The 142,424-nt window shown below is 39.0% G+C and overlaps 9 protein-coding genes across 12 annotated transcripts; 6 read left to right on the top strand and 3 right to left on the bottom strand.

The window, feature by feature from the left end:
* The first annotated feature begins 33,955 nt into the window (after positions 1-33,955).
* On the top strand, positions 33,956-43,510 carry cops2 (COP9 signalosome subunit 2). The gene is made up of 13 exons (XM_004066892.5): positions 33,956-34,153; positions 34,594-34,707; positions 34,794-34,871; positions 34,967-35,092; positions 35,189-35,278; positions 35,399-35,476; positions 37,417-37,591; positions 37,684-37,862; positions 38,376-38,428; positions 41,101-41,198; positions 41,291-41,373; positions 42,700-42,758; positions 43,011-43,510. The coding sequence occupies exons 1-13, from the start codon at positions 33,989-33,991 to the stop codon at positions 43,153-43,155; spliced, it is 1,443 nt and encodes a 480-aa protein (XP_004066940.4). The 5' UTR covers positions 33,956-33,988; the 3' UTR covers positions 43,156-43,510.
* Positions 43,511-43,938: 428 nt separating this feature from the next.
* Positions 43,939-64,013, top strand: secisbp2l (SECIS binding protein 2-like). The gene is made up of 18 exons (XM_023953119.2): positions 43,939-44,205; positions 47,444-47,643; positions 48,486-48,813; positions 48,917-49,055; positions 49,563-49,786; positions 50,433-50,457; positions 50,579-50,691; positions 51,917-52,027; positions 52,118-52,228; positions 53,346-53,513; positions 53,917-54,058; positions 54,155-54,327; positions 54,416-54,548; positions 54,646-54,808; positions 58,446-58,666; positions 58,848-59,002; positions 59,217-59,436; positions 61,507-64,013. Exons 1-18 carry the CDS (start codon positions 44,185-44,187, stop codon positions 62,121-62,123), a joined length of 3,264 nt encoding a protein of 1,087 aa, XP_023808887.1. The 5' UTR covers positions 43,939-44,184; the 3' UTR covers positions 62,124-64,013.
* Positions 64,014-65,400: 1,387 nt separating this feature from the next.
* On the top strand, positions 65,401-77,302 carry LOC101170912 (SHC-transforming protein 1). Of its 2 annotated transcripts, none has more exons than XM_023953117.2 (14): positions 65,401-65,660; positions 65,819-65,882; positions 65,962-66,440; positions 67,473-67,543; positions 70,373-70,421; positions 70,496-70,615; positions 70,695-70,748; positions 73,363-73,414; positions 73,509-73,629; positions 73,714-73,879; positions 74,365-74,434; positions 75,733-75,832; positions 75,925-76,072; positions 76,261-77,302. In XM_023953117.2, exons 2-14 carry the CDS (start codon positions 65,837-65,839, stop codon positions 76,387-76,389), a joined length of 1,605 nt encoding a protein of 534 aa, XP_023808885.1. In that variant the 5' UTR covers positions 65,401-65,660; positions 65,819-65,836; the 3' UTR covers positions 76,390-77,302. The 2 variants fall into 2 exon arrangements, with proteins under 2 accessions (XP_023808885.1, XP_023808886.1); XM_023953118.2 differs by having other exon boundaries at positions 65,577-65,660; positions 65,819-65,853.
* Positions 77,303-81,254: 3,952 nt separating this feature from the next.
* Positions 81,255-86,236, top strand: LOC101170825 (uncharacterized). Its single transcript, XM_004066891.4, has 4 exons — positions 81,255-81,379; positions 81,883-82,066; positions 83,019-83,188; positions 84,901-86,236. Exons 1-4 carry the CDS (start codon positions 81,359-81,361, stop codon positions 85,183-85,185), a joined length of 660 nt encoding a protein of 219 aa, XP_004066939.1. The 5' UTR covers positions 81,255-81,358; the 3' UTR covers positions 85,186-86,236.
* A 942-nt stretch (positions 86,237-87,178) lies between these two features.
* Positions 87,179-97,978, bottom strand: LOC101170575 (lactadherin-like). 2 transcript variants are annotated; one of them, XM_011488248.3, is made up of 10 exons: positions 97,766-97,978; positions 94,177-94,302; positions 93,967-94,098; positions 90,151-90,264; positions 89,854-90,035; positions 89,615-89,770; positions 89,353-89,497; positions 88,745-88,947; positions 88,491-88,646; positions 87,179-87,902 (listed from the first exon to the last, which is right to left on the bottom strand). In XM_011488248.3, the coding sequence occupies exons 1-10, from the start codon at positions 97,839-97,841 to the stop codon at positions 87,759-87,761; spliced, it is 1,434 nt and encodes a 477-aa protein (XP_011486550.1). In that variant the 5' UTR covers positions 97,842-97,978; the 3' UTR covers positions 87,179-87,758. The 2 variants fall into 2 exon arrangements, with proteins under 2 accessions (XP_011486550.1, XP_004066938.1); XM_004066890.4 differs by having other exon boundaries at positions 88,745-88,929; positions 97,766-97,954.
* Positions 97,979-99,610: 1,632 nt separating this feature from the next.
* Positions 99,611-116,877, top strand: LOC101170332 (monoacylglycerol lipase ABHD2). 2 transcript variants are annotated; one of them, XM_078944262.1, is made up of 12 exons: positions 99,654-99,837; positions 99,957-100,145; positions 100,762-100,816; positions 101,400-101,615; positions 106,282-106,457; positions 108,162-108,329; positions 108,545-108,728; positions 109,150-109,242; positions 109,716-109,817; positions 109,954-110,023; positions 110,113-110,197; positions 113,461-116,877. In XM_078944262.1, the coding sequence occupies exons 4-12, from the start codon at positions 101,407-101,409 to the stop codon at positions 113,667-113,669; spliced, it is 1,296 nt and encodes a 431-aa protein (XP_078800388.1). In that variant the 5' UTR covers positions 99,654-99,837; positions 99,957-100,145; positions 100,762-100,816; positions 101,400-101,406; the 3' UTR covers positions 113,670-116,877. The 2 variants fall into 2 exon arrangements, with proteins under 2 accessions (XP_004066937.1, XP_078800388.1); XM_004066889.5 differs by lacking the exon at positions 99,957-100,145 and having other exon boundaries at positions 99,611-99,837.
* Positions 116,878-118,198: 1,321 nt separating this feature from the next.
* On the bottom strand, positions 118,199-121,636 carry rlbp1a (retinaldehyde binding protein 1a). Its single transcript, XM_004066888.4, has 8 exons — positions 121,548-121,636; positions 121,140-121,180; positions 120,677-120,805; positions 120,403-120,607; positions 119,401-119,579; positions 119,169-119,327; positions 118,976-119,086; positions 118,199-118,873 (listed from the first exon to the last, which is right to left on the bottom strand). The coding sequence occupies exons 2-8, from the start codon at positions 121,146-121,148 to the stop codon at positions 118,727-118,729; spliced, it is 939 nt and encodes a 312-aa protein (XP_004066936.1). The 5' UTR covers positions 121,149-121,180; positions 121,548-121,636; the 3' UTR covers positions 118,199-118,726.
* A 4,496-nt stretch (positions 121,637-126,132) lies between these two features.
* On the bottom strand, positions 126,133-133,326 carry slc39a1 (solute carrier family 39 member 1). Its single transcript, XM_023953098.2, has 4 exons — positions 132,021-133,326; positions 129,716-129,846; positions 129,059-129,367; positions 126,133-127,855 (listed from the first exon to the last, which is right to left on the bottom strand). Exons 1-4 carry the CDS (start codon positions 132,133-132,135, stop codon positions 127,502-127,504), a joined length of 909 nt encoding a protein of 302 aa, XP_023808866.1. The 5' UTR covers positions 132,136-133,326; the 3' UTR covers positions 126,133-127,501.
* On the top strand, positions 133,215-136,801 carry tmem208 (transmembrane protein 208). Its single transcript, XM_023953097.2, has 6 exons — positions 133,215-133,361; positions 134,369-134,464; positions 135,345-135,404; positions 135,491-135,627; positions 136,024-136,108; positions 136,196-136,801. Exons 1-6 carry the CDS (start codon positions 133,356-133,358, stop codon positions 136,331-136,333), a joined length of 522 nt encoding a protein of 173 aa, XP_023808865.1. The 5' UTR covers positions 133,215-133,355; the 3' UTR covers positions 136,334-136,801.
* The last annotated feature ends 5,623 nt before the right edge of the window (positions 136,802-142,424 follow it).

The following is a 142,424-nucleotide window of genomic DNA, read 5'->3' as shown; positions in this document are numbered from 1 at the left end:
CGTTTCAGACTTCTGTGTTAAAAATTCTTGCATTCACGCATGGCTGTGCAAGTTTTAATGACCGTTTTGGGCTCTATTTACAAAACACATGGCCATTGAACGCAAGTTGTAAGTTTAATATAGTCGAACGTTGACCATTAAGGGACTCTGGGTAGTGACGTATGGATGTCTTTCCTTATATTTCCCGGAAGAGCCAACCATTTGAAAATTGATCATGGGGGAGAAATTATTTGTTACGTCCACAAAGGTACAGATCTAGGGCTGCAGTGTACATAACATAAACACACACAATGAATGACATTTAAGAGTTTTTATTGAAGAGGAGACGGGGAGGTAGGGACCAAGGTTGGGCTAAAAGAATGAAATAAAGAAAACAAAACACGGCCTAACTGTCACTGCTCTAAAACAGAACCAGAAAACAAAAGTCTCACTGACTTATCTAAAAAGAGGTGATAAAACCAACTTACCTAGTGTGTTTAACAGAAAGCAAGCTACATGAGGTGCAGGGTACCCTGTCTTACCTGTCCACAAACCTCCCAAATTCTCCAACATAAAGAGCTGTTCACATTCATCTGGGTTGTGATCCAGAAAGAGTTCTGCCCTCAAGTGATCCACAGGAGTTTACATGCTGGTGCCTGGTGGCTGGCTCTGGGGCCTGACTGCACAGCTCAGGTCACCGCCAGGTGTCTTCACTCACAGGAAGCACATACAGAGGAAGGAGAGAATAAAGGAAAAAACAGTGAAAAAGCCCTGCATGTAACAATATAATTCCAGGCAGTTGTGACCATCTTCAGATCATTGAAGGGGGGCATCCAGAAGTCACAGCCAAACTCCAATGAGCGATTCACATTCCCCACGATTTGATTCAAACTTCAATTTTTGGGTCACGGTTTGTTTCGGTTCAATGTGTGATTGGTACAGTGTTCCCTCGTTTATCGTAGGAGTTACATTCTAAAAGAAATATGCTAAAGGGTAAATCCATGAAGTAGGATTACAGATGTTTTAAGGCTGTAAAACTCCCCACGACACACTTTATATGCGTTTCTCAGATAGACATGACGTTTTCACCCTCTTCTCTCTTGTTTAAACACCTTAAAGCTCAAACCTTCATAGAAAAATAATCCCAGCATTATAGAATGAAAACCATGATCAGACAGTGATTGAAGATTTATGTAACTCTGGCAACTGAATTCATTCTGTTCAAGTAACAAAACACATAGGAGATTGTCTACAGCCAATCAGGACGCAGAACACGGTGGGCTGTAAAAAAAAAGAAACAAAGCATGCAAAATTGCTCTGGAAAAAAATGCAAGCGAAAGTGAGACCACGAAAGGGGAACTGTGATATAACAAGGGAACACTTTACTACAATACAACAACAAAAACACAAATACAGAAAAATACATTTTAAAATCAGCAAAAAGCAATGTAGAAAAACCTTTCAGTTGGATTATAACAAGCTTATTAAGCTTATTGTGGGCCATACAGGATCAATATTGGGACATCATTAAGATATATAGCTTTTCCCATTGTAAAATTTAAAAAAAGATTACAATATTTTTCAGCAGTTCTTAGTCTAATATGTTTTATTTTACTTGTTGCTAGGCATAATTCAGTTTCAAGGAGTTTCAGTGTGTCAGGGCTCGTGTAATCAGCCTTGTTAGAGAATGTGAACTGGCATTGTGGCTTTACCGTCAAGGGAATACACTGATCCCATCTAATGCAGGAACAGCTGTTGGGGATCATAGTCTTAACTATACTCCATATCTGCTCGTGTATCAGGAAAAGCGGAGCCTTGCTTATGAAAACATTCTGTACCTAGCAGCTTTAAAAGAGACGGAGGTTCTATAATAAGCACTTTTAAAGTTTCGGAGTCAAAACAGTGAGGAGTTTACATAACCTCTAATTCAGTTCATGTTTATAACTTTGAAGCACAACGCATGGAGAAAGGGTACCAGATGGTTTCTGTTGTATAAATATGTCAATTATACACCCTGTAATTTTTCAGTAGCTTTTAACCAATTTCTTTGTAGAACAAGAACCTTGTAGTTTGCTTTATAATTTATTGTTTTCCCTTCCTAATTCACAATTGATAATTGTTGAGCTGCAGAAGAATGCACAATTTCAGACACCAGAAATGATTTGAGTTCTTGTGGAGATATGTGAATTTAATTTATTTTTAATTTGATTTTTTTTTTTTTACATTATATTAAATCACATGTTTTTAATCTCTGTCTGTGAATGCAGGCAGTGTCGACTTATCCCTCTCAGGAATGAACACATGGTTTAAAGTTGGGTGTACTTTGTTTTATTACTTATATTAACCAGGATGGACTAGACTAGGGGGATCGTTCACATTTATTTTAAGCACAAACTTCCTAAACTAAACTGAACCCATAAAGACCCAGACTAATTTTCTTGCAAAATGAAATGATGTAGAATACAGCACAAACCAAGGGGACCACTAAACACATTTCTATTTCACTGATCTCACCATGGATTCTTACGGATTAATCTGCAAACACTTGCAGAATTATTAGTGTAAATTCATGTTTTTACGGGTTAATCATGTTTTCCTTCATGCTACAAGCAAATTTGATCACAAATAAAAATTGGGGTCTAGCAGTTATTCTCATTTTACTACTTTAAATTAAGAAACAAAGATCTACAGCAAACAGCTGCGTTTATCATTTTGTTTTGAAAATATTGCCCTGCAGAGGACACAAAGATTAATTAGTTTGACCTGAAATTGCAAACAAGTTCGTGCTCCGAATCTTTAATGTTCAATGAGTTTTGCCACCAGATAGCTACAATTTGGATTACCAAAGTCCTAATTTAATTTAATTTAATCTAAGATTTATTGGGATTTGATAAAATATTAATTAAGGTGTAAAATATTACTTCTAAGAATTTTTTGTTAAGAAAAAAAAGTTTGCATAACTATTGATTTAAACCATAATAATAGTAAAATTACTTAAATTAAGAACTACAAAAGGCTTTTTTTGCAGGGAATTTTTTTTCAAATGAGATTGATTTCTTTAGTAAATTCTCTTTCTCAACCAAAGATAGATAAGATTTAATAAACAAACAAACAAAAGAAACAGCGTAACTGAGGCCTTTTTGTTCAGTCTTCTATAGGTCATTATTGTTCACTTTTGGTTTGTTGCAGGTTCCCCATAGCCAAAGCTCATCAGGTTCAAATTTCCAATTAATCAACTATTTTAACTGGTACAAAGTGTATTAAAGTCAACGTTTCTCTGTTGGTCACCACCAGATCCACACTTGTTCTCCATCTCTGTCATGTTCAGGTTAAAAGGTTGTCACGTTTTACGTGCATTTAGCTTTCTTTCCTAACACCATATTAAAATTATTTCCCTGACCTGTTTGATTTTAGGAAAGAACATAGTATGTCTCAACTTTGAACTGCGAGTCTGTTGTTGAACAACAAGTGCAAAATGAAAAATTCAGCAATGATCTTATCTGTCAGTTTGACTAATCAGAAGAGACATAAATCAGCAGTGATAGGATGTAGCTTGAAACTGTTACAGTTGGTAAAAAAAGGGGAAGGAAGAAGAATCAACCTGCAATACAGTGTATATGAGCTTGTTGAACTAATATAAAGTTATATAGTATAAAGTTAATGATAGCATAAAGACGTATAATACAGGAAAATCAATTAATTATGATATATTGGTCTAAGATTGCTCTTTATGCACATTTTGGTGACAAAAATATAAGAAACAGGTAATTAAGAACAAAATAAACCAGTGTTCAATAACTTTTGACAATCTGAGTTCAACGGGAAAATGCAAACACAAGTAATGAAAGGCAACATCGGTATTCAGGTGTGTAAATGAATAATTGTATTAATGAATATCAGCACCCAAGTTAAGTAAAAAGAGACCCAAACATGTTATAGTTAAACAAGTATGCTACAGTAAGTGTTGGTAGAATTCTGTCATTTTCCTTAAAACTGGGTCCCAGCTTTTTTAACGCAGCACTTTGTTTTTCAATTACCCTCAATTTTTGCAGCATTTGCTAAGAACATGTTGTGTATCTCTAGTCATGCAGGCAGTGAGCAGTTTTTTTTGTTTTTTTCGTACAAAAGGTGGTGTTAAATCCCTGCGTGACACCTTTTTATACAACAAGGCGTAGGATTCTAATAAACTGCCATGAATCGTCAAGGTGAGGCCCTTTAAACATCAGCGTCTTTATTAAAGATGTATTAAGGCTTCAAAACAGTGGGGTGCAATGATAATAACCTGTATGAGGTGTAAACACAGCAAGCGTGGTAACTCCATAAAAGCATTCATATGTGGGGGCTTTAGTGAGTTAAACAAAGCACGTAATGAACTTGGCAAGAAGCTGCTCTCAGCAATTAGTGTAGGTGTTGTCAAACCTTCAATAGGTCAATTTTTTGAAATGTTGGAATACAGTTACATAAATAGGAACTGGCATAATAACGCTAAGCGATATTAATTCATTTTTTGTTCAGTTTCTGTATTTCGAATTCTGTCGATAATGTATTTCCTCATTTAGTTATTTGTATTTTGATTGAAAAGATAATTATTAATTTCAGGGGGTGAGATTACATTTTAAGGCAGAATTTTTCATGTTTGTGATGTCAGGTTTAGATATAACGGCATAATATTATGCCTGCAAATCTGTTGGTGTGCTTCTTTCGCATGTCTTTTTTTGTTGTTTGGTTTGTAATCTCATTGCACTTTTACGAGTGGAACAAAGTTTGTAAAGAAGAAGCATGCATATGACGATGGCTGCACCTGTTGGACAGAAATCACAAGGGTGGAGAAAAACAACTGCCAACAGATAAGGAGGTCTTGCGTGCAGCACTTGTTGGGATAATTATTCTCCTTTTACAGTCATAATTTCTGGGAATCATTTTGAATTTCCAGAGCAGCTGTTTCAAAGTGTTTTAACATGTTCTGCTTGCTGCTTCGTCTGCAGGGTTCTTCATCTCTGCTGTGTCTGGGGAACAAACAGTTTCATTCTAATGATATAAATTAATCAAAGATGGGCTATGACTTTTTATTTCTTAGAGCTTCAACTTTTCAACTCATAATCGAACAAAATAATAATCATCATGGATTGGATTTTTCTGCATTTTTCCAGAAGCTCAAAGCACCTAAAATGTATGTCCATCATTCATTCACTCCTCATTCATACGTAGTGATTGTGAGCTACTGATGTAGCTACAGCTGCCCTTGGGAAAATTGACGGACAGCCATTCCCATCACCATGGCTGACCTGCTCAACTACCTGAGCTACTGCCGCCCCCAAAAAAGTATTCCTAAATGAATCCCTAGTCACATGCACACATACTGGGGTTGACCTGTATGGGTGCTGCGAGTTTTTGTATTCTCCAGACCTGTGGATGGTCTTAAACAGCTGTGTGGCTGCATTTTAAAGAGGAGCACAGGTGTGTCTTGCAGTCCTCTGACTTGTGTGTGTTAGTGTATCTCGAAGTATTTGTAAGAATATTGTAGGCGCACTTAGGATGTATGGGTAATGCTATTGTACGGTGCTCTTGCTCCATACTCCAGGCATTCGTAAGGTGCACGTATTGGCTCCTTACTTACTGTTTGCAAATGCTGCACGCACAGGGTGTGCAATTAGGACGCCCACACAAGCTGCACTCTAATTATCTAATTTCTTCATTTCTAACAGTCAGACTGCAAGCACAGGGTGCATAAGGAGTGTGCAATCCAATGCACTTTAACATTGGCAGTGGGGTTCATCTGGAGCCCACAAGACAGTGCGCTGAACCTTTTTTCTTCAATGATTTATGATCTTCCCTGGTGTCCATGGATTTCATGAAATCAGAAGAACCAGAAGTTCACATACACCACATAAACACACAAATATACTTTGTTTTCTCTTACATGTTGTTAAGTGTTTGATAAGACCTGGTGCCCACAACATGTCTGTAAAAACAATGTGCATGACTATTTTTGCTCAACAGAGTCACAGAGTGGTCTACAATCAAAAAATGTTGTGTGAGCCACCTGCATACCCTGTACAAGTCATTCTTTAGGTAAGATACAGGTAGATACCGCCTGTATCTACCTTTAAGGGAATTTAGACTAAGTCATAAACCTTACCAAGTTTGTCTGAAAGTAAAGTAAGATCATCTTTTTTGTTTGGTCTGGGTAAGTTTGGCTGACTGTATTTGCAGACTACATAGGAAATTAACACTGATCTGTTGTTTTCAAACCAAACAAGTCAGGTGTGAATACCTACTTAGAAACTTATAACATGCAGCAGCACTTTGTTTTTTGCAATAAAGCAAACCATTTAACTTACAGTGCCAGTGGTTCCAGATGATCTGTGCTGAAGCATGCAAGTTTTTTGGCTTTTGCCTACAAAACATAGTGGTGGTGTTGTGCTAATGCAGGGGGTCTGCAACCTTCAACACTTCTTCAAGTCAATTTCTCCCTGACAACAATCTTATAGTAGCCACAAAGTCTGACTTCCCCCTTTAGAAAAATAAGGCACTGATTTGCATTTATGATGAAAAACACAAATGAACATTTTTCTGACATAAATAAAATATATTCATAAAGAGAACAGTTTTTGAAATAGAAAATAGTTTATAACATGACTTCCTTTAAAAAACAAACCCTCTGTCACAGGAGATCATGTCAATGCAACAAATAAAAACAAATAAAAGTAGTAGGTTGTGTGATATCTTGAGTGATTTAAGAACAAAATAACTGTGTGCAGTTTAATTTATAGTTCTTGGCGCATTTCAGCCAGAAGTCTGTAAATCTAATGAACTAAAATTAAATCAGAGCTAATTAGGTGACCTTTACCATATTTTCTGACCATACAGCACATGAAAAATCCTTGAATTTTGATCAATAATAGACACATAGATGATGATAGTCAGATTTTTTTCTCATTATTATCAGTGTAAAATCAAAAAACACAATGCCACTTTGTAGGATTTTTACGAGCATGCATATATGTTCAAAAATATTATCTGAAGGAGAATCCATTTGAGAACAAGTATGATTTTCATTTGTTAAAGACGCAGACAGAGGAGAACAGAGGAGGAGGCAGTAAGCATAGTCTATATATGACAGAGTAATCAGCTTCCTTTCCTGGCAATGTCTACTAGAAAAGCAAACAAGCATCCCAAAAAAAGATTTGTGATCTTAATTTTTCTTCCTGTAATATAAAGCTACATAAAAATCCTTCAAAGAAGAAAACCTCTTGGATTCGCCAAGTCCTCGCATAATCTTTTCATATCTTCTGGCTTATGGGACTGTAGCCGTAAGACTGATAAACTCAGATGTTGGCTCATGAGAAGAATCTCTGTGGTGTGTGTTGTAGTGAAAAATAAGAACTTTTTTAAGCATTCCTATTTATACAACATACAGTATATTAACTAAAGGCTGACAAGATCATAATAGTCACACAGACTAGCAGTCTTTCTTGCTGTAAACCCTTTTTTGTTTGCTCGTGTCTCATACACCACACAACCAACCCCAATCAACATGACCAAATTGTTGTGGATGCCAGGACAGACACATATGCTGTCTAGACACATAGCAGAACTCAACTATACAGGCAACCTGGGTTTTAGCACCTACTGCCTAAACCACTTAAGCTGACTCATGTCCCATACACCGCACAACCCCAAGCAACCTGAACAAACTGTCATGGTTGCCTTGAAATAGCTGCGAAAGTAGGTGTTTGGGCTTAAAGTCCCACTCCAATCATCTTTTGATGTTTTTTGGAAGCATTCCCAGTGGTCTTGTAATTCTGAATACACTATTTTCAAAAACCTGTTATTTTCTTGGACATACTTTTTGCAGAGCAGCAGGAGTACATCAGAAATTCACTGCTGAGTTGCTCATGGGACTGTTGGGGTGGATGAAGACCTGCGCTCATTTCCATTGATCCCTTTGTTTACACGCTGTCCCACTAGCTTACAGCCTTTACAACCCAAAGCCAGCATTAACAGTGCAACAAAAATGGTGAGCAATGTTGGAGCTATCCAGTTGTAGAGTTTTTAGCCAGAAACCATCTCAGATGAGAAAAACGAAGACGTACATGGATCTTCTTGTCTATAAGTGGATGCATCAGAATGAAGCGGAGTAGGGAGCTTGCGGCCCGCCGATTGTAGCTTGTACGTTATAACTACAAGCTGTTTTAAACTGCATTTTTTGTCAACTCCTGATTCGCCATGATTTGAATAAAGAAATACTAGGAAATGCAGTTTTAATCTTAGTTTTCTTTGTATATTGGCCATCATAAAAAAATGCAACAAGAACATGTCAAAGCACCATTTTCCTTGGAGTGGGTCTTTAAACAAGCTGAGGTCTAGTCAATTTCCACATGATGTATCCATGTGGTTTCATTATTTGACAAGCACAGCACAGTTCTAAGTGGTTGTAAGATAATTTAATGCCCTCTTTGAGTCTACTCCCAGTTTCTCTGTAAAGATAGATGTCTTTTTTAATGTCTTTTTAATAGCGAAAGTGGGAAACACAGATTTGAGCTGATTAAAAGACGTTTACATTGGACAGAGAACAAATACATTACCCATGTTAAATAATAAAGTTGTTAACCCACAAGGAAGGCTCTCCATGTGTTCTGTGTGATTGGCCTTGACTTTTTGATGTAAAAAGCTTTTTATATACTTTGGCCTCACATCAGCTTTTCCTGGCAATCTTGTAAAAAAAAATTACCTCCCAAGTTTTACAAATCAATACTTTAAACTCTCTCTGACTTCTCACTGTTATGTGCTGCAATTTATTTTTGTGAGGTTAGAGTTCAGATATTTTTTGGAGAGTGTGTTTCATTTAAGTCCAAAATTGCACATGAAGCTGAGTCATGCCCCACAGGAAAGAGTCCAGACAGAGGTGGATGGACTGGAGCTGTTCCTGTGGTGGGCAGGTGTTGTCTTGAGCAAAGACGTGAGTGTGTGTTTCAATGTGTGGGAGCCAGCATGCAAGTGAGGGGTCAGGCGGCAGTCCAAAGGAAATAACCCGTGAAAAGTCGGGTTTTGAATTGGCCTGCTGTTGAACACGAGGTGTGCTGCTGTCATCTTCTTGAACAAAACAAACAAGTAAACGCGCTGGGGCAACATGTGTTTCTGTTTACCTGACACATCTGCCAAAACGAATTAGTCATAAAAGCACTTCGACTGTTTATCAAGCTGCCACTCTGGTTAGTGATACAGGATGAACAGAGGAGACAGTTTTGAAGGGACTTTTTAAAATAATAGCCACAAGAACATAGGGAAAGTCAAAGGATCACATTTTGTAATAAGAATGGAAAGGAAAACTGTTTGTTACATTTGCAATTTTTCAAAACTCAATGATTAAATCTGTTACTTCAGAAATGCTGCTTTGGCTGTTTAAATGAAAAACACTATGAAGCACACTTAAAAGGCTTAATTAAAAAAAAAACAAAAAAACGACAGTGCGCCTTATATGCCGTAGCACCTGGATACATTCTGGTTTTACTTACTGATGTCCAAGTGTTTTTTTAAGGTACTCAGCGTTCTATTAAAATGTCAGCCTGTTTTTTTTTAAGAGTTGCGAAGAAGGTTGGGTGTTACTGTAAATATACAAACATGGCTAATGTGTAACTATTTTTTAACATGTTACTGAATTAGTGTGGTCACAGTAAATTTTGTTTTAACAGTATCAGTCTGTTTTTTGTGTGTCGCACAAGGTTAGGTGTTGGAGATATTGTAAACACGCTTACATGGCTAATGCTTCTAGCGAGGCTAGCGCACAGCTTATTACAAACCACTTCTAGAATTACTGTGAACACAGTCATTAAAGTCGGACTAACTTACAGACTCTGACACTTGTCTCGCTTAACGCGCCTTACAGTTTGATGCGCCTTATATATGGCATGAATTCGAAATTAGACCCTTCATTAACGGTGCACCTTATAATCCGGTGAACTCAATAGTGCAAAAAATATAGTTGTCGGGAACCAACAGTGTAGGATCCAAAAAGCAAGATGCTGGGCCCTTAGACAAGACAAGACAGAGGGACTAACAGAAAGGTGACAAAGCAGATGACGTGATCATTAAGAAATGAAAACCAGATACTGAATGAAGACAGCTATGATCATTTACCTGGTGTGACTGAATGGATAAACTTGAAAACAGAGCATTACACGAACCAAAGAAATAAATCGGACAAAATAGAATCTAAAAACACAATCCTCACAGTAGTAATACAAAAACTGAAACAACTATGTAGGGAAAACAATTACAAAAAGCTGACATACAAACTCATATCAGTAAAGCATTTCAACCATTCTTATTTCAAAACCCAACAGTAATCACTGTAAAAGGTTTCTCAAAAATGATCCTTATTAGAACCTGAAGGTTTCATAACACAACATAAGGTGTGAAGGAGCATGAGCCAGTCATATGACGTGTATCTATTACCCAAACGCCTTTTATGAAATAGAGTTAGGCAGACAGATAAGTACCTGGGGACTCCTGAGGCAGACACGCATTGTGGATTCAAATACTTGTCTTTTATTTGGCTTGAAATGTGGGTCTTGCCACGCACCCTGTCTAGTGTACTAAAGAACTGCTTGGGAGTGGAAAGGTGACCAGGGATGATAGATTGCAGGAAGAGTGAGGGGGATTAGCTGCAGGTGTGCAACTGTAACTGGATACAGAATGAACCCTGTTACAGCTCCACCAGGTGGACAGGGCATATAAACAAAGACAGAAACAACTCACAATTTAATGCCCTGTTGTAAATACAGCTGATACTGGCCAGCGTCTCTTTGGCCATCATATCTGCTCCCCGCCGAAAAGAAAAAAAAAAACCAATAACCTGAGCTCCCTCCCTCGCTGACATGCTGTTTTTATTAACCAAAGAAGACATTGTTCCCTCTATTTGAGATGATGACTGAGTGAAAGGATAAAAAAGTGAATAAACAGCCCTGGCTAAATGAAAGGATAGCATGAGTTTACAGATTAGTCCTTCCCAAAGGGCAGAAAAGCCTGTTTCACAATGTGCTTTTACTCAGCCCATATCTTGAGTTGCGTGAGAAATTTCCATATCTCACACACTCTTGTAAATCACAATTGAACAGTAGTAACTCAGAGAATGAACTTCAAACACGTCTGTTTTCAATTTGGGTATAGGGGTCTTGCCAAGGCTGGGGCAGCCTATGAGACCACCCCCTCAGTGCAGATTTACTGGCCTCGTCACCTCTTAAGACTGCAAGGGCGTCTGTCCAGCTCCCTTCACACTGGGACACATGTCTCACACCTCTGGATGGGGGTGGTGTAGGAAGGTGTCAGAAGTCGGTGGGAAATATTAAAACTCGACAAAAACAAACTCTGATGACATGCCTCCAGAAGAAAGAAAACAGTTTTTGTGTAAGCATTACATTTTTTTGTTTTTTGTTACTTCTCACTTAAAACGGATTCTACTCTGCAAGTAAATTAAAAGATGATTGAAAGTAGAGAGAATCACCCGTGATACACAAATCCATGATAAATTCTTCCTGTGCAATTTCTCATTCTGCAATTGGACACACTTGCTCACATTCTGAAGATTGAATATTCCTAGGTGTGCTGATCCTGGGTAGTTCTCCACGCATGAATCCTTTTCTGAGTTTATCAGTGTAGTTTTTCTGTGACTTCTATGATGTTATGCCACTTACAACATCATAAAATACACATTATAGTGGTGGCATGACAACAGATCAGAGCCCATAGCAGAGAAGATTGCAGTTAAAGAAAGCTGGACACAGCAAATCCGCCAAACTGTGAAGAAATTGAAGAGTTAGTTCCAGTGCCAATGTGGTCTTCCAGCTAGGATTTACGTAAACTGTAGCACAGAGTTCTGACACAGGGTCATAACAAACGTCTGAGGACTGAGATTTAAATAGCTCATTCTTGTGAAATTTTATAGTATATGTATTTGATTTCTAAGAAGAGATCAGTACCAACAATATCCTCCATAAAGAAAGTTGTAAATCAGTTATTTCCCTGATTGTGTGTGGATTGGTGCCTTTTTGGTTGAGTTTTCATTTGTCATATTTTGCCATAATAATGTTTGCTTTGCACATGCACCTTAAAGCTCCTAATTTAACTTTGAACAGTGGGACCAAAGAACTTTATAAGAAAGGGGATTTGTTTTTTGGTTTTCTCAACTTAAGACAAGTGTATCTTTAAATGAAAAGTTTGTACTGTTCATGACATTTTTTGTTGATGAATATCTTCAGTTCATACTTCCTTGGTAGTCCTTTAAGATCCCTCTCACAGCAGCAAATGGCACAAGTGTCAAACACTGTAACAGAAACACAGAAAAAATTAAAAATTAGTACTTTTGTAAGAGGTCTATTGATTCATGAAAGGTAATTGCCGAAGTGTTGCGAGGTCTTAATTAAAGATTCAGGTGATAGGTGAGCAGCTACTTTTCCAGAATGCTATTTCGATGGCCCTGTTTATCAGTTCATCCCATTCAGTCGTTTCCCTCCCAACATAGTAAATGTGGGACCAATTGTGCACCTTAGAACAAGGGTTATTACTATAATGTGATAAAAAAAATCTCTCTTCTTGGGTATATGAACACATCTTAACCGAGAGGAAGATGGAGTACCCGGAGAAATTCTGCGTAAAAAAAAAAGGGAAATCATGCAAAGTTAAATAAAGGTCTGAGCTGGTGTTTCTTAACAAGGAACCTCTTTGGGAATCATACTGAAAAGTTGCAACTTACATATTGTTTAGACAAACCTATCTTACCTTTGAATTAAGTTGAAGCCTATAAAAACTGCTGTTCTCAGCCACATTTTAGCTGCTTGTAGATTTTTGCTTTATAACTGGATCCTCAGCAAGCCTACACTGGACGAGTGAGATACCTAATTGGCTCAAAGGTAGTGTAGATTTTGCACGTGGTGTTCTATCTTTGAAAACCTTGCATATTGTTTTCCCATGTTTGTCTCTTTCACATGAAGACTTCTTATCTGTTTAATCCGATATTTGTGTTTTGAAATGTTTTGACTCGAAGACTTTAACGTCAGAGCCGTAGTATGCTGTGCGATTCGCTGGGATGCCTCAAAAATACAACAAAAACAAGACTGTTTTCATAACCACACCCTGAAATGTTGTGTAAAGCAAGATCTCATTTAGGCAGTCAAAATGCTTCTTGGGAGATTATTGATAACACTGTATCTAAAAACAATGTGACCTTACTTGGTAACTCTACTAAAATAGCTCAAAAATTCGTTTTTTTTCCAAGAATGTATGTTACAATAATGTGTTTACTGGAACAAATCCAACCCTTTCAAATTAATCGCTGATCTCACCATCACTGATTGGGTTTACATAAAAGCAGGTAGTAAAAAAAGAACTAAAAGCCAAACACAATTTTCCAGGAACAATACTAATCCGCTTACATTGAAGCTAAGTAGGAACAGAATGGTAGACTCATGTTTGCTCTTCTGGTTCAGTTCTGGCACAGGTTCAGGCCACCTTAAAGAATCTGAAAACCATTATACAGGACAGTTGTTCAAAGCTGTTAACCATATAGGGTGTCACGGTGCTGTGCCTCACAGTGAGACAAAGTATTGAACGTAGAAATTGAAGAGGATGCTTGTGTGTGTGGGAGGACGGTGTCGTGGAAGAGATATCATGCAAAAAAGAGAAGAAACTAAAACCAGCGAAGCTTTAGCTTGCCTTCTTTCATTAGACATCTCAGTTACATCCAGCTCACCGTGTCACTCACGGTGTTGTGTTCGGTTTCACAGAAACAAAAACATCCTAGCCAAGTCAAGTAATTCAGATTGGCTGTCCCGTCATGGTTGTCTGTCACATCACCTTTTGCATGCAAGAGTACATCAGGAAACGAAAAGCCTTCAGACAGACCTGCCCCATTATTGTCTGCTCCACACGCACAAGCTGAACACGAATCAAGCAAGGTCACGCATATAAATACAACATTACTCACTCGCTCATGTGGCTCTAAGTGAGCTGCTGACTGATGCCTTTCAAAAGCAGCTAGCAATAAAAATAGGTATGTGTGAATGTAAGAGTATGAGTGTTATGTGATGCAAAGTTGTACTCTATCTGGCTCCACAAATGTCTTGTACTTGTGCGGCTGATTATATCTGGAGAGGAGTTTATATTGGATTGTGCTTGTTGGATGTTCATAATGTCTTTCTGTCATGATGGTAAGATATGGGAGTAATTGGACAGGGGTAGGAGTGTCAAACACCAACATTGTTGTTTGCTATTTTGGCACTGTGTTTGGAAACACACACTGTCTTTGTGAGTTAGCCAGTCACTCTGTTAACAGTCACATGTGGAATCAGAATAAATGATCCCTCAAGAAAAGTTCCATGTGTTACAGTGACTCAATGAGAGGTTAAAATAATGTGTTTGATTTGAACTAAACACAGTAAAAAGTAGAGGTTATAAAGTTCACAGAGCCTCACAGCTCCTGGAATGACTATTTTGTAACCTGCTGTAGCCACTTCCAGTCTGTTGGTTAAGGTTTCAAAGGCTTTTGTTACCTCCAGTGTCACTTTGGACTTGACTTTTTGTACCCAGTCTGGTTCTTCTTACACCCTCTGGAGATTCTTAGGTTGTTTTCATTAAACTGCAGAGAGACTTGAACACATGCAGACTTGTTTTAAAGTCAGAACTATGAGCAACAGTGCAAAGATCCGAGGAAAGGACTGATCTAGTTGTACTTCCTGCTTTTAGTCAGGACCCAAGCTGCAATGCAGTTGCCTTACAGCTGCTTTTTTTTAAATTCTGATGTTGTTATAGAATATTTGTAATTGTCAAAGTTCAAACATAGAGTTCATGATTACACTTAGATTTCTTACCTTACTTGTATTTTTTTTAAAGAAAAAGACTTAATGGTCTTGTTAACCTTTTTTTAATTCTCTAGGCCAAGATACCATAATTATTTCAGCCTTGTCTGGGTTTAGCTGCAGAAATTAGTTTTTTTTAATCTGCAGACCGAGTCCATTGGTCCATATTCACCTGAGTAAGTTGAGTGATGTAAAACTGAGTATTATTTTCCTAATTGTGGTAGATACAATATTGCTCTCTATTAGTCAGTCTAGAAGAAGCATAGATCCAACAAAAGAGGTCCTCAGAAGAGTTTGAGCACATGCAGACGTGCTCAGATCATCATGTTTAATTTATGACAGTGTTTGTAGTTGATTGTGTCTGAAGTCTTGCATACCATCCTGCCCCCCTCCATACGAAACTTCATAGACATTTCAATTTTTTGCTCCAAAGTTTAAGCTTTTAGTAGGTGAAAGATGTAGAAGAATGAAACATATGTTACAGTTTTGGGAGATTTTTTACTTTGTTTTTACTACCTCCAACATATGACTTTTCACTAATTCTTTAGTTTTTCCACGCTAAAGAACTTCTCTTCTTTGTGTGAAGACCCCACTCTCAACTTACCTTAGTCACCTAATAATCAAAAATATTTGCACTTTTACTTTCTCATTTTTACGCCCATCACTAACATTCAGTCCAAAAGTGTAAACTCTCTTGACCATCTTTAAAAATAATTTTCATTTTCAACTGTAGTTGGGCAATCAAATACTCCATTAAATAGACCCATCTTAACTTTTGTGGCCACTGAGCTATAGTTGGAGGGCTTAAAGCAGTTTAGGGAGATAATCTTTCTTCCAACCAAGATCATCACCCTTTGACACAAATTGACATGTCTACCATACAGGGGTGTGAAAAAGAAAGTACATCACACTAAACACTTTTATTGTGAATAATAAAATTCTTGTTTCCAGATGTTCGGAGATCTTAGTCAGGATGGAGATCTTCAAACAAATTTACACTTTAACAATATCAACTAAGTTGGATCTCACCACATGGCGTTTCTCTGGAGTAAAAGCTGTTATTGTAGCTTGTGCCCGTTGTGCCGGGGGAAATTTGTTCATTTTAAACCAAAATTTACAAGGAACTCCGAGATCCAGTCTGTCGTCCAGACTTTTATGATATACAAATGAATTAATGACTTTGAATAAAAATGCTGAGACATTAAGTCCTAAAGTGATTGGCTATCGTCTAAGAAATGTCCTCAAGGAAGTAGTCTTTTTTTTAAAAGTGTTTGCTATTTGTAGACAGCAGCAGTTGCTAATCTAAGGTCAGTTGCTTGTCTTTTGGTGTTCTTCTGTAGAGATAAACATTGTCATACAGATCCACAAAATCCTCAGCTTTTGCTCCATTTCATAGTAAATGTGCAACATATTTAAGTGCTTTTTGTTATTTTACTGCCATAAGTTTCTGTGTAATTGACCTTTTATTCAAAAAGTTTAAGTTGACATATAATAAGTAATAAGTTGATTAGCAAATATTGCTAAAATTATATTTTGAAATCCTTTAAATAGCCTTTACTATGGAATTAGAATATGTCACTTTAAAAACAGCTAGCATTGTCTTTCTTCCAGTTTCATTTGGTAATCTTTACTGGAAACCCTCTGAAATTGTCAGTGTTCTCAAAACAGAGAGAAAGCAGCAGAGGCTAATTACAAGATGAACATTTATCCTCTTTCTACTGGACTGCAGGTGATATTTTTAAGTATTACATCATTAAATTACATCATTTAAAAGTAATCATGCCTTGACAGCAATCAGGAAAGATCCTCAGCACTTTACCTTTGACTCACACGCTAACATACAGACATAATTTAAAGCCTCATTTTAAAAAGATAATTTATCCTGTTTAAATATACTCCTCTGCTCTGTTTTGAAAGATGGATGCCATTGGACAGCAAACAGACACAAAAGTAAAGTTAAAAAATAAATTCTGGCCTAGCCCCTTTGCTGGGGGGGGGGGGGGGGGGGGGCAGCTGTTTGACCACCGGGGGAGAGTCTACCAGCTGTCCCCAACTCACCCCCTTCCTCATATGACCTCATATTAGGGTGAGGGGGTGGGGGGTTTAGCATGCGATGCGCCTTGGGGGGGGGGGGGGCTACTTGGCAGTGGCCCCCCTCCTATGGTTGCCGTATGGAGTGGGCCCCCCCTCTTTCGGTTTTATTTGCACCTTAGACATGTAGGGTCCTTGGTAGGGGGGGGGTGCTTGGACATCACTGCCAGCAAGCAGCAGATGTCCTCTTAGCACCCTACCCGCCAATTTTAACCACACCTTAGACATTCAGGGCCCTTTGGTGGGGAGGGTGAGGGGACATCACTGTGAGTAATCAGGAGATGTCCCCTTAGTGCCCTACCCGCCAATTTTAACTGCACCCCCCTTAGTACACACACCCGTCCCCCCTCAATATATACATTCCAACATAAACACACACACATGCACACACACACCCTCTCAAACACACATGCACGCACACACATTTTGCAAGGAAGGTGGGACCTAGGACCATCTGTCCCCTGCCCCTTCCCTGGTGGGGGTTGTGGGCCCCTTGGCAACGGCGGCCGTGTCCCCTGGGTGCCGGCTTCCTGGGCCCGGCGGTTCTCTCTCCGCGCAGTGGGGGGGTTTATATTACACCTAAGCCGGGGGTGTTCGTGTCCCTGGGGGGTGGGTCCTGGTCCTTGCCCCTGAGCGCTGGGCCCCACCAAATTTCCAACTGTGGCCGAGCCTGGTCGGGCATATTTACAACACTCCTTGTGGGCCCCCTTTTTTCCCCGGGGTTCCCCCCTCCTGGGCGGGGGCGGCGGGCCCCTGCCTTGCTCCTCCCTGGACCAACCGTGGGCCGGGTGGGTGGCTGCCTGGAGTGCGGAGCGGGTCTCCCTTGTGGGGTCTCGGCTCGTACCTGGGGTTGGGGCGGGGGGATGCCCGCAACTCCTGGGTGGTGATGGGGTGCTCGTCTGGGGCTGTGGGCGTCCTTCTCCGGTGGGGCCCTGCGTTGGGCTCTCCCGGCGCGGCGGGGGGGCTGCTCTCCTGGTTGGGCTGGGGCGGCGCTCTCTTTCCCTCCATGCCTCCCTGCTCTCTGGCTCTGGGGGCCTCGCGGCGGTCCTGCTGGCCCTGGCCTGGGTGGCGGTCTTGGTCGGTCTTGGTCGCCCGGGGGGCGGTTGTTCCCTGCCTGTTCTCTGGGTTGCCTGTAGCCCTGGTCTTGGGGTGGGGATGGCTGGGCACTCTCCCTCCTTCTTTTCACGTTCCACCATCCATTTTAGAAGAACATAAACACTCACCTGAGCACAGGTGTTAGCTCACCTTTGCACTATCAGTTTGCATGGTTTAATGACTGAAATATTTTACACTAGTTGAAAATGACTTGCCGCTTGCTATCACTTATTCTATTGTTTTTTAGCGTCATAATCTCAGGGCTCACCGGCACCCCCTAACATGTGGCACGAGAATGTCTGGCCTCACCCAACGGCTTTTTTGCCGGCGTTTAGCGCTCAGCACAAGAAACACGTCCCTCGATTACAGTTATTTATAAAAACAAACACTGTACATCATATACATCTGCTAAATTATGTAAACTCAGCTCATATAGTACAAGTGATTGAACCGACATACAGAGAGACAGCAGTACCGTCTGACTGCATAGGTATTGCGCAATCCAAGGTGAGGCTCAGCGGGCTGGTGCCTCATCGCACGTCACTTAGTATCTGAACGACAAATGCGGAAATTCAGCGATTTTGAAAAGAAAAACCACCCAAAAATGGTACATTTAAATGGAAAATGAGTGCAAAGCACAAATTACTGATTAAATATAATAATTGAATTTATTTTTTCTCTTTTCTTCCCATAATGACAGGTGAGGCTGTGCCTCACCTGCCTCTCCTGACTGCACGTCACTGGCGTGTGAACACTATCTGTTTTGTGTATGTGTCGACATGTGGACATTTTTGCAGCTAACAGGTGTGTTGATAACATTTGAGTGTGTGTATGGACACGCCCCGCCCTTTTTGTACTACATTTGAACCTTACCGTAACGATAAACAACCAGTAAACTTGTTGCTTTATGCTGCTTCATGGTCTTATCCCCCCTCCCCTCCTATTATCACCCTCCTACCCCCCTCTCTCTCTAACATCCCTCCCTTTTCTTCCCTTCTTTCCTTTTCCGTCCAGTCCAACACCCAAGATTTTCAAACATGGTTGAAATTAATAAAGTTTGGCCTCAATTACAAAAGGGGTTTATTCAGACATACCTCTGGTTTGTATGAAGATTAATAATCCCTATTGTTAAAGTAAAATATGTCCAACACAAGAGGCCCTCAGCTCTCATCTGTTTGCCCAGCTGTTGGACAGGACAAGTTGAAAAAAAAAAAAAAAAAAAATTAAAAACGTGACGTCACCTTACAATATGGATCAATCCAATATCTAAAAAAATTAATTTTTAATATGACAAGTGATTGTCCGCTGGAGTCCCCAGAGAAAACCCGCGCATGCATGGGGAGCTATGCAAACTCCACACAGAGAGGTCCCCCATTGCTGTTCTGTTTCAGGTCCCCCAGCCGGGGCTTTCTTGATGCCGGGGGGGCCACCGTGCAGCCCTTTGCAGGGGTTCCTCCCTTTCTGCAAAAAAAACTAAGTGCAGACAAGTCTTCAAAAAGTTTTAATAATTTTTTTTTATTTTTTTGACCACCTGCAACTTGGACTCGTGTCATGTTTGTGCCAGTTAAAGCATAAAGTAAATGAAAACCAGGCTTGTACTTAGGGTTCTAGAGGGCGGTAAGGCGGACGTGTTATGGGAAAGCAGCTCACTCCCCCTGCACTGTACACAACAGTCATTAGGAACCCATCTGCTCAACGCTTGCATGCTAAGCTGTAATTTTCAGGTTTGTGTGTGCATGTGTGTGTCCCTGCATTTTTTGTGGGAGTGTGTGGGGGTGTGTGTGTGTGTGTGTGAGAGAGAGAGAAAGAGACCAGTACTGGTATACTTAAAACAGAAAAGATGCTTGTGCACGTCTTAAATGTGTGTGGTGATGCGTGTGTGTGTGTGTGTCTGCTATTATCTGGATGTCATCATAACCACAGAAATCAGGGCCTGATAGCATCTGCCCCCACTTTTACCCCCAACCAGTCACGACAACCAAGGGTCTCCTTTGACCACACACACAAGTGCACAGTCTGAGACACTGTATCATGCCCATCATGCCTCCACATTTTTTATAGGTAAACATCTTCCAATTGGTGAGTCGTTGTGGAACATACTCTGTTGTAATTCTTTTTCTTTGCCGTCGTCTAACAGCTTGCAGATTGTAGCTTTGGCTTTCTATATCAGGCTAAGGGGCTGAGATTCCCAACCCTGTTTTTCTGGGTCACAACACCTAAAAAAAGTCCAAACAGCTTTTGGCTCAAGGCTCTATTGCTTTTAAGTGAACATGTTGTAAACAGACTACAATAATAAATATTGAACTCATTCGTATCTATGCGGGTTATATGCATTTTTATTTTTATTTAATGTAGTATGTGTTTTTGCGTGTTTTGAGCTTTGGATAATTTAGTAATATGGGACATTTGGCCACTTTTCCACAATCCTGACTAAACCAGATCCTCACATCAAATTTAATTCAATAAATACAGGTTTTATCAGAGCTGATTTTTTGTTTTATTGTACTTACCATGAATGTGGGCCCATAAATATTTAAATATTTGGCAATTGCTTTTAAGTGCATAAAAATGTCTGCATGCAAAGTGCTGTCTGATGTGGTGCTGGTCTTTAGATTCTCAACACTAGACCAAACATCAGTCCCACCCCCTCGGCTTGGTCTGGTTTCAGTTCAGCATGTGCTATTCTTCAATTTTAATTGATCATTTTTCTTGATGAGCATGTTCTGGCTCATATAAAACAACAGAAGAAGAAATTTCTGGACTTCTTCTTCTTCTCATTTGGAAATACATGGAAAGCATCTTGTTTTCTTTTACCCTTTAATCACTTTTTTATTCACCTTGTATCTACTTCAACAGGAGATTCATTATCTATGGGTGACGTCACATGCACAATGGTGCCAACCTAAAAAACATTCAACCTCTCCTATTGACATACCATGGTTGCATTACAAAATTTGATGGTTAACTTTTGCAAGTACTTGTTTCATGCACCATTATACAAATATTTTAGCTAAAAATTATACAGTGGGACTTTATGGATTCTTTTGTTTTACATTCTGTCTCTCATAGGTGGGGCAACTTGCAGAGTCAGTGAGTGACAAATACTTTTTACCCTCGATATTTAATTTAAAGAGATTTTCCATTTTTTGTTTGTTCTTGAATTGTTTTTTTCACAATTCGTGGTAAAATTTACAACAGTGTTTGGGAAACAAAATATGTCATGGATTCATTTTTTATTTGGATCAAGCTTAAATTAAACAATGTTATACTTTAACTTGTGCATCACATACAGACTCAGTGATCTTTAATTGCACATCATCCAAACTGTGCCAAATCTTGAACACATTTGTTCATCTTCAAGCACATGCCTGTCGTTAAAATGTTTAGTGTAATACAACACATGTTGCTAAGACCACTCATAACGATATTCCAAACACAATGAACAAACAAACATTTAATTCAATTCAATTTCATTTGTACAGCCCAAATTCACAACAACAGGTGCCTCATTGGGCTTTGTACCGGTAATTGTAAGGTAAACATACAATCAAAAAGGGTCATAAATGCATGGAATTCAATAGGATAATACTAAACTTTAACTAAACAGACTAAACTAAACTGGCATCCCTGCCCTTAGACCCTCCTTCGCGGTAAAGAAAAACTCCTAAAAAAAGCAGATTCCGGAAAATTGAAGAAACCTCAGGGGTGTCCACATTAAGGAGGGACTCCCCAGGGCGGACAGGCGATTTACCAGAACTCATTGAGAAGAATTAACTTATCTAACTCTACAACTACATATTTAAAGTCTAGCAAATGCTCTTCATCAAGATGAAGTTGGGGGACGACTGGGGGCGCGAGAGGAGCCAGAGACAGGATCCACAGCCAGGTGTAGGTGTAGGAACAGTAGTAGAGGCCAGCCAGAGACGAGGTACACAGTCAGGTACAGGAGCACGGATGAGCCAACTGGAATCTGGAAGCACTCCCACTCCCTAGGAGGGGTGTGGGAAGAAGGGAGAGTACATGAATCGCACTGCACCAAACAGAGGCACGGAGAACTAAATGATGAATAATGATCAAGAATAGAGGAGATAAGGAGAGGAGAAGTAGGTGAGAAAAGAGGACAGAACCCCAGTGCACCATAGTTACCCCAGCTTCAAACTTCTAGCAGCCTACTAACAACTTTATTGTTATTGTTGAGTTTAATTTAAACACATTAACATTAAGTTAGGTAATCTCTGAATACTAGGTAGTCTGACAAAAAGCCTGTCCAAAAAGGAATGTTTTAAGTCTAACTTTGAATATAGAAACTGAATCGGCCTCTCTTACATGAGCTGGGAGCTCATTCCCATAAAACGGGTTTGATGACTAAAGGCTTTACCTCCAACTGTGCTTTTATAAATTCTGGGAACCACAAGCAGTCCTGCATTTTGGGAACAAAGTGTTCTGTTTGGTCGGTAAGGCACTATGAAGTCTTTAATATAGGACGGGGCCATACCATGTGAGGCCTTATATGTTTGCAGGAGGATTTTAAACTTGATTCAAGAATCAACTGGGAGCCAGTGAAGTGAAACTAACACAGGAGTGATGTGATCTTTTCTTCTAGTTCCTGCTAACAATCTAGCTGCTGGATTCTGAACAAGCTGGAGACTTCTTAAGGAACTCTTAGGATACGCTGCTAACTAAGAAATACAGTCATCCAGTCTAGACATTACCAAATGCATGGATGAATTTTCTGCATCACTTTTGGAAAGTATTTTTCTGATCTTAGCTATATTCCGCAGGTGAAAAAATTCAGTTTTGCACGCCTGATGATGATCAATCCTCCTGCGTATCGTCGACATAACAGTGAAAATTAATGCTGTGTTTCCTGATTATGTTTCCTAAGGGTAGCATATAAAGCATAAACAGGATGGGTCCTAAAACTGAGCCCTGTGGGACTCCGTAACTAACTCGAGTGCAATGAGAGGAATGTCCATTTACATTAACAAAATGGTACCTATCGGATAAATAGGATTCAAATCACTGGAGGGCAGATCCTCCTATCCTGATGTCATGCTCTAACCTTTGGAGTAAAATACGGTAGTCAATAGTGTCAAAGGCTGCACTGAGGTCTAACAGGACCAGAATAGAAAGTAGTCCCTTTTTTGAGGCCGTTAATAAGTCATTAGAGACTCTAACTAGTGTAGTTTCCGTACTGTGGTGAGGTCTAAACCCTGACTGAAAATCTTCATTGTCACCAGTGTCCTGTAGGTGGCGGTAAAACTGCTAAACTACAACTCTTTCTAGGATTTCTGAAATAAAGGGGAGGTTTGATATTGGTCTATAGTTGGCCAAGTTGCTAGGATCTAAACTGGGCGTTTTCAGAAGAGGTTTAACAACTGCATATTTAAAAGACTGTGGCACATGACCTGTTTCCAGAGAGGTATTGATTTCACACGGAAATAAACTGTATTGTACTGAAATTAAAACTATCTTGGGAATTTGTTCTAAATCAGTGTTGTCACTGGAGTGTAAACCATAATAAAGTTGGCAAGATAAACATTACAGTTATGGTTTTCCTTAGCTTACTGAAAATTCCCTACAACAAGGGTGTGTTGATGTACTCACACTCTTAATTTCAATGTTCCCACAACTTCAATGATCTTCTTACCCTTCACTCAAATTAGGATGAACAGGTAACTGATGAAAAAACTAGTAAAGGAATGAGTTACAGTATGAAAATATCCAATTATTATTTAAAATTTGTTTCTTTTATTTCAGTTTATTTATGAAGCTTCAGATGTGCAATAACAGTGCTACATTCCTATATTGGATTGCCAAATGTTCCAATTCTTAAATTATCACTTAAGAAATCTTAAGACTATTTTACATCATTAAAATAATAAAACAGATCAGCAGACATCATTCAATCTATTTCCAGATTTATTCCTCTATGATCATTTTAATAAGGACAAAAATGTCTCTAAATATTGACTGAATAAATAATATTTCACAAATCATAATAGATTATGGTACATTATATTACCAAATGTATTTGCTCACCCATCCAAATGATCAGAATCAGGTGTCCTGATAACTTGGCCTGACCACAGGTGTGTAAAATCAGGCACTCAGGCAAGACTGTTATTGTGAAAGAATGGTCCGCTCTCAGGAGCTCAGTGAATTTTGCTACATGTGCAACAAATCCAGTGGTGAAAGTACCTGGCCCCTGAAAAATCCACAGTAAACTGTCAGCTCAATCACAACAAAATGGAAGAGTTTAGGAAAAACAGAAATTCAGTTACCAAGTGGTAGGTCATGTAAACTAACAGAGAGGGGTCTGTAGATGCTGAAGCGCAAATAGGTCGCCAACTTTCTGCACAGTCAATTGATACAGAGCTCCAAACTTCATGTGACCTTCAGAGCTTCTTGGAATGGGTTTCCATGCCCGAGCAGCTGCATCCAAGCCACACATCACCAAGTGCAATACAAAGCGTCGGATGCAGTGGCATGAAGCATGCCCCCACTGGACTCTAGGGCAATGGAGACGCCTTCTCTGGAGAGATGAATCACGCTTTTCCATATGGCAGTCTGATGGACGAGTCTGGGTTTGGAGGTTGCCAGGAGAACGGTACATTTTGGACTGTTTTGCCGTGTGAAATTTGGTGGAGGAGGAATTATGGTGTGGGGTTGTTTTTCAGGACTTGGGTTTGGCCCCTTAGTCCTAGTGAAAGGAACTTTGAATACTTCATTTTCGACAATTCCATGCTCCCAACCTTGAGGGAACCGTTTGGAGCATGAACTTGTAACATTACTGTGCACCAGTGCACAAAGCAAGGTCCATAAAGACATGGCTGACAGAGTCTGGTGTGGATTAACTTGACTGGCCTTTACAGAGTCCTGATCTGAACCCGATAGAACCCCTTTGGGATGAATTAGAGTGAAGACTGAGAGGCAGGCCTTCTCCACCAACCTCAGTGTGTGACTTCTTTTGGAAGAATGGTCAAAAGTTCCTATAAACACACTCATCAACCTTGTGGACAGCCTTCCCAGAAGAGTTGAAACTGTAACAGAAGGTGGACCGATATCACATTGAAGTCTATGGGTTAAGGCGGGATGAACAAATACTTTTAGTAATAAAGTGTATGTTCTCTATCATGAGAAAAATGCGACAAGAACATGTTAAAAACACAAAAAATACCTTTTTCCTTGGAGTGAGTCCATAATCAGTGGATACTAGAAGTTAACACCTGTGTGATACGCGGCTCATGGGACAACAGCTTCAAGTAGAGATTCACTGAGGAAGTAGAAAGCTTGTCTCAGTTTTAACTGTAAAGAGAACACTTTGTTTTGGAAGGTTGACAGGACAAGATGCAGCAGGAAAGGCATCGCTAAGATGTCAGAATAGGACAAAGGGGCTTGCCTGAGCCAGAAAACACTGGACTTCTAAAGGCTGGAAGGTGTTATGGAACAATTAATCAAAATAGGAAATATTTGCTTGATCGTGTAGATTCTTTATACCTTGTCAAACAGATGAAAGGATGGCTCCACAGTTGTTGAAATCAGCTGTCAAATATGAAAGAGGAGGTGTGATAGTATGGGGCTGTTTTTTGTTTTCATCCTTTTGCTTAAGAGGCTCTCTGAACAAACACAGACACCACAGCAGTCTGCAGCTCCATTCAATTCTTGCTGGCATGCACCTAAAAGTGACTCCTCTGATGAATTGAAGGTTTAGACCACATTTTTGTTTTTTCTTAATTGATTGATTTCTTTTTGTAACCACAACTGTTAGGAATATTAACTTTTTTTAATTTCAGAGTGTAACTAGATAAAACACTCAAAACTTTTCATGCTAAACTAGAAAAACCACAGTGTTCCGCAAAGTTTGACAGGTAATATAAATATTTATGACAACTTACCCAGCATATTGACTGAAACATAGGATGTTTTTGTAGTCCATGTTTATAGTTGAATCCATTCTATTTTCTCTTCCTCACAAATATTGTAATGTCCCTATATGAAAATGACAATTTGAAGAGGTTTTACAAAAATGTGTTTAATTGTGTTGCATTTAAGTAAAAAATGTCAATTATTATTGACATATTATTATTGTGAACTGACACACTATCTTTATTATTTCAATGTTTAGCCTTCAAACTTACTGTTCATAGTCTCCCTCCCTGCAGTAAATTGAGCTCTACATGCAGTGTCTTAAACTCTTCGGGAATCCTGTTTCTTTACCTGTAATGAATAATGAAGCATGCAATACAGAGCATTGCAAGGTATAATTGTAAGACATTTTCTTTTATTTACCACAAATAAAAGTGAAATTGATTGGAAATGCATTTTTCTTAATGAACACTGTAATAAATTAATATTTTTTTTTGAAAATCTTATGCAACATGTTCCATGGTTTGAAAAAAAAAGGAGACAGGCACACTGCACAGATGCATTGCTATGGTCAAAGCACAAAGATAAACTCCCTGCTTTGAAGCATTCGTGCCCGACTTAATTTCCAATTATATAAAAAATATTTTGCAGTGTTTTTTTTTTGTTCAAGGTGATGCTAAATTTGGGAATTAGCCACATACCCCATGTAGGGTAAAGTTTAGATAAATGGCACAATAACTTTGAGTGTCCTCATTTTTGTTAACATAAAAACGAATTAACATCACATATTTTACTTACAACCATACACTAAGTGTGTTGAAGTCAATGGACTTCTGGTAAAATAACCAGGGACTGAGCTGACAGGAAAAAAATAATCATCAGGGCTGTGGGCAATTCAGAAATATTATTAGTGCTGGACCGTATGTTCAGATTGGGCCTTTTGTCCTTTACATCTGCCTCAGGGAGAGAATATAATTTGTTAGAACAGCATAAACCTTGACTGCTCTAACATTGATGTCATCTGGATTGAATTTATCCGTGAATCCAGTCAAGAATTGTTAGAGTAGAAGCGTATATCAGTTGCCAAAAAGCCTGAGTGACACTGAAGTTTCTGCTTCTGAAGTTAAATTTGAGTGGGGCTGCTTTCATTATTCTTTACCACCCCAGAAACACATCATTCAATGATTTAGGGACTTTAAATGGTTGACCATAAAATTTTTAGTGCTGGTGCAGAAAACCCTGCTGGTATTTTTGACCAACAAGACATTTGACTCAAATAAAACATTGTCTTTGTTTGCTTTCTATGTAACAAGGATCCATTGTAACTAAGAAAATTTAAGAGCTTGAACCATAAAGAGGTTATAACAGTTGTCCTAAAATTTCCATAATTAATTTATATATTATTTATAGAAAGTGGAAGAGAGAGTTATAGTTACAGGTTGAAAGAGAGATCATTTATAAGGGTTAAAGACCTGCCATTGCCACATGACAGTGTGGCAAAGAGTGTTCTCCATATTTGACTCATCCCCTTAAATGGAGTGATGACACCTAAGCAGGAGTCATTACTCCATCAGCAGCTGTATTTATTGGCGAGTTAAAGCAGCTGAGCACCTGTTGTTACTTACTTATTTACAGATGCAGTATTAACACTGACTGTATATGAGAACTGGACCGAGTGAGTGTGATGTCACCCATTGAAAATGGCTTACTTCTGGCTCCAACCAAATTAAGTACAATCTGTTGCCTTTTTTAGCTACATGGACACTGCCATTTTGAAGCCAGACGTTGTCAGTAAGCAGGGATTGGTCCAAGTCACTCTAAATCAACATGTCCATGGCAACCATTCTAACCAATCAGGAGCGAGCTTGTTGGAAGTCCACACCCCTGTCACTTGAAAGCGGGCTTGGGAGAATCTGTCAATTAAATTTTTTAAATATTTGAAACGAGAACACATACATTTATAAATAAAAAAATAAATGTTATGGAGATATCTGATTGGTCAGTTTACAACTTGAATAACTAGCTCTCTATAAAAAATATCATTAAAAAAAGAATTAGGATTACCAGGTGGTACAGGTGGTAGAGCAAGAATTTTTGTTCTGACCAATAGAAAGAGTGAGTAAGAACTGTTTATTTCTCAATAGAAGTTTATGGAAATTTGGCCTCTTGGAACCAGCAGGCACTTCCTATTTGGAACGTGGGAGGGGAGGAACACTGACTGGAACACTGATGTGGTGGATGGATAACACCAGAAAGTTAACTGGTACATAAAGACACCTTTAGAGTACTGATCTTTCTCCTTTCTTTCATGTGCAGGTTTTCTCTGGTTACTCAGTGCTTCTCAAATAGTGGGTTGCACCCCACTGCGATGCCAGGGGGGTGCGCAGTAGTGGCGGTTTTAGGCACAGGGAATACGGGCATTTGTCCAGGGCGCCAATTTAAAGGGGGGGGGGGGGTGTTGCCAGCTGCTCAGTGCTTGGAAAAAAATCTGCGCCACTCATGGTTTCTTATTATTTGTTATATCACAGAGTTTGTAACAACCTGAAACTGTGAACTGCCATCACCTGCAGCTGCTCCCGTCCCCTGTCACTCGCGGCTGCGTGTGTGTGAGAAGGAAAGGGGAGGGGTAGTTGGCTGCGAGGTGGAATGCGCACGAGGAGCGCTGCCTGGATTGCGCAACACCAGGATCATGGCGTGCCTTTAGATTACTCAGCTCATGGTAATAATGTCATTCTTTATGAACTATTGTAGGCATTTTGAAAACGTGTCTTTATTTTCCATCAATGTTTTCTTTGTCTGCCTGTTTAGCTGGTGTCAGTATTTGACATAAAGACAGCAGATAATACAGGAAAACAGCTACACTTTAAAATAATAATAATGGATTGGATTTATCTGCGCTTTACCAGACGCTCAAAGCACTTCCATTGTGTCCATTTTTCATTCACTCTTCATTCATACTTGGTGATGGTAGAGGCGGGGCTGCCAGTTGGCGTCTACGGTCTCTCTGACCATCACCGGGATGATTCAAGCACATTCATTTTGGTAGGCGTTAGCGTTAAGGGTCTTGCCCAAGGGCCCCCACTGAGTGATGTTAATTGCTCGCCATTGATATGGCAATTGCCCTCAGTACCCTGGATAGTAACCCTGGATCCTTGCGTGGTAGCCTTTTACCTTACCAACCGAGCTACCCAGCTCATTTATGAGATCATAAATAAACAATCGATCATTTAGAAAAAGAATCAAGGTTTCTGTGTGGCTAAATAAAGTTTATTTGTTGAAAGTGGATTTATATTGTTTTTTTTTTTTTGTTAATGTCTGAAGATACAATTTTAGGTATACTCACACAATTTTTATAGATACTAACCTAATATATTGTCACCGTGCGAGAGTGTGTGTGTGGGGGGGGGGTAGTGGGGGCGCGAAACATTTTCTTTTTCCTAAGGGGGGCCTGGCAAAACATAATTGAGAAGTACTGGGTTACTCTGACTTCCCTCTGCAGTTCAAACACATGCATTCTATCTTACTGTGCTGAGTGTACTGTGGGTGTGATGTAAGTGCAAATACTTTTTTTTTCATTCATTCATCTTCTAATCTGTTTTGTCCCTTTCGGGGTCACGGGGCTGCCGGAGCCTATCCTGGCCTTTTGCGGGAAAAGGCAGGGGACATCCTGCACAGGTCGAAAGTCTGTTTGTCACCAGTCAGTCCACAATCATTGACCCATGCACACTCAAATTCACACTTATGGACAATTTAGAGTAACCAATTAACCTATGAAACATGTTTTTGGACAGCGGGTGGAAGCCGGAGTCCCCGGAGAAAACCCGCGCATGCACGGGGAGAACATGCAAACTCCACACAGAAAGGTCCCCCATTGGTGTTCTGTTTCAGGTCCCCCTTGCTGTGAGGCAAAAGCGCTAACCACTGCGCCAATTCTAAGAGCAAATGTGCTTTACAGGCTGTCTGTATCTTCAGTTAGAAGAGATTTAAACAGTCCTGCACCACCAGGCCACATTGTCATAGCGCAGCAGATATTTGATGACCTTTATTCAGATAACCATAGCACAAGGCAGTGTTTCCTAACCCTGGTCCTCAGGGCACACTATCCTGCATTTTCTGCATTTTGCCCTGCCTATGTACACCTGATTCAACTCATCATCGTCTGCAGAATCCTGACAATGGCAGTCATCAAAGGAAGGTGAGATTGAGCAGGGTTCGATTGAAAAATCATAGGACAGTGTTCCCCGAGGACCAGGGTTGAGAAACACTGGCATAAAGAACATGCTTAAGTCACCTAAACTTTTTGTATCACTGTATTACTAAATACTGATAATACTGATACACACATCTGAAGTGCCTTCTAGTGGTTGCTAGTCGGAATATAACAAACACACAAGCTCATGCTGGAATAAACAGTAATTTCAGCTCAGGGCTGTCATTTGTGTTTACATGGCATTTTATTTTATTATGGACATTTACAATTTGGGTGAGCAGTTTGTTTTGCACAAAACTGAATTGACTGTACAGGTGTCCAATGGTCTTCCAGCCAACTAGAACAAAAGCGCGTCCCTTACCACACTCTAAACACGGTTGGAATACAAAATGAGTTGAGACAACACCTGCTGAAATAAAATGTCACACAAAAACGTAACTTTACTGAGCAACACAGTTCACAAATTCGCCTTAAAAAGTTCTAATAGAACCAGGCTACTTTATCAACAATTCAAAGTTGTCTTAATTAAAACTGTATTGCAATTTAAAATGACCTCAACCTTTTGAGCCTGAATTAAGCAGGCTCCAATAGCTTGAAGTGCTCAACATGTCAAATTTTTCCAAATTAGCAATTTAGATACTATATTTTTGAGTTGCCATGATGGAATGAAATAAGGTTGAAGCAAAAAAACGGAGTTGAGTTTCTGGAAAGTGATGTGATCCATTTATTTGGAGTTTTTATGAAATCCAGAGATACCTGCTTAGTCTTTCAGTCGGTCAAAAGTGTTGTATTGAAACACTATAAAAGGTCAGAGGAGTTATTCAAAAGCAAACATTTTATTACTCCTCTTCTGTCAAGTGCTTTCACAGTCATACCTCATCCGTGCTCTGTTGAGCACATGTGCATAAATCTCTGTGCTTACTCAAACAGGTACGTATCATGACAACAGAGGGTAACTTGTCCTGGACTCTGTTTACATCAATGAACATCTGGCAAATCTAAGGAAATAAACCCAGCTAATGAAAGTAACCAACAGAACTCATATGTAAAGACATCTAAACATACCCAGTCTGCTTTTTTAATTATTTTAAGTATGAGCAACAGGAGAGAGTAAATGCTCACAGCAGGGCGAAGGTTGGGACCATTATAGACATTTCACAGAATCTCATCCTGCTTTCTGCTTCATAAACCTGACCTAAAGGCCTAATTTTCATTTGAGACGCATCTGTTTTTATTTTTTATCCAAAAAGAAAACCCAATAAAAATAGGGAGCATCTGTGCTGGGATGAGGTAATATTACTGAGTGTGGGTGGGATACTTTGGTTCTCAGTGGTGCAGAGAAACCTTTTAACAGGTTTTTTTTGGCTTTTTTGCAGTAATTAAAAAATACAATAGCCTAAAGAAATTTGCTGTTACTTACAGGTAAAACAAATAGACGAACATACAACACGAACTCATTCAAAAATCTTAATGTTTAAATTACTGATAATCTCAATTTTGAGTAAAAAATATAGTAGAAATTTTAAAATATTTGTATTCCTATTCAATCTGATACACTGAAAGCAGTCCCAGATACACTGGACTTTACTACATATTTTAATGATTTTCTGTGTTATTGTTGTTTTATCCTGATTTTTTCAATGTGTCTCCTGTGACGCTTTTTATTTCTCTTTCTCGTATTTGTATCAACTTTGACACACTCATTTCTGAGACCCCTTACTCATTTATATGATCAAAACCTTCCTTGAAAACCAGTTATAACTTCGTCCATCTTTTCTTCTATGTACTGGATTATCATTAACCCAACATATCATAATTGATCCCATCTATATGTATATATTATAAAAAATGATATTGCAAAATGTTTTTTGTGGATTTCATCAAAGGGTTTTAATAACATCTTCTTTCCAAAAAGAATATAATTTTCTGTCATTTTCTTGATGGACTTTATAGGGTTAATCATCGTGTGCAGGAGCAGGGCCATAAGCTGAAGTAGAAAGCACACTCTGCTTTTTTTTAAAACAGCTTTACATTTTTCACACACACAAACTTGCCACATATATCAGTACCCTCAAACCCACTTACCCCACTCAAAGTGCACATACCACACATCATGCTTGCGTGTCACGCAGGAGGAGTGCGTGTGGACGGCTGCACTGGCAATTACAACCCCTGGAAGTCGGATTTTACGTGGAATAACAACCCCACATCACAGAGCTTGTTGCATAAAATTGAGACACGCTTCAACATCCCTTGTAAAAATGCCACACAAAAAAAAAGTTAATGGAGAGAAAACAAACTGGCTAGTCACGCATCTTGAATAGGTTGGGAAGTGAGCGCTGCTGTGATGGCCTGAGGAGAGGCTTTGCCGTGCTGCCAGCTTTGCAGGTTGTTGGCATAGAACTGTGTGCATGTGTTTTAATGTATGAGTAATAATCTACAGGCAGCTTGGCAGCAAGACATCAAGGGTTTGCACCTTCTTGTGAGTACCTATAAGCGAGGGCCTTTAATTTGGATTAAGCAGGCCGTGTTCCAGGACAAGCACTTAACCTTTACGGTCACATGCAACACTTGAACTCTCATTTTACACACTGATAAATGTTACTTTAGGGGGATTTCCTTATTGACTCCACCAGAGAGATAAATGTCTTCCAATTGTACTTGTTTCTGAAATATTGTTGTCTGAGCTACATCAGGCTTTTGTAATAAGCTCCCACTTGCCTTATAAACACTAAAGCCTCTCCCAACCCCAGCTGGGGTGTGCATGCCTTTGATGGTTCTCCCTCTGGTTAATTTTCTGTGTCTAATTGTATACTTCAGGTTTGTGAATAAGTCTAATGGCACATCATTTCAGGAGGCTCTATGGGCTTTGTGATGACAAATTAGAGTGTAGTGTGTATTTTGTGTCAGATCCACACAATTCTGGCATTGATTCTTCAGTGTTGATGCTAGCACCTTCCATCAATGGAATGCTGACAGACATAACACATGGCATTGCTGTTGGCTTTGTACACTGTCACGCATGCGGCTAATGGGTGTGTGCTCAAACTATAACGTTACTTAACTGAACGCTCACTTAAAGATGTGTCACCATTAATGATTACAACATTCTGACTTGTATGTGTAGACTGTAGAAAGCTGAATCGTCACACCACGTAATGTGTAAAAAATGCAATAACACTGTCAGTTACATCAAAAAGACAAAAAGGAGATTTTTTACACACACGATAGCTTCAAGAATATTACTCTCCAGACGTTTATTATTCTTAGAATTCAATTCCGGAATAATTCTTTCCCTATATTGCTGTTACTCATCTGTGTCTGTAAACTGTAAAAATCGTGTCCAAGCTGAGTTCATCAGACGATACACTTGAGTTATTCATTGCCATTCATCAGTTTTTTGTTTTTAAAATAAACAGATGACAAATATGCTATTTGCACTGATTGCAAAAAAAGCTTCAGGACTCAAAATCTTTCAATGATCCAGTGCAGAATGATTGACAGAGTGACACACAGAGATTGGAGATGCAGTGCTGCCTATGCACTCTGTGTGGCAGACGGTGCTGCTGGGAACTCAGGAAATCCATGTAACATAGAAGTTGCTCAGAGCTGACTAAATACTGATCCTTCTGCTTAGTTCATGACAATTGCAGTCTATTTATTTAAATCCTTTATAATTAATCCAAAAATAAACCACATTGTATGTATATATACACACACACACACACACACACACACGCAGATAGATTGGTTGACTGTAGGCCAAACAAAAATTTAATAAAAATATAGATCCTTTATTTATTTATTTTATCATTTTTTTTAATATAAATAGCACTTGTGTTATGGTCAATGGATAGACACTGTCATACAGCGCCATCTGTCGACGGACATGCGTCAGTGCGTATCGCGGCACCGTTCGACTCACCACTTGAACGCTGCAAAACACAGAGCAGGCCGCAATACTGATAGTCTGGGTAGTAGGAACAGGAACATCTTCAAGATGTCGGACATGGAGGATGATTTTATGTGCGATGACGAGGAGGATTACGACCTGGTACTTCCATGACAAATGCTATACTGCATGAAAAACAAATTAAATCATTTGTCCGCTGGGCAAAGCAGGAACGTGCCAATGGCGTGGGCTTGCTAACGCTAGCTGTTCGTTAGCTTGTTGCTAACGTTAAGTTGCCTGCAGAAAAAATGTTAGCTATTTTGCAAGCTTAATGTTGTCGCTATAAGATGTTAATTAACTAAATGAATCAGCTTTTCTATCGCTAAACTGAACGGATAGTTAGTATTTAGTATATGTCTTAGTTTTTGCTTCTACGATTCAACTGTTGACTTCATTATATATTTGTTTTTGCACAACCTTGTCGTTGGCTAACCAAACGTTAGCTCATGGCTGTTGTGCCTTTTCTCACAATAATGTATCGGGTTACGTTTTCTCTGAGTTTTCTGATTTCGGAAGTGACTCGCTTTTTGTTCTAAAACTAGGAATACTCCGAAGACAGTAATTCTGAGCCTAACGTGGACCTGGAAAACCAGTACTACAACTCCAAAGCTTTGAAGGAGGACGATCCCAAAGCAGCTCTCAGCAGTTTCCAGAAGGTGGAGTCGCACACCACCAAACTAACGTACACACTTTATGATATTTTAAAACACATGAGTTGTTGATGACTTTTTGCTACTTTCAGGTATTGGAACTTGAGGGAGAGAAGGGGGAATGGGGGTTCAAAGCACTTAAACAGATGATTAAAATCAACTTTAAACTGGTAAGCTGCATAAAATAGTTGTATTCTTGTTATTTTCATATTTAGAGTTGGATCTGAGTAATCTTTGACAGTTTTTGTATTTTGAAACGTCACAGACTAACTTTCCAGAGATGATGAACAGATACAAGCAGCTCCTTACATACATAAGAAGTGCTGTCACCAGAAACTATTCAGAGAAGTCTATCAACTCCATTCTGGACTATATATCTACCTCCAAACAGGTAGGGAAGAGCTGTGTGGACTTTTTAGTTTGCTCCTTTAGGTTCACATCGCCACACTTTATATGCCCCATTCTAAAATCTATTCATTGATGGCAGATGGACTTACTACAAGAGTTTTATGAAACCACTCTGGAGGCTTTGAAAGATGCAAAAAATGACAGATTATGGTTTAAAACCAACACAAAGGTAAACAATTTTCTCTAAAAACTTTCTTTGCTTAAAAAAAAAAAACGTCTTCCCGAAGTATAATTTATTTTTATTTTTTTGCGACAATAAACGTTGATTTCTGGGTTTATGTTTATGCAGTTGGGGAAGTTGTACTTGGAGAGAGAAGAGTATGGAAAGCTCCAGAAGATCTTAAGGCAACTTCACCAATCATGTCAGGTAATTCTGATCTTTTTATATTTTTAGGATTGTGTTCTGTGCTGGGCTTGTGTTGCCAAACATTTGCTGCAGTGAGGCATCCAGTACACACAGAAGGCATCAAAACACAAGGCAGCTACTAGGCATGGGGTGGTATACATTTTTATTGGCCGATACCGGTAACCAATATTTTCCCTGCAACTGTGGCTGATAGCCGATATTTGCTGATACCAATATTTAAGCGTCTGCAACAACACAAAGTTTAGATTTCTGTTTTGTTTCTTTATTAGAAATGCCCCACTTTTCTTTTAGTGGATAATCACAATGTACTTGGCCCTTTTAACATACAGCAAAGGATCTCATAGGAACAAGTATCACTTTAAAACTTATCTGAAAATGTATGTCTAAACATTCAGACCATTTATTGAATATTGGACATAACTGTAAACCATAAGCTCCCCATTGCCCGCGATCTATTATGAACAACATGTATCCCTATCCAAAATAACATTTACCTGAAAACAGTCAATTACTGACCTCCAAATCTATTAGGAACAAGTATACATTTCAAAAAGAAAAAGCAGTCTGAAAAATATTGGTACATTTTTAAATATTGGACCGATACCGAAAAACTCCAGTTATACGTATATCAGGCGATACCGATACTGGCACCGATATATTTCCCATTCTTAGCAGCTACTTTTCTATAGAGCGGAGCACTGAGACCTAGAAATGCATCAAAGTTTTTTACTTAAAGGCAAAAACTTACTTTGCACTTTATTTGTTTGTAAAAGTGGAGATGGTTTGAACAGAGTCCCTCAAACTAACTTTTTATGTGAAGTCTTTGAATTGAAGCCCTGAGGCCTGTTTGATTTGGTTTTGCCCCTAAAATTGTAAACTAATCGAGTTTTCAGTAGATCACTGGGAAGAATAAATATGGTCTAAAAAGAAGCATTTATTTTACCACAATGATGTAATGTCTAGGATTCCCCTATCCGATCATGTGATCGGAAATCAAGCCTGATCACAGAATTTCAGACTTGATCAAAATCGATTGTTGATCCCGATCAGGGATAAGATATTGATGTTATTCTTATTATGATCAGCGCTGTATTTTTCAAGCTTATTATTTCAAAAAAATACTCTACTTACGTCTGCAAATCGTGAATGGACCACAACATTTTAATGTCATAAAACACTAGTTTGAGCAGGAGGCACAAAAACAGTAAAGTTAACAGATGTCAACTTCCAGGCTCAATAATTCTTTTAATCAATGTTTGAAACTGACAGCAAGTGTCTCTTGGGTTTTGTCTCAACTCAAACAATGACTTCCAAAGGCATTTTAACAGAAAAAAAGATTTGGTTTTTGTTACTTTTTAATGAGAATGGCTTTCTCCATGCTGCCGACAGAGAGGCGGCAGTGAGTTGCTGCTGCGGGGAAAAGAGCAACAACCAAAACTAACAAATGGTTACATTGATATGAACTAGTCATGAACACTCATCATCATGTTTATGCTACAGCAGCGTTTTTTCTTTTAAAGAAATTCATCTTTAATTTAAAGAATTTTTAATGGAGATTTGAATCACAATAAAAAAAAGATCAATACCTCTAAAGATACTAAGGCTACAGTAACCAAACTTTTTCACATGACCAATTATCACCTGTTTTTACTAGTTAGTAGTCCAGATTTTTTCTAGTTAATAGTTGTACTATTTTTGCTTGATTGTTCAATCTTTTTCACAGAGGTGAACTGTTAAAGTGTTAAATGATAAAAGAATCTCAATTAAATAATAACTGGGGAAAACATTTGTAAACGTGTTCCACAACGTTTGGATTGGGATGTGGTATCAGCAGATACTCAAAGGACTCGGAATCGGATCTGGGCCCATAAAACCGGATTGGGATATCCTTAGTACTGTCACATTTGCTCATCCGTCCATGCATTTCTTTTCAATTCCAGACAGATGATGGAGAGGATGACCTTAAGAAAGGCACACAGTTGTTGGAGATTTACGCCTTGGAAATCCAGATGTACACCGCACAGAAAAACAACAAGAAACTGAAGGCCCTGTATGAACAGTCTCTTCACATTAAATCTGCCATTCCTCACCCACTCATAATGGGGGTCATAAGAGGTACAAAAATGCAGCAAACGTAAATGTTTCCTGCGTGTACACGTGACAGCAACGTGATGTTTTCTAATAAATGTGTCGTTTGTTTTCTGTAGAGTGTGGGGGGAAGATGCACTTGAGAGAAGGCGAGTTTGAGAAAGCTCACACAGATTTCTTTGAGGCCTTCAAAAACTACGATGAGTCCGGGAGCCCGAGGCGGACCACTTGCCTAAAGTACCTAGTGTTAGCAAACATGCTAATGAAGTCAGGAATAAACCCTTTTGACTCTCAAGAGGTAAGAAAATGATGGCTACTTTATTACACCTTTCTAAGAAATAGACAAATGCATTAGAAATAATATAGAAACTTGAGATTGAATTATTTAAAGAGCCCTTAAAATAAATGGCTGTCTGGGGTTAAAAACAAGTAATGACAATGAGTGTGACAAAGCCTTACACAACAAAGAACAAACCTCTTCATCTATGACGTTAGCATCTTGGTTCATTGCCGCTGAATCTGTGGTGTGAAGGGAGCTTCTCCACCAGATCATATCATGGATCTCCAATGTGAACTGTGTGACATAATGATAGAGATAAAGATAGAAAAGCCACAGAAATGGATTCCAGTGTCGACCTTAAATATTACCGTGACAAGAAAATCCATTGAGTTGCATATTGTCACTATAAAGTCTCTAAACTGTTTGAAAAGTCTTAAAACAATACTTTTGTTTTCCCCCTTAAAGATAACTTCATAACTTTAAAGGATTTTTAAGTATTATTAATTACCTTTTTTCTTTTTCTTCACAAAGGCCAAACCATACAAAAACGACCCTGAAATTCTTGCTATGACCAACTTGGTAAGGTGAGTGTCTGGGTATAAGAAGTATTTACTTCACAACGGAAGCCATGGACAAAACAGCTAAAGTCAATAAAAGAGTGAAATGTTGCAGCGGTGCAAATCCTGTGAATCTTGCTCCAGGCTCACAGCTCTATTCTGATATATGACTGACTTGGTGTCAGAATTCTGACCAGGCACAAACCGCAATTATTTATTTCTCCTCTATGATCAATGTTTAAACGGTTGGTACTTCTGTGAATTAAAAGGGATGCCATTCTTACATCACTACCACATCCCAGTCCCTGATTGGTCAAAGTTTGACCTGGTTTAACTTTTAACGTGCGTTCAATGGCTGCATGTTTTGCTTGTCCAGCATTAAAACAACCACATGAAAAAAACCAAACACATTTAGTTAAATGGGAATCTGGAGCAACTTAACAAATCAACGTTTTCCACACAAATAAATACGATAAATGTAGATAGAAGTTCTTTGAGCTTTGGTTCAATCTGAGATTCCTAAGACTAAATACGCTCCCTGCTGAACAACTGGACCAAAAATGGCTACCGTAGCCAGGGAATTATAGGATGTAAAGGGAGTAGAAAAGAAGCAAAAAAAAGTGTGTTGTAAAGTTTCATTTGATGTTTTTTTTTTTTATTATTAATTACTTTTTTTAAATACCGTATTTTCCGGACTATAAGTCGCACCGGAGTATAAGTCGCACCAGCCCAAAAATGCATTATAAGGTAGAAAAAAACACAGATAAGTCGCACTGGACTATAAGTCGCATTTTAACTTTCACAACCTTATATGACACATTCATAGCAGACTGTTTATCTCATAATTTCACAGTAATTCTTTCTCATACTTATTTATTTATTCCTTTCATGAAGCATCATTGTCCAACTAATACTCTGTTTTCATCCTGTATTTGTAGAAACAGTTGTCATTTTTATTGCATTTCTGAATCTATGAAATAATTGGAAAATAGAACATTATGTTGTTAGCCTTCAAGATCTTACTGTAAAAAAAGGTTTGCTGATTCACTGAGTCACTTAACATACTCTTAACACTTAACATACCTCATACATCAAATTGACCCAGGAACATCATATCTGTTCCTCACAAATGACCATAACAGGAGGGTTAACAATGTATTTATTTCAATTTATTTCTAATATAAGTCGCTGCGGAGTATAAGTCGCACCCCTTGCCAAACTATGAAAAAAAGGGCGACTTATAGTCCGGAAAATACGGTACATTGATTTGGAAGTCCAAGAAGGAGATGGCATAAGGAGATACAACTGACCAGGAGATAGATCTGATGTAAAAATACTTATTGGTTGATAAAGAAAACATTTTGGGATATGCAAGAAACATTGTGCAACAATTGACAATATTATGAGAGCTTTAGTATATCTGTACATAGACATCTCAATGAAATCATATCTGCTGAGAAGTATGTTCTTTTGTGTCAAGTTCCTCCTAAACTGGTCTTTGGTTTTTCACTGAGTTGTGTAATTGTTTTGGTTGTCACCAGCCTTTGGTGTTTTATAGCTGGGGTGAAATCTCCAGTGTCTCATTCAGTGGTGCAAAGTACACCTTGCACCACTTTGTTATTATGTAACAGTCATAGGATTAAAAGAGAAAGATTGGTGGTAAATGTGTGTTGTGATCATTTTACCATTTTAAAAGATGGTATAAAGCATAATTCTGCCTTTCTAGTCATGTTTTGTATTAAAGCGCCTATACCACTCTTTTTTTCAATTCTTTCAGAGTAAATTATATTATATTACCCATAATATATTACCTTTGGCAAACTAAAGAACAAATGTTTAATGCTATATTAGTTATTTTCTCAGCAGATTTTCTTACCCAGCAGTAAGACGCCTCAATCTCTGAGGCACCGCCTTTCACTCCTTACAAAGATGGATGTGTACATTGTGCGTATAAAAGAAAAGTGCTTTAGCCGATCACAGCTAGCTCAGTGGAGAAAGTGTGTGTGTGTGTTAATCTGGGGACAGTGCTGCCAGCGCAGACTCTTCCTGGGAGGGGTGGTTCCCCACTTTCATACAGTTCTCACAAATATGGGATCTCACATATGATTGTGAGAACCTGCTCATTTTCATGGATTGGAAAGTGCTGGTGGTCAGAGCCCAGGTTTTTAGAGGAACACTCAGAAATGCGTGACTTGATCAAATAACCGCTTTGTGGTTGTTTTTTGTGAGGAATTAGCATTAAATACTTAAAAGCTCAAAAAAACAAATTTTGCACGATATATAGACCCTTTAAAGACAATGCACTTAATGCTCTGTTTTGTTTATTCTTAGTTAACAGTGATTGTAATCTCGTTATAAACTCTTTACTTTGTTCCTATCAGCATAAATTGCAATACTTTAAAAAAAAAAAATCCCAGAACAAGGCTTACGCCTTCCCTCATGTTTTTGCTTCCTTGTCTTTTGTTCTCATACTTAAATAAAGATCATGTGTTAGTACTCCTCTTTCAAGCATTTTTTTTATTTTATTTTATTATTTTGAGTTGTGGAACATAAACAAGAAACTAAGAACACACGCCCAAAATTGTCTCAGTATTTATAGTGAATTGTGTTTTTAATGTGTCAGGATGGCAGTTTTTGTGTAGGTCACGGGGGCACAATGTATTGTAGTGAAACAACTGGGATTGTTTTTCCCTTTTCAGCGCCTACCAGAACAATGACATCACGGAATTTGAGAAAATCTTAAAAACAAATCACAGCAACATAATGGACGACCCCTTCATTAGAGAGCACATAGAGGGTGAGTGATAAATATTAGTATAATGAGGAAGAAAGTGTCTACTTGTTTATATCCTCTGTGGCTGATTGATGATATATGTGTATGTTTTCCAGAGCTGCTGCGTAACATTAGAACTCAAGTACTTATCAAGCTCATCAAACCGTACACCAGAATACATATCCCTTTTATTTCTAAGGTGAGTACCCAGCATCCTTCGAAGCAAAAAGTCACATTATTTTGGAAGGGAAAGAAAAAAGAATGTGGATGGGCTGCTACAACACAAACAGGAGTCAAAGTAATACATACATTTGTGACGTTTAACAACAGAAAAAATAAAAAATAAAATAGTTACCGGAACTTATAATGTGGTATGGTTTAAACTTGAGCTGCTTTACTGCATCAGTGGTGAAAATGCAGATCAGAAGGCCTTCCTGATTCCAAGGTGATAGGTGACACGTGTGTTTATGGAGCTAAAAGCAACATTAAACAAACAGAGTCTCTTTTATTTTATTGTTCTTTAGTATATTACTTATTTATATTGTTCAAGCAGCTGGAGAGCACCGGAATTTCGTTGTCACAAGTTTCTTGTGTAACAATGATAATAAAGGCTTTCTGATTCTGATTCTAGTTTTAGTGAGAGCAACTAGCTTTATTTATTTTCCACTCTTGATTTGGTGTGAAGACTTCATTTTGTTGTTGTTGCTAAGTTGATATTTTAACATAATACTTCAACAAAACTGGTAGGTTTATTGTAAAATGCTCTACAACAAGACGTGATCCTAACATATTTTCATTAACTTTTCAATTTGATCAATTTGAGCCTCAGTTTACAGAGAAAAAGTGATTGGCTAAAATGTTCTTATGATCTGCAGGACTTTTAACTTTATTGTTGGTGAATTTCTAAAATTGTGATCCACTGACTTCTGTAAATGAGAAATCAATTCATGTTAAAGAACCAATCTTTTTAAAAAATAGTGTTTTTGATGTCCTTAACATGTTTTTGTGACATGTTCTCATGATGGAGGGCTTATATTAATGACATTACACATAAAACTCTTTTTTTTTTTTTTTTAAATATTTCTTTGTTCTAATCGTGAAATCGGAGCAGACAAAAAATGCCATTGGAAAAAGCTTGTAGGTGTTGATGTAGAGCTTACAACAGCAAGCCACAGGCGTCCTGCTCTGCTCCATTCTGATGCATCCACTTGTAGACAAGTAGATCCATGTACGTCTTTGTTTTCCTCGTCCGAGCTGCTCTCTGACTCAAAACTGCACAAGCTTCAAGCCGAGAGTTTCAAAGTTGAAAGATCTGCAGCATCTTACATGGATCTTTAAAGGACTTCAACAACAAGTGCAGTTTGTTGTGAATATTGGAACTAAATGTTGTATTTGGAAATAAGATGTTTTATTTTCCTGCACAATGCCACCATGAGTCTACTTTAGAGTGAAAATGTTTTTTGTTGTGTGCGGCCTGACTGTCTCTTACATTTAGTTGTAAGAATAAAACGTGTGTGTTTTTTAGGAGCTGAACATCGACGTGTGTGACGTGGAAAGTTTGCTGGTGCAGTGCATCTTAGATAAGTATGTTTTCAGAAGTGCTGACAAGTTTTCCTTAAATGGCATTTCCTCATAATTTGCATCCTCTTTCCTGTAAGGGGCTGAACTGTAATTGTGATTCTCTAAAGATAGCTTCAAGTTCTAGCTGTAATGTTTCACTTGCAAATTTTTCAAAGAAGGAAGATCCATTTTTTACTATAACTTCATTTTTGCATTTTTATATTAAGAATAACAACATTTTCTCACCTTTTTCTCATGTTTGTTTGTTTTTTAAAGTACGATCCATGGCCGAATCGACCAGGTTAACCAGCTACTAGAACTGGACTACCAGAAAAGAGGGGGAGCTCGCTACACAGCATTAGACAAATGGACAAATCAGCTGAACTCCTTGAACCAAGCCATTGTTAGCAAACTCACATGATGGCTTATAAAATAAGAGACTAGGAAAATTGCATGTTCCAGTACATCCATAAAATATGCTACTTTGCTAACTCGCAAATATCTGCTCAGGCAAGATTAAAACACAGATTTTAAGATGCATCTGTTTCAAGAAGACTCCCAAGAAAATGTTTTTTTGTGTTTTTTTTTGTTAATTGATCAGAGGAAAACGATTGCACCTCCTTTTTTGTCTTTTTTCATATTGAGCAAATTTTTTTCATGAACAGCAAATAAATGCTTCATTTGAAAAAGAAAAAACGTTTCAAAGATGTATGAAGTTGTGTACACAGTATTTTAATGTGAACTGTTTCTTGATGATAATAAACAGATTTCTCTCAGCAGTTTGATCTGCCTCTAACTAACGGAGAATTAAACAAAGAAATCATATATATATATCTATAGATATATATAGATATAGATATATATATATATAGATATCATTTTATTGAAGACAAAAAAAAGAATACGACCAATTTATTATATCATAGTTTTTAACATTTTATTTCAAGAAATAACTTCTGTTAGAAGTGCAATTGTGCATTAAATTCAAGTAATAAGTAATTGAGTTTAAATATCCTTTAAAAATGTATAATTTAAAAATTCTGTTAAAAAAATCCCTGGATCATGTTTTGATGGAATGTGTCAAAATAGCAGCAGTCACGAATGTCTCCATTCTTTCCAGGAAATCAATCTGCGGGAATTTGTGACGTCATACGGTTTTCAATCAATCTGAGCTTTCTGAGCCTCGTAAAAAAAAAAAAAAAAAAAGCTTTCTGAGCCTCGTCGGCTTCCGTTCCAGGTGACTCCCATTTCCTCGCAGTTTTTCTGCTCCTAGGTTGTGCTACAGGCTAGACCGTGATAAACATTGCGAGCTGACGCAGCTGTAACAGTTAACTCGGGATGAGAGTCGCGGTAATCTTAATGGTAATTTAAAATGAAGAAACTAAGGCCTGCATCCTGACGTCGACATTGCGGTCGACGACGATCTGCGGCAGCGTTGTTGGTGACTGACATGGACGCTGGTGACATTAAGGTATAGTTTGTGCCTACATTCATTGTCTGATATGATTGATTTTTTTGTTCGTTTGTTTTGCTTGCTAACGCCCGTTTAAACGGAGCAGCACAACTTCACAATGTTTAGTTATCAATTTACTCAATTTCGTGTCGTTTAAACAACCTCAAATTATTGTCTCGCTAAACTTCAGTACTATAGCACTTCCACTAATGGCTAGTTCGCTACGGGGACAAAAATTCGTGTGAATAATACCTTTAACTATCCTATTGCGTTGTTACTATGTAGCAAACAATTTAATTGGTAATAAAAAGGTAAACTTAATTACTTGTGATTATTTTCGTGCGTTTTCGGTTTTGTGCGTTCCTACCTAAACACAGCTAGCTTGACAAGCTAACCAAAGCTAACATCAGCTGTCATTTGATTTCGCTTGTTACATGAGCTGAAATGCTTGATTCATTTGCTGAAATTATATTATTAATGACATCTGCGGAAAAAAGTCTTACTTTTAGTCAGCTAGTAAAATCCAAAACAAGCGTTGCAATGAGAGGTGGAGTCGGTTCTTGTTCTCAATTATAGAGGAATGGCTTGTTCCTCTGCATGTGTGCAATTCCTTTGCAGTGGGAAGATATGCAGAAAGTTGGGTTTGGTGTTCTGTTATTTTTTCTTTCTTCTCCCACTGGTTAAGATAAACTTGTTACCTAAATCTGTAAACAGTGTAACCCTCAGACTTTCTGGTATCTTTGGAACAATAAAGATCTGATTGATTTGAAGGAGCCAAAACACTTCAAAGTCATGACATGTAAACAGCTTGTTAATATGATAGGTTTTTGGATATACTGGGCTAAATGACATTAATAGTAATCATTAAAATAAAAGACACATCAAATTTGAGATGTCTTGGGCCTAGATCATTGAAGCACTCCATTCTATTTAGTCTTCTTCTTGACAAAGGGCCAGTGTGACTGTCATGATGGTCATCTGCCCCATTTCTATAAATGTGAAAAGTTCTAATGGATTTTCTGTGCCGTTCACACACAGTCCACCCTGCTTTCATGCAAATTCTGAAACCATCATGTCATGTGTACAAATAAATCCTTGTACAAACAGAAGCTTGTTAGATCAGTCCATCCAGCCACCTTCTGTCACCCCTAACGGATGCACATCTGGGTCTGACCTCATTGTGTTTTTCACAGCCACAATTATTCTCAGTAATCCTCTCAACACTCGTTGAAACAAGGATGTGTCGCCTCAGAAAGAATGCCTTTTCTTTTCTTTTTTACTGTTGGATTTTTCCCATCACTTTACTGTGTTCAAGAACCGCAATCGGGGAACACATGTAGTCCATGTTAGTCAGCTTATCCAGTCGTACTGTCCCCACTTGATCCTCTCAAACCTAATCCTATAACAACACTGCCTTAGCTTCACTTTAACATTGGACAGGCACTGCAGTACCAAACCTTACATGTGTGCTTTTGGAGACTTGTATAATTTTACTGATAGTTGAGGTTTTTCAACCACAAAACCTTTCGTTTATAGTTTGATTTCCTTAATAAAAGTGGTTTAAAAAAAAAGAGTCTGTATTTGTTTTGTCTTGGATGGGATTGATTCTTAAGATAAGATCACCAAGATCCACCCACAGACAGTAGCCGTAGGAAACAATAGGCATTTGTGACATCCACTGGTTGCACTGAAACTCCATTGATATGCTCCAACCACAGTTTCTGAGAAAGTGTCCCCTTTGTGCACTGAACCCTGTCACCTCTTCAGATCCTTTGCAAAATAGGATAAAATGAAACTTGTAAAATAGAGAACGACACTCTGGGGTGCAAATGATACACCTTTTGTGACAACGAAAAGAACAGAGAACTTGAAAATAATTCCCCAAAACTAAATAAAATACTGAGATTAATCCAATTTTCAGGGAATTTTTTTAAACCACATTTGTGTAGCAATTATTTTTGATCTTTGTTCAAAGTGCTTTTTTTTCCAGCTTTAACCTTTACTCAGAAATATATGTTTTTAAATATGCAATCCTATGTGTTGCAGTCTAAAGTTGTCCTCAGGTGCCCCTTCTCCTTTCTTGGTTTTATCTTATGTTGTAAAAAAGAAAAAACAATAAAAGGTTAACAATTATTAATTGGGTTATCTGAAAATGTCAATGTTTAACATTTTTTGTTGGTTTTTGATACAGCCATTATGTGCCAGTTATTTTTTTTCCAGTACAGTTGGCTAATTTTATTTGTGACAGATTCCGTTTTTTTTTTTTACCTGTGGCAGGGGAGTTAGTTGCTCTTCTATCATGCAAAAACTGAGTACTGCAGCAAAATTAAAAACATGATGTAAAATCTTAAATGAGATAATTGAGCTTCTATATAAATATATTAGTCTCTGCTCAATGGTGCCTCTGTTCAGAACTCACTGTTACTATCAGCTTAATATTCCTTTTTAAAAGGTATTAATTTTTTGAAAGATGTTTACATTCTGTGAAGCACTCTGTACTACTTCAGTATGAAAAGTGTTTTATAAATTAGGTTTAATAAATTTGAATCTGCAGATCTTCATTGATAAAAGATAAAAACGACCGCAATAAAAGTTTTTTTTTAAATGCACAAAATACCTTTTTATTATTTTTTTAAAATTATTCATTACTGGTTGGTTATTTAGTTACTACATCAAAAGCGACTGGAAGTGGTTTTATACCTTGATTTTAACCTGCAGCAGTTTCATTTATATCATGATGTGTTCTTCTTCATGTTTCTCCTTATCCTCAATACACGATGAGTTAGATCTAAATTTTCTCACAACTTTCTATATTTGCAAACCCACAATATTTGTCCGAGTGAGAAGTTTATGGTTTGTGACTAATAAACATAAAATTTAGGATAATTCAAGATTATTTTCCAAACCATTTTTATTGTTCATTTCAATTTTGAAAATATGGCTTTGCAGATATTCTAAACCTATTGGAGAAGTTTCACTCGGACACAACGTTCTGGCTTTGTCTTCGTGATATTTCTTGTGTCCACCCAGCAATGAAGTAGCTAAATGAACAGATGAGAACTGAAGGTACAAATATGGAAAAGGAACACCGCATTAAAAAAACAAACTGAAAATGTACTGGCTGGCTAGAAACGTGACAAAGTTGTCTACCCTGAAGAGAAGGGCTTAATTGTGTCTCGCATGCATCACACAGCCAGCAATTACCCGCCTTTCCTTGCTGTGTGACAGTAATGGCTGATGTTTTGTCTTTGTGCAGGATGTGAAGCTTTCACCTGAAGTCGAACCATTTATCCCGCAGAGGAAAGGTTTGGAAGGTTCTATTATCGGCATGAGTCTTTCTGGGGAAGCAGGAGGAGGCGGAGGTATCGGAGGAGGCAGTGGAGGGGTGGAAGCCACATCCATACCCAGCTACCTCATCACCTGCTATCCTTTTGTCCAGGAGAACCAACCCAGCAGGTATTTGTACAATCAGTGTTTGGGCCGGGGTCAGAGGTCACAGGTTTTAGGATGAACCTCTACAGGTGTTTGCTGAAACTCTTCAAAGTTGAGCTAAAGGCGCTAGTGCTTCTTGGTTTTGTTATTTTGGACCCAACCTAGTGAGCCATCCAACTTTCATTCCTTAAAGCATACATGTAATCTGTTGATGAGTGAACTTTGAAGGTCCAAAGAACAAATGTCTGCCTTCCTATATATTTTCTTTTTAATTATTCAAAGCAAGTGTAGACCAACACCAGTGTTTTATTGCATTTTGATCATCTAGATATCTATTTAAACTTTGATCCCTCTCATTGCTTTTTGCTGCAAGACTATCTAGTAATGAATGGAACAGAAATAGAACTACGACACCCCCCCCCCCCCATGTTTCCAGTGGCTCTTCCTCTGTCCAAAATGCGGCGCTGCATCCTGCATGCATCCGCTCCTTCGCTTCCTTCCCCAACATTTGAATGCAAGGAAATGCCCACTATCGAAGACGAGCTGCAAAAATGTCATCTGGATCTTTATTAGCATACTAGCACATGCTGTTTGTGACCTGAGAAAACCAACGTTTAGAAAATGCTGTTAAAATAAAGATGCAAATTCTGAAAATGACGTTAAATTATATATATATATATATATATATATATATATATATATATATATATATATATATATATATATATATATATATATATATATATATATATATATATATATATATATATATATATATATATATATATATATATATATATATATATATATATATATATATATATATATATTATTTTTATTATTATTTTTTTATTTTTTTTCCCCAGACAACATCCTGTATACAATGGAGGGGAGCTGCGCTGGCAGCAGGCTAACCCCACCCCTGGTGCTCCATACTTGGCCTACCCCATCATGTCTTCCCCCCAGCCTCCTGTCTCCAATGATTACACTTACTACCAGTTCATGCCTGCTCCTTGCCAACCAGTGATGGGCTTTTACCAGCCCTTCCCAGGCACCTACGCAGGCCCAGTTCAAGCAGGTGTAGTCAACCCTGTCTCAGCAGAGGTCAGCGAAAGGCCTCTGTCCCTCGGACTCGCATATGGAATGGCCAGTCAAAGAGGAAGAGGCATGGCCCGATCTAATGTCCCCCCAAAGGTACAAAAGATCTGCACTTTGATTCAATTCTGCAATATTGACTCAATCTTTTGTACAAATGTGTCTTTTTATCAGCCTGTTAAGTGTTTGTGGTTTCTGACAGCAACATTTGGGTGTGTACCAAGCTGCTCGGGGTCGTCGCCCTCCAACAAGAAATGCAGCTGTGCAGAAGGAGGTGTGCACCTTAGGACCTGATGGCATTACCAAGAATGTGATGCTGGTGGATGCAGCACAGCAGACGGGTAAGAAAACTACTGCAACAACTAAAGATACAGCTGGTTTATTGCACGACTTTGCAAAATACTTTCTGCTAAACCAGCGAGGGAAAACCCAAGCTCTGAAACCATTAGGTTACATCAGTTCTGGAAATACTAAGTTTGATTTTTTTTTTTTTTTTTTTTTTTTAAACTTAAATGCCAGAGGACAAAGAAAGTATGACGAGCTTCTGGTCCTGCAAGTTGTTGGGATAAAACTTGAACCAGTGGTAGAAACGGAATGCAGAGATTCCAGTTAAGGGTTACCATGAGTGAAACTCAGGCCTCCATTATGCAATTCTCCTAAACAAATGCCAAAGCCTGTCAGTTTGGATTTTTTTCTTAAATTGTTTTTTTTTTATAGTCCAAGTTAGTTCTTCACTCTTAATAAGTTTATGAATGAATTGGTCCTTAATCTTCTTATTTGTGTGTGGGATAATTGTTAGAGTTTTGCACATATTCTTTTCTGAGTATTTTTGTTCTTTTTTCCTTCAGATTTCCCAGGAGAGGTGTCGGGTCGGTGTGCCGCTGAGCGGGTTAGCCCATTGCTGTGGAAAAACCGGAATAAAAGAAGACGGGCTTCCCATCCAGCTGAAAGCTACAATGAACAGGGCGCCAGCGAGGCAGACATAGACAGCGACAGTGGCTACTGCAGCCCAAAACACAACCAGGCAGCCGGGGCAACGAACCGGACCGCAGAGAACACAGCCCCATCTATGGTACATTGTGTTATAAATGTAGATGATCAGGAGCCAGTAAACCTTTGTCACGTGAAAAGCAGAATTTGGCATCAACCAGCAGCCTGTGCCACATCTATAGGAGTCCCATTGTATGCAAGTGATACAGAGGACCAATGGCAACCCCTACTCTAAAATGGGTCATGAAATTCAAACCGATGAGCAGAATCCACACCAGTGTGAGATCATGTTGAGGTTTTTTTTTCTTAGCTAAGGTTAAACAGGAAAGCTTAAAATCCATGTCTCGAAGGGACTTAAGATATATGCATTAGAAATAGCAAATTAATTTGTATAAAAATGTGGGAAACCTGCATTTTATACATTATGTTAAGGGCAGTACTTACAATATATAATGAGCATTAAAATTATTTTAGAGAAAAGAATAACTTTGACTCATGGTGCAAACTTTTGTAACTATGACTCAAAGTGCAGTAGTCAATTGTCTGGGTTACTGTCGGGCACTAGAAAAAGTGACTCAATGTGCTAAACATTTACACAAAAGGTCAAATGATGACCAAGTATATTGTATTTATAGCAGCTTTTTGTCCTGACGGCTTTATGGAATAGAAGTATTTTTATTATTGTTGTTGCTTGTTTATCTAACATGTTTCATTGTCTTTTGTTTCAGGGTGTAGAGAGCGGTGTAGTGACAAGTACGTTTGTCTTAAAATGGTTTAAAATGACTTCTCTAACTATTAGACTTCTCTATTATTGTCATTAATTTAGTTTTTGTTAACAAAATGATTTTTTTGGGGGTGTAATTTTTTTTTCTAGGTCCCTGGGTAAATGTGGCATCTCAGGCAACTCCAAAGACCTGGGGAGACAGAAACGGACACTTTGTCAGAGGGGATCAGAGGAGGAACCCAGAACAGAGAAACTTTTCTCAGGTAAAATTGATCCTACCTGCCATGTCTGCTAATCCCCTTTTGTAATAATTATTGAATCAGTTGAAATCAAGTAGATTAAATGATCTTTAAGATGATTCCAACAAATTGGCCACATTTTGTGGCCTATTATTTTATTGTCTGATAAATCTGATGACAATAAAAGAAAAAAGACTGGAAAGTTAAAGACGTCTGTTTTAAGAAGCACTTTCTGCATGGACCACCATTTACAGGAAACACCTCTTGGACTGGTTTTCAAGCCCAACTTTTACATTTAAGATATTTTTGTGCAAAAAAAAACCCTAGGAAAACCTCCACAGCAGCATGTTTGTGTGCTGATTTCTTCTAAAGGAGCACTCTTCTAATGCATGGGTGGCAAACAAGTTTGACACCAAGAGCCAAATTTTTTCACTTTGAGAGTCAAAGAGCTACACCACACACTGACCTGCCAAGGCGTACACACACAAGTGTGGTTTAAGAGGGAAAAAAACTATAAAATGAGGCACTGAATATAGAAAATATGATGAGACGCAAAGAGCTGCACGCTCTTTGTCCGAGAGCCGCGTGTTCGCCACCCCTGTTCTAATGGGTCTGCACAAAAGTCACAATGTGAAGGAAACTGCTATTCAGCAACTTTACACTTTAACCCTTAAGAGTCCATGGTGACATGAGTGTAACAAAAAAATATCAGAAATGGATTCTCTGGTCTTCTTGGTTTGTGGTAAAATACACAGAATTTTATTTTTAAGTCTGGGTTCTTATAGGCTAAGGCCAAACTATTTACTGAAGCGGTTAAATGTGAGCATATTTACTAAAACAAAATCTTTGTTTTAAAGAAATGTATTTAAAAACGTTCTACATTTTCTTTTCTTTTGTTCAAACCCCTGTACATTTGAACATGTTTTCATGCTTTTGACTTCATCTCAAGTTAGGAAAGTTAGATATTTCATACAACTTATAAAAGTGTAGGTATACTGGAAAAAAAAGGGAACAATTGTACTGTGTGTTTAGGTGTCATTCTTCAATGTAGCCCTGATTCTCTTTGCTATGACATGGTCACAAATCTGTTTTGTAAGGGAATAGAACCTGCCACTTTTGAGAGACGATAAACATCTGTTTTTCCTTAACCCTCCTTTAAGTTGGTATATTTTTCTTCTCACATATATTTTCCAGACCCACTGCATCAGATAAACTATATGTGGGTCATTCGTGTTTTTCTGCCTTTCAGGATTTTCACAGTGGCTATCCAGGCCGCATGTCATGCGGCCAGCCGGAACAAAGGCTGCAGCCGGCAGCCGGCCCGGGCAGCGATCTCACTCCTGAGCCCCTCTACTTCAAGGTGGGTTCCTGTCCTGACAATCACAAAAGTTCCCCTTTTTAAATCAGCCATGTGGTGCTAAAAGAAAAAAAAATTCCATTTATCTCCTAGGATGAAGATGAGTTTCCAGATCTCCCTGCTGGAGGGTCTGTCCAACGCAGCACCAAACCAGAACCTGCTCCCCCGCAGACTCACACACAACCTAAACTTCCCAAAAACCTGGTACGCCAGTACTTAACGCACACAGCAGCCCCCGAAGACTGTTTAAACATGAGTGTATTTTATTCTTAATCTTGGACAACACAAACGCATATGGTGCCAAGATTTGAAGGTTTATATTTTAATAAGTTAGACTTGACTTGGTCATTTATATCACAAAAGGCATTTCAGATAAATATGTGTGATCATGGTATGAGCTTAAAAAAATTCTTAAGCAATGATTTTAACTTGAACTATTTTAAGTTGGATACTAGTAGCTAGTTTACTTAAATTTCGCGATCTGTCACTGGTTGGATTTTGGAGATATTCTCCGTTTGGTCTCATTCAGAGACATTCACCATCCTGCATATCGGAATTGGTTCATTTAAAAAATAAAAAAAAAACTACCTGATTATGATCTCGGATGAAGCTATATCTGCTGTTATTTAGATTTTAATGGGACACAACCCTTGTTGTGTCCCAAGCTTCAAACTCTTCATTGTTCATTAAAGATGTCTAATCAAATCAATCTTTATTTAAATAGCACTTTTCACATAAAACATGACACAAAGTGCTTTACACCAGAACAAAACACACAATATAAAACAGGCACAACAATATAAAAATAAAAAATTGCGCCCCCACCCCTGAACCACACAGAACCCCTAATCCCATTCACGCCTCCCACCCCCGGCACAGAAAAAAAAAACGTTTGTTTTGTGTGAAAGTTAATATTTGGAACCTCCCTTTCGGTGGATTGCTGCATAGACAGCCAGATGCAGCATCACAGGTGGGGAACCTGCAACACCACAGCAAGGTGGCGATGCAGGTTCCCATCTAGAGCTGCAGCGGCCAAACAGCAGCCGACCCAGAGGGAGGGGACCCAACTGAGGAAGCTCTGGAAATGAAAATGCAAATAATTAGTGAAATTATGAAATGTGAAATAAGTAATATTAAAATGAATAGTCCCATGTAAAATCATAAAATATAAGAAAAATGGATAAATTAACAAATGCAAAATGAATAAAAAAACGTTAAAAATAGTAAAATGGGCTAAAGGTCAGGTTAAAAAGTCAAAACCTAATGGAGGGTTGGCTCATAAGAAGGTTGTCTCTATAATGTGCCTCTATGTGCATCACAGCTGGATAACCTACCAGAGAACTCTCCAATCAACATTGTGCAGACCCCCATTCCAATTACTACCTCTGTTCCCAAGAGGGCCAAGAGCCAGAGAAAGAAGGCTCTGGCTGCTGCTCTGGCCACTGCACAGGAGTACTCTGAAATCAGCATGGAGCAAAAGAAACTGCAGGTATTCATCTGGACAACCATCTCATCTTTAGTTCATCCTCTTTTTTTGTTGCTTAAACCTGTTCACTTACCTTAAGTTATTGTAAATAAGAACATGTTTTTTATAGCTCATCTGGTTAAATAAAAAAAAAAAAAAGCTTTGCCTGTGTTACATTTCTTAAATTGGTCTCCCTTGCAGAAAAATGTGAGTTTTCATATATTTTTATACATCTGACGTCTCTAAAGGTGGATTTGTAACCCGCAATAAAAAAATTTTTTGTAGAAGTTAAAGGGCAAATAGAAATAAGGATTTTTCTTATCTTTGTTATAAAAAAAGATTAAACGGTTATTAATATGTTTGATTTTATTTTTTTACATTAGCCAGCAGAATGATGGAGATGAGTTTTTCATTCTTCGTCTTACAGGAAGCGTTCACCAAAGCAGCGGGGAAGAAGAGTAAGACCTCTGTTGAGCTGGATCTGGGAGACATGTTGGCAGCTCTGGAAAAACAACAGCAGGCAATGAAGGCCAGGCAACTCAACAACACCAAGCCCGTGTCTTTCACCTGTATGCACAAACTCTGTCATTCATGAGTTTTTTGCTTTTTTTATTTGGAAAAACCTGCATGTTAATTGCATTATGTGTCCATGCTGTTTTTTCCAGTGGGAACAACCACTCCTTTTTACAACTCGGGCTCCTCCAGCTTGCCATCCATGCTCAGGGGACATCAGCAGTACTCAGCCCCACATAACCCCCTTGACTCCACAGCGCCTCGCATCAAGAGGGGGAAAGAGCGGGAGATCCCCAAAGTCAAGCGACCAACTGCCCTTAAAAAGGCTGGTTTTGCAAGGAGTTCTAGTAATCAAAGAAGCCATTTTTTTCCCAGTACAATTAAAAAATATAAATATTTTTTTATTTCTATAGATCATTTTAAAGGAACGCGAGGGGAAAAAAGGAAAGTCGAGCTTAGAGCAAGAGTCTTTGGGTCAGGAAGAGAGCGGGGATGAGTGTCTACATTTTACTGATGATCTTTCACGTGAACCTGCCTCCCAGGAAGGCAAATTAAAATATCTCATGAGTAGAATAAATATTCTTTCTGTTTTGATGGAAAATATCCACAAACTGACGAAATGTCTTGATTTTAAATTCTGCAGAAAATGGTCTAAGCGTGGCCAGTGACGCATCTCTGTCCCCGGCCAGTCAGAACTCCCCTTACAGCATCACCCCGGTGTCTCAGGGTTCTCCTGCCAGCTCCGGGATCGGGAGTCCAATGGCTTCCAATGCCATCACCAAGATCCACAGTCGGAGATTCAGAGAGTAAGCGCTCACAGTCCTTTTTGCTAGAATCCCTGGCATTTGAATGTCAGAAAACATCTCCGACACCAAACCCACTCAAACATCACACAGCACTGCTTCTGAGAAGAACCAGAGTTTAAGGAGTGAACGGATACAATAAAGAATTGTAGAGTTTGACATTTCTAGGATTTTGTCCTGGCTCAGCAAAAAAATGTATGCTAGGCGTTTCAAACCCGGCTTTGTCCACTGTCTTCAGTCTGCTGAAGGACCATTGTCTCAACCGGTACTTCTCCAACACATTTTGCATTTAAAGCCTCTGGAGCATGACTCCTCCTCCTGACTGACCATTTATTATCCCTCTTCTAGATATTTGATGGGGAGAGACATCATGTCTGTTCATTCTGTTTAGCCAAATCCTAAAAGAAAAGAAAATGGATGTTAAACCCTAAACAAGCAAGATTAAACACATTTTTGATTGACAGCACTACAAACTTTGATTACTTACTATAAATAAAGCTTCATAGACGTGAAGTGGACGTGTCTTTCTCACAGACTTGCTCATTTTATGTTTTAATAAAATGTCGTTAAGATACTTTTAAGTAATTAACCGGTTTTAACCGGAATCGCATTCAAAGTTTCAGCCATATCTTATCTTTCTTTGTGCATTACTTGTTTCTGGCGATTGGTGGAGTTACATGACTCCACTGCCATCCTCTGTTGGATTAACCAGAACCACAATTGTCTGCACCAAAATAACAATCCCGCAAACAATCACTTGGTTGTTTCATTCTAATAACTGGCAATAACCAAAATCAGCAGTTATTTTTACAATTATTACAGATGGAAGACGGTAAAACTCCTCACTACACACTTTCTACACTTTTCTCCGACCGACATAAACATTTTCCCACTTTTCTCTGCTGTTAAAACTTCTAAAGTTCAATCCTTTGTGGAAAAGTTGGTCCAATATTGTAGGATGAAAAACAAAGATCTGATTGCGATAGAAAATGTATGTTAATGTTGAAAGTTAAACAGTTTCTGTACAGAAGACAAGGCACAGAGGAGATTGACAACAGCCAATCAGGACGCAGAGCACATTGCGCTAAAAAGAGAGGATGGCACAAAGAAATCTGTGGCTCAGATTAAACTGACATGTTAGAAAGATCAGAAGCTGATTGTGATCAAAATCTGTTGTTGCTGCTTGGTCCAGCCCACTTCAATCTGTTTACTTCATGCTAGTTAGAGGCCGATCACAACTAACATAATATCACATAATCAGTTTCCTCCATTTCAGACTGTTCTGTCACTTTCGTAAGGCTTAGATATATAACATATTAACAACTATTTGAAATCATAATTTATGGGTTTCAGAGTCAATTTTTTGTTCATTTTGAACAATCTGATTCACTGATCTAAAATGGATTCAGGACATCTTTAGCCAAAACCTCAACCAGTGTGACTCGGGGATAAATTCCTGGTACTGAACAGTGCAGCTGAAGTTTTCCAGTTTCCTTGTATTTCTTGCAAGAATAAAGTGTACAAGTAAATAAGAATGAATGTCAAATCCATTCACATTTTAGTTTGCTAAAGTTCAGCCCACTGTTGTTTTTCCACATCAAAATAATCCAAATTGAACATTATTAGAACATTCTACCTCACTGTATGGTCACATGTCTTTGCTAAATTTAAAGTGTTTCCACACATTGGACGGGAATGATGGACTGATCAGTTTTGGCTGACGTCACACGCGTGTTGTCCGCTGTGATGGCACTTGGTCATTTTTACTCTATACCGGTTAAATAAACCTACTTTACCTCAATCCGAATGGTGTTTTATTGAGACCATTTGAATTGATGTACCGTAAATTCCGGACTACAAAGCGCACCCGATTACAAGCCGCACCCACCCATTTTCACGTGTTTAATTAGTTTTATACATACACAAGCCGCGTCAGAGTACAAGCCGCACATGTGTTAGGCGATATTGTCATCCTGACAGATCACGGCCAGTATCCCAGAGTGAGTGCAATTAATTAGCACATTGTGGGTGGTGCCAGCTTTGCCTCTGGCTCATGTATTTGAGTGTATCGACATTTGTCAAACAGCATGGACCTCTATTCTGTTCACAAGTACCTCAGTTATGGTGTTTTTATTTCATTTTTTTTTTACTTATTGACAATCTAGGTATCATACATAAAATTACAAACAGTAACCATATAATCAACATTACATCCCTCAGTTATGATGAGGAAATTTACATCCGCGATTCCACATTTCCCATGAGTCTTAGGGGCTAAAGGCGGGGCCAACGCCCGGCTCGCCATTCTGTTGTACGTGTTTAAGAATGAGCAAGTATCAGCAGTGCATGGAGGGGTGAACGGGTACAGCTCTCCTTCCGCTTGTGTCGCAGCAGCGTTATGGGAGTAACAGGACTGGTTAAAAAACACACCGGTAAAATACAGCAGCGGCGACTGAAAAGCGCGCGCCTCAGCGCGATACGCGCGCCTCAGTGCGGCGCGTGCGTCAGAATTCAGAAGCCTCTGCACTCCGCGGACGCCCCGCGCACTCCTTGTCTCCCCTTCCTATCTACTCCGACACCTCTGGCCAGGGCGGCTTCAAGGAGGAGCACTTCGTCCCCGTTGCGCCAGTGGACCGAGCAAATCGTGTCTGTGCAAAGCAATCGGACTTAATACTGTACGTTTTGTGTATGAGGGGCGGGTGCGTTGCTACGTGTGGGAGCCTTCAGACTGCCATCGGCCCCGCAGCTCAATCAGCAGGAGAAGATGTCTCCAGCTCACACGGAGGCTGGGAGTTGTTCAAAGCAAAATTCCGCTTTTACGGTTTCCTTAGAAACCGTAAATGGAGTGTAAATTCACTCCATGCGCTGTTCTCTCCGTCACGCAGCTGACCGGCTTTTCCAAACCCGTTGGTGACGGTGGACTTTTTTACGCTGCTTTTAACGATTGCTTTTAACTTGAAAGCTTCATCATATTGTAGCGGCGATCTGGTGCACGTTGGGTCTAATGGCACCAAAGGATTCTGGGATGCGGCCGGGCATGCGTGTTTCATTTTGTTGAACCATGACTGAAGTGTCTAAGACCTGAAGTCAAGTCCATGCTGTTTGGCTGCTTAAATGTGTGTTGAATATAAATGCCTTGTGCTTGGTGTTAGATAAAGAATTCAAACTATTCACTGAGTTCGAAAGTACGTACATGGCTGCCGCTAATTAAATCCATAAATTAGCCGCGTCACTGAATAAGCCGCAGGGCTGTAAGCGCAGGAAAAAAGTAGCGGCTTGTAGTCCGGAAATTACGGTAATCAGTTGATTTTGATGTAATTGATTTATTTTGTCTTTTAAACTATTTGATAATGGTAGAGGTCGATTCCATTAACAACTTGCCCCAGACAGATCAGTTTGGTTGGATTGTAGGAATATATATCAATTCATTGTTACCCCCCTATTATATTCATAAAATCAAGTAGTAAATGATGTTTTCTGTAACGCTGCAACAAATACTGTACACACAGACGTTTTATTCATTGTTGGATATTCTTCTAAACATTTAGGAGTTGGATCTGACATTTTTATTACACAATCAATTAAACTAACATCACAGATCTGAATCTGTCCGTCTCTCACCGCGGTTTGTCTTCTGCAGGTACTGTAACCAGGTGCTGAGCAAGGAAATCGATGAGAGTGTGACCCTGCTGCTTCAGGAGCTGGTTCGCTTCCAGGAAAGGGTCTACCAGAAGGATCCCAGCAAGGCCAAATCAAAGCGCCGCCTCGTGATGGGACTCCGAGAGGTCACCAAGCATATGAAGCTGCACAAGATAAAGTGTGTTATTATATCTCCTAACTGTGAGAAGATCCAGGCTAAAGGTAAGCATTCCACACTGTGCTGTGGTTAATGTTTACGTCAAGAGTCTACCTGCAGTGATTATTCCAGTTTTTTGAGTTCCCAGAATGTCATCCTATAGCTTTAGCCATTCAAGTCTTTGCTTTGTGTTTTTCTAATCTTTAATTTAAATATAATTCCATTTTTTTGTTTCTTGCGTTGCAGGTGGTTTAGATGAAGCTTTATATAACGTGATTGCCATGGCAAGGGAGCAGGAGATCCCCTTTGTGTTTGCTTTGGGCAGAAAGGCTCTTGGGCGGTGCGTCAACAAGCTGGTGCCTGTTAGTGTTGTAGGAATTTTCAACTATTCTGGAGCCGAGGTGAGTTAAAGGTTCAGTTGGAGTCCCACTAGTTGTTGGTCTATGAAATATGTTTTCCAGTAAGCTGTTTGCTAATTTAATGCCAAGTGTTGAGCAGTCTGCCCTGCCTTACTGAATAACATAATAAAAATGTTTAAACATGGATTAGAAAGCAGAACTATACAGAATGTTTCCACAGAAAGAGATGTCTAAACATGGTTACCTGGTCTTTTAGGGGCTATTCAATCAGCTGGTGTCTCTGACAGAGGAGGCCAGGAAAGCTTACAAGGAAATGGTGTCAGCTCTTGAGCAAGAGCAGGCAGAGGAGGCGCTGAAACATGACAAGAAGGTCCCACACCACATGGGGCATTCCCGCAACCACTCTGCCGCTTCAGCGATCTCCTTCTGCTCCATCCTGTCTGAGCCCATCTCTGAGGTCAATGAAAAGGAGTACGGTAAGCTCATGTTTCCATGACTCTGTTTTTTAAAAATTTTTTTAACAAGTTTACTCCTGCATTTAGTTTTCTGAAGTAAAGTTTGTACTGGGTGTGGGAGGAGGGGGGATTTTTGCACCAAAGTATGTTTATATGCAATAAAGATTTAAATCTATTTGTTTTTATGGGGAACAGACTTGACTTGACCTCAGTTACAGTGACTAAACACCTTTTAAAGTTGTTTTTATTTATTTACTGCCAAGTCATGATGAAACTGAAGTAAAGAAACCGACTACAGACCCAACTCCAAACATGTGTTGTCCATAGTTAAATAAACAAAGGATGGGGGACAGGATATGGCCTTGAAAGTAGACGGGAAGTAGTGGGGATATCAAAACACAAATGGTAAGAAATGGAGAGCAGCAAAGAGTAAACCTTTGGGAGCAAAGAGATCCAGTTACAGGCAAACCTTTACTTTCCACTGACCTCAGATTACTGACCTTTTAACCCCTTCCTTTTTGGCTTGATCCTTAAGGTCTACAGACGAGGGCTGCACGATATGACGAAAACTCACGATATTAGTGATCAATATTGCGATGACGATATAACTTGCGATAAATGAACAAATAGCAAAAACAACAAACATTTCCATTTCACTGCAAAAGTTTAATTTTATTAAGTAATAATAATTCATTTTAATAAGTCAAAATCCCTCAAATTATTCTCCAAATGACCCTCGTCTTAGGAGGGCAACATCTGACACAAAAGCTCCATCCGATTGGTCAACAATGTGAAGGCTCCATCTGATTGGTCAAATGCATAAAGAGATTTATTCAATTCATTAAACAGTTGCCATAAGATTGTTTTAGCAAATTTAAAGTTTACCATTTATTGCGATTTTCGCTGACTTTTGCGATATGGATATTGCGCAGCTTGAAATCGCGATAAATTTGCGATTAATTGTGCAGGCCTACTACAGACCAACGATTTTAAGGACCCACTCCTGTGAAAATTTTGTTTTTTACATGTTCTTGTGGCATTTTTCTCCTGATGGAGGACATTTATAAAGAAAACTAAGATTTAAAACCCAATTTCTGAGCATTTAATTCCAATCATTGTGAATCAGGAGCAGACATAAAAAAGCCGTTTGGAAAAAGCTTGTAGCAGTGCTGTAGGTGCCACTGTCAGTGGGCCATCATCTCCCTGCTCCACTTCATTCTGATGCATCCACTTGTAGACTACTAGATCATGTACATCTTTGTTTTCCTCGTCTGATGGGAAATGGGGGAGGGCTTACTCTGCGCCAATAGTCTTGCCCACAACTCGGAGGTGAATTTATAATGAACTCCTGTCGCTCTGCAGAAGCTATGTCCTACAAAAACCACACAGGTTTTATGATTTATGACTTAAAAATGGCACAGTCCGAATCAAAACCACTGGAAACCCTTTGACAACAGGTCAGACGATCGGAGTGGGTCTTTAAATATTCCAAAAACTGGAAACAAAACAAGAGATTTCTCTCCTCAACCTGTTGCTCCTTGTCTTTGGAATTTCCTTCCTTTGTCACTGCGTCAGATCAAGTCTGAGTGCTTTCTAACCCGGATCAAGACGTTGTTAATCGGAGACTCTCAGTTGATCCTGGTCCATTGCGGATTTTTACTTTAATCTTCACTTTGAGAGGGTCCTGTCAGTTTTTCATGTTTTTAAACTGTCTGTGTTTGGGTTTTGATTTCATTTTGTTTTATTCTGTAAAAAGTACTAAACAGTATAGATAAAAATTGCTTTCATGAAATCGTCACAGAAAGTAGAGATGCTGCTCTAAAGTGTTTAACTTGAAATCAAAAGTGTAAGGAATACTGGGTTCCTCTGCTCAACTGTTTCTCACATTTAGATTTTTTTGTGCTTTTTTTTTTTGGAGCCCAAATTGTTGATTAAATCAGTTATGGGGAAATGCACATTCTGCAGGGGAATTTAAAATCAACCTAAAGAAATGGGGCGCAAAATCAATATTAACCGTGTGCAGGTAATGTTTCTTAATTGTGTTATAATTCTGAACTTAGGAAGATGATCATGCTTCATTTGTGTCTTTAGAGACTAACTGGAGGACTATGGTGGAGAATTCCGACGCCCCAGAGACAGCAGAGGAAGAGCCAAGTCGTCCAGCGCCTCCTGCTACCGCCCAGAAAGATGGCGAGATCACAGCGGCCCCTGCCAGCGTCGCCCCGCCATCTTCCACCGCCCCCCAGCCGAGGGCGGGGCCCACTGCGCAGGGCAGTGGGGACAGAGACGAGGTGCGAGCTGATGACCGTCTGGAGCTGGCCTCCCAGCAGAGCACAGAAACGGGCTCTTTAGACGGGAGCTGCAGGGGGCCACTGAACTCCTCCATCACGTCCACCACCTCCACCCTCGTCCCAGGGATGCTGGAGGAAGAGGATGAGGATGAGGAGGAAGAGGATGACTACACTCCCGAACCGATATCTGTAGAGGTGCCTACCCTGAGCAGCCGCATTGAATCCTGGGTATCAAAGACCCTGGAGAACCTGAACTTGGGGAAAAGCCAAGAAAGTACAGAGGATGAGGAGGAGGAGGAGGAGGATGAAGAGGACAGGGGTCAGGGCGAAGAGGAGGAGGACTTTGATTCGGCCGAGCTGTCAGATACCAGAACAGAAAGCAAAGAACAAGCAGAGGTTAAGGTAGTCTTGGGCTGAGTCTGTCCTCCGTCTTCGCTTCATTCCTCGGTCAGTGTCTCACATCCCTCTTCCTCCAGTCTCCCTGACATTCAGCATCATCTCAGGTATACATCTATCAAACAGCAGAGACTCTGACCAACCTGGGCACACACCCCAACGTTCGGTTTGAGGGACGGAAACCAGCAGCTGTCGGAAAACACTACAAAATGTAAAGATCTCCTCACTTCTTCTGCCCACATACCTGCAACACTTGAATGCAGAGCCCAGTGTCTGGATTTTTGAACTCTTTCAGAGATGTTTACAGTGATTTGGAGCAGATTTGTCTCGCAGAGGAGAGATCTGACTTCATTTAAAACTCTGAAGGTTTACAGCTCTGCTTGTGTTTCTGTGTGTGTGTGTGTGTGTGTGTGTGTGTGGGTGTGTTTTTCGGGCACATGCTTTGCATTGATTTGCTGTTAAATTGCTTTATCTTTGTAAATATTTTTGCTTCCATCTTTCTGCTTTGCGTGGGAGGAAGAGCCACATTACCGAGTGATCCTTGCTTTTGTTATTAAGAGGTCGGGGAGTTCTGTTGTTGCACCAAAACCACTCCAACCCCTCCAGTTTTTAAATGTCCGAGTAACGAGTGTCTAATCCTGTATTTAGGTGATTTGAAATGATTTAACAAAACAAACTTTGTGCATATAACCTCCTTTTAGATAGCTTTACTAAAACCTGTAATAATTTGTCTTATTGTCTAGTGTAAAAGTTGTTTTTGTCTTTGAATTTCAGATGTTTCTCTATGAAGGAAAAAACAAGTGCTCTCATTTATTGTCTTTCTCATGTGACTGCCGAACCTTTAAGACTCCTTCCACCATTTCTGTCAACCAATTTGCGATGTTTTTTTTTTTTCTTTTCTTCCCCCAAATCCAGTTAGCAGCTGATTCAGTAAATAAACAGTCAAATCAAAGCAGTGAGATGGAGTCCTGCTTTGGGATGCCTCGTGTTGTTTACAACCTTTAAAGCTGAGAAGCCAGAGAACAGGGTTATCGGCGTTCATAAAGTTTGGCATTGCTCCAAAAAAAAAAAGCACGCGTGCTTGCTGGGAACTGGGATTGACCTCAGCAAATAGTTTTGAATTTTAACATTTTTAAGATTTTTTTTTAAATTTTCTTTAGGAAATTTTGCAAGTTTCCGTTGTCAGACGTCTATACGTTTGTAAATACACATGTACAAAAGAAAAATCTTACATTTTATAAAAATAAAAAAAAACACCATTATCCTGCTCTTGAAGCCGTGTATTAAATTTAAAATGAAAAATATTGGAATCCAATTTCATGATATTTGATAGAGAATTCTAGTACATTATCAGCTCAGTAATGGTGAGGATATCATGTATTTTGTTGGGCAGTTTGCAATGTGAGAGATGAGATGTCCGTGTAAAGGAATATCCAACTATTGAAAGTATTTCTAGTTTGATTGAAGGTACGCTCTGTGTGTGTGTGTGTGTGCGTGTGTGTGCGTGTGTGTGTGCGTGTGTGCGTGTGCGTGTGTGCGTGTGCGTGTGTGTGTGTGTGTGTGCGCGCGCGTGCGTGTGCGCGTGCGTGTGTGTGTGTACACGCTTTCTTATTTTTTTGTTTCATTGAAGTATTTAAAGTACGTTCATTGACAGCAGGTGTGTTTTTGCACTATGTAAATACAATTCTGGTAATGGTCTTGTAACTAATGTGAACAACAAATAAGGAGAAAAAATGGTTTAATGAAGTACTTTTATTTTCAGTGTTCTTTGTCTTTATATGGATATTTAAGATCGTCTCCCTCTGTACATTACTAGAACACATTGTTAGAGGTCGTCTCTCATAATCACATTAACATTTACCCTATATGGACTGATAATTAACATCATTAAAATGTTGTCTAAGTAAATCAGTTGGACTCCTGGCTCGTCTTCTTTTTCATAACTGTTTCTGCATTAGTTAAGTAAGATTCATTATTTGTTTTGTTATATTGCACCATGCTTAGTATAAGCCAACTGAAAGGGTTCTCTTCATCATTAACAAATTAAAGAAAAAGGGGATTTGTGAATTTTTAGGTTTGTTTTACACAAAACATAAGTCAAACTGAAATAAAATCCTAACCCAAAATTGAGGTGGGCCAACTGAATAGTTGAATTGCTAGTACTTGGTGTGATTGTTTGCGTGTGGCAGGTGATTGCTTCCATTTTCCATGACAAAACAGAACAAGGCAGGGAAAACAAAAACAATGTCTCAAATGAAGTGAAGAGTTTTTTTCTGGATTTCTCAACTTTTAAACCACCTGTTTTCTCAAGTCAGTTAGTTGTAGTTTGTAGAAATGGCCACTGGGTGGAGACAAGATTCTGTGATATTAATTTGTCTTCTAAAGACTTTCAAGATTTCTATCCATTTGTATGTTACATGTTTAGTGAAGCATTTTCTATTCTAACACTGGGACAGCATTTATGTTTAAAGATATTATTCTATTCAGAATTTTCCTTGCTCACAGATTAAGCTTTTGTCCACAAAAAGCAGAGGATGGACAAGACTTTCCTATTCAAATCCCTTTAAAGAGTTCTTCTATTTTGAATCTTTGCATGTTTGGAAAATATATTTAATATTTAAAAAGAACTGAGCAATAAAAAAAAGCATTATAGTTCTAAAAAGATTAATATTTATGGTGCCGGTTCTATCCCCTTAGTGATGATATTTTTTAATCCATCTTCTTGTACATAATGAGTACTTTTACTTTATGGAACAATTTTAATGTGTTTGAACACAAGTAATTTGGGGTGTTAAAAAAAGATCATCTTTTTTATTCATGTAAATGTTTTCAACAGCGCCTTGACGTTTTACTCTGATCACCATCTCAGAAATGCAAATGTTCCTGTTCATCCCCTTCCTCCTGTAACACCAGTTGTTTGATTATTACATGTCTGGTTATGGATAGGTGATGGAATATATTTTCTTCGAGCCAGCCTGACACATTTCTACCATAAAACGAATCAAATTTCTAATAAAATGAGGTGAAACATTTTAGGGGACTTGGCCGTGAAAACCTCATTCGTTCGTGACACACTTTCACAGAGGTGTAAGTGATGTTAGAGGAGAGAAATGAGGCTCTCCAACACTATTGGCTCTGCTTTAGTGTTTAACTGTTTGTGCATGATTGTGTGCGTGTGTGTGTGTGTGTGTGTGTAGAGCATGAGTCACCCTGCCTGCCTGTGATTGGACGGTAGTTTAAAGCAGAGGGAGGGGGAAGAGAGCCTTGGGGGCTGTCTGTCAATCTCTCTCTGCTGCTCCATTCACACATTTGTGTCACAGAGCGGCAGGGTTGGGGGGGGGGGGGCTTGATCTGGAGCCTCTCATTCATAAAAAAAAAAAAAAGTTCATTCATAAAACTGCACTATTCTGCTGTGGCTGAGAGAAGACAACAGCTGCTGTGGAGGTGAAGCTGTGGAAGTGAGTGGGAAAGTCTGTGGATGGGACGGTGCCAGGCTTAGCTGGAGGCGGACAAGCGGGACAATCATTGGGCACGCAGGAAAACAGCAGCCCGGTTTGGGTAAGTTTGATTGCTGAGTTTAAGTGAGGCCACTTTACCCAAAATATTACCCAGAGCTTCGTGTTCTCATACATGACTCACTTCTTTGGTGTGTCATCGCTGTTTCTGCCAGACTAATTCCTGACTGAATTTGATTCTTTTTTTTCATTTCATCTCAGTGTTGAAGTCCTCTGATTATGAAAGAGCAAACCAGGTTAGGATCACAGCCAGCGCTCTTTCCAGGCATGTGTCTTTTCCCAGTGACATCAGATTTATCAAAGTCTCTGTTCCACACAGCTAATGGTTTTGTTGTCCTCTGCAGGTATGCTGAAGCGTACTAAATACAGCCGTCTGCGGAATGATTCACTGACATCTTTGGAGGATCACCCCCAAAGAATGGTGCCCCTAAAGAGGGACCTGTGCTTAGACTCTGAGTTTGCTCCGCGTGGCTCTGGGACTCCCTCTCATCATGGGTCCACTCTAGGGGACTACGTTCCCCATATGAAGAGCAGCCAGCCTCAAAGTCCCACTTGTCTCCAAGGAGTACAACCAAACACAACCGGGGACAAACCAGCACCTGGACACTCAGACAAACCGCTGGATGGGAGCTTCTCCAACTGCCTCATTCATCCTGCTCTGCTGTGTACGAAGCGACCCATCACTCTGCACCGGGTGACCAGCCTCCCCTGTCCTTCCTGTTCTCAACACAGAGACCACATGTGCTGTTTGAAGCCCTCCTCTGCTGCAGATGACTGGACAGGCGTGAGGGCAAGCGACAGAGCAGCTCACCATCACGTTAAGGTACTTCTTGTTTCAGATGGACATGCACTTCAGGCACAACAAACCAGTTTGCCTAAAATGAGTCACTGCAGTGTCCCTCATGAGTCAGTGTTGCACCGCTCTGCATCCCTGCTGGCCTTGCAGTGTAAAAATGTTTGAGGGTTCACAAGCTGCATTGTAGACTCTTTTGTCCAGATAAAGCAAGCAGAAAGCCACTTTTGCCTTTATGTTGATTTGTTCTTCTATAATTTTTTACCTTTTTGTCTGCTTTTTCACACATTTCTAATTATATGGGCGCTGAAGTGGTTTTCTGCATCTCGAGTGGCTAAACTGCACTTTGCACTTGTAAGAATCATTAGTTTCGGTCTCAAAACATGCTGAATCACAAAAATTAACAGGTTTGGAGCAAAAACTGCCTCATAAATGAATGAAAATGACTTTTTTGGAAGAGCACCACGTGTACAAATGAGACAAGATCTGCTTGATAGCAGATCATTTACTATTTGTAGCTATCCTCACAGTCATTGACCCAGCATGGAGCTGATTCATTGATGAATCAACAATACACGCATGAGCACAGGAAACATGAACGGACTCTCTCTGTGCTCCTTTCACACCATCACATTCACTTTTGTAGGTTCACCCCTCCCTCGCTGAGAGAGCTTCCTGTGTAGGCAGTAGTGACTCATCCTGCTCCACTCTAGATCGGCTCCGTGTGTGTGTGTGCATGCATGCATGTGTGTGTGGGATCAGCAGATGCTGTCCTAGAACCGGAGGTGTGTCTGCATGGTTGAATAAAGCAGGGCCAGTGAGCTGACCACTGATGGAAATGAGAACGGACGGTCTGATTGTCCTCTCCAAAATAAAATACACTTTTGCCCCCCCCTGCAAGCATGCATATTGACCTAAGTATTACTCATCCTGGCATCAGCCTACTGTGTTTGCTGGATTCTAGCTCATGGCTTGAGTGAGTGGGACTGTTCAAAGTTCCTTTGATCAGCTCTTTCATGCTCTGTTTCAGTTTGAGTGATTGATATCTTTGCTTTTTTCAAGTACATGGGCAGCGTGGAGGTGACCCAATCCATGAGAATCCTTGACTTTGAAACAAGAATGCAGGTCACACGGTAGGCAATACACCGCACAAACACACACATTTCATCAAACGTGACCATGCTTGCAGGGCCAACTTTCCTTAACACACTGGGTTCAAGTTTCAAGCAGTGTGGATCATAAAAACAGGCCAGCTAATTCTACATTCACATGAAATGAGCATAAACATATTTTTTTTTTATCTGTCAGTCATTAAAAATGAAATAATAATAACACCAAGACAGCTGAAGGTTCATAAAAAGATGACTGTGTTCATGAGTAATGCGATTAAGAAAAATCTGTAAACAGGAAGGGTCCTGTTGAGGCCTTCAGTACTAAGAAATATTTCTCAACCAACTGATCACAGGACTTCTTGAAAGGCAAATTATTTCAGAGACTGACTTCATTTAGCAGTAAATGGAACTTGCGCCAAATAAATAATAAAGGAAAATGACCTCTTCATTTTTATTTTTGTGTCAGACATTTACAAAAAAAAACTATTTAAAACCACTCTTCAGAGATGTTAAGCATGAGAGTGGATGTATCATGCTTTGTGTAAACAGCAACATTTGGGAAAAACAACAGACTTTTAGAAATTGCTGGGAAAAGTTTGACATCCTGCTTTCTGCATCGAGTTTATGATCACTTTCCATTCTTTTGTTTGTAATCCACTGTGTCCCTTTTGGGGTCGCGGGGTCACTGGAGCCTGTCTTAGCTATTGTTGGGGAAAGGCGGGGAACATGCTGCAGTCAGGCAGATACAGTCACTCCCACACAGATCTAGGGACAATTCAGAGTCACCAATTTACTGATGAAGCATGTTTTTGGACTGTGGGACCAGAGCCTGGATAGAACTCATGCATGTAGGGAGAGATCATCCAAACTCCACACAGAAAGGTCTCTGCCGGGATTCGAACCTTTTTGCTGCAAGGCGAGAGTGCTAACCACAGCACCACCTTGCAGTCCAGATTATGATTCCATATCATCAAACTCTACAATGACCTAAAATAGGTCTTTGATTCACCCCAATGCATGTGACTTTATTTGAGAAAGCTCATTTGCTGTAAGGAATCCTCTGAATTCTCATCCTCAGTGTCGGAACTGCAGACAGCTCTTTTGTCTCCAAAATACCTCAAAGTGAAAACCATGTAAAATTAAAAGTTAAAAATCAGATTTTTTTTTTGTGGTCATTTTTCATTAATTTCCATTATCCATGGCCAAGACCGTTTTTTGCTCAAACATCTTCTTCACAATATCCAACCTCCACTGTGCTAGTACTGGACGTTTATGATCATATTTTCATGCATATCAGTGTGAGGCGAGGCAAAAGGACTTTACCCTAATTTCATTCAACGTACATTTGCCAAGATAGACATGCGTAGCTTATTTACAAAATATTTCAAAGATGGGAAATCTGATTAAATGTATAATGTTTCATAAACCGGGGCTTTCTCGTCATCATTTGATATTGACATCCTCATACAGGATGCCAGCACACAGCAGCCTCTGTTCACTACAACGCGACTAAATGATGTGGCAGAAAATCTAATTAGATAAATTTCCTCCTAATGATCTCTCATAGTCAAATTAAAAGGAGAGCTGGAGAGAGGCTGTAATCTATTACATACAATTTGCTTTCAAGGAGAAGGAGAACTTTTCCAGGAAAACAGCCTTCTACCTACTCAGCTGGATACTTCATACATGCACAGTCTGAAAAGACTTCATGTTCCACTTTAGAGTTTTTGGAACATCCATTACTAGAGCAGCATGACTGAGCTGAGATTAATTTGAACTAATTCAAGGGTAGACCCCTTGAAATAGTTCATTTTTGAAGAGGTTACAAACTCTTAAAGAACTTTGACTGAGTTTTCTTGATGTTTTTTACCTCCCTCTTTCATTCTGAAATCATGACACAAATAAGGAGTAAATCATATTTAAATATACATTTATTAATATGAATTAAATCAGTAAATCTGGTTAATAAAAAAGTTAAGACAATGGTTTGTTCATCGGATTTTTCAATTGCATTTACCCTCAAAACCCTAACTTTGAGTGTAGAAACTGTGTCGGCCTCTCTTACGTGAGCTGGGAGCTCATGCCATAAAACAGGGACTTGGTGGCTAAACGCTCTACGTCCAACTGTACTTTTATAAATTCTGGGAACCACAAGCAGTCCTGCATTTTGTGAGCAAAGTGTTCTGTTTGGTTGGTAAGGCACAATGAGATCTTTAATATCCGATGGGGTCATACCATGTAAGGTTAGCAGGAGTATTTTGAACTTGATTCTGGATTCTACTGGGAGCCAGAGAAGTGAAGCTAACACAGGAGTGATGTGTTTTCTTCTGCTTGTTCCTGCTAACAATCTTGCTGCTGCATTTTGACTTTTTAAGGAACTTTTAGGGCACGCTTCTAGCAAAGAGTTACAGTAATCAAGCCTAGCTGTAACAATTTGAAGGGGACCACATCCCTTTCATCACAGTAATCCTTAAAGATGTACATGACATGTATGATTTTAAATATGGGAAAGTAAGTTATATTTTGTCGAGTTTCCAAAAGAATTATAAATGACTACCAAAAACATATTAAACTTAATAAAACTCCCAATTACTTTTGTTTGGTTGGTTCTTGTTTACTTGGTCGGGGGGAAAAAAGTTTTTCCTCCACTTCTTGAATAAAAAAAAAGCTTTGGAGAATTTTTTGTATCACTGAACAGCAGATGATCTGCTTCTAATGCAGTTTCCTTCCTCCCATATTCTCACATGAAAGTCACAGGGTGGACTGGATCACATTCTCACAAAGGTATCTCTGTGCTTGTCCTCCTGAGTTTGGACATGTATGTAATCTGTGTGTGTGTGTGTGTTGCAGTGAGGCAATCAGCAGGCTTTGTGAGAAAACAGCAGTGAAAACGAAAAGGGTATGGCACAAACACACAGAACCAAACACAAGTGTGATGAGCGCGTCTGAAAAGCTGTTTTTTTTCGTCACCAGGCCGCGAGTAAGGGACCGTCTGCTGTTCTGGGTGAAATTAACATGCAGTTTTCTGGGACTAAAGCCATCCTCACTGTCTCTACCAACAGTGTGACACTGATGGCACCCTCAACGTTACAGGTAACATTGATATATCTGCGTTAGATGCTCTATGTTACTGCGTGTTCTCATCCATTTCCCCCTGGATTTTGTCCCACAGAGAATTGCTCACCACCCAATGCAGGCCATCTCATTTGCCTCTGGAGGAGACCCCGTATGTTCATATGAGTAATTCTTTCCAAGCAAAAACACTGTCATGGTCCTGACATAAGCGGGGTTGTGCTCATGCTTAAACACATGCACAACAACTAATCCGATTTAGATCGATTACTGATAGGTTTCCTGCAATTTCTACATGATTGAGTTATTTCCTGACTCAAATCTTGATCACGTTATAATGTTAAAAAGTAAAAACATGTCTTTATCAAAAAAGGCAAGATGGAAGTGACTTAACATAACATAATTTTGCAACTTCCCAAAAGTCTCTTCATCTTACGATGCAAAAATGGAAAATAAAAAAGGCAATAAAAGTTGATTTGCTGATTCAACAATAACACCCAAGTATTCTAAGTACATTCTATCATCAATAGACACTATGAAACATATTTTTGGGTCCTAAAATGGCAATTGACTACATTAATGATAAATTTCAGTCCGTGCTGATATCATAAAAGTTCAAATGGTATAGAAATTGCAAGTATACAGTAGAACTTTACTCAATATATTCATCTCAGGCCTACAACTGATTAGGGAAATAGTAAAGGCTTTACCACTTTTTGGTACCAAGAATAACAAGCTTTAAAGTTGCTGTTCAAAATCGTCGTCTTTAAATATATTCTTGTAGGTTAGAGTTCATGTATAATGTGTTATTCTCTAAAATAATTCAGACAGGTCAGTCAGGTAGGTACTCATGCCTCTTTCTGAGATACATAATGAGAGACAAATATTTGCATTTCTACAAATACTTACTGAAACAAACCAGTCTAAGTGCTGAAGCATCGTCAATAGTAATGAGGAGACATCGTGTCTGCCAATTTCTCCCAAGTGTTTTTCTTTCACACAATTCATATTCACTAATATGATTGTGGAGCTGTCACTGATTTAATTTGGAATTTGGCAAAAGGATTTATGCATAAAGGCCACTCAGTAGATGTGTGTCCTAAGTTGACTGTAAGCATAACTTTGACTTATCATGTGTAGGTTATGAAAACATTTTATGCAGAAACAGTTGCTCGAGGACAATGATTCCTGATATCTCTTATGTTGTAACACATTACAGAGAAAATTGTACAGGTCATAAAAAAACCCTTTGTTAAAAAGACATATATATGATAAAGAGTCCCAGTAATGTGCCAAATTATTGTAAAACTGTCTTTGAAATGAATGTACTATTTCTCTTGGAAAAACTAGCTGGCATTATTTCCAAATTAACTAATCATCACTTCTTTTAAACTCAATAAAATTAAAGTACATCTTCTTTGAATACAATACATCTGAGTATAATGCTTGATTTCTAAAATAAAAAAATAGATATTTATGACCTATAAAGTCGCACAAACTGAATAGCACAGTTTAGGTCAGATGAAAGCTTTGAAGATAGGTCTATAGTATGCTCAAAGCATCTGCTCAGTTGATTATGAACATTGACATTTCTCTGTCACTAACAGGAAGGGCTTTTCTCAAGAAAACAACACACTTTTTGGTGAATGAACACACCACCCAAATGTAATAAATTGTATAAACAAAACAAAAAAAACGCAAGATTTAACATTTGAAAGACACATTTCCTTTTTGTGGGGGATATAAGGCATTTCATTTGGTCTAAAAAAAAACAACCAGCCACAGTCTTGTTTGTTGTTACCAGCAAATGCCATGAGTCCATCTTCAGAACCTCCCGAACCCTTTTTGGGGTCACAGGTTTGCTGGAGCTAACCCAGGTACTGCTGGGCCACACTGACATGCACACCTATTAAGAAATTTAGAATCACCACTTAAAATATCAACCTATGAAGCATGTTTTCAGACTGTGGGAGGAGACTGGAGAGCCCGGGAAAAACACACACATGCACAGGGAGAACATGCAAACTCCACACTGTAAGGTCACAGCTGGGATTTGAACCAGGACTTTTTTGCTGGGGGGGTGAGAGTGCTAACCACTGTGCAGCTCAGTCAAGCGCATTGGCTGCTGCTAATGTTAGCAAAATGCACATGACACCAATATGAATTAGTTATTGGTGTCAGTTTTGGTTGTGTTGTCTTAGACCACACATCACCAAAGCAGTTACAAAAAGGTACCTTAATAACAAAAACATAAACAATAACAACAACAAAAAACAAGTGAAGCTACAATTTTATGCAAAAAACTTGTGTGATTACATCAAAAGTTGAGTAGTTTTGTGATCGGCTAAACAACTGAAAAAAGACGAAACCAGATTAAAAAAAAAAAGACAGGCTGTTTTTCTCAAGTTTACGGACTTCAAACCCCTCCTCTGACCCATACTCATCAGAATTTGATTTCATAAACACAATCATGATTTACCTTTTGAGTCTTCAAGCCTGTCTTTAAATGGTTGGCCAGGTTGTCAAGGAACACAGAGAAAGAAATGATTAACACAGATTGTATTATAAGGCTGTTGTAACACACAATGATGCCTTTACTAAATACTGAACATGAGAAGATTTGTGTAAAAGGGACTTGTAAATGTTGTTATTCAGGATGTTTCTTTTGCTGTCAATTGCATATACTTTCAAGCTGACTTTTCTGCACATAAATATATATTTTTCGTTCAGCCATGCCTTTATTTGTCTTTCTCAAAATGCATCTACAGGACATGACAGACTATGTGGCTTATGTTGCAAAGGACCTCTTCAATAAGAGAGGTAGGCCACAGTTTGAAGCTTCCCACAAGTGTTTCCTGCCTCATATATAGTTTTCCACAAATAGATAAGTGACTCCTTTTCCTATTCGTGCTAGCCTGTCACATTTTGGAGTGTCCCCATGGTCGAGCCAGTGAAGTTCTCAACAGTATCGGTCAGGCCTTTGAGGCTCGCTTCCGACAGCTTCTTAGCCAAACATCAACTCTTCTCTCCACGAGGTTGTTCAGCCGTTGGCATTGAATGGTAAATTCTCACTCATTGTCAGCAACTAAACCTGCCAAAATGTCCATTTCTGCTCACAGATCAGCTCTGAGGATCTGTCCCAAGCGGTGCCCAGAGGAGACATCAACATGTCCGAAGGTCAAGCAGGACAGGGATGTTAGTGAGCAACCGGATTATTACAATGTCAACCCAGAAAAGGACCTACATCTTTATGGAAACGAGGCGCAGAAGGCTGATAAGCAGGAGGTGGGGCTTTACTGACAACAACAAAGAGAATTTGACTTTTTAATTAGTTCCCATTGAAAAAAATTCCTCTGAAAGTTTATGGAATTTCCAATATTTATAAATCAGTTTGTAAGCATCAACATTACATAATATATTAACTTCATTTTACACCAGGCCAGTTTCCTGAGTTAAGCCCCTTATCACGGATTAATTTAATGTCATCAGTTCTCTCGCACTTCCTCCTTAAAACGGCCACAGGGGAGCAGCTATTGAGCAGGAAGTTCCTCTCTCATTTTCTACTAACTGAGGATGCTCCTCAGCGGTGCTTCATTTCAGAATTATTCTGATTCACTGAGAACTGAACCATCACATTTTTGTCACAACACCAGATTTTTGTCCCTTCTGGCCGTCACTTCCACCTAAACACAAATGTGCAGCACACCATCTTCTCTGTTTCTGTCTGTGATGCTGGTTGCTGGTGGTTTTAATGACTCACTGAATTGCAGGTCAGCTCGTCTCCTGTTTCCCCGTATGAGAACTGCACCGTCTTAGACGAAACTCCAGCGCCACCTGCAGGTGATCATCTTTGGGTCTTAGTTTTGTGAAAGTATTGCTCTTGTAAAAAAAAAAAAACTTTCAAAATCCCCATTAAAATGTACGGAAGAGGATTAGGGCCATGGAAAAATTAAAAAAAAGGTCATAGAAAATTCTGACTTTAATCTCAGAGTTCTGAGATTAAAGTCAGAATTTTCTATGACCTTTTTTTTTTTCTTTGTCCATGGCCCTAATCCTCTTCGGTAAAAATGCATTCATTTTTTAAGTGTGAAAAAAAAGTATTTTCTGTGTAATGTGATAAAACGCAAATGCTTGACGTTTTAGACAGGGGGGGGGGGGGGGGGGTTCAAGCTTTTTGCAAGAAGAGGTTGATGTTTAAGTGCTGATTTCCCCCCCAGATATTTTTTTTTAAATTATTAACAAATGCTAATATATACCATTTTAGAATAAGAGTAATGCAATGGTTTTACTTTCTTTGCATTCAACAAAGATCTAATTTTGCCAAAATTCTCCTGACTTTCATGTTTTCTAAGCCGTTTCATATAAAATAGATGTCAGGGAGAGAAATATGAATACATCAATACAAGTTTTAAATTCAAGACAAAATTGAATCATAGTTTTCAAAATTAGACCATATTTAGCAGGCAGAGGGAGTGCAGATCAGATTAAACCCGACCATGGGCCACACTCTTAACATGCTTGCCCTTGCGATTACACAAGTTAAACCTTCAAATGCCACAATGCCCAAAAAGATTCTTGCTCTGTTTTCTTAAAATTTGCAATACATTTTGTCATCATCTATAAGGAGATTATTTCTGAAATTTCTGATCTGATGTGCCAGTTCTCATGGTCTCCCAGTCTTTTTTATTTTTCTAACCTTACCTTTTGGCATCACCCCATTTCTTATCATCTTTTTGCAAAGGTTGCATAACCCTTGCTATAGTATTGTCTTACACAGATCTAGACAGGATCACATGTCCCGTAAATTAGCCAAGTGTCAGAACATGTCATGGTCTGTAAGAAGCATCATCTTATGACAACAGGTTCATTGACATTCCCAGATGTTAACAGAAATTTCTTCTTTAAAATAAGTTAGTGATTTTATCCAGGGGTTCCAATGACACAAATCTTCCTTTACACGATCTCGAGTAAAAAAAAAAAAAACAGAATGGACAAACACTTAAAATAAAAAAAATTAGGGGAATGAGGACATAAAGTGGTGAAAAGTGCCAAAAGTGTAAAATTTTAGGATATAAATTAACACTTTTCAAGCAACCACCTCTTCTTTGCTGTAATGTTTTATCTAATTATCTGTGCAGCGGCCTCCCCACAGCCCGAGGTCAGGGCTGAGCAATGGACTTCTCCATTTAATGGCAGAGACCGGAGCTTGGTCCAGAAAGAAGGCTGGTTCCATGGCAGGTGACTAATCAATGTTTTTCCCTTTTACTCGGTCCATGACTTCTAGTTTGACATAGATCTGTAGAAAATGTTTTTGTCCTGTAATGCCACAGGTTGGGCAGAGAACAAGCAGAGTCACTTCTCACCTGCAGTGGGGATTTCCTGGTCAGAGAGAGCAGCTCTGCTTCTGGCCAGTACGTACTCAGCGGCATGGAGGGAGCCACCGTGCGACATCTTCTGCTGGTTGACCCACATGGTCAGGTAAAGTGAAGGTTCTCGATCATCTAGGTGACGCTATCTTGAAGTCATGGCGAATGGAAGACGATTTTAAGTCCAGTTGCCATGACTCAACCTTTGGGGGGTGTTGGCTTTCACACAACCCCCCCCAAATAATCAGTGGAGGACTATGTGGAGTTTTGAAGGCTATTGTTTGCTTTGTGTGTGACCAGGTTCGAACGCGTGACCTGGTGTTTCAAAGTGTCGGCCACCTGGTGCGGTTCCACATGGAGAAGCAGCTGCCTATCATTTCTGGAAGCAGCGAGCTGTGTCTAAAGCAGCCGATTCTGCAAACACACTAAAGGAAGAAGCAAGAGCTAAGCTGAGACCATTAGGTTGATTATAAAGACAACAAACTCATGGATGCTTTTAAAACATCTTCTCAGCACAGACTGGAATATTTTGATGTATTGATTTCAACATGACATAATTATGTGGGGACACACTGCACTGATTTTAACACTTTTTGCCCTTTGGAACAGCCCTTGTTGGTGGAACGAACTTTAGGTGGTCCCTAAAAATGAAGGAAAGATATTTGGTCCTGTGAGAATTAGGAATAGAATGTTCTGTTTTCATATGATGTTTTTTTTTTCCACAGCTAGCTATCTGAACCTTAATCCAGCTGTTGTTTTGTTGGTTTGGACTTTAACTCAGCAAAGCATCCAAAAACTTAATTGTAATTTTTTTTAATCTTTTTATATTTTTCCTGCATAATGTTAGAAGTTAGTTAAGGTTAATTAAAAGGTGCAAATACCCCAGTTTGCTTTAAATTGGCAAAGAACAAAAGGAGTTCCACATTATTGCAATTAATTAATCAATTAAACAAACTAATATTTTAAAGTCCAATTCAGAATTTTGTAAAGCTTAATTCTATAACATATGATAAGTCATATGCAGCTAGATCTGTTTTTTATGGAAATGCATGTAATAAAATCCAAAAAATATTCAGTACATTTTATCTGTTGCTTTTATTTTACTTTGAATGCTTAGGTAATAAAAAATAAAGAAAAAGATCAGCTTTAATAGAAGTTACAGTTACAGTACTGTTGCACTGCATTTGGTAATTGTCCATCTTATTTGTAAGAGGTTTCTTTAACCCTCATTTAGAAAAATACGTTGGCTTTAAAACAGAATGTTTATACAATGTTCTGTTGTTTGTTCCCCTAAACCAATAAATGAAATAAAGAAGTTTATAAATTCCTTAATAGAAACAAACGTTGTTAAAGTCTTTCTGTCAGTCTCACTCCATTATTTGACCCTCTTTAACAAGAGATTCAGCGTTTGATTACAGGGATCAGTTCCTAATTCTATCCCACAGTAAATAAAATAAATGCTATCACACTGATTATCTGGTATCAACATGACAGAAGAGAGTTGAGTAGATCTTCTACTTCTAAAACATTTAAACAAGAATGACATTGGAAGGTTAAGTATTTCAAAAATGCAGTCAGTAAAATCTTTTATTTCATTTTTGAGGCGTCCAGGAGGCCTCCGGACCGGATGCCTGAGCTACCTCAAATGGTTCCTCTCGATGTGGAGGGCCAGTGGCTCTTCTCCTAGCTCTCTTTGGGTGACCGAGCTTCTCACTCTATCTCTAAGGGAGCGCCTAGCCACCCTGCAGAGGAAGCTCATGTCGGCCGCTTGTATTTGGGACCTCATTCTTTCGGTCAGCCGCCTGTCAATCTCTTACTCCAATTTTCCTTCACTCGTTAAAAAGACAGCAGGGTACTTAAACTCCTTAACCCGTGGCAGGAGTGCTTCATCTACCCAGAGAAGGCAAACTGTCTTTCTCCTGTTGAGAACTATGGCCTCAGACTTAGCGGTGCTGGCCCTCATCCTGGCCACTTCACACTCAGCCACAAACCACACTGTTGTTCCTGGATCTGAGGTTCGACTATCAGATGGACTCTCCTTTCCAGTACCCTGGCATAGACTTTTCCAGGGACGCTGAAGAGTGTGATTCCCTGGTAGTTGGAACACACCCTCCGGTCCCTCTTCTTAAAACTGGGAACCACCACCCTTGTCTGCCGTCCAGGCCAGGGGTGCAGTTCCCAACTGCAAAGACATATCAGCTAAGTCACTTCCACAGCATCCAGAGACTTGAGGCACTCAGGGCGGACTTCATCCACTCCTGGTGCCTTGCCACTAAGGACCTCATCGACTGCCTTGGAGAATTCAACTCAATGGACAGCCCCAACTCAAAGTCCTCAACCTCTGCTTCTCCAAGAAAAGGCGTGTGCGCTGAGTTTTTTGTCAAATAGGGTATTCCAAAATACAAGTAGGCCTATATCCATGCCAAACTTTAAAAAAAAATAATTAAAAAATATATAACTCTCAAAATGAAGTCTCTGTTCGGCATTTGTATGTTCTCCCCGGGCATGCTAGGGTTCTCTCCGGGAGGATGCATGACGTTTTCTGCAAGTGCTCCAGTTTCCCCCACGCCAAAAAAAGGCATAATCATGATTCCTCAATGTAATGAAACTAGACGTAATGAAGTCTTACAAATATTCAAGAGATGTCAACAGTGGTTCTCAATAAAAATGCAGGCATGATTAGTTTACATGATACAAAAACAGATGCCGCTTTTCTTTTTGCGTTGGATCTTTTAGCAATGATACCGTGAGATTTCCAGAACTTCCTTGAGGTATGCATAGAAGTAATAGCTAAAATGGTCACTAGATAGACCATGGCCAAGAAAGCACATGTACTGTACTCCAGAAAACAGCTTTCTTCATGACCTACGCCAAGGATATTTCGTTTTCACAAGGGTCTATTTGTCTGTCAGTAACTTGTCTCTCAAGAAGTTATTGACACATTTTCACAAAATTCTTAGAAAATGTTAGAAATGGGTCAAGGAATATTGATTTGATTTTGGGAGTGATTCAAGATCACTTTTTCAGATCCAGGATTTTTTTTAAAGGATCCCTCCTCCTCTTTGCCTCTCTGGCCATGAGGACATTATGTTCAGGTTATTTTTATGATGATGTAATGTTAACATATTTCTCCTGATTCTAAAAGAATAATTAAAAAACAACAACACAGGGCTGTGATTTCCAACAGTAGAAAAACACTGGGACTGATAGGGTTAGTCCTGGATTGAGTGGCTTGGAGTGTTGCCACAGAGCCGATTGGAGGACTTTTTCTGTTTCACATCACTTATCCACATTTGCATATTGCAAGACCAGTTAACTAGGGGAAAAAAAGACTAGTTTACTAGGTGACAAAAAGTTCTTCACTAGTTCACTAGTGACTTTTGTAAGGATGCAAAAGTGAACTTGTAAGAAAATAATATGCTCACTAGATAACCAGTGGGTTTGGTGCACCACAAGTTATCTGTTTGTGAGTGTGCATCCATGTATAAAGGAGTGTCAAAGTTTGTAAATGAGCAGTTATGCCAAGAAATTTAAGAGAAATGTCAAAATTGCTCAAGACAATAGTTTGGATAAGTAATATTGGCTGTTATAATGACCACATCAAACCGCAACCATTAGTAGCACCAGGCTGGAAGGATCTCCTCGTCAGAAGCTCAGCTTGGACTGGACTTTCAGACAAAACTCACCAGGCAAAAGTAGTTCTTCTGAGGCCAATGAGGTGGACGAAAGCAGCAGCAGGTTGAGCTCTGAGGTGTAGGGGAAAGATTGAAGTCTCTTGTGGAACTTACAAAATAATCTGTCTGAAATTCTGATGGCCAAGTGGGTTCATACAGCCAATCAGCGCAGACTGTTGTCAGGCAAGTGTTAAAATTTTTTGTAGTTTAGTCTCAAAATCAACGTATCTGCTACAAAAATAAAAAGAAAAATTGTGATGATTTTCAAAATAGTTCAGAAAGAAATGCATGCTAGTTAATAAAAAAGACCAGGTAAATGAAACACTGATCTTTACACAAAACGTAGTTACTTGAGGAGACTCTAAATAAAATGGAAGAAAACCCAGGAAGAAGATTCCCCTTTTCTTCCTGGGTTTTTCTCATCTTGCTCCAGTGTCTCTCAACTCTCTCTGTCCTCCCAACTTGAACTCCAACTCTTTCTCTTACCTCAAGAGGCTGTCACTTATTGCAGTTCTAAACTAATCTAAGGTTTTGTCATGTTTAATTCAGGATGAAAGAAAGATCTTTCAAAAAAGAGGGTAACAAGATTCATAATGCCAACAAATAGCGGCCGAAGTGCGAGTGAATGCAAGCTCCTGGAATTGTATAGTCAAGTTGGAATAAAGTAGCCAATGGCTATTGCCTTATAAATATACTGTGCCACGACCCTTGGTCTTGTCTGCTTGTTTTTTCCTCCTGCAGAAGTCCAGCTCCTGCGCAGCGGCTGACTCCGTCCCCCTCTGCAGAGGTGATTGAGGCTGCTTCCTCCTCCACCTGCCTGGAGAGGACATTTTTAAAGCTCCTAGGAGCTGAATTCCTGTGAGGAATTTGTTTTTCCAGCTTACCCCTGTTGTCTGCCTGGTGTTAGCCTGTGAAAGTTTCCCTTTTAGTTTGATTCTGGTTTTGTCCTTTTGTTGAATTTACTCTTATGGTCTTTCTTTGGATTTTGAGTACTTTTGAGTTTTGCATTTCCATCATAGTTTTTTTGCTGCAAAGCCTGAGTTCAAGTTTTACCATCATTTATTTCACCTTAGGTGTTTTGTTGGTTAGTTTCCTTTAGTTTCCTTGGTTTTTTGTGCGTCGCCCGAATAAACGACTGTGTGCCCAACTATAGCCCCTCTACTTTGAGCTTGCTTCAATATTTTGGTCTAGTATTTAAGATTTGCTACAGAAACATATTCTTCTCTGTTTCTTTATGTCTTAAACATTATTTTTGGGGTTGTTTTAAATAGAACGAAAACGACAGGTCCGGCTTACTTAATTTAATTCATTTTAAAGCAAAATATGGTATTCATTAATGTAAGTATACCCATGCCAAATATTTTTTTAAAATTTAGATTTCAAAATGCTAACTCTGAAAATCTGCAGACTTTGGAACATATTTGAAAAATACGATTTGAATAATTGGTGATGTTTTTACTTTTTCCTTTCAAACTTTTATTTGTTATTGTTAATAAGGTGTTTGTTTTATACGGTCTTTGTATACCCTATAATTCTAATTTTATTGGATTGTATTTTATTTTATTCATTTTTTTTATTTCTTTCTGTTCTATGTATATGAATATGTGTCATCTTATAAAGTCTTAAAAATTTTATATAAAAAAGACCGTAAAACCGGAAGTGACGTAATGTTTTAACATCCGTGGGGGGAAAGACACTGGAGCGACGTATTTTTTGTAACAAGCATGGACACCGAAGAGCATAAAGTAAGAAAACATACTTAGGAGCGACAGAAAACACTATTCTTTTGTTAATGTGATTTTGTTGTTGGTATTCTCAGCTATACAGAGTTTTTATGTGAACCAATGAGTGTTGTTTTTACCTGGTTTTTAAAGCATTGTTAGCTATGCTGATGATCGATGATATAGCTTTTAAATTAGCTAGCTTAAGTTAGTAGTTGGGCTAAATTAAGATATGTTGAACATATCTTAGACTTTACTTTAAGAACATAATGTTCTTAAAGTTTTCTGCGGAGTATTGAGCAGCTGCCACATTAAATGCTAAATTAAAATTTCTACTATTAGTGAGTTTCTACTCAAAATATGTACAATTATATATTTTTCTTGACTTGATCAGAGTGTTGTGTGTGAGTGTATGTGAGGGGTCGAGTCTTCCCGAGCCTCTCATTGATTCCTCTTCAGAGAGGTCAGGTTTTACCGGTGCTGACATTTTAGAGTATTCTCATGAACGATTGCCTTGCTTTTTCTAGCTCATCGAGCATCCTACAATCTGCAGAGGATCGTCCTTCCCCCCTCTGGAGAAATGCACCAATTGTTGCTCACCAGCACTCTATCACTGCCCCTTTTGCCCTCCGGAGTGTTTCGAACCTACAAGGCGAAGAAAACTTCTGCTGCATTTGGAATCTCATAGAAAGTTCGCCTGTTCCATTGGAGGTATTTTTACCCATCTGTTTATTATGCTGACCCTGAAATGCAAATCACATCAACAAACCACTCCATGCAAAAACATCACGACAAAAAAAAAGCAAAGCTAATAAGGAAAAATAGCATTATGTTTTAGAAATCAAAACAAAGTTAGACTTTATGATTTTGCCCCTCCCTTCTATAATCACCCACCTATTCCCCCTCCTCTCTAACATCCCTCTCTCTTCTTCTCTCCTGTTCTTTTTTAGTCTGGTCCAACAAAAAACGTACAAATATAATTAATGTGAAATACGTTTTAATATACATTACAAAAGGGGTTTATTCAATTTTACACCTGGTGTGTCAGAAGATTCATGACCCCTCTTGTGAAAGTAAAATATGTCCAACACAAGAGGCCTTCGGCTCTCATCTGTTTGCTCAGCTTTTGGACAGGACAAGTAAAAAATAAATAAAGAAATACTAAATGAAACTGGAAAAGGAAGGATCTTTGGGACATCTCTGATTGGATGATGACGTTTGTCCATCATATCAAACACAAAGTTATTTGGAATGAAGTGATGCTGGATTTGTTCTATACTTATCATATAACTTTTAGATGCGGATATTAAAGACCTATTTAAAACAAACATCATCATCCAATCAGTGGCAGTTCCTTCCTTCTCTGGTTTCTTATTGTTTCATTTTTTAACATTTGATTTTTATTTCTAGAAATTACTTTTATTTCTGAAACTTTTCATTTTAATTTGTAATTCTATTTTGCTTAATGACATTTTTTGATTTCTAAGATGTATTGTTTTTTAAAATATTTTTTGTTTTGCCGTTTTGTCATTTGTATCTTTAAAATGTTTTTGCGTTGAGTGATTTGTTGGCGTGGTTTGCACTTCAGGGTCACCGTACTTTGTATTTACTTAATTTGAACTGTGAAAGTGTGATCATTAATTAATGCCTTCATTTATTTTAGGTTACACCGTTCACAAATGTTCATTTGGGTGCAGGAGAAAGCCTCATTACCACTGTTTGCACTGCGAGGCCACATTAATAAGGAGACGAGATTTTGTAAATCATGTTCCTCTATGTTTGGAGGCACTGAAGACTAAACATCAGAACCAGTCCAAGCTACAGCGTTTCATGGTAAGACTCTGATCAGGTTTGTTTCTGAGTATTGATTTATGTACACCAGTAGCGGACTGTGCATTACACACCTGGGCCTTTAGTGCTGCGTCTGAATCACTCAGCCCCTCATTAACCATTTTTATGCCTCTAAAAAAACGGAATAAACAAAACAGTAAACTAATGTCATTATGCAACCACAGCCAGCAAAAAACATTGAAAACAGACACATAAATAGGAAATATTATTTATTATATTTATTATTTCACTAATCAAAAAATCAGATTATTTGAAGACAAAATCCATCCTCCTCTCTTTCCTCATAAACTGTTTGATCACCCTGTTATGTAGATTATCGCGTTTCAGTTGAAGTCCTTTTTCTTTTCCATCAAGGCAAGTGCTGAGATCCGAGTCTGTCCAGTTGTGTTTCTGCGTACGTTTTAACCCTTGTGCTATCCTAGGCACTTTACCGTTAGGAGTTGGGTCATGTAGACCCACTAGACAGTGCGTTAAAACTTTTTTCTTTAATGATTTGTGATCTTCACTGGTGTCCATGGATTACATGAAATCTTTCCACCTTTATCCACCTTTGTCATGGTAGGGAGAACACGTCAATGTAAGGGTGGGGTCATCTAAGATAGCACAAGGGTTAATTAGCTTTAGAGCCGAACGTCTCCATTCAACAGACGCAGTGGACACGGGGATGGTGAGCGCCAAACACACAAATCTGTACAGCTGCTTCATGCTCTCATTCAGATTTTTCTGATGAAGGAAGACAAGGAGATTAGTGGGAGATTTTCCTGCAAAATCATCCATAGAGTACATTACAGTCAGCTCTGTTTTTAACCGAGACAGATCCAAGAGTGCTCCGTGTTCTGTGTCAAACTGGACAAGACTGTATGTGACTTCCTGAAACTTCTGTCCAGTCAGAAGGTCTGAATACTGTGACGTTACCTAAGCCTGCTAGAAGGCCTTGCTGACACCAACTCAAAATCTGATTGGTTGAAAGAAATGAATGACCAACATTGATTTGGTATTAGCAGGCCTTTACAACTCATGGTGAAGGCCCTTCTCCTGCCTGGCAACAAAGGACAGTTGAACTGCAATTGGTTAGATGCTCCAATGTGAAAATACGTGTCTGAAAGCAGCAAAATCATCATTAACAAAATAAAAAAGAAAGGACAGACCATTTGGAATTATTTAATGAGTATGCGTGGACAAAATATGATCAACACATGATTCATATATTTTTTAGGCCTTCAGAGAAGGCCCTGACGGCCCACCACTGATATACGCCATAGGACGATCTTCTTGCAGCTACATGCAATAAGAACGTTTAGTGGTATCTTGTAGCTTTTTTGGGCACATTATACGAGTAGCAACTTTCTCTTTTTATCAATCTACGTTGATGTTGTGACAGAGAAAAACAGAATCAAAATTCAAAAATTGTTATAGACTAAATGTCAATTTTCCCACATCTATAATGAAAAAGATGTATTGAAGGGCTGAGTACAACTGACACTTAATCTATTTAATTTACATTAATATGTTTAAAATTTGATTCAATACGTGATTCAACATGATTTTGAATTTTTTTATTGGTAATGAAAAATGTTTTGATTTACACATTTTTGTCCAAGTACAAGAAGTTACTTAAAGAGAAGTTTGTTTCATCTATTTGAAGCATGTGTATATAAATAACATCATTCATTTTTTGTCTGTTGTCTTCACAGGTCACTGATGATACCAACGGCGACGACATCTGTGATTCGGAGGACAGCCATGAAGAAAGCAGCAGCCATTTCCTGAATCCTGCTGCTTCAGGGATGAGCACACGTGGATCACCAAACTCCTCCAAAGGCAGTCAGAGGGTTCAGACCCACATGGAAAAACCTCAAGACTGTGATGAATTTTACTTCATGAACCTTGTCAAAATCTTTAAAAGGTTGACCCCTCAGAAAAAGACAGATGTCAGGTTAAGAATTGAAAGAATCCTCTTTGAAGCCGAGTTTCAGTAGCTGGTTGCTGGTTCTGTTCTGAATTTGTTGTGGAACTTCTGTACCAGCTACCTGATGTACCGGCATGTTTACTGCTGGGACCTTTCCCCCAGGATTCCATATGCTTTTAAGAACACATTTTTTTTGTATTTTGAAATGTTCTGTTGCTTTAAAGAGTTCAGGTACATCGACTGTCCGTCCTGGGGAGGATCCGTCCTTCATGTGGACACCCCTGAGGCTTCTTCTTTTTTTTCCGGAATTCGATTTTCTAAGAGTTTTTCCTTGGAGGGTCTAAGGGCAAGGATGCCCAGTTTAACTAAGTCTGGTTAGTTTAGTTTAGAATTTACCTGTTGAATTCCATGACTTAATGTTCTTGAAATGCATTGAGACGACTTGTAAAATTGGGCTGTTAAAATAAAATTGAATTTAATTTAAAGTTGTTAAAACTGCTCTAATGGAATTATTTTTGGGGGACAAATAATTAAAGTTGGTTGCTGTATTATTTGGAGACTTGTAAAAGGGTTTATAATGCTTGTTTTGGAAAATCACCTGGGAGATGGACAGTTGGACAGTTTTAAAGTTATTCTCCAAAAACCCTTATATTACATTTGAATTAGCTTTCATTTAAATAGTTAGGTTTATAAACTCAACCACAGATTTTTCTGCCATCTTGTTCTACCATCATTTAATTTTTTTGTGTGTTTTTTTAGTGTTATCTAATATCAATTTACTTTTCAATAGAGCTATGGTAATGATGCAATTTCCTTTTTGTGGAATCCAAGAAGTTTTATTACGTTTTAAGTGTAATGAGGGGAATATACCTTAATAAACTATTTAAGTCAAACATTGAGCTCTAGTCATTTGAAATGATTAGAATGTCAAGTGTTTGCTACTTGAAGTTCGCAAATTAAAATAGTTTTATTTACATCTTAAAATGATAAGCAATGTTAACTTATCTATACATTTTGACAGTAAAATTTGATGCACATGACCGGAAAAAGCTGAAAGCAACAAAAAAAATGTATTTGTGCTTAAAATAAAAGATTTGCACCAGTGCTGCATAACAGACAAACTGCTATTGTTTTTTCCTTTTCTTTAAAACATGACTTTATGATATGTTTTTACAGTTCTTAATATTTTTCATTATTCTTAACATTTTGGGGGAACCATTTTTGCAGGGTAAACATTGTTTAGAATCCAAGATTTGGCTCAGTAAACTTGTATGTTTTTTCTTGTGTGAAAATCCAGTTGAGAGATGGCTGCAGCTTTTACAAATTCTATTCTAGTGTTATTGTTTCTCTAACTTGCAGCAATGGATCCCAAACTTGAGCTCAGAGGGAGGGAACCCAAAATTGTTGAGCAGGACCGGTTTTTGCATGACCCTGTGTTGGGATATCGAACACTTCCATCAGAAAGCCAGCCAGCCTCACAGCTATCTAGCTCTGCAAACGTCCAGGCGGCGTGCAGCTGTCCGACCGTGGTGATCCGTGCTTGGTCCTCCTCCTGACATTGCTCTTATAAGTCAGAACTAAATAACACTCAACAATATTGAAGCCAAATGAATATAAACATCCAATATGTTTAGGTCTTTATGCTCTCTTTCAGGTGCAGCTGTAAGTTTTTGCACATTCACTACTATGGACTTGAGGGATTACACTTTCTACTGCATAGTCTTCATGTCACAGAGATGAAAGCTGATGCTTGAGGCCGAACGTTGCATACCTGAGAGTTGAAAGCGCTGATGATAATTATAATGGCATGTCATTCTGTTTTTCATAAAAGCAAGACAATATCACTAAAAGTTAAGCATTTTCACAGTCTGACAACATTATTTTAAGTAAAGAGATGGTTACTATAAATCTTTTTTTTAAATGAAACAGTCCTGGAGTCTCACAAACCAACCCAAAATAACAGAAAAAATAAGCTTTCAATGTCATGTTCAACACAACCAGAATCTGTTTTTGTGTGTAAATAAAAATAAAAAGACAAAAAAAAAAAAAACCAACACAGTAGAGACTTTGTTTAATCTTTATTAAATGTTCAAGACCAACAATTAATAAAAAAATTCAAATGTAGAACTTTAAAAAAACAAACTCATTTTCTTCATATTCACATTTGTTAAAAAATGTATTAAATTACAGTTAAACTTGAGAAGGAAGCAGAAAAGTGTGGCAACTTGTTAAAAACACAGAAGTGAAAATTCTTATTGTCCCACATTGGTGCACATGTTTAGTGAGTACTTACTCTGTAATCGCCATATGCGCTCAAGTAACAAAACAGCAGCTGAACGAACAACAATGGAAAACGTTGATCCATCAGGTGATGGGATCTGTCAATCACTTGTCTAGCTTTCCAAATAATATATGTTAGTGTCTCCAAAGGATTGATTGTAGGGCATTTTTTAAGGAAGTTTCTATAAGTAAAAATACAAAGTTGCACTGATCATTATGTGTAAACCTTAATACGCTAGTTAGAAAGTGCTACAAGTGTTAAAAGTCCAAGCTAATGGGTGAACTTGATCTCTGTCGAGTGCAAAAATTAAACATTTTTTAGGATCCATTATCCACCCTGGCTTGGATTCCTGGAGTAAGTCTCTAGTCATCACACCCCAGCAGCTCCAGGCGAAGAGTGATGCGTTCGTGCCATTCCCAAGGAATAATTTTCACATAGCGTGCATAAAATGGGGGCTCAAAAATATTCTTCTTATGGGTGTTGTTGTCGATGTTCCCTTGAAAAATCTGCAAATGTGGTTGAAATGTTATTTTACAAAAGGTGGATGCAGTGAAGCGACCATGGAATGCTACGTTCACACTGGGCTCGGAAGTTTACATGTTTACATGCACAGTCCATGTAAACACAATCCGCTTGCAAACCTCTCGTGTTCGTGCATCACTACGCAAGTTTTTATGTCTATTTTCAGGCTCTATGAACAAAACGTGTGACCATTAAATGCCTGTTGAAAGTGAAACCAATTGACCAAGCAGGGACTTGGATTTGGTAGTGACGTATGGGTAACATCCATTTCAAAGCACAGTAGTGCCATCTATATAAAGCCCGATCGAAGAGGACAAATTAATAATTGCGGTTTGTGCCTGGCAAAAAGTCTGACACTAGGTCTTTCATATATCAGAACATAGCTGTGAAAAAAAAAGCCTGGAGCAAGAATCACAACTTCTTCCAGTTGTAAGTAAATGCGCCAATACCGTGTAACAACGAGACACGTTCAAGAATACCTGTAAAGTGCATTCTTGAACACTCAGCACATGCCCGGTGTGGACGTAGCATTAGACATACAAGTCAAATTCCCTTCTTCAAAGATGTCTGACCTTTTCATTGTCAGTGTTCTCCTCCTTCACCACAGTCCACGACTTTCCGTCGTCGCTATATGCAACTTTAAACTCCGAGACGAACTGCACCACCCCAAAATCCTTCGCACCCTGAGTGATAATGCCTGTGATGCGTTTTGTCCTCTCCAGATCAGCCTAATGTTTGATTGAGAGAAACACACTGTGAGTTTCTGCAGAGTCAACTGACTCACATAGCAGTCAACCAGGAAAATAAAAGGAAGGCTGTGCCCCACCTGGATCCACTCTGAGCGGTTGTTGTGTGCTGGAGACCAAGCATTTGTTTTTCCCATTTTATCCAGTCTGGCAAACTGAGGGTGCCAGGTGAAGGCGTCGATGGCCCACGTCCGGAAAGAGCTGGAGGCTGAGAGCTGCTCATCTGAGATGAGACGGGATTTCATTCCCAGAGCTTCTGTGCAACCTGCCGTGTTTGAAGAAGCTGTGAATGCCGAGCAACAAGGCCGAGGAGGACGGAGGAAAGGAAGGATAGAGGGCAGACAAAATAGGAAGAGTCAAGTGAATACACCCAGAGAATAAAGGAAACAACCCTGCACATGTATTAAAATAAATAGAATAGTCCCAAAAGCATCCCACATATAATCAGTTTAAACCCCACCAAAAGCAAAAGGAAGGAATAGGAGGTACAGAGAAAGAATCATGCAAGAAATTCAACAAATCAACCATTTTTTATCCTATTTTGCTCACTAGCAAGACCACAACAAAAAGACGTTCCCATAGAAGATGTAAAAAACCTGTACAGTTTCCCTAAATGTAAAACTAGTAATGACATAGAGTTTATGATCTGCAGCACTGACATTGGTTCAGATGTTCTGCTTGAGCTTACCGTGGATCTCGCAACCCACCAGCTCCATGCGCAGCGTGCAGGCCCTGCGGCACACCACAGGGACGATGCGTATGTACTGGGCCACGATAGGCGGATCAAAAAGGTTGGTCTTTGTGCTGTCGTTGTCAGAGTTTCCAACAAAAACCTGTTCCGCAAAAAGAGAAAAACCAGGGCAAAAAAATACCAAACTTTAAAACAAAAACTGACTCTGAAAGCTAAAGAAAGGAACTGAGGATCGGTCTGCGATGGAGCAGCGTCTAACCTTATCCCGCCGTTGACCTTCCGCTTTGTAAGTGATGTAGCTGATTCCATCCAGACTGCTCGCCACCTTGAAGTTCTTGATGTACTCAGCTGCACCCATGCGACTGGCTCCCTGAGTAATGATGCCCGTCAGACGCATCTTCTTCTGCATGTTAATCTTTTACAAAAAATAAATAAAAATAGCAAGTCAGTGTCTCGATTGAAAATGGTCCTTTTACTGAAATGCTCCCCTTGTCTCACCTCAATCCATGGGTTCCTGTCATGCGCAGCTGACGTCCAGGCGTTGACGATGCCTTGGTTGTTGAGTCGAGCCAACTCTGGGCCCCAGCGCTGCAGACCCAGGACACCATAGTGCACAGAGGAAGAATAAATCTGGGACTCGGAAATCGCTCCTCCTTCCATTCCAAGAAGAGAAATGCAACCTGGGATAAAAAAATAAATTAAAAACAAGGAGTAAAACAATCAAACGGTGAAAAAATTTCTGAAATAAAGCAAAAATGATTCTGCAGATATTAAAAAGGTAGCAGAGGAACATACGCAGCTGGCACTGCTTTCCAACGTATGGAGACGGGCAGTTGCAGGTGTAGTCGCCATCAAGATCCCGACATGTCCCTCCATTTTTACAAGGCTCCATTGCACAGTCATTTACATCTATATGAACAAATAAATAAATAAACGGATTATTTAAAGTGGAACACAATGGAAAGAAAACAACTTTCTAGACTTGAGAGTATATTTTGGAAGCAAAGTGACTTGAAACTTACAAAAACCAAGCATAAATTGCCTGAAAGGGAACTTATGTCTCATCATCCTGTATTTCACGTATTGTAAAGTTGTAGATTAATTTACAACTTTCCAAAGTTGTAAATTTGGAAAGTTGTACCAAATCTCATTCAGTGATTTGTACCAAAACACTGTATAAGATAAATACTCTGTTATGTGATGTTTATGGGGCAAAATATAAATAAAATTATTACATGTTTGAACCAGTTTACAACAAAAATATCCAAACCAGAACTTTCTTAACCACAAATTTGTCAACACACAGACTAGATTTTGTTTTCTTGTTGATGTAAAAATGTTATTTCATGCTGAGATTGCATCAGTAGGGGCACAACCTTTGTAGCGAGATACAAGAATACAGAAAAAAATGCAGAAAGAGGGGAAAAAGATGTGTAGAAAGTGGGCCCTTTGTTATTTGAGAACTCTGAGTAATAACTTTTTTCTCCACATGATGGGGCACTTTCAGAAAGAAGAGATGCTCAGGATGATCAGAGTTTTCGAAAGCTACCTGAATTCAGAAAAATCATCAATATTATACCTTATATTTAAAGGTGAACCAGAAAAAAAAAGTACAAACTACAAATCTGACTACTGTTTGATTTTTAACACGTCATCCTTCATCCAAATCACACCAGAGTTGACGGTTGTTTTATACTTTCTACTAAAACTCACAAAAAAGTATTTCCACATTCAACACATCTTTTTTTATCTCATTTGTTTTATTTATAAAGCTTCAGTCACTGTATAATTTTGTCTTTTGTATTTATATATGATGGCTTTTCTGTGTATAGGTGTGTTAAGCTAAATGCCACATTTTAATCTAAAAATTGAAAATTGTAATGTAACAAAAATATAATAAAGTAACAGAATATGTGCCTGCAAATACAGCATGAATGCCCCGTTTTCCAAATACAAACCTAGAAAACCTGAGAACTAAAGCAGATGACAGGTTGACGTAATGCCACATGGCTCAGTTCCCTTTAATGCTAAGAGGATTGGTCACAACTTAGAAACAGGTCCCTGTTTGTCTGCAGCAACATAGGCTTAGAACAACTATAAACACTGGAAAAACACTCTGAAATCAACATTCAAGTTGTCTTTTTTATGTTCTCTGCACAAGTGCTATTGGTATTGAAAGTTATTATTTCTAATGAGCTATATTGTTTTTTGTTTTCCATTTTTTCTTGTCTTAAAATTCAACTTTACTGAGTTTTGTTACAGTTTTGTTTTTTTTACAGCGTAGGATCCTGTTATTACTTTTTCAACTGTTTATATTAATTTCAATTATAATTGTATGCAATGTAGGTTTGACTCAAAACCATTTTTTCCATATGTCTGGATTCAAGTTAGGAAATATTTGGGTGTGGACAGCCAGACTTTTCCAACACTACACTTGGTGGTCAGACTGTGGCCTTTGGGAGGGTCTGGTACCGAAAATTTGCCAACTCAGCAAGAGCATGAGATAAAGTTATGATACAAAGCTGTATTTTTAACCGTAGCCATTTCATTGTCTTCTGAAAGAAAAACTTTTCATAAAAACTGATAAACAGCAATATTAAATCATTAATTTCAGCTCAACGGAGGACTCTCTATTGAGGCAAACATGATGTTAGTCAGATTCTTTGTGTGTTTAGGTCAAAGTTAGGCACAAATAGATGGAGTGTTGAGCTTGTGACGAGGACATCTGCATATTAAGAAGCCTGCATTGGTCTTCCTGATTAGCCAAACAAAATAACTAGAGAGGCCACTGAATGAGTCCTTTTATAAAACTGCTGAAGGGACACATCTCTTTCACTGCTGATGCTGCAACAGGATGGGAAAGTGAATCCATGTGGGTTCTCCCTTTCAGAACAACCTGCTCTTATGAAGGTATCATATTGTTCCTGATAACTTGCACATTTTTTTGCTATGTACTCTCTGTGTTCTTGTGTTAAGGCCTGTTCACACCGGGACGAATTTCGCCGGCGATTTTCGCCGACGTTTAACGCCTCGTGACTAAACAAAGGGCACCAACGAGAGTGTGCACACCGACGCGAAAAAACGCCACGCGTTAAAGCGTCAAAAAAAAAAAACGCCTCGGGTTCGTTTTTTTTTTTCGACGCGTCGCGTCGAAATCTACTCGACCAATGAGAATGGCGCTTTTGCTCACGTGTCTGGAGCTTCTGAAGTTACAGTAAAACACAACTTGGGGGCGCTCAAACACAAAACTGCCTTGCTGAGCACACATACCAGCGAAGAAGATAGACGCCAAGTAGCGTCTACACACAGCCGCGAAACAATAATGACGGACATTCTAAAATATCCCCGAACCAAGCACCAGTTGGAGCTACTGGTGCTTGAAATATTCATGTTTTCTTTGTTTGATTCTGACAAGCGTGTAAATACTTGCTCTCTTCTTCTGAGTGAAAAGCGACTTTCAGAAGCGTAAAGTTGCGCAGCGCCACCTTGTGTACAGGAGTATTTCTGTTTTACATTAAGCGCCATCTAATGTCAGGGAATGAAATTGCATGTTCACTCCACTCATCGTCAGCGAAAATCGCCTGGGTGTGAACACAAAAAACGTGGCGAAAAACGCTGGCGAATAACGCCTGGCGAATATTCGTCCCGGTGTGTACGGGCCTTTAGACTAATTTTTGTTGTCAACTTGACATGCTCTGATTTCATTAAGGCTATAAAATTCTAGATTTTTTCCATAAAAACAGGCTAAGATGCTTTTAACTTGCAAAAACTTTTTGTGTATTTTTTGGAGTATAAGGCCCGTACACACCGGGACGAATATTCGCCAGGCGTTATTCGCCAGCGTTTTTCGCCACGTCTTTTGTGTTCACAACCAGGCGATTTTCGCTGACGATGAGCCGAGCGAACATGCAATTTCATTCCCTGACGTTAGATGGTGCTTAATGTAAACAGAAATACTCCTGTACACAAGGTGGCGCTGCGCAACTTTACGATTCTTAAAGTCGCTTTTTACTCAGAAGAAGAGAGCAAGTATTTACGCGCTTGTCAGAATCATACAAAGAAAACATGAATATTTCAAGCATCAGTAGCTCCAACTGGTACTTGTTAAGGGGATATTTAAGAATGTCCGTCATTATTTCTTCGCGGCAGTGTAGATGCTACTTGGCGTCTATCTTCTTCGCTGGTATGTGTGCTCAGCAAGGCAGTTTTGTGTTTGAGCGCCCCCAAGTTGTGTTTTACTGTAACTTCAGAAGCTCCAGACACGTGTGCAAAAGCGCCATTCTCATTGGTCGAATAGATTTCGACGCGACGCGTCGAAAAAAAAAAACGAACCCGAGGCGTTTTTTTTTTTTGACGCTTTGGCGCGTGGCGTTTTTTCGCGTCGGTGTGCACACTCACATTGGTGCCCTTTGTTTAGTCACGAGGCGTTAAACGTCGGCGAAAATCGCCGGCGAAATTCGTCCCCGTGTGAACAGGCCTTTAAGTTGTGGGTTTTTGGATAGTTTGACCAGAGGTGCAACTTATATATGATTTTTTCCTAGTTATTATGCTTTTTTTTCCAGCAAAAAAATATATTTGGGAAATAAGATAGGGCAGGAGGAAGTCCCTTACTCGTCTGGCAGTGCACCCCCTCAAAGCCAGACGGGCACTTGCAGATATATTCACTGAAAACATCTCCTCTTCTCGACGAAGCAATGACCTCACACGTCCCATCGTTCTTGCAGGGGTTAGGACTGCAAGGACCTTGGTGAAACAGAAAGGAGGCCCCGTTAGTCCTACACACATAAGACAAGCATGACTTCCTTTTAGAGCACGCTGTACCTGTCTCTGTCAGGTTACAGGTGTCTCCTGCAAAGCCATCCGCGCAGATACAGATGAAAGGCTCCTCCCCCACACCGGTCACACATGTTGCTCCATTGTAGCAGTGATTCACCTCACAGAAGTCACCTGAGAAAATCAAGCAAAAAGGCCCATAATTCTCCAAAAATGCAATTCTAACATAATACAAAGCAGTGCCTTTGGGAGACTGAGGAAGTCAGTCTGGGAACGTAGAGGCATCTTACAAAACACCAAGATCAAAGTGTACAGAGCAGTCGTCTTAACAACACTTCTTTACGGCTGCGAAACCTGGACCACCTACAGAAGACATGAGAAACTTCTCCAGCAGTTCCATCTCCGCTGTCTCCGAAATATCCTTAAAATTCGCTGGCATGATCGAATCACAAACACTGAGGTCCTGGAGAGAGCAGACCTCCTTAGCGTCATTACCACCATGTGCGAAGCTCAGACACGATGGGCAGGACACGTCTGCCGTATGTCAGACTCCAGGATACCCAAACAGCTGCTGTATGGTGAACTCAGCCATGGTAGCAGGAAAGTTGGAGGCCAGCGCAAACGCTACAAAGACTGCATCAAATCACATTTGAAAGATTTCAATATCGACGTTTCCACGTGGGAAACCGCAGCATCTGACAGACCGACTTGGCGTAACTTGATTCATAAAGGTGCCATCTACTCAGAAAATAAACGTTCCAACGCAGCCAAGGAAAAACGCCAAAAACGTAAGGCTCTAGCTGACCAATCTACCAACACGACCCCCTCTCACTGGTGTTCAACCTGTGGAAGGGGTTTTCTTGCCCGTATTGGCCTTATTAGCCATATGCGGACACATCCCTCCGCCCCTTAGACAATGTACTATTAGTATTGCTATGGTCATACTCGACTACGAGCTGACGAACAAAAAATACTATATTTCATTTTTGGCTGCAGTTGTATGGCAAAGGTAGCAAGGCAAAACAAAAAGTCCTGGTATCGAGAACATAGATTTTTTTTAACAGGCTGTTTTTCTCTGCATGAGGATTTCATTCCTAACCTAACATTGACCATCATTTTAAGTGTTGATAGAGGTGATGATAAGATATAGACTCCTTCCTATTCATGTCATCCAGGTCAGAATAGAGGTGCTTCAATCAAGAAACACCAAAAAGTATAAACCTGGATTTATTTCAACAAACTCCAACTTTATTTTCCTGCAACCAAACTTTTTATTCATGTATGCTTGTGCTAAGATACTTCAAGACACTGCAACAAAAATATTTATTTACAGAACACAGTCCTTACAGTCTTGATTGACGACTCCAAACCCAAAGTTGACATTTTAGGTGTGAAACATGTGTAAGCATTACTTGTTTTAGCAATTAATGATATTAAAGCACATTTTTAAATAACCTCAAAACAACACAGGCTTAAAAGATTGAGTATGCACTAAATGAAGGCAGCATGTGTGACTCACATTTCTCTGTACCAGGATTTTTAAGATAAATGCTACTGTTTTCATATTTATGTTTATTTATGTTGCTGCCTCTTTTATTGTTACTAAAAGTACGTTTTTAATACAATACAATATAGGACACTAATGACACAACCAAACTCAGTTTAATGGTGACATTCTTCTGCTAAGTCCCACACACTCAAAGTCAAACAAGTTCAGTATGTAGATTAAAATATGATTAAATGCTGAATAGGTTGTTAATATGCAATACTGTTTGAATGAAGTGTTTTGACGGAGACATCTTTGCAAAAGTTACAAATCTTTTAATGCAAAAAACATGAAAAAGTTCTTTTTCTGGGTATGTCTCTTTTCTTTTTGTTTATATTTTTTCCTTACAGACAAATAATATTCTATCCATCTGAGGCAAGTAATACATGCTTTTACTCGACCTCACATTGTCAGTTGTGTTTGTTTCCTTGGACGGTTGACTCAGACACGTCAGCACAGTTTAAGCTCTAAACACTCCCTGTCTGGTGCAATTCTTGACACAAAGCCAAAGAAGAAAAATATCAGCCTGGATGTTTGAAAAACAACAAAACAGCAATCCGGCCACAAATCCCACACGTGCAGTCGATGGGGTAGAACCTGAATTCCTCTTGACGCCAAAGGGTTCTAGACTGTTAGACTATGACCAAAACTGTTCTCCAGTAATCAAGATTACTGGAGAACAAGTTCACTACAGCATGTCTGGGAAAAACAAGAACCAAAGATATTGCAATAGGTTTAATGTTTAACGCACTTAAAAATGCAGGACCAATTCCTAAATGAGTCATGCGTCACTATGGCTGCTAATGTCACTGAGCTGAAGCAGTGGTGTAGTGGAAAGATGGACAGCATTTCTGAATGTCAATCACTTTGTCAGATTAGTTCCATTGAAGGTGCAACGTCCTGTTGAATGTGTATTATTTGTGTTCCTCTATTGGCCTCCTTTTCTTTAAAAGTATGACACAATCCAATGTGCCCTGTGTTTTTTTTTTTAAGGTTGCATTTATTAAAGTAATAAACTTTTTAATGTTGTTTGCTGTAATCATAGACAGTAGAACAGGTTCAGGATTAACAGCTTGCAGGATTAGCCAGGTTAGACAGAAGCATGCCTCTCTTCCAGGGCTAAGGCAGTTACACAATCGTGAGTTCACTCAGTTACTCAGAACATGAAGAACACTTTACTGCCAGGTGGGTAGTATTAACACAAAAAGAGGGGGATGAAACACCAGGTGAATGGCACCCTTTATCCTTCAGACTGACAGCACAGGTACAGGTTGATCTAAATTTAAAGACAGCTGGTTTATGCTGGCACCAGACAGCTCCACATATGTTGTTTTCATCAACTCCATCTGTACGTCCATATGTGTAAACAAAACGTGATCACAGGGGCATCTACACAATGCTATGTCATGTAATCAGTTAGTTAAAAAAAAAACAACACTTTTTGTTGGATAAAGCTTTCATTGTGTTTCCGTTTGTCACTATAGCACATCGGTTTCAAAAATACACGCACACAAAATAAAAATCTACTTCTTCTAATGATTACTGGGCAAATTGGAACTTACTAATAATAGTTTCTCCTTTAATAACAGAGTAAAGTTTCATTGAACCACCACATGAAAATAATGCACTGTAATCTGTGGGCAGTATATGTACCAATTAAACTACTTTTAGAGGGAAACGGTGTCTTCAGCCTATTATTGTTTTATTCCGATAAACAAATTTCAAGAAAACATTGAAGGCTGTTTTCATTAGCTAGACTTTAAACTTTTTCACACTTTATTTTTTGCTATTATTAACATCCTCCACCCATAGAAGTTTCCATTTACACCTAGTTTCACACTTTGTAACAGAAACTAAACTAGAGTCCAATTGAAGTTTCATTAGAAACGAGGTGGAACTGACATTTCAAACAGGAAATGTAAGAAACATCAGCAATTTATGGTTTAAATCGCGAAATCATTGTTTTCATAAAGCTTTATAGAGACATCGTGTCAATAGTAAATGGTTAATGCAACATAACAATGAGCATCTTCTGAGCGGAGAAACTAAATGAACAGCAAATGAAACGTGTCTGGTTAAAAGGACACTTACCTCTGATGGAAGAGATGCAAAGCAGAAGTAGGATCGCTCCCAAAGACGCTGCAGTGACATCAACGACGTGTTTCATATTTGATTTTCCTCACTTCTACTGCTTAACAAGTTTGAACGGAGCTGTGGAAATGTCACCTTAAAGTACTGTCGGAAATCTCAGTAGTGGCCAGGATCTTTTCAATAAATCCCGACTAAAGAGGCAACACGTGACGTTATCAGGGGCGGGGCTTTTGGAGGATCCACCTACTAAGCACGCCAGCATTAAATCTGCGTCCTGTTCTTTTCTTACTCTCTTTTTTAGCAAATGTTATATATATATATATATATATATATATATATATATATATATATATATATATATATATATATATATATATATATATATATATATATATATATATATATATATATATATATATATTTATTTATATATATATATATATATATATATATTTATTTCAAATCAACTTTATTGCACATTTTTCAATTTACAGAAATTCACATTCAGTTGCATAATAAATAAACTATTGTTAATATCAAACACACATATAAGACCAAACAACAATAATAGCCCTGTGTGCGTCTTTTTTTCCGTAGAGGACAATAATTCATAACAATTTTAGACGATGACTTTGTTCTCAAATATCCAATTTTATCATGCAAACTTGAAGGCACCACTGTTCACTGTTGTGAAAGACGCGGAGATTAAAAATGGTCAACGTGAAGGCAACATTCCTACTCATGTTCCTCCATTTTACTGTGACCTGCTGTGATCATAAACAAACTTCCAAACTTCCTAAAGTCAAACCAACCTCACACCTTCACAATATTCACTATACGATGGACATGAGATTCATAAAATAAAATGATCAACTGTTCCCTTAAATAAAAATTTGTTCTGCCACAATATAGTATTGTGGCAAACGGTTTGTAATTGATCCCTACTATTAATTTACTCTTTTGGTTAGAAAAAAAATCCAACATCCAACACCACCACCCCCCACCCCCACCCCAAAAAACGGATTTGTGCGCACAAAATGCTAATTTGTGTCTGCTAAATAAGTGCACACAATATAGGCTACTAAATTGTGGCCACAAAATTCTAAAATGTGTTCACAAAATGTTCATTTGTGGCCACAAATTATTTGTTTGAAAGGACATATTTTGAATGTCATGCCCATAAAAAGCCGGATTTTTTTATATGCATAATAAATTATTTATGCACAACGTCTTTAAATGTCTGCAAAATTTGTATATATTTAAAATGTTCAAAATTCAATCTATATGAATAGTCATGAAAGATATAATATCTATCCTGTTGTTTTGTATTATTTCTGTATGATCTTTTATAAGAAAATGTTTGTTGCCCTCTGTCGCCATCAGGTGGACACATACAGCAGTACAATCACAGTACCGACTTTCAGTAAAATCGATTACATAATTATTTTTACTATCATTTTATATAAAAATAAGAAAAACAATAGCTAAAACTGTTTTTTAAAATATTTTGTTTCAACAACAACAAAAATGTTGGTGGGCTGGGCTTTATAATGCAAATCAAGTTGTGGATTAAAAAAAAATGTTATGCAACCTCACGTTTCCAACTCGTGCGTGGAAGCTCCCGTTTGTTGTTTACTAAACATGCAAAAAATGGTTCAGTCCACGGCCTTAGAATAAACACGCATGATTTGTTCATGTCATCAGCAAGTTAGTTTTGACCAAAATATACGTGGGAAATGAAGGAATTGCGTTGACAGAAGAAGGAATATTGACACCCTGAGTCATGCTGGAGGGGCGTGGTGACAGCCTCCTCTGTTGTCATCGGCGGTTTGGACCAATCAGATCGCTCGGATGCAAATTAGCAGATTGTTCTAGGAAGTGGGCTGTCATAGCAGGGGATGCTACTTCAGCTCGTGCCTGTAGCTCTGTTTTATCGCCTCGCGGGAGAACAGCTGGTCTCTGTGGTTTAATGAAACGTTCAGGAATTAAAAAGTCACTCGTGAGAGCCAGTGGCGTCGGAAGAACACGGAGGCTTTTGTGATTTTTTTCTTTAATACCCTCCAGTGAAGAAGGTAAGTGAAGATGCTGTTTTGGTTGCAGTTTGAGGTCGACGGAAATGATGCTGCACCAGTCGAGTTGTTGTCCTACCATGAAAACGTCCTAAACGATGCCATGCTCCCTGACACTGCAGACGTGAAGGCTATGCTTTTGGGGGAAACGGGTCCTAGCGGAGGTTCAGGCCATCGGCGGGCGAGAGCGGTCGCAGGAAGTAGTATTGTGGGCGGACAACGGACTCGATCAAAAGGGCAACTCGGTTTTCAGTTTGGGGACGACAGAGGGTGGACGAATAGTCGAAAGGGACTGCCTTAAAAACAGAGTAGTAAGTGTGTTGGTGTCCTGTGTTCTGCATGGAGGTGTGTCACCGTGGGTGGGGATGGAAGCCAACAGCTGTGTGTCTGTGTCCTTGTGGCAGGAGATGTGAGTCGTGATAGAAAGAATCGGCTTTGAAACGATTCTTAACCAGTCACTATTCAAAAACTACTGTAATTTTGCCCACATTGACGAATTCATTTTAAATGTAGCCATGTTTTGTTTGTGTTGAGGAATTGTGCAACACGGGCCCCTAGGGGTCAAATGTTATAAAAAGGCCCCCTAGGAAATATGAGTGGGGAAAGTGTCAACAAAGCTTTGGGATACTTGTTTGTCTCTTGTAAATATTTGTTGTTTGTATGTCCTTTTACCATATTAGGTCTTTAAATGGTTTTGGTTCTGTTGTTATTGTTGTTGCTTATATTTTTAACTTTTAATGGCCTTTTACTTTGAAAATCCTCTCATTAAGGTGCCACTGGATCAGGGGTCTATGTGTGTCAGAATGGAACTAAAACGATCAGCCATTGCTCCCACATATACAAAAATATTGATGGGAAAAGTGGTCACGAGTAGGTTATTTTATTTTATTTGGTGATCAACATTTTCTGTTAACTTTTCTCTTTCAGATTCATAAGGTTGACCACAGAGCTGTGACTTTTCCTCGTGACCTCTGACACAAAGGTAAGCAAAAGCCGTATTTGGCTCTAACTTTGAATTTTATTCCTATTGCGTCATGTGTTTCTGTCCAACTATTGCAACACTTGCTAGAAGTTTCATGCCCCCACTTGGTCATATGCTCTCATTTACTCATGTGAAGTGATGCTTCTCTGCTTATTTGATTTCCTTTTTCTTTTTTTTATAGATTATTTTTCCTTTCCCCCCCCACTTTTTTTCCAATAGTATTTTTTTTTTTGTCTTTTTGTGAGATTTAGGTATGAGATCACCGTGTTTAGACTGTTGTTATTTATTTAAAGTAACCGCAGCACCACTATCTTTTGGTAGTACGGCTTTCTATTAGCTGTGTTTAATGTAATTAGGCTAAGTGCCGTAAATAACTCGCTGGGCCTTATCTGACTTGGATGCTCTCACTTTGCATTCCAACAGATCTGTTGTTGGAGGGCATCCGCACTAATACACAGCTCATGATGATCAGATTTTCCCCTTTTTGTAATGCTGTTAAACTAAATCTGCTTTTCTATGCTGTTTAAACGGAATTTGAAGGTGGATCTTCATTTTTGTTTACTGTTTTTTATTTTTACTGCAGCATAATCATGAGTGTCCACGAGTCAGACGTGCACACCATCTCTCCAGAGATGCCGGCGATGTTTGATGGGATGAAGCTGGCGGCGGTGGCCACAATCCTCTACATCCTCGTCCGCTGTTTGAATCTCAAGAGCCCGACCGCGCCGCCAGACCTCACCTACCAGGACACCACCCTCAATCGCTTCTTACTCAAGTCCTGCCCCCAACTTTCCAAAGAGTAAGTTTTGCTCTAGCTGGTGCCGTCCATTGACTGTAAAAACAGTGGACAGCTCAACCCCTCCCTTCATGTGTTCTAAAATTGGGAAGTACCATTGCTTCCTGATACGAGCGCCGCCATGTTGAAACCATCTGACGGCGATTGGTCCGAGTCTCTCTGAGTCATCGTATCTATGCCAACTGCTGTCGCCATTGCCATAGATAAGCCGTAAGAGTGACTCTGCCCAATCGCTGTCGACTGGTTTCAACATGGCGACGGCCGTATCAGGAAGCACTAGTGTGGGATTTTTGCCTCATTTCACGAGAGCTGGAGGTACATTTTCTATGGGTGATGTCACACCTCGATTCCCGTAATTTAAGGTATGCCATGGTTACAGGACTGCTTCTGGACCATGTGGGCTTCAAAAAACCAGAAATGTTTCTCTATGTGTTCTATTCTGCTCTTACATGAGCTAAACCTTGTATTTTCAAGAGGACTTAGCTGTAGACATCAGCGTCTATACCTGGAAGTCCTTGACCAGGCCTGGAAGCCCCCCCCCCCCCCCCCCCCCCCTACTTCATTTGTAAAAGAAAACAAGAAAAATTTAACAATAAGACAACCTAGCAATTACAGTTTTTCCAGTTTAAAGCTTTTATTTATTTTTTCTACAATTCTGAACACTTTTGGTTTAGGGTTAGGGTTGCAATTGGGGTTAGGGTAAGTTTCACAACTTCCACTTTCGCCCGATGATGTTAGGCTGCAGCCAGGTTCCTCTCGTATTTTTGGATTGTGTTCGCCTGACCTGCATGAATAATATCGGTACATTCACCACAGTAAGATGAAATTTATATTTATGATTAAAGTAGTTTTCTCACCTGTAAAACCGATGCAACACTAAGGTTATTGGATCAGACTACAGTATCTTCTGGACTATAAGCCGCTACTTATGTCACACATTTCAACCCTGTGGCTCATTAAATGATGTGGCTGATTTAAGCAGTCATTTAACGGCCGCCAGGAGCGCTCCAGCAGTCTCAGAGGGGAAGCTGAAGGCATGAAATTATTTCCAGCAAGTCTGATTATTTAGACACAACCACAAACAGTCAAACAGCATGGACGTCAATTCTGCTCTTAGACACTTCAGTCATGGTGCAACAAAAAGAAGCACCCATGCTCAGCCGCATCCCACAATCCTTTGGTGCCATGAGACCCAACGTGCATGTGACCGCCATTACAATATGACGCAGCTTTCAAGTTAAAAGCAATCGTTAAGAGCAGTGTGAAAAAAATCAACCATCACCAAAGGGTTTGGAAAAACCGGTCTGCTGCATGACGGAGAGGACAGCGCAAACTCAGGAGTGAATTTGCCTCAGAGTGACACTGACAGCTACAATGAAGGAGAGACTGAGAGAGTGTGGCGAAGAATATCTGACGTTATTCCAATCCGACACTAAGGAGGAAAACTTCCATGGTTCCCGTGCACAGGAGGAAGATAAAGAAAGCTCTCAGTGAATTTTACGTCCATGTTTTTTAAACCAGCCCTGTTAGCGGTGTGTTACGGTGTGTCACTGTTGTGGAAGGAAACTTCTGGCGCACGTGTGCCAGAAGAAGTGTGTGTGCCGCGCAGATCGCACAGAGCCGTGTGCCACGCAGAGACGTGCGCGTTTCTAAGTCACTGCTGGTCTCTTTTACTGGTGTTTTTTAACCAGCCCTCTGACTACCACATTGCTGCCATGTCACAGGCGGAAGGAGGGGAGAGCTGCTCTTGCGTTCCGCTGCAGCTCCCTGCTCCTTAGACACGCGCGGTTTCAGCACATATACATCCTCAATCTACAACACTTTGTGGCGACCTGGGGGTTAGCCCCGCCTTAAGCCCCCAAGACTCATGGGAAGTGGGGAATCGTGGGTGTAAAATTCCTCACCATGACTGAGGGAGCTGTGAGCAGAAGTCAGTTTCAGGCTGTTTGGCATATGTGGCTGTGATCAAATGAGCTAATACAGTGTTTACTCTTTGCACTCTGATACTGATAGTGGTTGTACAGTGTGAGTCAGGGTGAACAATGTCGCACAGATTGAGTTGTTACAGCATGTGGCATGTATACAGGTGCAGCTTGTGTTTGTAAAACGCAGCACATCCATCATAAATTTGTTGGGTGTGGCATGTAACCAGGTGCGCTCTACAGCCCGGAAATTACGGTACTCTCTCTTAGCAGAGTTGGCATGGCTTTAAAGTTGGCCCTTTTCAGTAAAAACTCAACTTTTTATTTCTTCAATCAAAATTTCTGTTTGTAATCTGCTTAATTTTTAGATTAGTTAAATTGTTTTGCTAAGAAAGTTGCATTTCAAACACAAAACAGTTGTTTGCCTTTCAGCTGGAGAGGGATTAAATGGGAAGCTTTTTCATAATATTGTGGATTCCTCTATGCAGAAAAACACGTTTGCCCTCATGTGAACCACACTAATCAAATCCTCCAACCTGTCTGCATTGTTAATGCTGCAAAGTCTTCTACTATCTCCCAGCACCACCCTGCTTTGTTGCATAACAGATCAATTTCTCAGTGGAACGGATAGAGAGGTTGTTGTAAGGTTAACACAATCTGCAGCATTTGGGGTTTGGGAACATACAAGAACAGCTGTTTTTCTCGATCGTTCCTACTCATTAAAAAAAAAAAGTGTTTGCCTTTCCTGATTATACAGCTGTAACAATTGAAAACCTGCGATGTCAAAGTGGTTAATGAACATCTCAGAGACTTCCAAAAAAGTTTTTCGTTGCCATGTTTTCCTCATTCAGCTTATGCTTTCAAAGAAATCAACAAAGGACCTAGTCAAAACAATGCAGAGGTATGCAAACAACAGCAAGAAAGTATTTTAGGAGCCTATGTAACATAAGTTAACACATTTCTAAACTATGTGTTTACAATTTTGAGTTAATTTGATCAAATATTATAGATGGTGAGAAACATCAGCTCTACCTTGATAGGGAAGTTAGATCTTTAACCTCTGAAACCTCAATGACACATCCGTTGTTTTTTTTGTTACCCAACAGCTGTGAAGGACACAAGCGCACACACACACACTAAATAGAAAGTGACATTTGCTCTTCTAGAAGGCACAGTCATCAAAACAAGTACCAGCCTGGTCTCCCTGTGTTCTTTTCACATAGAGAGGTACTAATATTCATCTCAAGGTTTAGTAAAAAAATAATTAAAAATTGCCTTTATTTTGTTAACACATGTATTTAATCTAATCATCTGGAGCACCAGAGTGCTGATAAACTCTCTTCCTGTCATTGATGCACTCTGCTAATCTGTCAGTAAACATGTTTGCATTCACATGACAACGGGGATGCACGCTTCCTCTTCCCCTGGCTCAGTGACTTCTAGAAAGTGTTAATCTTTAACCACATGTGCCATGGATGCTGGCAGTAATTACGTTAGCGCAAGTGGGAGTGGTCAGCTCTTTGTCACATCTGTTATGCAACTGTGTCATTTCTGCAAGCAGCTATTGTTTGTGTCACAGCGTGAGGTGAGGAAGTGCAGGGCTAACTGTGGATGTTACAGAACCGCTGACTTCTCCGGTCAATCCACCGTCCTCAAAATAAACGTCTACCTGTCTAAAGCAGATCAGACGGAGCTCTTTAAAAATAGTCTCACAAGTTATTTAACAGATGTTTAAAAGGAGAGCTGCTTTTATCGATAATGTTGCTTTCGTTCCAAAAGGTTTTATAATAATGCAGATAATTTACAAGTCTTGAAGAAGCTGAATCATTTATTATAGGAGTCGGCAGGTTTTTATCTTATCTTAGGTAATGTAGTCAGATAAGAACTGCTTTGCAGGGGTTTGTACACGAGATCTTTTCTTCTTTCCCTTGTTTAGGTGTATAGTAGCATTCATTACGTGACATAAGGATTTCCCTCTTACAGTTAACTCCTAAAGAGATGCCACTAGATTTGAATAATCTGTCATCTTTATGAAGACACTCAGATTATCTTTTGATCTATTGTAAAATCGTTCCCAGTGTTTTTTTTAATTATGCTTATGCCATTTTTAGGCAAAGTCCAAAATCCTTTGTCATTTTCTAGAGAACATAGTTTCTGCAGAGCGGCAGTAGTCCATCAGAAATTCATCTGAGTTGTGACTGTTGACACAGAGTAAGCCCGTCCCTACTTCCTGTCATCCATCTGTTCACACACTCCTGCTAGCTTACAGCCCCCCACAACCCCCTACCTAATATTACGAGCTATATTGGAGCTATCCAGCTGTTTTGAGCCAGATACCAGCTCAGACGAGAAAAACAAAGACGCACACAGATCTACTCGTCTACAATTAAATGCTTGAGAATAGGGTGGAGCAGGGAGCTTGTAGCTCCACGTAACAGCTACAAGCTTTTTCAAACGGCATTTTTATTAATCTGCTCCCAATTCCCAACAAATTGAATAAAGAAATACTGAAACATGCATTTTTAACCTTTATTTTCTGTACTTGTGTCCTCCATCGTGATAAAAATGCCATGAGAACGTGTTAAAAACACCAAAAACCAAATTTTCATTGGAGTGGCTCTTCAAAGGGTCACACCTATAAAACAGCTTTGTGTTCAAGCTGCTATTGACAGTATTTGCTTGTGAGAGGTGGTGTGAAATGATGGCTGTTGATTGTGTGTATAACAGTCCAGCATTGTGTTTCGCAGGTACATTCCTCCCTTGCTGTGGGGTAAAAGCGGGCACCTCCAAACGGCGCTGTACGGTAAACTTGGCCGGGTGAGCGCGCCGCACCCCAGTGGAATCAGGAAGTATCTACCCATGCAGGACGGGGCCACAGCAACCTTTGACCTCTTTGAGCCCCTGGGGGAGCATCTGACAGGAGGTGATGCATTTCATCAGATTATGAGTGTTTTTACATTATGATCTTTTTAAACTGGCAATAAGAAGGCAAGATAAAAGGATTGCTTCTCTGATTTTGTCTACCATTTTGATTTGTTCAAAAGGTAGACAATATCAGTCCATGTCATGAACTAACCATAGCCCAGGTGGAAATGGGAAGTAAAACACTCCAAAGCAGTAAATAGCTTGGTCTCCAGTGGCAGCAGCAGGACTAGCAGCTATTCATCTCATAGATGTCAGTCTTGCTTGTTCAGACTTGATGCTGAAGAGGAGGGTGAATAACTTCAAAACTATTACCCCTCTTCTGCTACTTTTGTTCTGCCAGTGTAGACACGTTTTCTCCCAAGTGTTTTGTCTTTTCCAAACTGCCGTTGTGGTTTTGAAATAGGTATCCAGCATCAGTTCAATATTCACTCCATCCTTTTTCTTGCCTCTGGACTTTAGCCATAAAACATGATGGCTAACTTCAGTTCTTACCTTGTCAGTCATTGCAATCCTAAATACTTCTCAGTCACATATTGCTATTGTGTTGACTTAAACTGTAATTCTACTGCTGCTACTTCTGTCTAGTCTTTTGATGCGACACCTATTGAGTGTTTGTCCGTCCCGGATGAAGAGACTTGAAGTTTGGATCTTCTTGAGGTTTCCGTGTTTTTTGTTGTTGTTGTTCCTGATAGAAATGTGTGTGATTCTGTTGCAGTCAGGAATAGATAGAAAAAAATAAATACAATTATATAAGAACTCTTTGGGACAACAAGACACTGTCCCTAAAAAACCCTTTCTCGTTTACTTGGATTTTTTTGTTTTGTGTCTGGTTTAAATCTGACATAAAATAGGGATTGAACTCATAGGAGCCGTTTTATTTTCCTGGAAATTCTCTGTGTAACCCAGACCCTACTACTTTTTTAAAAGGAACCCTGACTAATGACTCGGATGCATTTTATGTCTTGAGATGATTTTACTCTACTCACAAAAACAATATTTTATTTTTAAATGACTTGCCTACTTTGAACTGCAGAGATATCACCATTGAGTGTTTTAGATCTATCCTGATTTATGCTGATTGAGGGATCTCACAGCTATAATGGGACAGCAGTTAAGTTCATTGCCGGTCAATGCAGCTTACAAAGAGTCGTGAAGCTGCAACATCTTTTTACATCTACTGAATCTCCCCCAATCTGTGAACCAGGGGTCTCTTGTACAATAGCACCCCTTTTTAACGTTGAATGTACACACGAGTATTGTGAGTTGATGACAATGGCCTGGTTGAGAACTTCAATTCCAATTTGCTTGCTGCTGTAGGAGTTACCCATAATATATTGGGGCATTAACAATAGTAAACAGTGGCATTCCCTATTCTAAAATTGCAAAGCTGTTAGAGTGCCCTGCTCTCCAAGTCAAACTAATTATAATGCACTAAGCCAATATAAGCATTTTAGTTTGGGTTTCTTTTAACTTAGATTCCTTAATCCTCTCAGAAAGTGTAAGCCTCCTGGGATATTTGGTTCTTGAAAATAAGAGGTTTCTATTTCCATTCTGCTCAGTTAAACTGCATTTGACAGTCTAAACTGCTTGATCCTTCTGGATTTGCTTATTCCTAACAGTCGTCTGCTGTCTCTGCCCTGGAGTTTGTTTACATCTTTCTCACTGGCAGAAATCTCCCCGATCCGTCTAACTGTCTCATCAGATGAAATCACCATGGTGATATGTCCTGGTATCGGGAACCACAGCGAGAAGCACTACATCCGCACCTTCGTGGATTATGCACAGAAGGAGGGTTACCGCTGCGCTGTGCTCAATCACCTGGGTGCTCTGCCCACCATCGAACTCACCTCTCCACGGATTTTCACTTATGGTGAGGCCAATAATTGTTCTCACTAGTGGCAGTTGGTGCAAAAGAGAGATTGAATTTGGTGTCGTAACCTTAGAATCTCTTGTTTTGTTTCATTTTGTTCATTTTCGTCAAAGTCTTTAATGTATACCTGTTCTAAACCTGGTGCGCTGTAAAAACTCACCAAATGCTGAGCAGGACAAACGTGTGGGCTACAGTGCGTTTTTCTGCTTTACAAGGGTGCACGTGGGAGTTTGCATCCATGGTGGGCTACATCAAGCGGGCATATCCTCACACTCAGCTGATTGTCGTGGGCTTCAGTCTGGGCGGAAACATCGTGTGCAAGTTCCTGGGGGAGAACAGGAAAAACCAGGAGCGCGTGCTGTGCTGCGTGAGCGTCTGTCAGGGCTACAGCGCTCTCAGGTTGGTTTTTATCCTTTCATCGGTTCATCCGGTGTGCCGTCTCTTTATTACACCGGTACTTTATGTGCACATTTGATTTGAAATGGTCTATGTCAAGCAATCAAATAAGAATAGTACACAAATACACAACACATTTATCAGCTTAGAATAATGCGAGTAAATTATGAGTTCCAGCTAAACCACTGAGGTTTTAGACTACTATTTAGTGAGTTTAATGATAGACTGAAACATCTAAACACTGCACTGCAATTCATTGTTGAAATATAGTTTGAATTTCAAAAGCTTTCTTAGTCCATGACACCTTGGCTCCTCTCCACCCAAGCCTTTCTTTGTCCTGTTGATAAGCAGGGCAGTTCAGTGACTCTGTATGGACTGTGGACTAAGCTAACACTAAGCTAACATCCTGCGTGTTTCCTCTCAGGGCTCAGGAAACATTCCTACAATGGGATCAGTTCAGACGCTTCTACAACTTTCTCATGGCTGACAACATGAAGAAAATCATCCTCTCACACAGGTACCACTCTTATACTTCAGAAGATAAAAACGGGGTCACGTATTGCTGCCAAAACTCAGATTTAGTTTGATTTTTTTTATTCGATTGAATAAATATTTTTTTCTTTTTTCAATATTGCTTGGATATGATAAACACTATTTTCTAAACAAGTCATAGAAACTAACCAGATAGGAGTTTTATTCTATTTAAAATCTAAAAGGAATTGTTTTCTAGAAAAATACAATAAACTATTTAAAAAAAAAAGCAAAGTATGGATTTAATGAGTCAATATTGCATTTTCGAACCAAAGACTTGGTTAATATTAATGATTGATTTTTAATCCCACTCCTAATTGTTTGTTCAGTGGAATACTTTTTTTTTTTAACTAACTTTCATACAGGATTAAATGAACCTCTGTCTGCAGAATGAACTGTTGGTAGTTTTGAACTCTGTTGTGATTTAAAAGAAAAAAAAGCTACTTTTGTTTACAACAGACACAAGCTGTTTGGAGAAAGCTCCTTTAAGATGCTGGACGCCGATGTCAGTCGACTCTTCACGGCAACGTCCCTCATGCAGATTGACGACAACGTCATGAGGTTTGTGGACACACAGTTTGAGTGTAAACGTGTTGGTTTTGATCTGAAATACTTCACTGATTTCCCTCATTGCAGTCGCACAGATGACCATTTGACTATGTTAATTGAAACTCTTTTTTTAATTTCCCTTTTACAGGAAGTTCCACGGCCACAGCTCGCTCAAAGAGTACTACGAGAAGGAGAGCTGTGTACATTATATTCACAATGTAAGAACTGGTTGTGCTCACTACTCAAACATTTCTTCTTTCACATTAAAATGATATTTTTTTTTACATGATATCCTATATTTCTGCAGATTAATGTGCCGCTGCTGCTGGTAAACTCCGCAGATGATCCCCTGGTTCATGATTCACTTCTCAACATCCCTCGAACACTAGCAGGTGATTAAGAGCTGTGTCACGACTGAGGCCGCGTGCTAAAAATAACTCTGAGTCTTTGTCCATATTGAGCCTTAGTCCAACTGCCCTTACGGGTGGATATGGGTTGTTTGTGGGCCAAAAATAGGCAAATCTGTAAAATATCAGTGAGCCATAGAGCGAAAATCTTCATCTACTCGCATGCTGTCGCTGACGAGTCGTAGCGAACCCTTACCTTGAAGTAGGTGAGACGCAGGCATGCTTCATGTTTTGAACATTTGTGTGCGATCAGTAAGGAGCAAGTGTTCACACCTTACTAACGACTGGAGTGTGGCGTTAGGACATCACCCGTATAAGTGTGTGCAACTTACATTTTCCTACACATGCTTCACAGTACACTTGCCACAAGCACGACTATTTGTGCGTTTCATTATCATGACGTCCCTTGAGATGGCCTCAAGGGAACTGCATAACCCACCTGCACTCTCCTTAATAAGCAGCTGCTCCTCTCTACAACCCCAAAACCATCAGACTACGGCTGGTTAACATTTGTTTCCACGTTTGCATGTTGCACTCACTCTTCTTTTTAGATCTGAGCCAAAAACATGCATTTTATGAGGAAACTCCTTGTTTTGGTTTTAAAAGCTACAACGCCATTTCAAAAAAAAGAATCTGAAAACGACAGATTTTCAGAGAGGATAATGAGTTGGCTTAGATTTTTCCACCTTCACTGGTTCCTCTGCGTTTCTATCCTCTCTGAAGTCCTCAACCTTTGCAGAAGACGAGTTGTCGTGGCATCGATGTAAACAAGCAACAAATGGAAACAGAGGAACTGACTTGTGGACTTGCAGTCCTTTGTGCAATACATTGATTCTATGATGAGAAGGGAAGCTGTTGCTTGATTTACAAAATGTGTTTCAAAAAGAAAAAACTAAACGCTATAAACCTGCAATTTCTTTTTTTTCCAGAAAAGTATGTAGTAAATATATACCAAACACCTCTCCACCCTTGATTTTGAATATACCTGCAGACAGATTGTTGCAGATACTTTTAGCTGAATGTCTGTGGGTTAGCCTGGCATGTCCTGTCTGTCTGCATAAAGGTTGTTGCTGGCAAGAGAGCTGGCTCTCAGAAGTCGTTGCTGAAATCTCAAAGGGGCCTCTGATGAGTTTGCCGTGCACTTTTAACCAGGACAGGGCGGGGAGCAGAGCATGAGTGTATGAGTAATATTTTCAGCTGGAGCAGCTAAGACATTCCAACTATAAAGGTCTGTTTTTCTTCAGGCCCATCTTCCTGAACAAAGTGACTTTTTCTTTTTCCAAAACCGGGTTCATTCCTTTGAACGTCAAAGAAAGCATTGCAATTGCAGCTTAAGTCAAAGATGGACTCATGACTGGTGTCAACTAAAGTGAGTCAGTGGAGTTGCAAATCTATTTTGGAAACAGGAAAATGTGACACGGAGGAGTGTGAGGGCGGGGGAGTCCTGAGGAAAAGGTGCATGCTGCTAATTCCAACACAGTGGACTGAGTGTTGATCTTTAAAGAGCTGCACTCACAGAAAGGTGGATTAGCTGCCCCCGTTTGTCCAAAATCTTCTACTGTGATGCTCGCACACACCCCCACCCACCCAATAGCAAGAAAAGGACTCAACAGAATAATGCTTGTTGTATTGGTGTTGGGATTATCCTGGATTAAAGGTGTTTAATATGAGTTTTAGAGTTCTCTTTGAGGTACAAAAAAACCAAAATGCTCACAGTCTTCTATGTTTTGCACCTTTACTGCAGATGAAGATGCAGTCATAGAGGTGGTAAAATCCTATTTCCTTTGGTTCAAGGATGCTCACTAATATTTTAGGACCTGTACTCCAGCTGTCACCCATCTCTCACTCTATTGTCAGCTTCAGGGTCTGACCGAGCACTTAGTTATCCAAGGGCACCAGTTCAACTGTCATGAAGGGTTTGCAGGGCGGTGCTGAAAGCCCTGTGGGCCTTTAATCACCATTCATCGGCATCAGGGTTCCCTACTAACCCAGATAGGAGTGAAAGAAGAAAACAATCCGGGATAACGTTTTTCCTGCGTCTCAGGCTGTCCACAGCTGCCGCATTCTGCACACAGCAGTCAGAAAGGGATTAACCGGGAGCCTTCACAGTGGCGGTGGCCTACTTTGGATTTCAGAGATGTTTCACATTCAGAACAAAATCCTCCTGCAGTGATCGAATGGAACAATAAACGGCCGGCATTAAATATATTCGATGCTCAAACAGAGATATCATTTTTATGTTTAAGAGTTTTTTTTTTGGCATTCAAACATAAATATATATGAGAGAATGATTGTATGGAGTCTTGGACATGACATTGAAAAGAAATAAAATAATTAATAATTATTTCCCCTGAAATAATAATTTGTGGCCACAAATTTCCATTTTTTGGCATTTGTGGGCACAAATTAGTGTTTTGTGCACATGAATTACAAATTTGTCCACACCGATTAGTATTTTGAGTATTGACAAATACTGATCCACAAATGAGTATTTTTAGTAACTTCAATTTCTACTTCTAATTTTTAGCCACAAAATACTTATTTGTGCACATAAAATGCTAGTTGCGTCTACAAAATGCTAATTTTTTTGTCCACAAACTACCAATTTATACCCACAGCATGCTATTTTGTGCCTTCAAAATGCTAATTTGTAAGCACAAATACTACATTGTGCTCACAAAAATTATATTTGCTCACAAATACTATATTGCGCACACAAAATGCTAATTTGTGCACACAAACTGGTCATAAAATGCTAATTTGTGGCCAAGAAATAGTAAATGGTGGAAACACAAAATGTGCATTTGAGTACACAAATGAGCTGGCCACAAATCAGTAATTTCGGGGGAACAATTTTCTTTTGTCATGAACATGGCTCACCAAACTTGCAATATCCTACCTATTAAGATGTTAGAGGTGTTTCTGTGAGCTACCCCTAGAGGAGAGGGATCACCTTCTGCCTTAATAAACTGGTATGACTCCATAATTAAAGCATTGTCGTGGCAACCAAACAATTAGAGGTTGAGAAAGATGGACTCTAAAACCTGTTAAGCCAGTCCAAACCAGACGTACACAAAAGCTGGCATTTCTAAATGATAATTGCCTCCCAACTTCAGCGTTTGATTTTGTTGTAGTAAAAGCAAAACATACACAAAGTTCCTGCTTGCCTGACTCCACCCTGACTGTCTTTTACGGATTCAGCCTTTTAATCTGATGCGTCGTTTTTTTGCATGTTTCCCTTTTTTCAGGAAAAAAGCAGAATGTCATCTTTGCGTTGACGCTCCACGGCGGCCACCTGGGCTTCTTCGAGGGGGACGTCCTCTTTCCCCAGCCCCTCACCTGGATGGATAAAGTGATAGTGGGCTATGCCAATGCCATGTGCCAGTGGGAGAGACAGAAACCACCGTGCCAAAGCGGCCCCTTGTCTGAGAACTCCTGCGTCGAGGCAAAAGTCTAGAACTATCTTTGTTTATGTATTTACTTTTCCCTCATCTCATCCTCTCCAGCAGCACACTGCGATATGCAGACACTTTTTCTGTCCTCCGTCTTCTTCTCTGTGGTGCTAGTCACCGTTATAGACCCACACTTTCCAATTACAAGCCTTTTACCGCCTGTGGAGATCACCGCCACCTTACAGTGTGCAACCAGACTAAAAGAATCAACTGCCTTCATGCTCCTCTCCAGTACCACGAGTCCGTCACTCTGCGTTTAGACGGCAGTGACGACCTGCTAACTGAGACCAAATCAGACGAGATTATTTGGAGATGGCAGAAAATCGAGCACACATGAAGCCTCCTGTCCTGAGGAGCTGAGGCCTTCTTCCTGTACTTACATGAAGCTGAACACCTCCAAGGCCACACAGCCTAGTCTGCTGTTTTAACCAAAGCAGCATATTTGTAGTATGTATGTGCGTCACAGTGCTTCAGGTATGCGTGTGTCATCCAAGAGGTCACGACCCACCAAGGCACGCGTTGTCGTTGGGTTGAGTCTCTGTTCATGGTCCTTTGACCTTTTTTAGTGTCTGTTTCGGATGAATTGTTGCCCTATTGTTGGTGTAGATTTCTAGAGAGAAAAAAAAAAATGAAGTATCACGGTGGGATTTGATACATGAAAATCACAACCCAGTTCTGCTCCTTTTGTTTAGCACTGGAATGTGTTGGGTGCTTTGCAAACATGAGCAGAGGATCCATGCACATTCCCACCAGCTCGTCCTCCCACTTTATTCAGTGCACTTTACACTATCGTATGCCACAATCTCTTAGGTTCTCATCAGTCCAAAACAGATCTCTGAAAACTGTTGACTTTAGCGCAGAGAGGGGAAAAAGGATGATGACAAAAAGTTAGATGACTCAAATGTTTCCCTTGTTGTCTGTTAAGTGTCTTTAAGCCCTCTTACCTACTTCTGCCTTTGATCAGCTGCAGGTTCAGCTCAGCAAGACTCTGATATCATCCTTTTACAGCACAGACCTACCATTCAGTCCTGTTTGTTTGGTGGTGTAAACATCAAAACAGCCAGCAGGGGATCCTGCCATTTTTTTTTTTTGTCTGAAAAAGCAGAGAACGCAGTGTTAAGATTTACCCATGTGCTGCTACGAAAGGGGAAATTTCAGCAGTTTAGGGGTCGTTCAAGCTGTGAGGTTTGATGTGTAGGAGGGTTGAGGATAACAAACTGAACCAAACTTAAATCTCTAGTGAGATTTTAGTTTTATTTTCAGTGATTGTACTGTTTTAGGACAAAAAAAAAAGCATTTTTGTTTGATAACCAAACGGCTTCTCCATTTATTATTTTTTCCTCAGGTGTTGCAGCGATGCAGCATGAATCTATAATCTGCAATGAAAGATTATTACTGTTTTGTTGGAATCATACTGTAATTCTGGGACCTAAATACATAAATTGTCACTAGGATCTTTATAAAAGAGTCCAGCCAAGGAACCTGTGATCTAAATCCTGTTATAGACACTGTGACCAGTCCAACAGCTGGTTTGACTTGCTAGATGGAATGACTGACTGACAACAGTGCCTTTTGTTAGGCTGTAAAGGCCAAGAATTGTGTTGTAATACCTGGGTGATAGTATTTTGCATGTACACATTTAAGGCAGTTGTGTTTTAGTCGCAACTTGACGAGGACAAAACAAGTTTGTTTTGTTTTGTTTTTCGCCTGAACATGTTGTTTGACGCCTAAAAAAGGCTTTATGGTTTTTTTTATTCAAAAGTTTAAAATTGGATCTATTTGGATTTTTTTTTAAAATCAAAATTCATATTATGTGTAATGAAACCCAAGGGTGCTGTAAAGAAAATATCTGACAGATTGACAACATTTATAAACCTTTAAAAGGGTTCCTTGCAAATACTATGAATTCCAGGTATTACTCCCACCAATGCTGGTAGACTAATGTGAAAAAGGGTTTTCACTGATCCAACTTTTCCTTTTCCAACTCAGGGTTTCTGCCGATACTGAACACCAATCTGACTTGCACTGTCACTTAGTTTTTGTTCTCTTCAAACGAAAAGTAATCTTGAATGTTTGGACCTCCCTACAATCATTTCCAGTGAAACGGCTGGAAATCGACAGCCTTCTGTGACTGAAGGGATGAGTGTTTGAGTGGAAACCCTTCATTTGTTTAATGTGGATCAGTGATCAGACCGATCCCCTTTCTAACACGAGGAGGGAGGGCTTGCTGCCGCCCTCCTTCTTTGCCTCCAACGGCACTGTTGCCATCTGTTGTCAGGGAAACCAAAACACAATTGCCAGATGTCTGTGGAAAACGTTTTCTCAAAAAAACAGTCCGCAGCTCTGGTTTAGAAGAAATCAGGTGTGGTTTGGGATTCAAGAATCAGATCAGTGACACCAGCACTAACCCAGGTTTTGCAGTATTGTATTCATTTTGGGATTTTATGCCTCTCCAACTTTGCACAAAAATGCAGGATTGGATGTATTATTTGGATGAATTTTCTTTTCTAGTAATATATAATTTCTTTTTTGTATTTTTGTATGCTCACTTTTTGTGTTGTTAGCCTGTTCAAATGCAGCAGAGGATGAGTGTTGAGGCATTCTGTCAAATCATCAGCAACCCTAACCTGTTTGCAAAGCAGATAATTAAAGAAGAACTGTGTATTTTTGAGGGACCACGTCTTCAAAACAAAACAAGGCAATAACCTGTTTTTTATTGTTTTAAAAAGATTTGGTTCAAGATATGTTAGACCAAAGTTTACCAGTAAAATTTTTTTTCATGAATTGTGGGATTTAAAATATTTAGTTGTATTAATTTAAGATTGCTCTCCTGTGTACTTATCCTAACTGCTACTGGTATCAATCAAGTTTGCGGGCTCACATTTAGCTGTAAAGTCACCTCTCAAGTTAATATGCTGTAAATAACCCAAATATAAAACTGCTTCATGTTGAATAGATTCGGAATAAGAAATTAAAAAACTGTTTTTTTTTTTTATTTGGAGAAAACAATTGGATGGGAACTCCTAGTGTTTTATACAGCTTTAATTTTGGTTTACAAACTTGAAATGGATGAAACACCATCAAAGGACATAATACACTCATATACTGAACATTGGGTGTTTTTTGTGAATGAAAACTATTGGTGTGTGTGAACTAATGATGTAAGGAAAAATGGTTGTGTTCTAAAATAAATTATTTTCTCAAAACAAAGAATTGTTTCCCTTTTCTTTACACGTTGTTTGTAAGGTAGTGCAGTAAAAAGTAACGTGGATCTACTGCCCTCTTGTGGTAAAAATGAAAACTAAGTATTTATGGAACACTTCCCCAGTCCGGCCCCTTGTGCTATCTTAGATGACCCCACCCTTACTTTGACGTGTTATTCCAACCATGACAAAGGTGGATAAAGGTTAAAAGATTTCATGTAATCCATGGACACCAGTGAGGTTCACAAATCATTGAAGAAAAAAGGTTCAGCGCACTGTCTAGTGTGTCTAGATGACCCAACTCCCAATGTTAAAATGGCTAGGATAGCACAAGGGTTACACTCATTTCTGTTACATGCTAGAATAATAGCCAAAATATACATTTAAAAGATTAAGTTATTACTTAACTTAAGTTATTTCTTATTTCTTAACTGCTGATTTCATTGCTGATCACTAATAAAGTTTCAGGAGTTTTCCAATCTTTGTTAAAGAAATTCAGTTTTTGAATTCCACCATAAAATCGGATTTTTTAGTATTTTAGAAAAGAAAGATGATGATAAAAATTTTCTCAAATTATTTTTTTAATAAATCAAGTATATATATAATGTTGCACAATTATTATAAATATAAGCTCCCCAAAAAAAACTAGGTAAAAAAATTACTGTGGTTTCAGAAAATAAATAGTAAAAAATTAAACCTTTTTTCATAAACAAAAAGTTATTTACTATGCATAAAAAAATGCAAGGAAAAATTAAAATCCACTCCAACCATTTTTACATCTATTTTCAGAGTATTCCCAGTGGTCTTTTAATCATAATTATGCTATTTTAGCCTAAATGAAATAAAATAAAATAAACTTTTTCTAGAACATAGTTTCTACCAAGCGGCAGTAGTTCATCAGAAATTCACCTCTGAATTGGCAGATTGAAAGCCTGTCCTTATTTCCCATAATCTTTTTGTTTACAGGCTCTCTTGCTAGCTCACAGCCCCTTATAACCCCGAACACTGGAGCAAACCTTCCACCAGAGGCAAGGTGGGGTTCAGTGTCTTGTCCAAGGACACTTTGACAGATGGGCGGGCAAGGCGGGAATCGAATTTACAATCTTACGATCAGAGGTCGACCGCCCTACCGCTGCACCATAGGTGCCTATGGCCCACTGGCGTACACTGATCTGTCTGTAAGTGGATGCATCAGAATGGGGGGAGCAGGAAGCTTGTGGCTCACGCACTTTCTCACCACCTTTGTCGCACCTACAGGCTTTTTTCAACAGCATTTTTTCGTCTCCTCCTGATTCACAACAGTTTGAAAAAAGAAATGCCCACAAATGCAATTTTAAGCTTAATTGTCTTTATATATGTCTTCCATCGTCAGAAAAATTCCACAAGAACGTGTTAAAAACAACATATACCCTTTTTTCATTGGACTGGGTCTTTAAGTAACTTAAAAAGTATTTTATTGAATGTTGCACACTAATCTAATATGAAAAAAAGGTACACAAAACATTTGCAGATCTTTAAGACATATGTCCAAGGCAGAGCCCCAGGAAGCATCCTCTCCTGATGCAAGTTCATCCACATATCCGTCTTCTTCTGTTCAACATTTTACAATCTGCTGGTGCAATGTGTTCAATGTAAGGCTACCCTTTAAGGCAAAAATCCTCAAACCAGTCAGTGTGGTTGTCATCTTCTACATTCTTCTTCTTTTCTCACACTGGTTCTTTGAATTAACAACTATCACTAAACCTATGCATCCCATGACACAGCTGGAAACTATCCTGTGCATCAACAAAAGTCTATATAATTGGCCCACATATTTTTGTTTATCTCTAAATGTCTCAAAAAAAGCTGTTTGTTTTTTTTCAGAGTGCAGTGTCTTCAGAGCCAAAAACCTTGGAGGCGATGGCTTGGCAGTCAGCCACTGGGGCTTTCCCTTCAAAATCTGATGGCAGGATGTTTGCATCAAACTCCTTTAAGTAGCTTTCAAGCTCCTCACCGTGAACATACACCTGTTGAAAGTTAGAAAGAATAAGTCAGAAGTGCATCTGGTTTACAATTCAGAAAAGGAAACAACTGTGGTTTGGGATTTTGTGTGTGTTTCTCGTTTGTACCCTCTCCAGCAGCTTGGCCTTCATGAATGGTTTGACTACGTTGTACGTGGTGGTGAAGTACCAGGGCTGGTGAATGACGTGTACAGCCTTGAAGCGTGCGGGAAAAGAGTCCTGTGAAGGAACCAACAGCACAAAGACTTGCAATCTGAAGCTCCATGTACAATGTGGACGCTCTGTTCTAATCTGTCCCCACCTGCAGCATGTCCACCATCTTCTTGAGCTCCGTTGTCTTTATTCCGGAGGCATGCTGCATGGTAAAGCCTTTGAAATTTTCAATAAGGACAAAGCCGTTGATCTGAGTCTCTTCGTTTTCCAGCAGCTTCTCCAGGATCACACAGTATGCCCTCAACACCTGTCAGACACATGCCTGTTTTGAGTACACAGGGAAATAAGACTCTAATACTTTGCTTTTATTCTACAGCCACCTCATCAAAAGTTATCTCCTCCAAGTCCCAGTTTTCAATGTTGAAGAGCAGGACCACACGGCCATATTTATCCCTGCTGGGGAGAACCACAGGGTATCCCGCCTCAATGGTGCTGCGGACCGCCTCAGGGGTCAGGTTCTCAAACAGTTCAGGGTAGTCCTTCCTGAAGCGCACGTAACCTAAAAGGCCCCAAGAAATTGATTACTCATATGTGTCGTATGGATCGTTCTTTTCACAGTTTTTTTTTGTACAGAGTTTTAAAGAAAGCATAAAAAAGCCTGTGGATTTGCTGCTTTGCCCACATTAGTGTGGGTTAAGAGTCCATGCATGTGCATAATGAGTGCATGTCTTCAGCAACCTTCATCACCACTCTGGCACCCAAAAGGAAGGAAGCTTGTTTGGTGTGAATGCTGCCCTCTACTGGGGGGGTCAAAGCTGGGATTGTTTAGGTGACTTTTAATTAGGAAAATGCACCAATGTAAATTTTTTTTTTTTAAACTAACCACTTTGCATGACAACACACAGTCATTGTAAACCCCCAAGCGCTCAAACGGTGTCCTGCTATAGTCGGGTCATGTTGCCCAGCTTTTTAATGGCCTCCCATCTCCCACAGCAGCTCTGTTAGCTCAGACCTTCTGAAGTTCCCAGCAGAGCTCTGGGTCTGCACAAGTTAAACAAACTTGTTTTCCAATTTGGACACAAAGAAGGCCTTTGTTTGGTGAAACTTAGAGGCATTGCTAAGCCCCCAATTAATGAATACATGCCTCACTGTCTCGGAGATGGACGAGATTTATGAAAACGTGAAAACAAAGGAGGCTTCATTTTCAATTACTGAAGCTGCTGGAAAATGTCAGCAAAAACCGAATCAAAGCCTATGGATGCTAAAACTGCAGCCAAGAGCTCAGCTTTTCTCTCTCTCTGTTAAAGAATGGAAAGAAAGGCCCTTCAATAACTGCGTCAGGTTGGGTGGGGTGGTTATATTGGATGCTGTCTGCCACGCACCTTTCAGGAGCTCGTGGGCTCTCACAACATTGAACTTGCGAGCTCTGAGGAACCGCAGCAGCAGAGAGTCTGGTTTGTCGCCAAAACACTCCTGCACCAATTTGGCAAGCTCGTCCCCCTCCGCTGCTCTGTCTTTCATCGTGGTCCTCAGGTCCTTCAGCGATGACACCCGACTCTCTTCTGTCTCGTTTAGCTCATCTTTTGCCTACAAATCCATTTGATACAGAAAAAAAATACTCTATCTCGAATGGAAATCATTGATGGATTAATTTACCTTTTGAATGGTATGGCCAGGGAGTTTATGGCACGGTCCAAACACCGGTCCATGATCTTTGACCGTCAGATGCTCAAGCTTTGACCTCATGGCCTGCTCTTCCTCCGAGACCATTCGGAAAGTTCCAGTCTAGAAGGTAAAGTGCTTCGTTAAATGCTTCTTGCTGATACTTTGGTAAAATATCAAAAATTGCTGTTAGGATTTCAACATCAAAGCCAGACGGAAAGTCAGAACATGGATGCACATCAGAGAACATCTGAATGAATATCCCTCACATGCTTACAGGAAGGACTTTCTAAAGCCTGTCTGAGAGCTACATTGAAACAGTATTAAGCAGCATCATGTGCCGATGGTCAGACATCCATGAAAACGAGGAATTTTTCACCCTCACCTGACAATAATCCACCAAACTGGTGTCAGAGTCTGTATTTTTAATGTAATTTTAAAGATGAATTAAACTTACAGATGCCATGGTTTCAGTGTCTCACAGCAGCCACACCAACACTGTGAAGAGGGAAGAAAAGCAACAAAGAATGTGGGCACACAACAGTATACAGAATCCACAGACAGGAACTCCAAACTGTACACACACAACTTTGTTCCTGCTATTTCCCCTGCGAGATTAAACAGGTTGCTGGAGCTAATCCCACTCATTGCAGGGTAAAGGAAGGGTACAGTTCACCAGTCTATCCAATGGCAACACACAGACCTTTAGGAAAATCAGCCTAACAATATAACATTTTTTTGAAGCATCCATGCATGAGGGGAACATGCAAACTCCACGCAGGAAGGGCCCAGCTGGGATTTGAACCATTGCTTCTGTGAGGCCCAGATAAGTAACATTTTCAATCAAATTAAAGTGCAGCCTTACCTTCAGCAGACAGGATGAGAGACCCACAGAGAGTGAGAGAGCTGACTGTGGCGCCTCCACATACCAGCAGGGGCGGAGTCACTGGAAACGTCACTCTCAGGATTAACATGACACAACGGATTACAGTGGGCTGCTAATCTAGAAACTGTGAGGGGACCTTCATAGAAGAAGAGGAGCTGATCTGGACTACCTGTAGTGGTCTTGCTGTGTGAAATAGCACAACTTTGCTCAAAACCACCTGATTTTAAGCTTTTACTTAATACATTTAATGTTTATTTTACTAGTTTAACAAAACAACTAGTATCGTGTTTTTGGATTTACACCATTAAGTTTTTTTGACAAAGTCTATGCATCCCGTGAATCTAAAAGCCTGTTTGTTTCTTCTTGTTTTGTACTTCTGCTTTGGTTTACACTTCTTTGCCCTGCGGCTTGTTTACAAGGCCCTGCCTTGAAAAGACTGATCTGATTTACGGTAGTTAATTCTTGATCACTTTCAACCACTTTCCTAATTCTATTGCTCTCAACATGCCAAAATCATGGGGGAAAAATCAACTTATTAAAACCCCTTGCAGCAATTCCAGTATGTGAACATACTGACAAAAATCAATATTCACAATCACTGAGAAGAAATAAAATATCTGTCAATGGGGTAAGAAAAATGGTCTTAAAGGGAATTTTTATTCTGAGAAACAAAACAGTCACTAAAACAGGTTTTCTTCAACAAAGATTACTTTGATAAAGTTTCTTGATATAATTATCTTTTGCAAGACAGAAAATAAGACAATTTTACTTATTAGTTTTCACGTCATAACGTGAAGTTGGTAAACCAAACAGGTTTTCATTTGATATCCTGACTACGTGCTGTGTGACGAAATCAGTGATTCATGGGGAAAAAAACAGGAAGCTCACTTTACACAGAAAACTGGGCAAATTAGTAGAATTTCATGGATAAGATCACCTTTGTAAAGTATCAGTAAATCCAAACGATTTTATATTTATTTCATCTGGTATCAAAAACTGTGAAAAAGTTCACAGTAACAAATTTGTCAAAACGACAATGCTTTTCAGGATTTTCTTTTTTACAGTCAAATCTTCATTAAACTCATTAGGTTCACTTTATTTTTTTTTTATCATTTTGATCAGTTGTTTATCACAATTTTGTATTCATGAAAGATTTGGGGTATTATCTTTTGAGGTTCATAACCAACATATTGATTTATTTTTCAGGTTTTCTTTGAAAAAACAATTTTTTTTCTGTCTTTCAGGGGCATTTAGTAGGAGAGGGAAAACATGTCTTTTAACAGCCTTTTTATGTACATGAATTATCTTATTTGATCCTAAAATTATTTTAATGAGTTTATTCATAATAGTTTATTCATTACTTTTAAAAAAATGCTTATTTAAATTGTGTTGAGTATTTTCTGACAGCCTCCAAAACAGGGGCTCTCTGGAAGCAGCAGGTTAGGAGGGACTGTTGGTGTAATAGATTGAAACCTCTTTCGCTGACCTGTGCAGCTTTCTACTGATTTTAATAACAAAACAACATACTGGATAAAATGAAACAATATTTTTCTTTTTTTCTTGTAGCTGTTTGTTGTTGCTTTTGTCTTGCAGGGGCTGAGCGTTACCCCAGCAGCACATGTGACATGAGAAATGAATTTTCAGCTCAGCCCCTCTGTGTGGCTGGGAGTGTCATGTGAGTGGGATAGGTCGTTTACACTTTGAGCTTCATGATAAGCATTCCTTGAAATCCTTTAGAGGGGACCTCTAGTTTTGCCTCTCACACACTGCATCATTTATCCATGACTGCACGACATTAGAGGCCTGGCCTCTTTTGTAATGCCAGACATTAATTACAGTAACAGATGAACACAATGATGAGACTTTTAAATATTAGGGCAGTTCTGAGAACACTGAAAGCAAATGCAAAAGAATACCAAAATAAGAAAAAAATGAATAAACACTTGCTCTTTTATGAAATACTGCTCTTGTCGTGTCTGCATTTTTAATACTAGCAACATGCTGTCATTAAAAATATTTCAAAAAAATACTGGATGATTTCGTCATGGCCAAAAGTACCTATGTTTATAAAAAAAAAAAGTACATACAAAGAATTGTACTATTATTATTGTTGTACATTTTAATTAAGCTTAACCCTTGTGCTATCCTAGGCACTTTAACATTGGGAGCTACAGCAGAAAGGAAATATCCTGGTTGAAAATGAGTCTTCACAGATATTTTTGTAAAGTTTGTTAAGATGATTTCTGCTCAAAATTGAATGCAGAAAAACTGTAAAGAGATGTAACAGAGAAAAAATATGTTTTCATGGACTCCCTATCAAAGCTCAGCTGAATCTCCATCCGGCACACAGTGAAGCCTCTGTTTTCTAGAGCTGGCCGACTTACTGTACCACTGTTCTTCCATTAGAGCCTCTCATTAACAGAATTTTATGAATGACCTCCTATCCTCCCAAAGGGATAAGCGTGTTAACAGGACATCCATGTGTCACATCAAAGTAGTGCTTTTTGTCCGTGAGCTCTGGTCCTAAAAACTTTCCTTCAAATGATACTCATAATATCAACCTGGAAAAGGGACTATAATGGGGTACAAATGCACCTAGAAATTATTTTCAAAGATTTTTTTTTTCTTGAAAACGTTCCAAAAAATGCAGACAGTGGGGTTTAAAAGTATCAATTGCCTGTTTTTTACTGTTATGCATTGACATATTATGTTGGAATTAATATATTGTCTCATCAAATGGGTGAAAAATCATCTTTACTTTTCATTTTTATTAGTAAAAAAAATCTCTTGTAGATTTCTAGCTTAGAAAAACTAGAGACAAATTCAACAGGAACAGAATTTGCAGCAGTATTTGCTTTAGATTGTAATTTCTGAAACCAATGCAGGTTCATGAAATGTGCAAAAACAAAAGAAAACTGTGTTAACATTAGATCTACGTTTAAATAAGGCGTGAAGAAGTTGGTGTTTGTATTCATCTATTCTGAAAGCAAGCAAATGAGCGATCATTGACCTTGATGGGTGGGATCCGTGGAAGTGCTGCTGATGTTACTTTGAAGTCTTCAAGGATGGAAAGAGTTCAGTCTGATCGTGGCTTTGACGTAACTCTATAGTTTTGAAGGCAGTGGTCCTTGCTGTTTTTTTCTGTGCAGACTGACACATCACAGTAACACTAAAAGTGTTCTTAAAAATGCAGTTAGTAAAGGAAAATGTAAAAAGAGCCAATGTAAGCACACATCCCTGTAGAATTCCTGTGTTAAGGATGAAGGTGGAGGAAAAGTTCAGCGGCCTGCTGAGGAGAAAATCTCTAATCAATAAAAACAATAAAGCGATGACATGATTTTCCAAGTTTATGTGCTAGTTTTTGATGGCTTAAACCAAAAATCAGGATTGGGATAAACCAGTGATGAATAAATTGGTGGTTGTTTTGGTCAGATCGTGTTAGATGTCCTAGACAACAAGTTTCAATGTTTTTTGAGGACGACTTTGGTCAGAGCTTTCCAATTTTTCTTAAATTCTCCAGGCCAGAGGTGACTGTTTCAGAGCTGCCTTTGTTTAGCTGCATTAAGTAGCTAAAGTAGTGAATTTTCACCTGCTGTGAGAGAAATGAATATCTGAATATCATTTGCATAGTTGTGCTAGATAACCATTACTTTATATTATAAGAAGCATAAAAATATTCATATGAAAATATGTTGTATTTCCTGAACAACAGTACTACAGATACTCACCCAGTTTCTTATTCATCAAATGGCCAACTCTCTCTCTCTCTCTCTATATATATATATACTGTATATATAAATATAAACAGCAGATTTTGTCTGCATCTGTACTCAGACTAATGTAATTTGTCACCTATAGGAGCAGTCTTAGTGCTCTGATGAGGCGTAAAACCTCACATAAATCAGTAAATGAGTGTTCAGCAGGACAAAGTCAGTGAGCTGTGAACATTTAGAAGGACTTTACTGAAAAACAACATTTTATTTTTAACTGCACATAGTTGTTGAGTACTGTTGAATCAGGATACATCTGTTATAAAGGTTTATGACCGCAGTTTTAAAGGTTTTTGTCAAGGCAAACTTGAACCCATGTGAGACAAGAAAGCCAACATCAGAAACAGAAAAACACCAAAGATTCTTCACTTAATTTATAGAACAAAACACTTTATTGTCCCCAAGACCTTTGAGGAAATTTTTCTTTGGCAAAAAGACAATAGACAAACTTATATTATATTTAGGGTGAGAACAAAAACAATGTTAGAATATTGAAAGTTGAGGGTTGGTTTGCAGTTTTAGGACCAAAAAACTTCCTCTTATTATTATTATTTTTTTTAGAAACGTTAATTATAAAGATCATTCCTCCATTCATTCATGCTCAGCACACTGATTCAGTAAATAGTCCAAAGCTGTTCATGGAAAAATGCCTATAAATGTATGAATAAATCAAGGTTTTAGAAATGGTCCATTAAAAAAATGGACTTCTAACTAATCAGTTAACACTGCCATCTAGTGGCAGAAGTCATCTGGTGCAACACTAATAAACCAGCATTAAAACTTTTGCTGCAAAATTGGGGATTTTACACCTTTATTTAAAAATAAACATTAAAGAACACATTAGAATTTGGATTGCTATGACATAATGTTCACCATTAGGAAACCAAACTTGATAAAACACTACTTTAGTGAATTAATGAAATAGTATGTTTATGGCTATATTTTGTTTAGATTGGTAAAACCCTCATCTCTATAAAAAAAAAAAAAAGATGTACAATTGTAAGGCACAAAATCAACATCATGTGATGAATCCAGGCATATAGTCAAAAAGTTTTCACCATTTTTAAACAGTACACCAAAACTAAAGTTGTCTAGGTCACTGCTTGGATACTAAATGTTTGCCAAAAACAGAAAGATCGCTGATAAATAATCACATGTAGCAAACCATCTTTAAATTAGCTGTAGCTACTTTATTTTGCTAACAACCACATTTCTTTTTTGAGCCCAACTTTCTCAAGCGAGAAAGCAATCTGGCGAATGCATGAAAGACTCAAACTGGAGTTATAAAGACTTAATGCACAAAATACGATAGACTTAGCACATCCATGTGAGGAGAAACAGCAAAACACAAATGTATCTGATTTTCAGTCTACAGTGTGTAAATAAAAAATGCCTTGCTTTAAGGTGCTAAGGTGTTTCAAAGCACTGTTTACTGTTGTAAAATAAAAAAATATGGAAAAGGGCTCATTTGTGTTTGAACTCAAATAAACCAGTCGGTCAAATATTTATTCTATTTTACTGAACAAATGTAAAAACTGCAACAAGACTGAAAATGACAAATAAGACAAACACAAAAAAAACAGTGGAATGTGCGACAGTAACCTCGCAGCCGAGGCTAAGAAAAAAAATAAAACAGTACCAGTAAAGTATTTTGTTACAAAGGGTGACAAGGCACTCAGTTTTTGTAAAAAAATAAAAAAAGTAATAAAAAATAAAATGTCTTAACTCTTTCTTGATTTGTAGATGTCATGCAACCTTTTAAGATGCTAGCGTATATATTTGAAGAACATATTTACAACCAAGCCCTTTGTTCCAGTGATTTCCTTTTAGTTAAAAGCAGTAGATCTATAAACCGAAAGAGAGTTTTAAAACAAGGTCAGTTAGATGTGAGGACACATTGTTTGTCCTCTGAAATGGTTTTCTCTAAATTTACATGTGCAAATCATGTCAGAGCTTCTGACTGCATTGAAATCTGTTAAAAAAAGACTTAAAATGAAAATCGGGGTCGTTGATGTAACAGTGCAGCAGCAAACCCTGCAGTTTCACTTCTGCTGAAAGTAGTTTCTGCATCGATGTCACCAACAATGGCGGGCGACTTTAGTGGGCGGCACCAAAACCCTTCGATCTTTTCCCGGCAGACATGTTGACTGCAAAGGAAGCGTCTCAACCTAGAAACGTCAACGCTGCCATGGTCGTGAAGCCGAGCAGGATGAAGAGGACCTTGAGGATCTGCTTCCCGGCAGAGTTGAGCTCGTGGGGCAGGATTTCCATAAAGGTGATGTAAATAAATGTCCCTGCAGCCAGCCCTTCCAGAATGGCCTGAATTAGAGCTCCGGACGTCAAAGCTGCCTCCACCACGCTGATGCCAATAGCGATGCCTAAAGGTGACATCATGGCAAACACAAAAATGTACGCGGCGACCCATGCTGGTTGAACGGCGCTCTGGACCAGCTTCACCGACAAGCTGAACACTATGATGCTCTTGTGGACCAGGATAGCAATGCAGATCTCTAAAACCTGGATAACATGGAGGACCGTGGTTAGTTGGCAGAACTCTATACTATGTGAAAAACACTAGAAGAAAGTTTCCTATATTTTTACCTACAAGAGTGTCATTTTGTCAAGAGAAACAAAAGTGTAAGAGCTCACAAAATAGGTGTTACTAGTTCTTGATTTGATTAAAAACACTATCCTAAGAAATTTAATAAACTTTGAAGCTACAAATGCAACGCATGGTCAAAAACACGCTAAACTTTGATTCTAGAGAATGAATTTAGCCTGTGGTGTTCACACTGGAAAAACACAGAGGGACTTTTTTCTTTTTCTGCTGTTTACTGACACACGTCCCCCACCTACAGTTGGAAAAGGCTTGGTGGGAAATCTTGAAGCGGTTTAAATACTCGCAAATCTTGCTCCAGGCTTTTTCTTTCACTGCTCTATTCTGATCACTGAGAGACTTGGTGTCATGGAGCCCTGTGACAGACTGGCGACCTGTCCAGGATGTCCCCTGCCTTCCCCCCATGAGTGGCTGGAATAGGTTCTGGCAGCCATGTGACCCCGAAAGGGACTAAACGGGTTTAGAAGATGAATGAATAAATGGTGTCATCTAATAATTATTTATTTCTCCTTGGTGATCAATTTTTTAACGGTTGACACATTTTTGAGTTAAAAGGGACGCCATCCAAACGTCACTACCAAATCGGAGTCCCTGATTGGTCAAAGTTCAAACTAGTTTAACTTGCAACGCACGTTCAATGGCCACGCTGAAAACAGTCATAGAAACTTAAGCAGTGATGGGTGAACGTGGAAGCCCGGAAGGTGCATTTATGTCCGTTTACATTCACTCGTCATTGAAAGTGGCCGCTTGAACGCGTGTTGCAGAGGCCGTTATGAACGTACAGTAAGCTTGAGAGTTTTACATGCAATAAAACACTGGAGTTATTTGCACCAGTTTTTTACAGCGATGTTATTGCACTGCAGGCTGTGCCGTCTTGTGACCTGAAGACACAGCGTGCATGAGTGTGATTCATTTCCTCTGAAACTCTAAAGTGGAACTCTCTGAGTTACACATGAACATGATCCCAACCAAACTGAAATTATGCTTTGCTTGACAGAATATTATGAGCGTGTCGGGTTAAAGCGTCAATGTGAAAGGGAAGTGTGGAAAGAACAAAAAAGAAAGCAAAATAAAATAAAATAAAAAAATCACCTCCTCCTCACCTTTGAATCTGTGCTTTGAAGGCCGATTGCAAGGCCCTCAAAAACCGAGTGTAGTGAAAGTGAGAGGAATAGCATGAATGATCGAAAGGGGGAGTGAGCTTGGAAGTCCACGTGGACGTGATGGGCGCTGTCCTCCAGATCGGGGGTCGTGACGGCGCCGTGGCCGTGGCCGTTCCTGTTTCCTGACAACAGGGGGGCTCTCTCCTCACCAGCCCCTCTTCGTTCCCGAAAGTGCATGACGGTTTTCTCCAGGATGAGGACAGTGAAGAAGCCTGCGGCAATGATGAACTCTGGAAGTGGAAAGCTGGTCTGCTTAGGACCAGAAAAAAAAAAGATCAAAGGTGGGCAAGCTTTACTAGAATAAGACAAAAACAGAACATATTAAGTCTTAAAAACACCAAAAATATAAAGACATATGTGAGAAATGCCATAAAGAACCATTTGTGCTTTTAAAAAAATGAGAAACTACCAGAAAAATAATGACAAATAAATGTTAAACATGAAAAAATAAAATGAAGACATACATTTATTGTTCAAAAAGTTCACATCAGTTGTTTTTATGCCAAACGAGGATCTAAAGATTACCTGAATTTGATTGACTTTTAATAAAACTACTAGTCAGATTGGTAAAAAGTGCATGTTTGCAGCCAGACGTACCTCCAGCTTCTGAACGTCCAGCGCTGCGCTGATGTCAGATAAGTAATCGGGAATAATGTCCAGTAAACATGCTGCCAGGAACACGCCTCCAGCAAAGCAGCTGATCAGGCTCAGGACTGTCCGGTGGGTTTCTGTAAATACAGTTTGTCTATGAACTTAAGACACTCCGGAAAATGTCTTCAATCTTGGCTCTAGAAATGCTTTGTTTTCACAGTTCACAGTTTTGTGAATTTATGTATATATTTATGAATTTATGTAAAATATTCCATCAGTTGTCACACCCGCTGCCTCAGTCATTGAAGTGGTACATGCTTTTAAATACATATAAGTGGTTATTTCAATCTAATGTTGACTCTCTTGTCGAAAAGTTGCATCTTAAACTGAGATTTTGTTCAGAGATGAGCTCTTTCTCGTTCAATGCCAGGAACAGACTTGTTGCAGGATCCTTTCTCCCTCTACTGGACTATGGAGACCTTTTTTTGTTTTAATATGCATGCCCCATCCCAAGCTCTGCAGCCACTGGATTCAGCGTTTCATGAGCTTCATAACAAACTTTGTACTCCAGAGTCGGGTGGCCTGCATTAGGTACAGGCTGGCTCACACAGTGGTATAGACTTACTTACAAGGGAATTCTTGGGCTATTTCCTCCATACCTGGGTGTGAAAGTTTAACGATGGACCCCATAAACTGTGTTGTTTACATGTTGACTGTTCCTACCTTTTAGTATTGTGCTCCAACTGACTACAATAGTTGACGGAGGGTTCACGTCCCTCTCCATTAAAAATGCCACATGTTCTTGTAGCATTTTTTCTCATGATGCCAGAACATAAACAAAGAGAATTAAGCTTAAAATGTAATTTCTGAGTCGTTCTTTATTCAAATTGTTGTGAATCAGGAGCAGATGGAGAACTGCTGTTTAAAAAAGATTTAAGTTGTGATGCAGAAACTACAATTGGCGGGCAACAAGCTCCCTGCTCAGCTCCACTCTGATGCATCCAGTTGCAGACAAAAAGATCCATGAATGCCTTTGCTTTCCCCGTCTGAGCTGGTATCTGGCTTGAATACGGCTGGATAGTTCCAACATTGCTAGCCATTAGTTTTAGAAAACAACATTTTGTCTAAAAACGTTATAACCATAGTTGAAAAACCGCTGCGAACGCTTTTACAATAGATCAAAAATGATTGGAATGGGGACTGTAAACGCCAAACTCCTGTGTGTTTAAGACTCATGTCCTTTGAAAGACATGGAAATGCAATCATTGGCTTATCACTGTTTGTAGCTTTACCTATTCTTTGAACAAATTATTGGTCTACTTAGTATGAACTTTTTGTTGTTGGTGTTGCATGGGCCTCTTGGTCCATTAAAAAAGAGGAATCTCAATGACACTGTCTGGTTAAAAAAAGAAGATATAAACTAAAATAAAAGGATTTTTTTACTTCTTTTTATTAATTAGTTGTCACATAATAGAGAATATATGATATGTTGTGTATTTAAGATTGTTAATTACAACAATAAAAAAAAAAACAATACAAAAAAGTTCGTTTACCAATTGAGAATCATGTGACTGGAGTAGAGAGGTCAGCATGAGTCAGAGCTTCATAAAAACACGGATGTAGCAGAAAAAAACGATGCTTTCACTTCTATACAATCAGTCTTATGTTCTCCATCTGGTTTGAACTCAATGATTTTGATGTGATCACGTGTTCTGAGAGCTTTCCGCCTCGGGCTTCACCCTCATGATCACGTGACTTCTGCCAGGACTTGGAGCGAGACTAAAGGCGATCGATCAGCTTCTCAGTCAAATGAGAACAGTCAAGAGCTTTTAATCACATCACCTCCACAGGCAATCAGAAGCCGCCCCAAAAGTTGATTTATCAGTGCTTTCGTTATCTCTTCACCCCTTCCTATTTCCCAACCGTGTTTGATTCAATCAGGAACAATTGTCGACGTCAAGTAATCTTTAAGGGAAATGATTAGTAAATATAATGCTGTTTAATCGTGTAATTTATGTATCTTGGAACTATTTATACGCCCAAATGTATTTTAATTTAAAGATTTGGGAAACGATTATCTGAATGGAACAATTAAAACAACGCAGAATAGTGATTTTACAGGTTTTAAATATATATTTAAAAAAAATAGCAATCCAAAAACAAAACGTTAGCTTTTCGACGTGGAAAGCTCATGAAGTTCAGAGAAATTTTTCATGTTTGGATGACAACGATCAAAACTGTAGATACAAAGTTAACAAATCCGTTAATAGCTACCAATATGTACACCAAAAAAAAAAAAACATTCACCTACCTGATCCGTTTGTTTGCCTGAACCATTTGACTTTAGCAGGGATGAATCCAAAAAGAAGAGTTAACAACAGCAAACCGATCAAAGCTCCGATTTTTACTTGAAGGAGGTATTCCATTTTTTCAGTTTTTAGTACGAGTGAGGTTTGCCACCCAGCAGGGAAAACATGTGAAGCCTGTCAACACACCAACGACATCACGAGTGGGCAACGAAAACCTCACTGAGGCGAGGAGAGCTACCGCTGTTGGTGTTGTTTTTTTCAGAATGAACCTACAGCGAGCGCGAAGGGTCAAAAAGAGTCTGTTGCAAGTTTTTGTTTTGCTTTTTGAACGTAAACACTTAAACTACATAATAATAATAATAATAATAATAATAATAATAATAATAATAATAAATATTAATAGTAATAATAATAATAACAATAACACGAACATTAACATTATTATTAACATTAATATTACTATTAATAATATCTACATCAATAATAATAATAATAATAATAATAATAATAATAATAATAATAATAATAATAATAATAATAATAATAATAATACATAACACTGGGACAATTCTGGGACATTCTGCTGAAAGAGCTCTTCATGAAATAAATAAGTCATTCTGAAAAAAAGCAATGTGAAATAAAAACAAAGTACTTTGGAAAATATTGATTTTGAAGGGTCTGGAAAAAGACATAGACTTATAATAATATTCAGCATTGATTAAAATGAATATTTTAAAATGCTGTTTTAAAATAATGAACAGGTTTTTAAAGCAAAATGAAATATATTTGATAATATAATGGCTAATTTAAAATCAGTGTGCAGGTTTTTCACAATTTCATGATCTTCTTATATGTTTATGACAGATTAATTGGTTGAATGTGTATTTGCATGAGGTCATATTTATTTGTTTAATTATGAACAGTATAGGACTCCATAATATGAAACGTCTGGTGTTTAATTATAAAAATGTCCCCCTCTCATTTGTATACCTATATTTCCTTGAATTTCTTTCTTTTTATCTTTTATTAGGCTGCCTGAATATCATTAGTAAAGTAAAATAAAATAAAATTCCTTTTCTGCTTATATGTATTTAAATGACGACGGTCAGCAGATGGCGCCATGTTCACGGGTTTTATGATAAAACTTTTTTGAAGAGCGGGGTGATGACGACATATTCATGCGCCGGAACAGTAAAGCTTCTGAATGCTGATGTGTTTAAAGAAATGTCGGTGCCCAGTTAGATGCTTTTTTGTTTTTTTGATGGTGGAGCGTGACGAGCTGTGGAGACGGTGGGGAATCAGAAGACGCTGCGGAAGAGATTAACAGCAGAGAGATCATGGCGGTGAGAAAACAGACACTAAAGTACAAACCACTGGTTCACAGTGACACGAACTTTCAAGTTTCCCCAGCACCTGCTGCCTGTGGTGGTGGTTGGTGCTCCTGTTCGTCGGGACTCACCGCAGCATTAATTTCTCCATTCATTCCTAGAAAGAGGAGCACTGAGGTTATTCATGAGGTGCTTCAGGTACTTTCTGATCTGTCAGGAAATTAATAAGTTAGTTGCTGTTTTTCTACAAAGTAAAGCTTCTAAAGCACATGATGAATAAACTAAATTAATACATTAGCTTAATTAAAAAAAAATATTGTGGATTGTTGGGGGACTTTATGCTTTCCCCAAAAATAAATCATATCTCAGAATTCAGCTTTAAGTAAGATGGAACTGCAGAGAATAATCTGCTAGCAGAAAAGACAGCAGTTTTTCTTTAGTGGCCATCTTCTAAATGTCAGCATTTGTAATTTAACCTTAATGTTAAAGGGAGCAAGAATTTTACATTTGATGCTGAATCAAGACTAAAAGTTACAGTTTAATGAGCAGGAGTTAGTTAACCTACTTAAATTATGATGCAATTGATTGTTGAATTAGATAGTGTGCATCATGCCTTCCATGTAATGTGGGTAACGGACAAAAGCTGACCTTCCTCCTCACAATGAACTGCAGGTATTCAGAGGGATCAGAACATAATAGTAAACAGAAAATGGCTCTGGCAGCACATCACATGAAGAACTTCTTTGGAATTCATTATATGTTTCATCGTCTGTTGTGACCAACTAACTAGTGCAACAAAAGAAGAACACATGAGCAGCTAACACAAAGCATAAGGGATTTATAGGAACATTCTTCAAATTTGTTCAAAATTCACTTTTAAACCCTTTATAAATGAGCACAGTCTCAATCCTTTTTTTTTTTTTTTTTTTTTTTTTTTTGCATTTTACCTAATTGTGTGAATGAGCTGGTATAGTTAAAAATAGTGTGATATTGATGACACATTTGTGTGCTTTGTTGAACAGCCCAAAGGTAAAGTTGGCACAAAGGGCAAGAAGCAGATCTATGAGGAGAACAATGCAACACTCAAGTTTTACACCAGAGTCATCCTTGGAGCTAATGTAAGTACAAAAAGGCTAAAACATCTCTGTTTTAGCCTTTTTTTTTCCAGAATAATTTTTCCTGAAAATGCACACAGTTGTCATGAATGATACCCAAAAAAGTTAAAGGAAAGGTATATTTTATAGTTGAAAAACAAAATAAATGTGAATGTGATTTTATTGTTCACAGAAAATGTTACAACTAATATAATCTGACAATGTAAACGTGTTAAACCTCATTAAATGAGATATTTTTGGAATAAAAAAAAGGCTATGTCACAGTTATTTAGTGGTTCTCAGACCAAGAAGAAGGCAGATCAGCAATCAAAAGACTTTGAAGAGGAAACTGTAAAATTTTTGTTTACCTTTCGATATATTCCTTCAGTCGCCTCAGCGAATTCCCTTTACCTGAAAAAGCCCCGTTTAGACAGCTTTTCTTATTGACACTCAGTTAAAGATCTTTTTCGATTTTTAAATGAACAACCCCCACAATAATAAAATAAAGAAATAAAAATTGATCACACAAACTTTGAGACATCTCTTTAGCCTTGTTTTTCTGGTTATCTGCCTTTTCTGCTTTTTTATTTAAATTGAAGTCGGTGAGCTCATTTAAATAAGAGAGAGTAAAAAAATGTGATTTAGGATTTCAATTACATGAAAAAATGTTACAAAAACTTTGATCTTTTTACCCCGTAACCATATGAATTCTTTTGTTTGTTTGTATTGTCTAAAATCAGAAATATAACGTATTTTTTAAATTGAGAGATAACATATAGTCAGACAGATTACATGAAATGAGCCTAAAGTTGTTGCTTTCTATTTATAGGTTATTACTTGACATGTAGTTGCAGCGTTGTTGTTCTGTCGTCTTCTAAACACTTCTAAACTATTCTTTATGCAGGTGATATATATTACTGTCAATTTCCTGGTTTTCTACAGTTCGTCTTCATTCTGGACAGGGGTGAGTGTTCTTGCTTAGGATCACATGACCTGCGCGCGAGCTGATGTGAGACTGCAACACCTTTGATTCCGTTCTGCCCTCCATAGCTGTTGCTGCTGTTTGCGCTTGCTATTTACATCGGGAGTTACCGCTCCATGTCAGCCATGGCCAAACCAGTGTTTGCTGAAGATGGAAGTCTGCTGGACGGCGGGATAGACCTAAATATGGAGCAGGGGATGGCAGAGTAAGTAAGCTCTAAAATCTAAAAGTAACTGTCATTTATTATCATTTTTTACATTATTTACTCTTTATTTTTTTATAACTGTAATTCAGCAAAACAGTACAATTACACTATTCCTCATAAAATATATATTTCTTTAATTATTATTATTTATTTTTTATAACATATTCTGTGCAAAGATGTGTTTCCTTCCCCCCCATTGGAAAAAGTCCATGTTTGTCGTTATCTCTAGGCATTTTCCTTTAGCAGATACAGTGGAGACAGACAGGAAATGCATGGAAAGATAGCATTGGAATGAAACAACCAGGCGACTGGAAGTCGACTCACACACTCGGCTTCTAAAGGCTTATCTGGTGTGTTTTTCAGTCTTAATTTACACACTATGCATTCTGGTTTTAGGCACCTTAAAGATGTCATTCTGCTCACCGCCATAGTGCAGGTTCTCAGCACAATCTCCCTTTACTTCTGGTATCTGTGGCTGCTGGTGAGAGCTTTTTTTTGTCCATTCAGTCTTGCAAATCGAGAGGTTTTAGTTCCACACTTAGTTCTTTCTTGTGCGCATTCCCATCAGGCCCCAGCCCGTGCCCTCCACCTGCTGTGGGTGAACTTCTTGGGTCCCTGGTTTATGGCAGAAAGTCCGTCAGCACCAGAGGAAGTAAATGAGAAGAAGCAGAGAAGACAGGAGCGCAGACAGATGAAGAAATTCTGATGCTGCAGAGCTGCTGGAACAGTATTTTTTATATGCAGAATCTAGCACACAGAAGAAGAGCTCATAAGTTATTCAAGAAGAAAAAAAAAACATTCTTAATAAGTGTAAATGAGATGCTATGGAATCTTGTTTCCTTTGTTTTTCTGTCTACTCTCTTCTGTAATTCAAATTTCCCTCCAAATGATGAAATCAAACGTTTCCTATTTAGATGATGTTACCATCCAAATACCAATTTGTCTGCATGAAAAGTATTTTAAGCTTTGATTTTCATCATTGCTGCCCCCAATAGACTTTTTTTGTGTTTACACACAAAATCTTTACACATTGACTGTTCTCATACCTTCTACCTTTAAAAAGTGGGTCAAGTGTCCCCCTATTAACGCTCAGTCCAGAGACTTGTTTCTCATATGCTTAATCCTTGTAAAAAAATTTCAATAAAATGTTTTAATAGGGAAAAAATGGGAACAATTTTGCAATAAAAGCGTCTTTCTTGTTTGTTGTTTTGACTCGGTGATATTACATAATTACATAGCGCATCGCCTGTTTTGTGGAGCACTCCTTATTTCAGTAAATAAAACATGAACAGATAGCAGTCAAATTTTATAAAAGTAGCGTAGGGATTTGAGGCAAACCTAAAATATATCTGACCTTTTGGAAGCATTGTGTGACGACTACACGCCCTTCATTTCATTAAGTTTCTTGAGTGTTTCCTCCAAGGAGCCAAAAATGTTTGTAATCAGCTTTGCTGAGGCAGGAACCGCAGATCCCCAAATGCAGCTCATAGAGGCGTATTGTTTTTCCCCTCTGGATACCTTGAGTTGGAGATAAGTTCCATATGCGATTTAAGTCAGGTGATGAAGAGGCTTAGTTCATTGTGTGGTCATCTTTGAGGCTTTTGAAAACATTAATGGTGAGGCTGGGTATTTCTCCCGTATTCCTGTATCTTCTGAGTTCGCTTCACTCATTCATGATTTAACTCTCATTACAATTCCAAAACACATTTTGTGTGATAGTATAAATTATTTTGAAGACAAGTGGAACCTTTAGTAATAATTGGACACATTTTTTGCATTAAAAATAACTAAAAAGTATTTTGGCCTAAAATAAAATGCCTCAAAGATTTTAAGAAACTGTTTTTTCATTTTTATTATTTTTAAGAATTGATTCAAATAAACAAATCCAATTTTGAATCCCAGTCCTAATTTTTTGTCCAAAGATATGTCTTTATTCTCAATTAATCTTTTTTGTTTTTTAATTTTTTTTACCTAAACATTTGAAAATCCTGTTCACATGAAAATATTGAGTACATTTAAACGGAGTAGATACATTAGCAGATTTTTAATTGCAATTAATAACTAAGGAGCCGTGTCTCCTTTGATCAACGATTGAGACGAAAAGTCTGCTATTTGAGGCAAAACCACCAACCCTCTTCATGTTCACGGAGTCCCAGTGAGGCGTTTAAAACCCTACCATGACATGACTGACTACCCCGAACAGACAGAATGTTCAAATGTTAATCAGGAGTTGCTGCTGTGTTTGAAAAACTGTGCAGTCTCAGCAAAGTTCCTCCACTCAGGTCAGTATAAGTGCATATTTGTGCAAAGTGTGTCTGCTTTACTGCATTCACTCCTGAGCCTGGCGCTCCCAGGGATTCTGCACAGACACCATGTGGAGCCGTTAAGCGCCATCCTAAATGAGTGAGTGAGTTTAGTTTCACTGTTATCAGTCTTTCATATTTCTGTCTGGATGAACAACATATACTATGATGAAATTCTTCTGGTTTGTCAAGTATTTGATTCATTAATCCTCCTTACGGCTGTCTTTTCAGATTTATTAATTTGTAAGGAACTCATTAAAATAAAGTCTTCTCATTTAAAATGGTAAAATAATGCGTGCTAATTCCTCCTGCTGATTTTTGGCGCCACAGCTTTCTGATTGATTCCACTGTAGAGGACAGAATATGGGTTGGTTTGTTTAAAGTTTGAAACTCTATATTAGAAATGGGGTGTCGGACACATTAATGCAACAGTTGCGACACTTCATCACACCTGTAAGTCATTTTTCAGAGACTCCTGAAGCTGTTTGCATGCTTAAGCGTGGATATTAGAGCTGACAGACAAATGTGCAGATGACAGACTAATCCCCGAATACTGAAGACACCTTAAACCTCTCGGTGCAGCTTCCGTTTTCATGCACCGAGCTGAGCCTTGTCCTGAGGGCAAATGCGGTTTTACTATCAAGTCCTAAAGTGAGTTTGTGTACTCAGCGTTGAAAAAGTGAATTTAGAGATTATTTCCAAAGCTCTGAAGAGAGTGAGTGGGCTGGAAAAGCCTGAGTCTGCTCCCAATATAATTACAGATTTGTCAATATTGTTACATTCGCGCTTATCCAACCCAACAAGCTAAAACCTGCTCCCTGCAGCTTTAAAGGAGAAGCCCTACAATGAGGTGAATCCATTTTAAAGAGAAGAACAAAGTTAGCCGCTGTGTCTAACATGAAGGAACAGTCCAAACTTTGACTTTTATGTCAATATCCCTCTGAGCTTTTTCAGAGCGGTCGCTTTCTCCGTTTTGCCCTCCTTCATCCCAGCCCTGTGGTCCAACACTGTCTCTATTATAGGGTTATAAACAAAGTAACCAAAATTAGAGCAGCACAGCATCCAGTTGTCACGGCCAATCCCAGATGTGGGCTTTGAGAGGGACCATGTTGCAGGGTAATTTAGTCCTGGGGCTGCTCACTTGCACGTAACTCCCCCACCCTCCAGCATGCACAAACGCTTACTCACTAAAACCCACAGATATGCATTGGGCTTCCTTTGTGGTTCAACGTTGAAGTTTTGTGCAGGATTTATGTTATTATGAGCAATTTATAATATTGTGGTTCATTTAGATTGTTACAAGATATAACAGGGGAGAGTGGAGGCTCTGTTCGCCATGGCAGTAGAGGCCATGCTGACAAAATGAAACCCAGGAGCTGCAGCTACACTCTGTTTGGTTGGTTTGCAGTTTTGCATCATCTAAAAGACAACACAACATCCTATTTACATCTGTGTAAATAAAAGTGTACACGGAAAGAGATTAAACGTTATGATCAGATTGAAGTTCTTTGTCTCATTTGAGTAGAAGGATCTTTGCATTTTCAATGGCTGAAAAGGCTGGGTCAGACCAAACAGGAAATTGGAGGGCATGTGGCCAACAGTCAAGCCTTTGACCCCTGAACTGGGGCACACCCTGTCTTTGAAGTCAGGAGAGGGAATCAGAAAGAGCCTCTGCAGAGCAGAGTCTGTTCCCTTGAACCTTCAGCGTCCGCTTTGTAAACAGCATTAGAGCCTCTCAGAGTGTGTTTGGCAGAGTTGTGGGTGTTGTCCTCTTCAAGCCCATCATCTGAGCTCTGTTTCCATGTTGTTGTGTCTAAACAGACCCACACACCGAGCTCTGTTTGGGTTGCAGTTATAGGTGGAATCTGTGCTTCTTCACTCTTCATCTCGGTTCCTGCTTTTAAAGGCAAGCTTGACAACAAAGCCAGCTGCTGGGGATCCACTCGCTTCTCCTACAGCAAAGACTTTTAGCATCAGCTTAAGGAGGACACCAGGCCGGGCAGCCATCACAGCTCCCACTGTCACCTTAAAAGGAAGCTGTCAAGGATTCCTGCAGCATTTGACCCCTGAGTGTGTGTCTATGTGTACAGCTCATGTTGTGAGGACGTACAGCACTGATGTTTACATGCTTGCACTGTGGAAACAAAGAATCTAGTCCCCTTAGAGATTTTTTAAGTGAGAGGAAATAGTTGTGGGTACTGTTGACTCCTAGTATCTTGGTGGGAAATGCTCCACCCTGCTCTGTTACTGTGAACTTTGAAAAATCTCATCGCCAATTTACCATCTTTTCTGGATCAATAAGTCACACCAGTGAGACTGATTTGAATGATCTTTGTTTGGGAATTTTCCAAACTGGATTTTGAAATTTGACTGGGAAATCATGACAAATAACTATAAAAAGCTGTCCCTTTAGGCTATTCCTTCTTAAATAGTAAAAAAATAAATAGAAGTTACGGTCCCACTTGGATCATCTTTTGATCTATTGTAAAAATGTTCCCAGTGGTCTTTTAATTATGATCATGCTTTTTTTAGGCAAAATCAACCCTGGGTGGTTTTCTAGGACATAGTTTCTGCAGAGCGGCAGGAGTTTATCAGAAATTCCCCTCTAAGTTGTAAGTGGAGCCAATGGTGCCGAGGAAACCCATCCCCCTTCCCCTCCCAAACCAGGGAGCTTGTGGCCCCTCCAGCATATTTTTACGTCATAAATGAGCTCTCTTTCAAACAGCATTTTTCCGTCTGCTCCTGATTCACAGCGATTTGAATGAAGAAAAACTCTGAAACACAATTTTAGCTCAATTTTGTTTGTGTGTGTCCTCCATCATCAGAAAAATGCTACAATTAGATGTTTTAAAACACAATTTATATCGGTTGGGTCTTTGAGTGAAGATGAATCTGGCCACAAAATCAAACAATTAAAGTCCACCAAATTAAATATCTACAATTGCTCCAGTTCTTATTGTATGCAATATGTTAATTCATTTCTGCACACAGATGACTTTGCCACATGTTGTAAATAGTTTCGAGGTACTAACTTGTTTGCAGTTGTCCTAAAAAAAAAACCCAAACGGGTGATGCAAATGCTAAAGCCTCATTGATAAACGTTGTGACCCATTTATTGACCGTCAGAATTCATGGGCTCCTCAGCAACAGACGATTAAAATACTTCATGCTCACAAAGCAGGGGAAGAAGCAGACTGTAGTGGAGACGCCAGATACATGCGCACACAAAAAAAAGCACAAAACCACATGACACCTTGCCCTCACGCAAGCTGTATTATCTATTTGAGGAGCTATAAGTCATCCCAGTCGTGCATAACTGTTGTGTTCAAGGATGGCTGCTTTAATGATGTTGGAAGATGTTATCCACTTCAGGAAAAGACCAACTATTCAAAGACTGGTTTTCTTGAAAACGTCATAGTTGGGTTATGTGCTCGTTCCGTTTTCTAAGAGCTGCTTAAGAAAACAGATTAAAACCGACAATGCAGATTTACATTCTTTAAATCTTGGGTTGTTTTTTTTTCTTGCTTCTACTGTCATCTCTTTTTGGTGTCATCCATTGTCTTGCACGGATGGAAGAGTGAACCAGGGTTAGTCACAGCAGAGATGGGGAATTGTACCTAAGGCAACCTCAAGGGCACGACACTTGAGGTTTGGGACAAGTGAGTTATGTTTAAGTGTTAGCTCTTTTTTTAGATAGATAGATAGATAGATAGATAGATAGATAGATAGATAGATGACTTTATTAATCCCACAATGGAGAAATTTCATTTATCTGTGGCAGCAACACGACATTCAGAAATAATCTGTATAATATAACATCAATAAAGGACATCACAAATGACATTTATATTAGATCATTAAAAATATTACTAAAATTATTATGAAAAATTATTATCAAAAATGAGATTCTTATTAAATAAATAAATAAATATTAAATAAATACAGTGTAAAAAACATGGGGTAATGTTATGTTACTGGGGTAAAAACATAGGGTACACCTGTCAGATAAAAAACATTCTGCACTGGGAATGCAGAATCACAAACTGGCTATTTTGTTTCTCCTATTAAAATGGTGTTTTTGGTGTTTTTAAAATGTTCTTATGGCATTTTTCTGATGATGATGGAGGACATATATAAAAAAAAGTGCAAAATTGTGTTTCTCAGCATTTATTTATTCAAATTGTGGTCAATCAGGAGCTGATGGAAAAAAATGCTGTTTGAAAAAACTAGTACCCGTAGTTGTGATGTAGAAGCTACAGTTGGTGGGCCAGGAGCTCCCTGCTTTGCTTCACTCTGATACATACAAATGGATCCGTGTACGTCTTGGTTTTCCTCATCTGAGCTGGCATCTGGCTCAAACCTGTACGACTGGATAGCTCCCATATTGCTCACTATTTTTGTTGCATCAGTGATGTGAGGTTGGAGGTGTGAGAGGCTATAAGCCAAAGGGAGAGACTGTAATTATATGGGTGATGTAAAGTGGGAGCGGAGATG

The sequence above is a fragment of the Oryzias latipes genome, chromosome 3 (assembly GCF_053564925.1).
Source record: "Oryzias latipes strain Hd-rR chromosome 3, Olatipes_Hd-rR_3.1".
Classification (NCBI taxonomy): Eukaryota; Metazoa; Chordata; class Actinopteri; order Beloniformes; family Adrianichthyidae; genus Oryzias; species Oryzias latipes.
This window is presented reverse-complemented; position numbering and strand designations above follow the sequence as displayed.

Excerpts from the sequence above, each read along its gene's own strand:
- cops2 (XM_004066892.5), top strand. The coding sequence starts at position 33,989 with ATGCGTCAGTGCGTATCGCGGCACCGTTCGACTCACCACTTGAACGCT. Across the intron at positions 34,708-34,793 it reads CTCTCAGCAGTTTCCAGAAG|GTATTGGAACTTGAGGGAGA; the intron begins GTGGAGTCGCAC and ends TGCTACTTTCAG. Across the intron at positions 35,279-35,398 it reads GGTTTAAAACCAACACAAAG|TTGGGGAAGTTGTACTTGGA; the intron begins GTAAACAATTTT and ends ATGTTTATGCAG.
- secisbp2l (XM_023953119.2), top strand. The coding sequence starts at position 44,185 with ATGGACGCTGGTGACATTAAG. Across the intron at positions 50,692-51,916 it reads AACAGAGAAACTTTTCTCAG|GATTTTCACAGTGGCTATCC; the intron begins GTAAAATTGATC and ends TCTGCCTTTCAG. Across the intron at positions 59,437-61,506 it reads GGTCAATGAAAAGGAGTACG|AGACTAACTGGAGGACTATG; the intron begins GTAAGCTCATGT and ends TTGTGTCTTTAG.
- LOC101170912 (XM_023953117.2), top strand. The coding sequence starts at position 65,837 with ATGAAAGAGCAAACCAGGTTAGGATCACAGCCAGCGCTCTTTCCAG. Across the intron at positions 67,544-70,372 it reads ACAAGAATGCAGGTCACACG|TGAGGCAATCAGCAGGCTTT; the intron begins GTAGGCAATACA and ends TGTGTGTTGCAG. Across the intron at positions 74,435-75,732 it reads AACTCCAGCGCCACCTGCAG|CGGCCTCCCCACAGCCCGAG; the intron begins GTGATCATCTTT and ends TTATCTGTGCAG.
- LOC101170825 (XM_004066891.4), top strand. The coding sequence starts at position 81,359 with ATGGACACCGAAGAGCATAAA. Across the intron at positions 82,067-83,018 it reads GTTCGCCTGTTCCATTGGAG|GTTACACCGTTCACAAATGT; the intron begins GTATTTTTACCC and ends CATTTATTTTAG. Across the intron at positions 83,189-84,900 it reads CCAAGCTACAGCGTTTCATG|GTCACTGATGATACCAACGG; the intron begins GTAAGACTCTGA and ends TTGTCTTCACAG.
- LOC101170575 (XM_011488248.3), bottom strand. The coding sequence starts at position 97,841 with ATGAAACACGTCGTTGATGTCACTGCAGCGTCTTTGGGAGCGATCCTA. Across the intron at positions 89,498-89,614 it reads AAGGTCAACGGCGGGATAAG|GTTTTTGTTGGAAACTCTGA; the intron begins GTTAGACGCTGC and ends TTTGCGGAACAG. Across the intron at positions 88,647-88,744 it reads ACCGCTCAGAGTGGATCCAG|GCTGATCTGGAGAGGACAAA; the intron begins GTGGGGCACAGC and ends ATCAAACATTAG.
- LOC101170332 (XM_004066889.5), top strand. The coding sequence starts at position 101,407 with ATGAGTGTCCACGAGTCAGACGTGCACACCATCTCTCCAGAGATGCCG. Across the intron at positions 106,458-108,161 it reads GGGGGAGCATCTGACAGGAG|ATGAAATCACCATGGTGATA; the intron begins GTGATGCATTTC and ends CTGTCTCATCAG. Across the intron at positions 109,243-109,715 it reads AAAATCATCCTCTCACACAG|ACACAAGCTGTTTGGAGAAA; the intron begins GTACCACTCTTA and ends TGTTTACAACAG.
- rlbp1a (XM_004066888.4), bottom strand. Across the intron at positions 119,328-119,400 it reads AGGAGATAACTTTTGATGAG|GTGTTGAGGGCATACTGTGT; the intron begins GTGGCTGTAGAA and ends TGTGTCTGACAG. Across the intron at positions 118,874-118,975 it reads AGGCCAAGCTGCTGGAGAGG|GTGTATGTTCACGGTGAGGA; the intron begins GTACAAACGAGA and ends AACTTTCAACAG.
- slc39a1 (XM_023953098.2), bottom strand. The coding sequence starts at position 132,135 with ATGGAATACCTCCTTCAAGTAAAAATCGGAGCTTTGATCGGTTTGCTG. Across the intron at positions 129,847-132,020 it reads CAGGCAAACAAACGGATCAG|AAACCCACCGGACAGTCCTG; the intron begins GTAGGTGAATGT and ends CTGTATTTACAG. Across the intron at positions 129,368-129,715 it reads TGGACGTTCAGAAGCTGGAG|ACCAGCTTTCCACTTCCAGA; the intron begins GTACGTCTGGCT and ends GGTCCTAAGCAG.
- tmem208 (XM_023953097.2), top strand. Across the intron at positions 134,465-135,344 it reads GAGTCATCCTTGGAGCTAAT|GTGATATATATTACTGTCAA; the intron begins GTAAGTACAAAA and ends TTCTTTATGCAG. Across the intron at positions 135,628-136,023 it reads ATGGAGCAGGGGATGGCAGA|GCACCTTAAAGATGTCATTC; the intron begins GTAAGTAAGCTC and ends TTCTGGTTTTAG.